Source organism: Falco biarmicus, unplaced genomic scaffold (genome assembly GCF_023638135.1).
Source record: "Falco biarmicus isolate bFalBia1 unplaced genomic scaffold, bFalBia1.pri scaffold_36, whole genome shotgun sequence".
Classification (NCBI taxonomy): Eukaryota; Metazoa; Chordata; class Aves; order Falconiformes; family Falconidae; genus Falco; species Falco biarmicus.
In genome coordinates this window covers 980,111-1,124,289 of record NW_026611914.1, presented here as the reverse complement: position 1 = coordinate 1,124,289, position 144,179 = coordinate 980,111, and the positions used below count along the sequence as shown (strand labels likewise).

General features: G+C 44.1%; 1 pseudogene; it reads left to right on the top strand.

Moving 5' to 3' along the window:
* Positions 1 to 62,747: 62,747 nt before the first annotated feature.
* LOC130143515 (ankyrin repeat domain-containing protein 26-like) lies at positions 62,748 to 119,013 on the top strand (annotated as a pseudogene).
* The last annotated feature ends 25,166 nt before the right edge of the window (positions 119,014 to 144,179 follow it).

The window sequence follows — 144,179 nt, the reverse complement described above, 5'->3', positions numbered from 1 at the left end:
CAGAATTTGTGCACGTGACCTCATTGTTGACTTGGCCAGCATGTTCAAAAGCACTCTAAACAAAAGTGAAGTGTTTGTCAACACAAAGCGCATCAGGTAGTCACAGGAAAGAACAAGAAAGAACAAGAAAGAACATCAGGTGGTCACATGAAAGAACAAGAATCTTCATAGGCGTCAGGTTTACAAAAAACCTAAACACACAACAAAAACCCAAACTAGCCTCTAGCTCTCAGGCCAATTTTTATCATTAAGTAAGTTTTATTTTCAACATTCCTTATAGGCATACCTTCCTTCATCCTCAGATGTTTCACTGGAAGTGCTCTCATCCGGTACTTGACCATGATTGCCACTGGAAGAGCTCATCTGCTGATGAGCCTTCTGCTTTGAAGGCTGTCTTTTACTTTTCTTTGCACCTTTGGCATTCAGGGCAATTTTGCTGCATTACACAGAAAGAAAGAAAAAAAATCACCAAGTGAATAGTTTATAAAAAATATTTCTGTGAAACAGACATACTTAAGATGATGTCCAGAAACAACCGAGACAAAAAATATCTATGATAAAATCACAGACTTGACTGTAAAGATCGTGGAATATGCCCAAGTATTTAAAACCCTTCCCCTAGGAGTGAGGGGGACACGTGGAATCTGAGCTAGATCCAGGTTAAGCTGGACTATATCCAATAGCCACGGTACAGAAAGCACCTAGAGCAGAGATTCCTTTGAAGGACAGACAGAAAAAGCTCCTGCTTAGGTCTGCATAAAAATACGTGTGCCTTCTTTAGACTTTTGAGATTGGTTTGGTAATATCATCTTTTCCCCTCTCCTGACAAAGGGCATATTAACTTAATGAAAAGGAAAACACCAACTGCACGGAGATCACTAAAATCACCTAGAAAAGGGAGGAGTAGCAAACCCCAAGTTCCTACTTTTCTTTTCTAGGTGGCCTTTTCCTACAAAAATAACTGCTTTTTCCAGTCTTCAGTTCTGGTTTTGAAGATGCATTTTACCTCAGTGTTGACATGGAAATCACAGGAATTTAGGTGGGGGTTTTCTTTTGGTTTCCCCTTTTCTTTTTTTAGAGCAGGCAATAAATTTGAACCTCCATCGTGCGCTTCATTTTGTCAAAAAAGAATTTTTCTTCATTTTTTGAGAAGCAGTGGACTACTCACTATGGCTTTCACCACTGAGGAAACTACTTCAACTACCACAGTATCAGAAAACCTAAGACACTTACATAGCACTACAAATAAGAGCTAGAGATTATTTCCTTAGCTTACCCTTTCATTGGCACTTTAATCAAGTTTGAGCTCTCCCCAGATGAAAAACTCCTTTTGTCTTTTTCTTCTATTGTGTTTTCACTCTCCATTTTCAAACAGTCATTCTTCCTTACAGTAATCTTTTGTTTCATTTGCCAATTAGTGATGTTAATTAATTTATCCACACACTCCTGTTTTGCCACCGCCTGCACTTTTGAACATCTTTGTTTGCTTTTTTCCTTCTTAACCTATAAAAACAGTTAAGCTTCACGTATTTCTAGAAGACAGAAACACCACATCCAAGATTGATTAATTCAGGGTTTACCCCTGAATTAACATAAAATGATCTTCTTTTAATTCATAGAGAAGCATTTTCACAAAATTACACTACAAAGTGTATTATGCCATTGAAAGTACTTTGAATTCACTCATCATGCAAGACATAACAAAAATACAGCCCTTAGAAAACAATAGTGTCTCTTAAAACAGGAACAAGAAAAAAGTGAAAACATTACTGATGGACAAAGCCTTAGGAGGACTGCACAATGTTCGTTGTAACACCACCAGAAAAAAATCAAGTGGATCTGCGAACAAGGAGAGGAAAGAAAAAAAGATCCCAAACCCACAAACACAACTGGTTTCACAGGAAAGAGGAATTTTAGTGAAAGGCAATGAAGACACACCACGCAGATAGCACAGCACATGAATTAGTAGTCAAGACCCTGTCCAGAAGCTATTTTCATTCTTTGATTCAGAATCAGAACTGATGTAATTGTATGGATTTCTTTTTATGGCAATGAAGAGATAACTACTTGCACTGGAACCAAGTGCCACCTATTGTTAAACTGGAACAATAATGCATTCCGTTTTCCAAAAATGGGGAAAAAAGACAACCCTCCACTGCCCTCTTTATTCACCAGTCACCTATTCCCATTAGAACAAACCCCAGTTTGTAGGAAGCATCTTCCCGTCATGACCAATAGCTCAAGTGAACAGGAAATACTCTGCCTGGCTCCAGAAGGCTGCGGGTCTCCCCAGGCTCTTTTACACACGCTCCGTCGCTGCTATCGCTTCAGCAGCGGTTTTACCTCCCAACAGAGACTTCCTTAAAAACATGTTCTGACTTTCCTGAACAGCGGATTGTATCTCACAGTTTCATTGATTTGCACAGCAGAATCCTGCAGTTTCCGTTGAAGCTAACGAAGACCGTGTGCTTTCAAACCCAAGCACATTCAGCACCTCCACCATAACTCTGAGTTAGAGCTATTGCCTAAACCACTACAGGCTGCACACGCTGCCCGTGCCAGCCCTGGCTAGCCCAGCCCTGTTTTACCGATTCATCCAGGCACTTGCATCAGTGCCTCTGACTTGGTGAATTTACACATGAGAAACCAGGCCTTTCTGACCAACACCCATGCTCTTTAACTGCACCGGTTATTTTTAAATTAATGACACATTACTAATTAAAGTGACCAAGACAAGTCAGAACTACAGCTCGGTTGTAGTCAAAATCACATGCGCCGCAGATTTTCCCTGAATTTCTTCACAGCATCACCTATGATTGCTGTTGTCAAATACATGACTGCTGCTTTCTTTTCTTTACCTGCAGAAAGCTTGGCACAACACGTACAATATTGTACAACATACAGCTCCAGCTGACAGTCAGACCAGAATGACCTTCCTGCAGTGCAGGCGGGCTGCATATCTCCAGTAGCACCCACAGCCCCAGCCTGCACTGCTTTAGAGACAGCAAAGATCCACGCTGATGAGAAACGCTCTCATGCACATGGCATTTCACCTTGTCCATGGATGTGAAACACGGGTTGCTTCGCGAAATTTAATTGTATGGTTTCGTTCCAAGGCAAAACAGACTGTCCAACAACTTTCCACTTACACTAAAAACCATAAATCTTCACCTTCCATATGAACGGGTACATGCCAGGATATGTACTGCTGATGAATTTTTTCGCATGTTGCTGGGGAGCAATACCTGCACGTGTTCATCTTTTTGTCCACCTCTACTGGGATTCCCTCTAGCTGGGTACGTTGCATCTCAGGGTTGTATGGAGGGGATTACCTCCAAGCAGCGGGACAGATCACCCCTGTCGCTCCTAAACTGCCTCTGCTGAGCATCTCGGTGCCTCCCACAGTGGTGGCTTGCTCAGGAAGAGGTGGCCTGTGATGGCTCCTCTCCAGTGCACATGCCCACAGGACCACCGAGCAAAGGACTATCCCACACCATCCTCCCCCTCTCTGAGAAAGAAAGCACGTACCTATCTATGGCTAATCTCCCTTCTGAAGCAGTACAGCTCAGCTGAGACCTCAGACTGCTTTTCTGCAGCACCTGGGATTCTTACCAACACTGTCTCCATGGACTCTACCCGGACTCAGTTTTGTGCAGAGGAGGTGTTTACTGCCGCATGCGCAACAGCAACGGCAAGGGCAGGCAGCGCAGCGATCTCCTGTTACCGAACGTGCTGCTCTGGGACTCCCAAACAGGTGGTCAGTTATATCCCTGGCAGAGTTCTCCAGCAAAGCCACCCCCGATTTGTACCCACCTCAGCTGTACAAACACGGTGTAACCAGACGCGCAGCGGCTCTTTACCTCCAGCACTGTATGTCCCTTTCCTTCCCGTGTCACCACCACCTGCAAAAGCGCTCACGGAAATGAGCAAACCCCACCCGCCAGAAAGAGGCAGGGCTTTCAAAGGGAAGGAGGGTATTCAATGGAAGCTGCAGATGTGCCCTGCCTGGAGAAGGCACCACTGGCAACCCCTCCTCTGTGAGAGCTGGGGACATGCAGAGGGGGAGGAAGGCAGGCGTCGGGGAGTAACTAGAAGCCCTGGTTTGCTACTGCTGCAGTAGCCCTGGCTGTGGGGACAATAGAGCTCGCCATGAAATGACGATCAACCAAAATATTTCAGAGGGGCACAGCAGGGAGCACAAGCTGCTGGGCGTCAGCAAAGGGCTGTGCTCAGCTTCTCTGCGGCAGGTTGTCATAGGCAAGGTGAACACGAAGCACAGGGAGGATCTGCAGTTCTACCTGCCTTGCAGGGGCTTGGCCTGAGCTCCCCCTTTGCAAACCAAGTCACCCTCCCACCACACCGCACAATCTCTGCTTCATGTACGTCCCAGCAACTGGGGTACCACATGCAGAGAAATCTGAGAGGTCCCCCCTGGTCACAGCTCTAGTCATCACTGGTTCCAACAACTTCTGATGCTCAGGGTATCCCCTGCGCCCTGGGTCCTCCCTCCAGGCGCCCCTCCTCCTCTCCATTTGCCCTGGAGTAGACAACATCACACCCATCCTGGGGAGATTTAAGCCCCAAAGAGCTCAGAACTGCCTGAAGCCAGCACAAAAGCCTACCTTCTCTCTGAGAGTTGCAATGTCCTTACACCCTCCCTGTCCTTCCCGTCTCGATCAGAAACCAAACAGGGGAAGCGGTGCACGCAGATACACAGAGAATACTGAATGGGACACACTGGCTCCTCTTCCAACTCCTTTATTGTCTCAAAGGTGTTTTCATTCTGTTGGAGGAAAAAGAGAGAAATATGTAGAGTCCCCAGGTTTATCCCTGGTAAGCACTTTCACATGTTCATTTAGTAAGGCAGATTAGATTGATTCCTCAGAGATTTTTTTTTTTTTGGGGGGGGGGGGGGAGGGCGGGGGAGGAGGGGATTATAATGAACTCATTCAGTTTTTAAATCAGGCTTAGGAGCCACAACTCACTGGCTACGAATACATGTACACACATGCGTGTACAGGACAGCACAGAATACTCTATTTACTCATATGCCTCTGAAAAGACATTTTTTTTTCTATTATTTGTTGTTCTCTGCATCATTTATGGCTGGACTGCATGGACAAGATGGTTTTCTTAATTCTGTGAAAACACTTGCATCTCTTGATGCCTGCACCTCTAAACATAGTGATATGGTCATACAGCCAAATCTGCAAAGCGGATTACTGTTCTTACACCATTCTGGGCATAGCAGGCATACCCATAGAAACACCCCTGATGGCCTAATGGTCATGCCTATTTACACATTTATTTCTGCTGTTTCATCCTCTGTAAAGAACAAGTGCTCCTTTCCTCGACCTGTCTCAGAACAAATCTGAATACTTAAGGAATTAAAACAGATGAGTCGGCCAAAGGAAAATTTAAACATACTTACTTTAACAACGCCAAGGAGTTATTACTAAAATGCAGGCACTTTGACAGCAGGTATCTTACCAGTGCTGTGCAAAGTGACACAGAAAAGCCTCAAGAAAAATCTACTAGAGTTTGGGTCAATACACTAAATCCCAGCACAATGGTTCAAGGGTAAGGGCACTTCAAAACAGAATGTGTCCTGAATCAAGTTAGGAAGAAGACAAAGAACATATCCTGCTGGGAAGATCATTAACGATTAGGAAAACTCGACCAGGCTACTATAAATTTGTCCCAGGTTAGAAAAGGCCAAGAATCTTTCAAAGGACACTACAAAAAAATAACATTTAAGACAAAAGGCAGTGTAGGACCAAATGGAATTAAAAGGAGTCCTAGAAAGTAAATCTTTCAGTGATAAGCAAGCAAGGCTAATAACAATCTAGGGCATAGAAAAGATTAGCTCAGCACCAGGATGCACAGCAGATAGGAGAGCAAATTAGTTCTGTCTTACCAAAAGGTAAATGGGGGGGGAATCTGTACTTAGTGTTTCTCTTTATTTTTCCTGCATCTAATTTTTAACTGTTAAGAGAAATAACACAAAAGCTTTATTTTTGCTAATGCCAGGCAACCAGAATCTGGAATTTAAATTAATCCTTTACACACTGCCATTTGGGGATCATTTCTACCAGATCCAACAAGGATACAAGGGATAGGACAAGAGGAAAAGGCCTCAGGCTGCCCCAGGGGAGGTTTAGATTGGACATTAGGAAAAAATTCTTCACTGAAAGGGTTGTCAAGGACTGGAACCAGCTGCCCAGGGAAGTTTCAGGGTGGCCTCACCACCCCTGGAGGCATTTCAAAGAGGTGTAGATGTGGTGCTCAGGGACACAGTTTAGTGATGGACTTGGCAGTGTTGGGTTAATGGCTGGACTCAATGATCTTAAAGGACTTTTCCAACCTAAATGATTCTATGATTCTATGCTGTTCAAAGTGACCTGCAGTCTTCCTTCAAAAAAGAGGGTTTATACTGCTGTTTCAATTGTTCTGGTTATCGGGTAATCCAGCCTCATAGCACTCTTTAAATTAAAGTTTACAAGCACCGAGATATTCCCCAGTGACTGCACTTTAGCTAGTTTGATATTAAGCTAGACATTTTTCTTAACGTGATTAGCAGCATACCTCAAGCTATGTTTGAACATATATTCTTAGGTGAATGGGAGATACTACCAGCTTTTCATTAGACAGAACATATGGGTATTTTAAAAAGCCAAACTCTAACAGAATACACAGCACAAGCATGTCTTTCTGCCAAGATTTTCTATTAAGTAAATCAAATGCATATGTTCGGTCTCTCCCTCTTCTGTCCATACTTAAAATCCAGGCAAATTTGCAGAACAGCGCAAAGAGCAAGGTGTTAGAACTTAGAGAGAAGACCCACAACTTCTCTCGCACATGCTCTTCTGCTACCGGTAGCTACGTGCTTACCTTTGCACTCACATTTGTTACACAGCACACTTTGGTGCCCGGGAATTTGATTGATTTAGATTCGCCCTGACAGAAGGAAACCTTTTTTCTTAACCGTTTGACCTTGTTTCACTTCTAACTGGAAGATCAGTCCTGCCAGGAAGGAGAGGTGAAACCTCACGACAGCTGGAGGGTGAATAATCTCTCTTCAAACTCTAAAACTCTGCGTATCAAGTTTCCTTTACAATTTGTACTCCACCGGGCTATTAAAAATCTATGAAAAGCACAGCAAGAAATCAAGCCGCCCGCCAGTACAGAAGGTGCCAGCAGCTCCTCCTCGTTTCGCGAAAATCCAGCCCTCACCCTGAGGCTGCGGGACCAAATCCTGCGCAGCTGGAAGCGGCAGCGAGCCCTGGCCCCGGGGAAGGGCAGCTCAGCACCCTGCAAGGACGAGGCGCATCGCTCCGCTCCCCGCCACCCCGGGATGCCACACAGCCCCGGCGCCGGGCAGCGGCGGCAGCACGGGCTCGCTGACGGTAACGGCGACCCTCCTGCCTCCCCCGAACGCGTAACGAGAGGCGAAAGCACCGTCCGGGCCGGCGGCCAAAGCACCTGGAGCCGCATCTCCCACCCCGGCAGGCCCGCCACCCGCCGGGCCGCCACCCCCCTCGCACCCAGACGGGGGGCGAGCCCCGGGAAGGGCCGCTGCCGCACCGGGACGTCGCGCAGCCCCTCCGAGCGCCGAGCCCGGCCGGGGCTGGCAGCGACCGTCTCCTCGGGACCTGATGCTGCCGTCCAACGGCCGGATCCCATCGCCCGCCGCGCAACGGATCGAGCACCCGCACGGCCGAGGGACCAGCTACGCGTGTCTGCGGGGACGGGAGCTGGGGGGCAAACCCACAAAGCTAGCACAGCTCTTCGCGACAGGAAAATACTTTATACCCCTGGAAAAACCGTTTACGATGACCTTTAGTCACACTTAATCCTCACTGGGTCTTACGAGCCTCGTCCCCATTTAAAGGCACAGCGGTCTTTACTTTCACTCAAGTGTTCATGCACAGTTCAAGTAATTTCTGTTTGGTCCCATTAACCAACTGGTTCTCCTTGAGCTTACCTTGTGCCCCAGCTTGCCCCATGGCGTCTGTTCCCCGTCCCGAGGCCGTGTGCTGCCAAGCGCCTGCGACACGCGCTGTCCCCCGGACCCGCTCCGCTGCTTCGCTGCAGACACATCTTGCCTCTACGCTGCCACTTAAGGCGCAGAGCTGCCTTCTGCTGACCACCTACGTGCAAGCCGTCGGTCCGCAACGCTTCCCGGGGCGCCGGGGGCTGCCTGCGGCGCGGCGCGGTGCGGGGCCGGGGGCGGCTCTGCGGGGGCTGCCGGCGGCTGAGGCGGAGCCGCGAGTGCGGAGCCGCGGCGCAGCCCCCGGGTTCGCCCCCTGCGCAGGGCTGCCCGCTCCCTTCCCTGCGCGCTCCCCGGCGCTCGCCGCCTCGCTCCGGCCTCTCCCGGAGAAGGGGTCCGCTCTCCGGCTGGCCAACGCCTGCCCCGAGCCGGGCACGGCCAGCGCCGCCGTCGCAGGAGCGTGTCGGGCCGAGGGGCGGCGGCGAAACGTCTCGAACCTCGGCAGCGACAGCCCCGACCGCGCGGAGACCCGGCAGCGAGCCCGGGCCCCCCGCGGGAGGCGGCTCCGGCTGACCGGCACCTTCACGCCGCACTCGCGGCCTCTGCCGCGGTCGTGCCCGTCCTCCGCAGCCGCTCCGGGGGCGCCCGTCACCCGCAGCTCCCCCGGCTCGCCCGCGCCGCTCCCGCAGCCGCCCCCGGGCAGGGCGGGGGGGGACGGCGGAGCCCTCCCCGGCTGCCGTGCGGGCTCTGCGGCCCGGGCACAGCGGCCCCGCCGGCGCACCCCGCAGCGAGCGCACCGCGGCGCGGGGGGGGCGGGGGGCGGCCACCGGCTTCCAGCCGCCGGCTGGCCCCGACGGAGGGGCGGGCGGGGTCGCTCCAGCCCGCGGCACCGGTGCCGGACCGCCCGCCGGCCGGGAGGGGTGTCCCCCCGCCCCGGGTGGCCCCGCGCCCCCCGAGCCGCCCCCCTCTCGCAGCCCGGGCTGCTGCCGAGCTCCGCTGCCGAGAGCCCGAGCGAGATCGCTGCCCCCCGGGCCCCGGTGCCCACCCGGCGCTGGAAAAGCGCAGCCCCCTGCGGCGGGCTTACAGGCACCAGGGGCTGGGGGCTGCCTCTGCCTGCCTGTGCGGGTGTGTACACCGCATAACCCAGCGCTGACCCTACCTGCATGCACACGTGTGTGTGGCGGGCATGCCCGCTCGGCACGCGTGTGCCCACTGGAACACACTTCCTTGGCCGCAGCCGGGGGGGGCTGCAGCAGCCTCCCCTCTCTCCTGGGCTGGTACTGTAATAAGTAACTAAAGGGAATTTGCTGACCGACCAAGGTAAGCAAGAGGAAGGAACCCATCGTGGTGGCCTTAAGAACGTCCTGTTTAACAAGAAGAGACGTTTCCACAATGTTATCTTGCTGCACCAAGCATGGGAACGTCCTGTCTGACGAGAAACCAGGATAACAGAAGCAGCAGAGGGGCTACTGAAGGTGTCAGAAGCGACCTCGGGGAAGATAAAACGAGCTGCTCAGCTTGCTTGAATTTGCGCGCCGCTGGTGGAGCAGGAGACTCCCCGGCCGCCCAGCGCTGTTTTGCTTACTTGTTGCTTGCTTTAATAAATCACATTTTCTAATTGGCCAGTCTCTGTCATTTCATTGGACAGGTGAACTCTAACAATTTTGGTGCCGTGACTCGGATAAGGGCAGTCTGGCCTGAGGTCCGTGGCAGGGGAGGCGCCCCGCTGGATAAGCGGCCCTTGTCAGGGTGCTTCTACGCCAAACCCTTTACCGACGAACCTCAAATGTGACAGTAGGCAAATAAAACCGGTTACCCCATAACCTTTGTGCACGAAGCCCGAATGAAGACGCAGGATGCGTGAGTATAGGCCGGTTCACCGTTCGGTTGGGGTTGGGCATCCTGAAGCGTGCTTGTGTGCGACGCCCAGGGAGGGCGAAGTGAGTGCGGACCCTCAGTAGTGCGGTTTCCAGACCCCGCGAGGGGCTGCGCCACGAACCAGGGGAAGCGAGTGCGTGAGTGAAAGAAGGCGCCTCGGAAGACGGGACAGAGGAAAAGCAAGCCCTCTGATCCCATGGGTGGTTCTGGGGTCCAGATTAGGCTCCCACAGATACCACCGGAGAGTCCGCTAGGACTCATGATAAAATTTTGGGATGCGTACCCTTCTAGGCAGGGTAAGAGTAAAGTAAGATTGATACACTACTGTATGGAAGTTTGGGGTGGGAAACAAATCAGGGGCGACCACCTCTACCGACCAGTCTTCGGGGCACCTGAAGACTGGATATGCCGGGCTTTGAATAGATATGTGAATTCAAAAGACCCCTTTAGCCCGGAGGAAAGTGAGTATGCTTCCTTATGGGTAGGGTCTGAAACTAGGGCCCTTTTGTTCCCGTTAAAAGAAAACAACGGGGGGAAAAGAAGAAGAATAGAAGTGAGGATGAGATCCCTACCTCTCCCCCTGCGTATATACCTCCACCGCCCCCCCCCCCCCGCAGCAGCCCTTACCACCTCCCTCCCTCCCCTCCCGCCGCTATCTAGACCCTGTGAAAGTGTTAAAGTATCGGGGTGAGTTTGTACAAAGCCCCGTCGCCCCTCGAAGGTGCGGCTGAGCCCTGCGGGACGCATGGCAGGGTGTTTGCTGTTTGCCTGCGAAGGCATGGTATGTAAGAACGCAGACTTAAAGCAACAAGGAGCAGATTTGCATTCAGGGTCAGAAAGAGTTAAAACAGAAGTGCTGTAGCAGAGGCAGGCTTGTGCAACCTGCAGAGCAGGAAGAGCATCTCCTGCCCCGAACCCTTCTGCTGGTGGGGAGGAGGGGGTTGCTCTTGCTGACAATTGAGCAGAAGGACCTGACAATGTCACCCCGATTGCTGCAGCATTTGCAGCACAACAGGACCGGTAACGGCCCCTCTAGGGCAGGCAGCGGGTCTGAGGAGAGTAGAGGTGAATCTCGGATGGATGGGGAAATTTAGATGTTGGAAAGTTGGTTGTGAATAGGCCTGGCTAGAGGTTTGAGTTGATTTTTACTAAGGTAATCGTGATGTAGAAAAGTTGATAGAAGGAACAGGGAACACGTATAGAAGGTAAGAGAAGAAGAGCTGGGCAGAAGTGAAAGAGTGAATCCCTCTCCTATGGGATTGGATCACTGTGCATATTGTAGGGAAAGTGGACACTGGAAGCGAGATTGCCCTGAGCTAAAGAACCAGCAAGGCGTTCTGGCGAACTAGGGACTAGGAAAAATGAGGTGGAATTTTTAGTGAATGCAAAACCAACTTATTTGATGTTAAACTTCAGTGAAAAGTATTTGTTACAGTTGTGGGGGAGCTGCTGGCCACCAGGAAAACATTCTGAAACCTTTAAAATACAAACTAAGAAAACAATAAGAATGCTAAATTCACCAAAATCTTTGTTGGGATGAGATTTATTAGAAGATCTGGACGTTTAAAGAAGGAGAAATGAAACTAAAGGCTAAAAATAATCAATTAATTGAAATCTTGAGCTTATCTTTAATTCAACAGAAAAGTGGAAAAGAAGACCTCCCTGAAGTAAAAGAAATCTATAACCAGGTATATCTGGAAATAAATTCCAGGTAAGGCAAAAAAAATGCTTTACCTGCTACAGTAAAAATGATAAGGGGAAGGCCTGTCTAGTTCAGGTAAAACAATATCCCTTGGTCAGCAGGGCTGTAGGGGATATTGGCATGAAAACTGAAATAAAATACACTCTGTAGTAGTTCTACTAATGTAAATCTGTGTGTTTTGCCATGACAGTGACTTGTTATGGGATGTGCAGATGAAACTCTGCATTGACAACGAAGTACAAGGAATAAGGTTGGTCAGGTGCCTCCTACCATAGTCAAGGGCAAGACTGGGTTGGCCTCTGTGTTTGCCACCAAGAAGAATCTTGAGCTCCGCTGTTGGCTGCAACCCAGTAGGCGTTGAGCGGTGGGAACATGTGCCATGCCAGACCCTGATGTGAGGAATGGCCCCCGCTGTTATAAGAGGGTCATCCAGGAAGGAAGAACGTAAGATGACCCATTGAGGCACTGATTTGGAGATTGGAAACTGCCTGGCTGACCACGAGGCCAGACGAGCAGCAGAGAAAGTAGGAAAAGAGGAATTATCCTTAATGCCAGACGGTAAAATCCAAACTGTAAGTGCAGATCAGGAACCAAACTATTCTAAAGAAGACCTAAAGCTAATTCAGGACATGAATCGTAAAATAAAATTAAATAAGTGGGCTTATTTGGCAGATGGCCGTATAGTGGTACCATCCAATTTAATATGGACCACAGCCCTAACAGAATATAATAAGACTCATTGGGGAGCTGATACTTTATATAAAAGGCTAAATCAAAAATTGATAGGGCAAAACTTATACAGTACAGTAAAGCAGGTGACTCAGCAATGCGAAGTGTGTTTACATAATAATCCCAATGTAACAAATAGAATAAAACTAGTGAACATTAGTAGACGAAATTATCCAGGATAACAGTGGCAAGTTGATTTTTCTGAACTCCCAAGAAAAAGGGGGTGCCAATATTTATTAGTTATGACTGATACATTTTCAGGTTGGCCAGAAGCTTTTCCTTGTCAAACAAAGCAAGAGAGGTAATGAAGGGATTGTTGAATGAGATTATTCCCCGTTTTGGGGTACTGGCAACAATCTCTTCTGACAGAGGCTCACACTTTTGTGACAAAACAATACAAGTGAGTACAGTGTTAGGAATAGATTGGCAATTACACACTCCTTATAGGCCTCAAGCAAGTGGACAAGTGGAAAAAATGAACCGTTTAATTAAAAACAAATAGCAAAAATAAGGCAAGAAACAAATCTAACTTGGCTACAATCTCTCCCTTTAGCATTATTAAGAATCCGAACTAAGCCAAGGACAAAGGAAAATTTAAGCCCTTTCGAAATAGTATACAGGAGACCATATCAGTTACAATTTGCTGAACAAGATCTGAGACAGCTGGGAGAGGGATATTTGTGTGAATATGTGAAGGCCCTCCAGGGACAATTAAAGGTTATAAATAAACAGATATTGGGAGCAAGGGCCAGGGGGTTAGATCAACCAATCCACTCCTTTAAAACTGGTGACTATATGTATATAAAGACTTCTTCAGGGAAACCTTTAGAAGAAAAGTGGGAAGGACCCTATCAGGTGCTGCTGACAACCTTCACCGCCGTCAAGATAAGAGAACAACCAGCCTGGATTCACTACTCTTGGACAAAGAAGGCTTCTGAGAAATCACGGGCTGCCACCTCAGCAGGACCCATGAAACTACGATTTATTAGATCATAATTGTAATAGTAATAAATTTTTAAATTTTAATAACTTCTAGAAACACAATGGACTGTCAAAAGGATCAGGGATATTTGTGTAGAGTTATTCTGATCTTAATTGTAATAGCTGTAGAGATGTTAGAAACTGAAACATGGATAAACAATACCCGTCTTCAACACTCCAAAGAATTGTTAATGCCACGAAAGCTAAGGAATGCTGGATACGTACCTCTCTTCCTAAGGGAGGCCTGATAACACCCCTGTATGGGGTGGCCTCCCAAAACTGGAATTATCTAGATGGCAAATGGCCTACATGGCCAGACTTTTGGAAAAAAACAACCTATGGTGGAGGATATTACCTATTTGATAATAAAACTTATAAGTTGGGTCCCAGGTTTGATTTACAAATATTAAACCTAACCACCACAGTAGTTATGAAAAGTGATAATAACTGTCATTAGAAAGCTAAAACAAGACAGGAGGAACATGTCCTGGAAAGCCAGGACAAAATACTTGTTCCCAATCTGATGGATGGAATGATTAAACAGACATCCATAAGATATGGAACACGGTGCAGATCCTGCATGAAATTACTAAAGACAATTTCTCATGGAGTTTTGAAACTATATGGAACAAACTGACTTCGTGGTTACCTAATTTGGAATGGTTAAAGCATGCTTTTGTTATAATACTTATTGTAATAGTTTTAGGAATAATATGTATATTACTTCAATGTTTTGTTTGGTGCTGTCAAAGAATGATCATAAGGCATAATGATTTTTGTAGTTGCAAAAGAATTTGCAGAAGTTGTTAGAAAAGGGGGGAATGAATAGCGAATGCCGTACCACTTATCTAAAGGATGACGCACCTACGTTTAGTTAAAAGTCGGGAGATGTCCGAGGACCCTTACTGCCACATGACGGATGCACAGACTGCTAAGTCCTTGGGTTGGTTATCTTCAGAAGGGACATTCTGTCTTAGATTCCTGTTGTACATGCAACGTGGCGAAGACAAAGACTTTAAACATGGCCCCTGAGGAATAGACTCTGCAGGCACGAGATACGTAAATGAATTCCCAGAATTGGAATGAATATGTAAACAATTTCTTGGAAAACTAATGAATAGGTCTGAGTAGCTTGTATAAAGGGGGGACTGAAAAGTCACCTCGGGGTGCATGACTTTGGCGGAGCGATCCCCCATGCACCCAGCGCTGCCGAATAAAGATAACCTCCGCTCGCCTGCGTATTGCTGACTGATTCTTCAAATCAGTAGCAAGTCTGGTACTGCCTCTGTCTTAAATAGAGGACACCATGGTCAACTCAATGTCTTTAATCAGCATTATGTAAAACAAATCCAGGAAAATATAAATTATTTACTAAATTTTTCCATTTCCTGTGTTTTCTGGTTTTTTTAATGATGAAAGCTAGATTTAGATACACCATTTACTTTCCTTTGTAAAGGTTGCTTCCAGTTTGTTAGGCTAAACCACAAGCAGCCAGAATATGAGAGAATGGGGACTTCCCGATGATGACAGCTAAAAATTTAGTTAACAGAAAATTAGTTAAGTGAACTGTCACTCAGTCTGTCTCTTCGTTTGTTAAGCTAAGACAGAACATACTGATAAGCAGCTTTTTTTCCTCTTATTAACTCATAGGATAGTGGTACATTATTTAACTTTTCATTAGCCCACTACTGTACTTTTGTGATAGAGTCCACAGTATAAACCAAATTTTCCACTCTGCGTGTTTAAGGGGTTAAATTCTATGGTGGAAAGATTCTAGACAGCAACCTTAATCCTAGAAAAAAAAAATCTAAGCTTAAATTAAGCTCTGAAATTCACAGTTAAGGTACCTAAACAACATTTGAGCTTCGTAATAATGAGTATTAAGTCTACTATAGCAGCAGCTACTAAGAAGTTTCAAATGCTATGCCAGGTACTTACCTGTCCAAAAAAAGGTTGTTAGACAATTATTTTTTAAAATCTTTGTTTACATTGAATGCCATTAATTACCACCTTCTTCTGCAGATATACTTCATGAAACTAAAAAATGGATTAACCATTCCTGCTCAGCATTAGTCACTTGTCCAAAGGAAGATGAATACAAATTCCATGTTATAATCTTAATGAAGAAAAAAATTATATGGATTTATGGTCAACTGTCAATTCCCATCTTTATTAAAAGATATGAGAAGGAACAAACAGATAACATTTAAGATCTTATCAGTTGTAATCCCATACACTCCATACAGCCCCTTGGGGTGGGGGATGGATGTGTGGGAACAAATGTTTTCCTCTAAGGTGCAATTTCAAAGAGGGAACAGCCCTCATTAACCATTAATCAGATGGCGTAAAACCAGCCTAGATAAAACAAACATTACATCACCAGCCTAAAAATCAAGTTATAGAATCATAATATCTAAGGGATATTAATTTTTATTAATGAGAATGTTCTGATGACAGGCCAGACTGACAGAAACCAACGCCTAGGCTGGCAGACACATGGTGATTCAGACATGCGCCCAGGCACCAAGCTACTCAAGGGGCTGTTCTTTTGTCTCAGTATTTTGACATGCTGTTGGAACGGAAAGTAGTCTTAAATGGCGGTAATGGCCAATTTTTTAAGAATTTTTCTTTCATTATTACATCTCAGCATTTCCACCCTACCAGAATTAAAATGTACGATACGAGGCTGTTTCTGCAGGTACATACTTGTTCCATATCAAAAAAGTACTGCACAGATCATGTTTTTAAGGCATTACGATTATTGGAATGAAACTATCTTAAAGCCTTGTCCTCTCCCATATTTACTTTCCAATCCAGGCCTAACTCTTCTTTCCTTATCTCCAAGACACCATCAATATGCATTGCTATGCGTTTGGCATATTCCAGGCACAACACTCTCCAAGCTGCTTGTACCTCTCTACTGCACCGCCAGCAAGGGGATATATTATTACATGAGCTCCTATCCTCACCACTGCCAGGTGAAGCCAAACCACCCCATAATTCTGCCATAAACACCAACACATTTTACTTTCCTGAAAATGCAAAATATTTATCTATATCTCGTCACCTGTAACTTGCAAGGTACTTCTAAATGCCGCACTGCGTATTTACTTATATATTGTACCTATGAACATGTCTACCTTTACATGTAGCACTTCCAATTTATATTCACAAGGTTTTGTATTTCCTTCGTGTTAGGTCATTTCTCCCTGTAAATACCAAGAAAATGTTACATTCCAATACTACCTTCCTAAGCCTCCAATATTTCTCCCAAGATAATACCATGTACATCGTTATTTCTTCACACACATTATTAATGAAATTACAAAATCAAAAGAAGGTGAAACTTTTCTGCTTCTTTAATTACCAATAACATATTTTTCATCACCATGTTGACTAGGCACAAAGAACGTGCCTCACTATGCTAAACACTATGCAACAAACAGGTAATCCCTGGAATAAAGCAATCCGTATACACCAAAATAACAAATGGATACAGACCAACACATACACACACACACACACAAAAATCTTTGAAAAGTGTACTTTATATTTTTTTGTATATCCGCACATCACTAGTCTGAGATACCAAAATTCACACATGCAGAAACAGAGACCCAAGAGCAACTAGTATGTGAACTTGCAGCTTATCTGTTGCCACACTGCATTGGCCTACCTACATACACTCACTTTTTTTTGAAGAACAACTAAGGAAATCTGCCTCATATTTGTAAATGAAGAATTCAGCAATCAGACACCTTTGTTATGGCACTTGCCAACTATACAGGTGAAATAACTTCCCATCCACCTTCACACAAACTGTTTAACATTGACTTTCGTCTGATGTTAAAACCCAAAAGAAGCAAACAACCCTTACAGGCACTTACTGTGTTTACAGATGGATCAGGCAAATCACATAAATCTGTTATCCTACGGTGGGATGATCAACGGAGACGATGGGACTCGGACACAGAGACAGTCTCCGGTTCACCTCAAACAGTAGAACTGAATGCAGGTGTTCGTGTTTTCCGAAGATGGAACGTACCACTCAACCTTGTTACTGATTCCGCTTATGTTGCAGGTATTGTTACACGAGCCGAAGCTTCTGTGCTGTGGAGTGTTTCACATTCACAACTTTTTACCCTGTTACAGGAACTTGTTTTCCTTTTGGACTCTCGATCTGCTCCTTATTTTGTTATGCATATTAGATCGATCTCACACCTCACTACCTGGTTTTCTTGCAGAAGGCAATCGACGAGCTGATCTATTGACGTTACCAGTTCAAGTACTGCCAGACCGCATTGCACAAGCTAAACTAAGTCACTCTTTTTTCCATCGAAATGCTGGAGCTCTTAAACGACAGTTTGACCTTACTTCTCAACAAGCGTCAATTATTATTGCTGTCTGTCCTGATTGTCAAAAACATTCTTTCCCATCAGTTGCTGCAGGAGTTAACCCTAGAGGATTACAAAGCCTACCATTATGGCAAACAGATGTCACACATTATTCTGAATTTGGTAACCTTAAATATATCCACTCTTCCACTGATACATTTTCAGGTGCCTTGTTTGCCTCTTGTCACACAGGAGAAAAGGCACGAGATGTTTGTAGACTTTTAATGCGTGCTTTTGCTACTTTGAGTATTCCCTCAAAGATAAAGACAGATAATGGTCCAGCTTATATTTCAACAACTATAAAAACCTTTTTTGCCCTATGGGGTATAACTCATATTACTGGCATTCCTCATTCCCCCACTGGTCAATCTCTCATTGAACGGTCTCATCAGTCTCTAAAACGTCTATTGCAACAACAAAAAGGGGGAATGGGAATGGCTATTCCGGAGGAACGGTTACAGAAAGCATTGTATGTTTTTAATTTTTTAAATTGTTCTTTAATAGATAACAACCCACCGATAGTTCGACATTTCACTGCAAATACCTCTTTCGAGGCACGGGTTAAAGCCCCAGTATTGGTCCGAGATCCAGAAACAGGTAAAATTATGGGACCACATCCTCTTGTTACATGGGGAAAAGGTTATGCTTGCGTCTCCACAGAAAAAGGACCCAGATGGATCCCAGCAAAGAATGTACGACCTTTCCGTGAACCTTTACCGCAGACAACTGATACCGACACCGACCCTACAGAATGAAATAAAAACTGCGTGAGGATTTCTGTTTTGCATTAATGTCAGGTAAACAAATTCAGGATATAGCATCTAGATTTTGCTTTTTACAGCGCTTGGAACGGACAATATCGCCCTGGATTAAACCACTTAACAAAGGTAATACGATTGGACCAGACCAGATCCCCAACGCGCTGACGGCACCACTAGCAGATATTATCTTCCCTTACATCGACTTTCAACGACACTGTCATGAGCCAGATTGGACAGCGTCTCGATTTCTACAGTTATGTTGCTATGAACATGGACCATTCTGTCGACCGTGGATCAAGATTCATTGTGAACTCTGTGATCACGATCGCTGGCGAGTTGTAAGACTAAAGGACAGATGGGGTCATTGGATGTGTTCTGAGTGTAATAATCAAATATTAAGGTTTAATCAGATACAGTGGGCTGAATGTTTTATGGGAAAACCTCTTTTGGAATTAGAGGGAGTTATAGGGTTAGGTTCTGAGATTTTGTCAAACTTAGTGTTTGCAAATTTTTTATCATTGATTGAAAGCCTAGAAGTACGGGCTATTGCACGGTTGTTGTTTCAATATATTGCATTAGCAAGCAGAATTTATATTATTAACAAGAACATTATTGTAGGATTAGAGTGTGGACAATCAATTGCAGTGCCTCGGTCATGGACAGTACGACCAGAAAAATGGCTGGTTGTAAAAAGACGATGGAAAAAGAAAAGGAGAAACAAGCATTGTCAGTAATATGGATAATGATGTTCACATCTGGACCTTGGCCTATTGAAGGTAGCTCTTATCCCCCTTTTCTACCAAAGGTAAATGTTTGGGTCACGTTGGCGAACTTGACTGGACAGGATACTCTGTGTCTTGCTATGGCCACTCCGGATCAGCCTTTTTCCACCTGTCTTGTGGGCTTACCATTAGATGAATGGCCTGTATTAGGGACCTTCAAAGTCTTTTTCCACCCAAAAACGTATCAAAAAATGTGACAGACAATTAGGATGTATGGATACCCCATCTCCCATGGCCACTTTGGAACCACAAGAAATTGAACTCCTTGGTTCAGTAAAAATGGATTTTTGCATAAAATTTAACTACACGGAAAAGAATCAATCTAGGGCATGGGACGTTTCCCCTATTCATCCTGTTTTTAGAAGTGCAAGTATCTGGTGTAATTACACTGCTAACAACTTGTCTAAATCTAGCAATGCTCCGCTCTCACTACCTGCTGGAGTATTTTTTATTTGTGGTGATCGAGCATGGCCTGTCATTCCTTCTCATATAAAAGGAGGTCCGCGTAGTTTAGGGCGACTTTCCGTCCTGACTCCTAACACATCTATGATTTTACAACATCGCTACTCTCGAAGGACAAAGCGCGGCGTTCATGCATTTGCCTCTGATTGTGATGATAACATGCAATTTTGGTCCTTTGGCCAACGCTTTACTGCATCTCTTCTGTAGCCTGGAGCTGCTGCAGGAAAGGCTCTAGCGACATTAGATAAGCTTGGCTGTTGGCTTGCCAAGCAAACTAATGCCACAAGCAGTGCCCTGTCTGGTCTTTTATTAGATGTTGATAGTGTTCGCCACGCGACATTACAAAATAGAGCTGCAATAGATTTTTTGCTTCTGGCACAAGGTCACGGTTGTGAAGAGTTTGAAGGGATGTGTTGCATGAACCTTTCAGATCATTCGGAATCAATTCATGCTAGCATCCAAAGATTGAAGGATGGAGTTTCTCATCTTCAACAAAGTGATACTTGGGATTGGTTAGATAAACTGTTTAGTGGTTGGGGCATTTCAGGATGGTTAAGAAGTTTAGTGAAGATGATTATATATGCTTTAGTTGCTTTTTTGTTTGTTTTATTACTTATACCTTGTCTTTTACAAGGCTTACAAAAATTAATAACTCATTCGATTTCAGGGGTTCTTTTTGTGCAACAGGAAGGGGGAGATGTAGGACAAGGCCTCAAGGACAAGAGTCCAAGTACTGATAGCCTGATGAATAGAGACTTGTTAGAACTTGTAGGGCACAAGCCCTGGGAACAAAGGAGCAAGCTAACTGCAGACCCCTGAGCCGTCACAGTTGAGGAGGCAACCAGACAGACAAAGAGGAACAAGTAGCCAGATAAGGGAATGGATAGTGCCGATAAGGAACTTTATTAATTAAGAAAGTCACGTAGGAAGAAACCCCCTAATCTTAGAACAGGAATTGTTGCTATGACAAGGTAAACTAATCAGTTCCTATTGTTCTAACGGTGTGCCTTAAATGTCAACCAATCAGTGTTTTTACGCTTAAGATTTAACCAATCAGTGTGTAATATGTAGAAGGTAGAAACGTATATAATTGTAAGAAAATCACTAATAAATGGACAACTTGCTTGCATCAAGCTGCGTCCCTTCTCTTCATTCGCCGCAGTTTGGATTTTTTTTTATTTTTTTTTTCAGTTCAATAACTGAAGAATCGACAACTAATTCTACCTTCTGAGGACTAGACTAATCTATAACCTGGTATTATACAACTGGAAAAATGAAATGCGTGCGCCTGCCTTAAAGTGTCTTTCAGTTCATTTTATCGTATCATGGCAGCATATGAACTTAAAACAGTTACTGCCTAATTTTTTTTCTTTTACAAAACATAGCACAATTCTTTAGCTATGATTCTAAACAGCACTTCCTAGAATCACTGAAAAAAGGTACCACAGTTTAAAAAAAAATATCTGAAAGGCTATCTTGAAGTAAAGGGGTCTTCAAAGCTTTCACTGCATTAGCTTGAACCTTAAGAAACCGTTTCCTGAACTATCTTGACTAAAAAATTAGATCAGTTTTAATTTCTATTCTCCTGAAGAGGCAGGAAGAAGACTAATGCAGTTACCTGTTACCACTGCTGTTACCACTAGACAAAATTCACCTTTTTTTTCTTTCATCAGCTTTTGAGTGCTTGAATCCTCGACATAGTCTTCACTGATCCAACTTAATTCTCTCAAGAACAATGTCCTCCACTCTCACATCTTGCTAACTTCTCTCCTTGGAGAGACAGGAAAAGGAATATAGTGCACTGAGGTCGCCTTTCGAATTATTTCATAATAAAAAAAAATAATATTGGTGTGAGGCATTAAAAAACCCACATGTTTTCATTAAGTACCCTGCTTCATTTACAAGAACGTAGCTTCCTTTTGATACTGGCTTTTTGGCCATTTGCAACTGAACACTTAGAAAGAGAAATCTGGACAATTGCATTCCTAACCAATATTCTTTTTCATTTTGCTTTCAAAAGGTGTCTCCGGATTGGAGAAGTTACAGTTCAAAGTTATAATGAACACTCCTGATAGTCTGTAAAAATTTCATCATTATCCCAAATCACATCGGCCACACTTACATTTAGGAATCCCATTTGAAGTCTGCCATGTAAACCTAAGCATGTTTTCCTGAGGCATTGCCTAACTACATAGCAAACACCGCTATCATATGCAGTTCAGTGTAACACCATGTTTCTTGTGGTTTTGACATTTCAGCACTTGTTCATTAGGAAATTCAAACCCCACTGCCATTAGATGCTACAAGATAGAAGAATGCAGTTTAGTTACACTGTGAGTGACAGACAATTTTTGATGTCTTGATTCTCTGTTACTAATCTCTCAAATGAAGCATAACGTAGAACTCCACAGTACATCACAGTACTTCAGTGATTTCATTTATCATAAAAACCCCGTTCATTGTTTTAAAACACATTCTATACATAGCTTTTTAGCAAACCTGTGGTTTGAAACATGACATTATGAGAAAAGGAAAAGCTAATTAGACTTCATGTTAAAGTAAGCATCTTTAATGAAGCCAGTTTAAAAGTTTTCCCTTGTGTGGATGTTGTCATCTGGTTCTATCTCAGTCAGCTCATAAGGTAGAAGAGAGAAATCATAATTTATTATGCCAAATTACAGAAAAAGGCATAGCTTGGTCCTAAGACAAAAGTCCCACATATGAATAGTAAAGGTCACAAGTTTAATTCTTTTAATGAAAAAAATTAAAATTACGATAAAAGGAATAAAGATCATGCTAGACTGACAAGAAACTTTCAACCTCCAGAGATTCTTGAATGTTTTAAAATTTTCACTTCCACATAACCAAACAATGTGACCTCTTTCCCTCTCATCTCAGGAGCTACACAACCATCATTAAACACACCCTAACTCATTGCAGGGGACACTACTTCCACCTGAAGGGACAGAGTGCTTTTATACAAGTGGTTCTGTTAAGGAAACACAAATCAGCATTCTCAGAAACTCCAACTACCCTTGCAGTCTGCATCCTGTGAAAGTGCTACCTGGAGTGTCATGTACCTCCAACAGTGCTGTGCAGAAACAGCACTCCAGGAAACCTCAGTGTTGTACCAGCTGCCTCGTGGCTTCCTGCTAGCAGATATCCAACAGATTCTTTCTAGCATCAGCAGGCATAGGATTCATGGGAAGAAAAGCAGAGAAAGGTGTATTTCCATAAACCTGTTTCTCCTGCATACTCTTTTTATGCATTCATAAAGAAGTCAGATCAAGCACAGAAACGACCACAGAATTCGGAGAAGAGGGTGGAATACATGAAAATAAAGATGCTTTACTATGTCTAATATTGCTTTCCTTTTCATTGAAGGCTTATAAATACTGTCCCATCTACTCCAATAATACTCAGACTATTAATATATTCAACATACATTTCATTATGCAGAGATGATATATTCTAAATTAGTATTTCTGAGAAGCCAAAACAATTGTGACTGTGCATAGTTGGACTTCGTAGCTTGGCTCCATGAGGACTGAATGGCTAAGTGGTTTTGTTCCATCCTTATCAGGGACAAGATTCATTACACCATCTCTGCTCCTACTGAGGTTTCAAGTAGGAAGTACAGAAGCCATCCATGACAACAGCTAACTGCTTTCCAGAGCAACGAGAAATTTTATTTGCAATGAAACACCGCAATTCACAAGAGATAGCCTGATATTTAGGGATCATAGAGAATACTATGCTGGATCAGGCAAGGTCCCACATGTGATCAAGTGGATTACTGCAAAAGCTTCCCCAAATGCTCCAGCATATTCAGTCTGGGCCTGCACTTTGGCCTCCCTCCATGACTCTTCTTTACACACACATCATCTTTTCTCTAGGCACGTACACTCGCATTTCATGCAGCTTTGCTGGACGTTTAGCTGTTTGACTACATTTTACATAGCACTTTAAAGGATTTCTCCATCATAATATAAAAAGATGACATCTGGAATAAAATAGATAAGTCTCAAGTGGAAGTACTGACTGTAATGGAAACCGTCTAAATATTAGCAAGTTTCCTATTTATTTTATTAGCTTTCCCCATATTTAACAAATAGAAAGTTGACTTCCTTGAGCAAGAGAAACAGATGATACCATCTTTTATAATCAGGCAACCTTCTGATTTCTAGAGTTCTCTGTAAACACAAGAACATTAAATTATCTATGGATCAAATTAAACTAATGACATCCAAGAGGTCTCTGAAGTTTTTCTTGCCCAACAGACATGTATTTATTTACACTTCAACATTCAGTTTTAGAATTTCCTACACTATGACAAATTATCCTCATTGTTTACCTTCAAATATTACCCACTACAGAAGATGAAATCCATTAACCAAACACTGAAACTTCATGAAGACTACTGACTTCATTGCATACTGTGTAGCTACAGAAATCCATCTGCTTGCAGACTTCCAAATGCAGCTCTGAAACTTGCATGACAACGTATATTTATTTCTTCTATACTATCTAAACAATTCCAAACATGCACACATAAAAATTACGTGCAGAAAGAAACCAGTGAACACACAAAAGATTCCCCAATTAATTCAATGGGCCAAAGGTTTCATTGTACTTCTTCAATAGACTTGTCCACTAATTAAGAAGCACAATAAAAAGACAGAAGACAAGGAAAGGGAATGGAGGGGAGGAGAGGAGGAGGAGGAGGAGGAGGAAAAGAAAAAAGGAAGAAGAAAGAGAAAAAAAGCACGAAAACCCTCAACAACAAGGTACACAGCGCATGGGGTGAAAGGCTGGATGAATGGCTCAAGGAGTTAGTAGTGCACGGGGCAATACCTGACTGGTGACCAGTCCCCAGCGGTGTTTCTCGGGGCTCAGTTCTGGGGCCAGTTCTCTTCAATAGTTGTGTCAGTGACGTGGATGCAGGATTTGCAGAGCGCTCTGGATAGACGGGGCCAATGGGCAACCATCAGTGGCATGACATATAACAAGACCAAATGCCGGATCCTGCACCTGGGAGGGAGTAAAGCCGGCCACAAGTACAGCTTGGGAGAGGAGTGGCGGGAGAGCAGCCCTGCGGGAAGGGCTCTGGGGGTGCTGGCTGACAGGAGGCTCAGCAGCAGTCAGCAGTGTGCCCGGGCAGCCACGGGGGCAAACCCCACCTGGGGTGCACCAAGCACAGCGTCACCGGCCCGTCCAAAGGGTGATCATCCCGCTGCGTTTAGTGCTGGGGCGGCCTCACCTTGAGCATTGTGTGCAGGGCCCCCCCATTTAGGAAGGCTGTTAAGGTCCTTGGTTGTGCCCAAAGTAGGGCTCGAAGGCATGTCCCACATCCTTTGTGGAGTGGCTGAGGGCTCTGTGTTTGCCTAGTTTGGAGAGAAGGCAGCTGTGGGGTGACCTCGGTGATCTCTACGGCTGCCCGAGGAAGGGACGTGGAGAAGGAGGTGCTGAGCTGTTTCCCCCGGTGCCCAGTGCCAGGATGCCTGGGAATGGCTCAAAGCTACGTTGACAACACAAAGAGGGTGGTTAAACCCTTGAACAGGCTTCCTGGCCAAGTGGACATTACCCCATTCCTTTCAGTGATTAGGAGATATTTGGATAATGCCCATTAATATATAATACCATTATATAACACCGTGCTTTGCTTTTACTCATCCCTGAAGTCATCAGGCAGTTCAAGGAGATGGCTGTTGTAGGTACCCTGCAACACAACTAGTCTACTCCCATTCCATTCCATTCCTTGTTCTCACCATGAGTTCAATAACAACGAGACTGTTAGTTCCCTAAAATGCCAGGGGTTTCTTGGCTCCGTAAACACTTTCAAGGACACAAATCAGAAAGGTTACAAGTAGAAGCAGGACTTTTTTCTTTTGAAGCTGCTTTGAAGCACGTGTTCACAAGCATGAAGACAACGCACATGTGTAGCCAGGAGCAGGCTGGTGCATCGCTCGGTTCAGCTGGAAAAGCCATCCCTTGCAGCCTGGCACAGGAAAGGCACAGAGCCACGGAGAGGAGCAGCAGGGACACAGGCCAAGAGGGATGCCAAAGATGGAATTCAGTTTTAGAAGCTCTTTTAATACGCACCCAGTACTTCTTCTATGCTCTAATTGTGTATGATAGCATTTGATGGTATATAAATCCTTAATGGTACTGAACAAAGACTGGGTTATAAGTGGAAACACACAACACATTTTCATGGATGGGAAATGAGTTCATTGTGATGGGAGCGATTAAAATGCATTTCAGATGAAACTAATGGCTGGATGCTTACAGTCTTATATTTTAAACTGCTTTCCCTCATGAATTTATTTTGGTATATTTTCTTATGGTGCTATAGATAAGGATTCATTTGGCATGCATGTGCACCTTATCCCTATTTCCATAAGCATTCCGTTAGTTAAGAGATACTGTAATGCTTGTTACGCCTCTCCCTCCTCCCTGCTGTTTGTGGGCTATTTCTAACGCATGGTTTGTCTCTGTTGCTATTATTTTGCTTAATTTAGCGTAGCACAGAGACTCTGCAAGTGGAAAATGATTTCTTCTTTCTTGGGCCTTAACATATAGGATCCTGAATCATGTTAATAAACTAGAAGTATTGTGATTAGATTCTGCAGATGGATACAAGCTCCCCTCCTGCATATGTTTCAAAAGAGTAGTATATGGATGTATCTTTGGCAGGTGTTTAGAAGTTGAATTCACCTGGGGACAGAGCTGGAGATGATTTTCACAGAAAGCTCGTCGTTTGCACGGAGTACAGGGTTAGATTCTAGATTCTCCTCTAAATGTATAAGACTATTATTTCAGGACCAAATTGTACTTGTTAGTATGTATTTATATTATAATAAAAGAAATAAATACTGTAATTGCAGGTGTTTGCCCTAGCTTCTAGATTTAAAAGACCAATTAAGCAGCACACAAAATAATAACTTACTGAAGATTTCTTTAAGGAATAGTCAGTTCCAGATATTTGCATTTTTAAGCTTCTTAGAAATGGTTGGGTGTATTTTGCAGATACCTTGCCACATCTTCACCTTTTATATGGAAAGATAAATTGTCTTAGAAACTCCTTCTAAGCCAGCTTTTTGGGCTGGAAAGTAGGTTTCTGGAGACATTCTGAGATGGGTTGTTTGTGGGGGTTTTTTTTGTTTTTTCTTTTTTTTTTCTTTAAGTAAGAGAAAGAAACAACAAAGCATTTTAAGCTAGACAGTAACAAAAAATTGCACCGCAGTGTTTGCGTAACACCTGTAATAGTTTGTACATATAGTACAGCAATGACTTGTGTGTTCATAGGGAAGAGGCCAATACATTTTCTTTCTAAGCTACGTATTCTTGGTTTCAGTCTATAGCTTCTAAGCTAAGGAACTAATTTTTCATACCTGTTTCTTTTTTTTTTTTTTTTTTTTTCCCCACCCTGGAGGATTGCCTTATTTGCTAAATATGACACCTTATTCATCTCACAGCACCGCTCCGAGTGCTCATATGGCTTCTTCCACCACAGAGCTTTCTATATAAATCTTTCCATTATGGTGCCCACACAAGCAAATGAAAAAAAAAAAAAAATCTACATTTTTGTATTCCTCAGGAAGCAGAATCCTGGTTGGATTGAAGCCTGTGGTAAAACCTCTATAGATTTCCTGGGGTCAGGATAGCATTTGTGGCCTTGACCACCGGTGCTTTTCTAGGTTGAACCATTTCTGTTACAACTTTCAGATGTTCAACCAACCACTTAGAATAGACTAGCCCTTTTGTATAAAATTGCATCAGAGAGAACAGAAAATTCAGAAAATAGTGCAGCAACTCAACTTTTTGCACCTTTTTGTCTCTTGGGGATCATAGCATTTTGCAAAATCACTCCTGCTCAGGGATAAATTGATCAATTAACATATTCAAACAAAACAGAATCAAAGCTGTTTATGGATCTATTCATAGCAAGTAATTAAGTAGCCATCTGAACTATAGCTTTTGCTGCTTTTAGTTATGCATTTCCTGATAAGGTAAAGTCATATACAATTGCACTAATATATGTTCTGCTGCTAATAATAGCTTAAATAACTTTTTTGTATACAGTGTAAACTGCATCAAAATGCAGTGTTTGAGGGAAGTCTGCATATTAATAAACCTGTTTTGTTGTGGGGGTTTTTTGGCTTCGGGCACAGTGGTTAAAGAATTCTCATTGCCATATCCTTTGAGAACCACACTTGAAGATTAGTCTGTACAGGCTAAGAATTCTCATTCTTCTATTATGAGTTTTAGACTTTGAGTCTTGATTCCTCCAGGTCCATGTCTTTTTTTTTTTTTTTTCCTAATCATGGGCTTTCATCCAAGAAAAATAAGATGTACATCCCAGAGAACTGATTAAAATCATTTCCAACAATACATTGAGAGTGATTTTACAGGTCACAAAGCCATTGACTTTCCACTCAGTCTGAAGGAAGCCAGTAATAAGATATTCCATGTAAATTAAATCATAAGGGACTTCTGAAAACATACCCAAACCCAAGAATCTTGCAAGACTATAGGGTAATTCAGGTCTGAAGGAACTGCAGTAGGCCATCTACTCCACTATTCTGCTCAAAGCTGGATGAACAGTCCTTGTCTAGTAGTAAGTAAAGACTATCTGAAATTCAATTTTCCTTCCTTGCAGTTTTGGGGTTTTTTGGGGGGTTTTGGTTGTTTGGGGTTTTTTTTATTATGATTATTTTGAACTTGCAGCCCAATATATTTAAATTATGTTTGGAGCTAGGGATCTGTTTACAAGTCGTAACAAAGGATGATTAGAAAAACAAAATTAGTCGAAATAGTTTGGAGACTTTCTTAAGAAAGTGCAAAACCAGACACCTCTGTGAAAATACACTATGTTATCACAATAAACAATAAAGATCAGATCCCAGCCCCTATATGATACCTTTTTTTCATAGTGAGTTCATCAGGTAAACCTCCAAAACACAGCAGAACGCATATGAACTTGAGAATGCATATGTAATTACTAACGTATGTGTGGCTGTTTGAGGTATGAAAGTCCAAAATGCATCTTCTTCCAGGAGTATGTTTGAGTATGTTTTTTTAGTGTGCTTTTTATGTGTGTATGCTTGATGTTATTTATCAAAGCAGACTGTTAAAATATTTCTCTGAATTGTCTCTGAAACAGAGTGCCTGAAATAGCTTCCCCTTTTCACCCTGTGAATAATTCTGCATGTTTCCCCTACTTCTCCACATTTTCTGCATAGTGTAGCCCATTCTTTCCTTGAATCCCCTTCAATAATTTCATACTCTGCCTGCATACGTTTGCTAATGTTAAACTATGTCACTTAGAGCAGCCAACATTGCCTAAGCGTGTACGAGGATGGAGTTTTACAAAAAGTTAGAGTATGCAGGAAGTATAACATATTTAGAATCAGGTTCGCTACCATCATTGCTATTGTAATCTGAGGGAGTGCCTTGTCCCCTTGAACTTTTGTGCCTATATGTGCTTGTGATATAAGCCGTATGTACCTGTAGATTTCTTTGCGGAAATATATATGTGTGTGTGTGTAATATATATGTATATATTCCACATATATATATATATGGAAATCTATATAGGTATTTCTACAAAGGGGGTGGCCTCCAGGTAATGATCACTTCCTCCTGGAAGGGATTACTTCAACAAGATCCTTTTCCAATGTACCTCTTTAAATATTTCACGTGAGATTTGCTCAATGTGAGAAGATGAAAAAGATTCATTTCCTGTGTTCTGTAAGGTAGACATATTTTACTGCAAACGCATATGGACAGTAACTTCTGTTGTCAAGGAATGTGTGTTGCCAGCATAAATTATTCATGATCACTTCCTTAAATTGTTGGAATAAGGAGTGGGAAAAATATTTCACTTGATTGATAGGATTAGGAATAAAAAATCAAGAACCATATTTTCTGGAAAAATGGATCTGCAGATTTAAAAAAGAAAAAGAAAGGATGCTTCCCGTACCTACTAGTGGAGATTTAACTTTGTATCTGGGCATTTGTTGGCCTGTACCACGATGAAGATGGAGCTGCTAACAAGGTGCAAAAGACTGAAATGCAGTTCAGCATTTCAGAAGCAGCAGCTAAAGATTTGGAATCAGTTACCAACGTAGCTGTTAAACTATAATGAGTTTCAGAAAGTGGCGGCTGATTAGCACACGCCGCTCTCTCTGTTACCCGAGAAAATACCCATTAGGCTGGTTTCTGTTGGAAGCGTACCCCAACACTGCTTTGCAGAAATAGCTGGGATGTTTGGGTAGTCAGCGTGGACTCTGTAAAGCAAACACAAACTCCACAACTCATCCCGGGGTTTCACCTGCAGCTCGTTAAGGTCCTGTGCATTGCCCCAACAGCAATGATGAGGCTTGGTTTAAACTACGCGTATGCAATTAGGTACACGTGACTTATAGGATAGATCTTACTAACTCATAGGTTCAAGATATATTTGATATCTATCAAGCTTTTTTTTAAAATTACGTGGCTCACAAAGCACTTACATAGATGAACAAATAGCTCTAATGAATCTATTTTACCGAGTTTAAATTGTAGCCACAAAAATATTTCTATTTTGGAACATGCTATACTACTAAACAGAATCTTTTCTCCCACCACCTTAAGAACTACTAATCTGCTTTGTGCTAACATTAGTCTATCTCAAAAGTTCTTTTTACATTTATCAATTTCCCTTTTTCTCATTGCTCTTTGATGCTTTATTGTGTCTCTACCTCTGATATTTGTAGCATATTCTGATTTCATATACACTTTTGTAACATCTTCGTAGTATTTACAGTGGTATTACTCTTGAATGACACAGAAGTAACAGATCAAAGCTTCTTTTCTTTTTAATCATCTGCCCCCTATGGCATAGACTGTGTTTTCATCATTCTTTGCAAAGCACTGTGTCAAGTAGCAAGAATGTTTGGAAGAGATACTGAACCAATTTCCTTTCTGGAAAATCTGAAATTGCAAGCAGACCAAAAAAAAAAAAAAAAATAAATCAGACATATAAGATAACTCATCTGTGATGACGCTCTGTGCCACTGTGCCAATTTTTCACCCACAGATCTAAAAATATCTTAACACAATCTCCAAACGTTAGGGAGTTGGAAGTGACGAAAGTTTTGTTTTGTTTGGATTGGAGGTTTTGGCTTGGTTTGTTTGAAGATTCCTGCACAAAGTCTGTTTGAATGTAGCGGTCCTGAGGAATTGAGAGGATTGCTGAACACAACTTGATGATCAATGCAGATCAACATTTACCATGCTAAGCAAAGAGCAAGCTTAATCTGACTGAACCAACATCAACTTGACTCTTGCTCTCATTAGTACTGCCTATTGATCTGTGGCCTGATGGCCAACTCTTGTTCACAATCATGTTCAAGTGCCAAAAATCTGTAACATCAGCAAGGCTTTGGGAACACAGAAAAAAACAAAGGATGAGTGGTAACTAAAAGTCTGCCAAATTAGGTCCCTCCTCTGGTAAATTTAAGGTTTTATCTGGAGAAATTCTTCCTGACATCGACTTAGCTCATTATTGAAGTGGAACAATTGAATATGCAGCATCCCAACACCAATGTCTGCTGTTCTTTGGACTCACATGCAAATTTTGTATTGCACAGTAACACCTGGACAAAGACAGCTAAAGCAGTTACTCATTATGTCAAATCACTTGGCATCCTCTGTGGTCTGACTGTTAGTGTTTTGTATTATATACGGGTTCCAGTGAGCACAAGAAAAATAATAAGCATTTCCAGTGTTTATAGTATTACTATTGTCAAGATTCATTTTTATTCAAAGTACTGCAACTATATGAACTAATGCTTAGAGAAAGAGAAAAGAGTTTGATTGTTTTTTGAATGTGATGCTAACTTTAGTAATCCTTTTATTATATGCCTTTTCATCAGGCCTTCACTGTATATCTATATTTTAAGAGAAAACATAAAAAAAAATCCTGTCAATTCAGTCTATTAAAGGATTTTTTCTCTCCCGAACTTTGTAATCCTTGCTTGGAGTTCTGACGGAGGAATGGTAATAGGAGAGCTCCGCTTTGTCAAGGACTGAAAAACAGCAATGCTTGCTTGCTGACAAAATCTTGAATAAATAAGCTGAGCACAATCAAAACAAATTTTAAAATAATTTCTCTCCTACTGCAGGATATTATTTGAGATTTCTCTCAAATTCTCTCAGATTAATTGCAGTGCAACACTGTTGGCAGTAGCATGGAACTTACTGAAGTCCTATCTCCTGTATTAAGAGAAATGTTGATACCGTGAAAACTTACTGTGTGACACCCTTGCCCTCATGAAAGAGGAGGCAGAGACTCGCCGGGCCGACCCTGTCTGTGATGCGGTGGATGTCTCTGTCCTGCAGGGCAGTGGGTGGGAGTGAGCCATCACCCCCCATCCCCCCCGGGCAGCAGGCAGGGAGCAGCAGGAGCAAAGGCATCTGGAGGGGCAGGAGAGGAGCAGCAGCGAACTGCTCTCCCTGCCTGAAATCCTGAGGCTGCAGAGCAGGCACAGAGGCTCTGCAGGAGAGTTTTACTGCAGGTCGATGTTTGAGCGCATTCAGGTGAGAGAGTGGCTGGGGAAATGGTAGGTGAAGAACTAATTGCTTAGTGAAAAGGCTGCTTATTCCGTCTGACGTGCGGAATTAAACTGCGTAACTCGGGGTAAGTTATAAAGCGGGGTGTTTATTGCGGTGCCGGGTGCAAGGGGGGTCGCTCCTCCTGACTTGCACACGTAGTTTTACTCACAATACATGTTTACACAGTGAAGTTGGTTAGTTCCGCCCAAAGCCTACACCTACGAGCTAATTATTGGTTAGTTGCCTTCTCGCTGCAGTTTAAAGGTAGAGTTCATTTTAAATTTACTCCCCGTGCTCCCCGGGCGGGGGGATTCGCTCTCTTCGGGGGGCCCATTTGAGCAGGAGGTCGGGATCTCCCCCACCACAGTGATTGTACCCCGGTGTCCTTGAGCCTTACCCCTTCAGCAGCCCGTTTCTTCCAGCGGCTCGCAGGCCCCTGCAGCAGGCTCCGTATTCCCACGCCGGTGGGCTCAGCTCCCCCTGCCCTGGCTGCCCCCCGAGGCGCTGAGCGGGCCGAGCCCCAGCCCTTCTCTGCAGGCAGGGAGGCTCCTGCCCGCCTGCCGACGGCTGCTGGCCCCGGGGCGGCTCCTGCCTGCAGCCCGGCTTTCGGGGGGCACCGCGCGGTCTGGGGTCGGGGGGGCACAGCCCTGAGCGCGACAGCTTGCCTGCCGGAAGGCAGAGCCGCTCGGCGTTAAGGTCAGCGTCGGTTTTGCGTGTGTTTGGTCGTGATTTGGCTTCCGGAGAATAATGCTTTTGAGGTGTGATGGCATGAAATCATGACTGAAACAGAGTAGGCGTTTGCAGGAGAAATACCAGCTTGGGTGTAAGTCGGTGAGCTGTTTTGCCTCTCCCCAGCATTACCTTTAATGTTCGTTGTTGGAGGGAAATCGGTCGTGCCAGAGGTATTGTTAGAGTTCACCTGTCCAATGAAATGGCAGAGACTGGCCAATTAGAAAATGTGATTTATTAAAGCAAGCGGCAAGTAAGCAAAACAGCGCTGGGCGGCCGGGGAGTCTCCTGCTCCACCAGCGGCGCGCAAATTCAAGCAAGCTGAGCAGCTCTTTTTATCTTCCCCGAGGTCGCTTCTGACACCTTCAGTAGCCCCTCTGCTGCTTCTGTTATCCTGGTTTCTCGTCAGACAGGACGTTCCCATGTTTGGTGCAGCAAGATAACAGTGTGGAAACGTCTCTTCTTGTTAAACAGGACGTTCTTAAGGCCACCACGATGGGTTCCTTCCTCTCGCTTACCTTGGTCAATCAGCAAATTACCTTTAGTTACTTATTACAATTCCCCCCTTCTTTTATTTATAAGTAATTTGCTGATCAAACCTAGACAATACCTCACAAGCTGCATCTAATTCAGGATTTTCATTTGGTATGATTTTCATCTCTAGTTCCGATTGCTTCATCACCATTAGCTGCACTTTTTCCAACCTGTTTTTCACAACAGTTACAAATTTATTAATGATACAGGGTCCGAAAGTCAGAACCAATAACAACATTATGAGGTGTCCCACCGAAGTAGAAATTAAAGTAGTCAGCCAGGGTGACTGTGGTTGTAAAAGTCTTTACCTTGAGCTTTTCCTTTTTACCTTTTTGTTCTTTAATAACTCTGTTGGGTCCCACTGCTTGTGGTGTTTTTAGTTCATTTTTCTGAATAAATATTAAGACCCCTCTATCAGCTCCAGGTTCCCAATATCTTATTCCCCAGGTTCGTCCTAATAGCCATCCGTGGTCATTAGGCTGCAGGATTTCTAGTACATAACGTGCTTACAGCTGCCAAGATGGGGGTCCTCTGTGTGTCTATCCCAGCTAGGAGCTGGCGGATTGCATCCTCTGGGTCCCCATGTGATATTTAAGAATCTGTGTTTAATGGCTACGTCCCAGTTTGAAGCTATGGTTTCACATCCCCGATATGCACAGTAATAGTGATTAGGGAAATTGCAATAGCTTTTCCCTGGATTCGAACTGGGGCAGAGATAAAAAGGTTTTATTGTTCTTTCTTGTTGACTGGGTGGGTCTAGTTCATAAAAGACTAAATCTTCCAATTTAACTTGGAATTTTGGGGATCCGGCTGTCACGTTATACCGAACTTCTATTGAATCTTCCCATCAACCTATGGTCCAATTGAAGGGTAATGCTCATTTTCTTTTTTTTTTTTTAAAGTCATGGTAACCAATACCATTAATAGGATACTAGCTTTCATTTCCCCACTGTTCAGTACCTCTCTGCCTTCCTCGTCTACTCTTTTGCAGAGAGCAACGGGATATCAATATCTTCTCGGCAGCAGCAGGTAGTCTTGAGGGGAATTTTGCTGTTATCCTGTCAATAATTTCCAAGGTCTAAAGAGTTAGTTATCTCTTAAATGTATTTCCACCTGTTTGCTTGTTGTGCCCGTTTCCAGGCGAATCTTATAGTACACTGTCTTAAAACTCTGCACCAGTCTGTTTCATGTACTTCCCAAAGTTCAGGTACTGACAGTTCCCATCCACAAAATAATTTACGAATTTCCACTTGATCCTCTGGTCCCCTGGTACGTATCGAATCATTGTGACATTTCATACAGTAAGGTTGTCTCTTAAATGAAACACAGGACCAATCCCTCTCACAATTTAGACATCGGCAAACAACCCAACATGAATGTCCGGAAGTGGGGTGTTTTAAGCAGGGCATTCCCCGGAGATCTCCTCTTCTGGGTGATTCGGGTATCTCCGTCTCTGTGTTGTTTTGCGGTCAGCCAGCAATGGTGAGACAGATAGCGATGTCCCAATAAGGTCCTTCACACCGCCCCGTGGCTCAACAGTGCTGCTCCGTGGGTGGCATAGATAGAGATAGAGAAAAGATTCTGCCAACTATACAAAGGAGGTTAACAATCTTTATCTAAGCATTAAACCCATTTGCCATTATCAATAAACAATAACAGGCAATAACTACAAATGACTAACAAGAACTACAAATCCCTAACAAACGTTAGCTAACAATTCAAAACTCAAACATGTCATAAGCTAGTTTCAAAACATTATCATAACAGGATGACATAACAAAACACAATACAACATTTCTTAGCATATATAAGGTTTGTTTGTGGGGGTTAAGAATCAAGAGCCAAGAGGGGCATTTAAAGGGGTAAATTTTCATGCCCCTTTAAGGTTAGGCTGCGCATGCGTTTTCATTGTGCAGTTTTGGTCAGGGCATTAGCCTGAATCTTGACCAGGAGGGTCACGGACCAATTTGTTTGTCTCGCCACAAACAATCCTTATCATTTTGGAAAGGATGGGAGCAGGAGACGACACGCTCTGTACGGTTTTGCTGTTCAGCCTTGGTCTCATCGTGACTACAGTAACCATCAGCATGTGCTTTTGTGAGTGTTTTTGGTCACGCCGGTACAGAAGAGTGGGATCTCTTCCTCGCAATCCGCCCCGAGTAGTGGAACCCATGGGATACCAAAGCAGAGTGCGAGAGACTGTTACATAAACAAAAGAAAACTGTTGATCTCCAGCAGTTACCACGTGACTTGTTATTTGTTTCTGTTCATCTTCGTTACCTCGTGAAGAAAAATACCAAGGACCAGACACAGACTATCGTGGAGGGAACAGAGGGAGTTACCACCCCGACATTATTCAGGACCGTGCTGGACTCACGAGTGAAGAAGCCTGTTTTCCACCTCACATGAGACTTTGCTGGACTGTTATTCTGTTATTCAACTTCTAGTTCATGTTTGTTAAGAAATTGTTATTTGTTGTTTACTGGTTGTCAAACGATTCATTGAATTTACTTTACATCTAACACACGGTTTTCAAAATAAATCAAAAGGGTTGGGTAATACATATAATAATAACCTACAAAAACAAAACCTATAAACAACACTTATAACTATACATTCCACTTAAGTAATAAATGAACTATAAATACTATAGTTTCTTTAAACATTCTTTTTTTATTAATATATATGCGTTACTATCATGGCTAGACTATAGGGATTTCGCATGCGCGGTCTTTCCAGATTGTTCCAGTACATTCTGTGGGGTTTAAAATTGCGCGTGCGCATGTTCAAAGGCATACACGATAAAAGATGGCTGCTGAGTGTCCAGATGAAGTCCTGGACCCATTTCCCGAGCTTACCACTCCGGTAAGTTTGTTAATGGTAACATTTGTGGCACTATGGCCAAATGACAGGTCCTTGCTTTCAATGCAATGTTTTCTCACCATCAGACCGCCACGTCACCTGCCAGGGAGGAAGGCTCTGGAGTGCGCATTTCCCCCTCTGAACATCCCGTAAGGTGAGTGTTTCTTAAACGTCTAACCTGTATGGTTCATTATAAAGGGGAATCAAACCCCCTTTTTTTTTTTTTTTCTCGTTGTTTAGGCAGAGGGTGCGTTTTTCTACTGTCACACGTCAAGAACTTATGGCGGAGGTGGAAAAGTATAAAAGACGTTACCACATCCTCGTCTGTGCGTTCCTGCTGGTTGTTTTCTTTGCTATTCTACTTGTATTCTTCATCAGCCTACATTGTTGTATGAATTGTTAATAGTTAATTATTCCCAGATTCCTGTTTGCTATTAAATTGTTATTGTGCTAACTATATAACCTGTATTGTCGACTGTACATTTCGGCGTACTACTCGAATTTGTTTAACGCCATTGGGTGAAATCATAGTAGCAAATTGCATGTTAGTTATAACGTGTTGAATTAATCTTATAAAACGTGGAACAGCACATGGCAAAAACAATAAGGTGGCTAATCCACATAACAAATAAAATAGGATTCGTTTTACCCAGGGGCTCCCGAGAAGCCAGGAAAGCAAGTCAATGTTCCAGTCTTTCCAAGTTCGGACGGGAACATGGGCTAACTTCCCTGTCTCTGATGTGATTTGTTTAACTCCCTCACCATTGCCATCAATTTTCAAACAACAATTGGAAACATTTCATTTACCACAAACACTTCCTTCTTCGGCTAGCAGGAAATCGAGAATCATTAGAATAGTTTGGCTCCTGATCTGTACTTACAGTTTGGATTTTACCATCTGGTATTAAGGATAATTCCTCCTTTCCTACCTCCTCTGCTGCTGCAGAGTTTCACCTGCACATCCCATAACAAGTCACCCTCATGGTAAAACACACAGATTTACATTAGCAGAACTGCTACAGAGTGTATTTTATTTCAGTTTTTCTGCCAATATTCCCCATAGCCTTGCTGAGCAAGGGATATTGTTTTACCTGAACTAGGCAGGCCTTCCCCTTATCATTTTTACTGTAACAGGTAAAGCATTTTTTCCTTACCTGGAATTTATTTCCAGATATACCTGGTTAAGGATGTCTTTTACTTCAGGGAGGTCCTCTTTTCCACTTAAAGATTTTGGTGAATTTGGCATTCTTACTTGTTTTCTTAGTTTGTGCTTTAAAGGTTTCAGGATGTTTTCCTGGTGGCCAGCAGCTCCCACAACTGTAACAAATTCTTTTCACTGAAGTTTAACACCAAATAAGTTCGTTTTGTATTCACAAAAATTCCACCTCATTTTTCCTAGTCCCTAGTTCACCAGAACCCCTTGCTGGTTCTTTAGCTCAGGGCAATCTCGCTTCCAGTGTCCACTTTCCCTACAATATGCTCATTCGCTTCTGCCTGATACTCCTCCTCGGCCTCTGCTTCATCTCCTCTACCAGTTTAGCACGACCCAGCTCTTCTTCTCTTACCTTCTATACGTGTTCCCTGTTCCTTCTATCAACTTTTCTACATCACGATTACCTTAGTGAAAATCAACTCAAACCTCTATCCAGGCCTATTCACAACCAACTTTCCAACATCTAAATTTCCCCATCCGAGATTCACCTCTACTCTCCTCAGACCCGCTGCCTGCCCTAGAGGGGCCGTTACCGGTCCTGTTGTGCTGCAAATGCTGCAGCAATCGGGGTGACATTGTCAGGTCCTTCTGCTCAATTGTCAGCAAGAGCAACCCCCTCCTCCCCACCAGCAGAAGGGTTCGGGGCAGGAGATGCTCTTCCTGCTCTGCAGGTTGCACAAGCCTGCCTCTGCTACAGCACTTCTGTTTTAACTCTTTCTGACCCTGAATGCAAATCTGCTCCTTGTTGCTTTAAGTCTGCGTTCTTACATACCATGCCTTCGCAGGGGGCTGCGCTTTTCCAGCGCCGGGTGGGCACCGGGGCCCGGGGGGCAGCGATCTCGCTCGGGCTCTCGGCAGCGGAGCTCGGCAGCAGCCCGGGCTGCGAGAGGGGGGCGGCTCGGGGGGCGCGGGGCCACCCGGGGCGGGGGGACACCCCTCCCGGCCGGCGGGCGGTCCGGCACCGGTGCCGCGGGCTGGAGCGACCCCGCCCGCCCCTCCGTCGGGGCCAGCCGGCGGCTGGAAGCCGGTGGCCGCCCCCCGCCCCCCCGCGCCGCGGTGCGCTCGCTGCGGGGTGCGCCGGCGGGGCCGCTGTGCCCGGGCCGCAGAGCCCGCACGGCAGCCGGGGAGGGCTCCGCCGTCCCCCCCCGCCCTGCCCGGGGGCGGCTGCGGGAGCGGCGCGGGCGAGCCGGGGGAGCTGCGGGTGACGGGCGCCCCCCGAGCGGCTGCGGAGGACGGGCACGACCGCGGCAGAGGCCGCGAGTGCGGCGTGAAGGTGCCGGTCAGCCGGAGCCGCCTCCCGCGGGGGGCCCGGGCTCGCTGCCGGGTCTCCGCGCGGTCGGGGCTGTCGCTGCCGAGGTTCGAGACGTTTCGCCGCCGCCCCTCGGCCCGACACGCTCCTGCGACGGCGGCGCTGGCCGTGCCCGGCTCGGGGGAGCCGTTTGCCAGCCGGAGAGCGGACCCCTTCTCCGGGAGAGGCCGGAGCGAGGCGGCGAGCGCCGGGGAGCGCGCAGGGAAGGGAGCGGGCAGCCCTGCGCAGGGGGCGAACCCGGGGGCTGCGCCGCGGCTCCGCACTCGCGGCTCCGCCTCAGCCGCCGGCAGCCCCCGCAGAGCCGCCCCCGGCCCCGCACCGCGCCGCGCCGCAGGCAGCCCCCGGCGCCCCGGGAAGCGTTGCGGACCGACGGCTTGCACGTAGGTGGTCAGCAGAAGGCAGCTCTGCGCCTTAAGTGGCAGCGTAGAGGAAAGATGTGTCTGCAGCGAAGCAGCGGAGCGGGTCCGGGGGACAGCGCGTGTCGCAGGCGCTTGGCAGCACACGGCCTCGGGACGGGGAACAGACGCCATGGGGCAAGCTGGGGCACAAGGTAAGCTCAAGGAGAACCAGTTGGTTAATGGGACCAAACAGAAATTACTTGAACTGTGCATGAACACTTGAGTGAAAGTAAAGACCGCTGTGCCTTTAAATGGGGACGAGGCTCGTAAGACCCAGTGAGGATTAAGTGTGACTAAAGGTCATCGTAAACGGTTTTTCCAGGGGTATAAAGTATTTTCCTGTCGCGAAGAGCTGTGCTAGCTTTGTGGGTTTGCCCCCCAGCTCCCGTCCCCGCAGACACGCGTAGCTGGTCCCTCGGCCGTGCGGGTGCTCGATCCGTTGCGCGGCGGGCGATGGGATCCGGCCGTTGGACGGCAGCATCGGGTCCCGAGGAGACGGTCGCTGCCAGCCCCGGCCGGGCTCGGCGCTCGGAGGGGCTGCGCGACGTCCCGGTGCGGCAGCGGCCCTTCCCGGGGCTCGCCCCCCGTCTGGGTGCGAGGGGGGTGGCGGCCCGGCGGGTGGCGGGCCTGCCGGGGTGGGAGATGCGGCTCCAGGTGCTTTGCCCGCCGGCCCGGACGGTGCTTTCGCCTCTCGTTACGCGTTCGGGGGAGGCAGGAGGGTCGCCGTTACCGTCAGCGAGCCCGTGCTGCCGCCGCTGCCCGGCGCCGGGGCTGTGTGGCATCCCGGGGTGGCGGGGAGCGGAGCGATGCGCCTCGTCCTTGCAGGGTGCTGAGCTGCCCTTCCCCGGGGCCAGGGCTCGCTGCCGCTTCCAGCTGCACAGGATTTGGTCCCGCAGCCTCAGGGTGAGGGCTGGATTTTCGCGAAACGAGGAGGAGCTGCTGGCACCTTCTGTACTGGCGGGCGGCTTGATTTCTTGCTGTGCTTTTCATAGATTTTTAATAGCCCGGTGGAGTACAAATTGTAAAGGAAACTTGATACGCAGAGTTTTAGAGTTTGAAGAGAGATTATTCACCCTCCAGCTGTCGTGAGGTTTCACCTCTCCTTCCTGGCAGGACTGATCTTCCAGTTAGAAGTGAAACAAGGTCAAACGGTTAAGAAAAAAGGTTTCCTTCTGTCAGGGCGAATCTAAATCAATCAAATTCCCGGGCACCAAAGTGTGCTGTGTAACAAATGTGAGTGCAAAGGTAAGCACGTAGCTACCGGTAGCAGAAGAGCATGTGCGAGAGAAGTTGTGGGTCTTCTCTCTAAGTTCTAACACCTTGCTCTTTGCGCTGTTCTGCAAATTTGCCTGGATTTTAAGTATGGACAGAAGAGGGAGAGACCGAACATATGCATTTGATTTACTTAATAGAAAATCTTGGCAGAAAGACATGCTTGTGCTGTGTATTCTGTTAGAGTTTGGCTTTTTAAAATACCCATATGTTCTGTCTAATGAAAAGCTGGTAGTATCTCCCATTCACCTAAGAATATATGTTCAAACATAGCTTGAGGTATGCTGCTAATCACGTTAAGAAAAATGTCTAGCTTAATATCAAACTAGCTCAAGTGCAGTCACTGGGGAATATCTCGGTGCTTGTAAACTTTAATTTAAAGAGTGCTATGAGGCTGGATTACCCGATAACCAGAACAATTGAAACAGCAGTATAAACCCTCTTTTTTGAAGGAAGACTGCAGGTCACTTTGAACAGCATAGAATCATAGAATCATTTAGGTTGGAAAAGTCCTTTAAGATCATTGAGTCCAGCCATTAACCCAACACTGCCAAGTCCATCACTAAACTGTGTCCCTGAGCACCACATCTACACCTCTTTGAAATGCCTCCAGGGGTGGTGAGGCCACCCTGAAACTTCCCTGGGCAGCTGGTTCCAGGCCTTGACAACCCTTTCAGTGAAGAATTTTTTCCTAATGTCCAATCTAAACCTCCCCTGGGGCAGCCTGAGGCCTTTTCCTCTTGTCCTATCCCTTGTATCCTTGTTGGATCTGGTAGAAATGATCCCCAAATGGCAGTGTGTAAAGGATTAATTTAAATTCCAGATTCTGGTTGCCTGGCATTAGCAAAAATAAAGCTTTTGTGTTATTTCTCTTAACAGTTAAAAATTAGATGCAGGAAAAATAAAGAGAAACACTAAGTACTGCATTTCCACCACCACCCCCCCCATTTACCTTTTGGTAAGACAGAACTAATTTGCTCTCCTATCTGCTGGGCATCCTGGTGCTGAGCTAATCTTTTCTATGCCCTAGATTGTTATTAGCCTTGCTTGCTTATTACTGAAAGATTTACTTTCTAGGACTCCTTTTAATTCCATTTGGTCCTACACTGCCTTTTGTCTTAAATGTTATTTTTTTGTAGTGTCCTTTGAAAGATTCTTGGCCTTTTCTAACCTGGGACAAATTTATAGTAGCCTTGTCGAGTTTTCCTAATCGTTAATGATCTTCCCAGCAGGATATTTTCTTTGTCTTCTTCCTAACTTGATTCAGGACACATTCTGTTTTGAAGTGCCCTTACCCTTGAGCCATTGTGCTGGGATTTAGTGTATTGACCCAAACTCTAGTAGATTTTTCTTGAGGCTTTTCTGTGTCACTTTGCACAGCACTGGTAAGATACCTGCTGTCAAAGTGCCTGCATTTTAGTAATAACTCCTTGGCATTGTTAAAGTAAGTATGTTTAAATTTTCCTTTGGCCGACTCATCTGTTTTAATTCCTTAAGTATTCAGATTTGTTCTGAGACAGGTCGAGGAAAGGAGCACTTGTTCTTTACAGAGGATGAAACAGCAGAAATAAATGTGTAAATAGGCATGACCATTAGGCCATCAGGGGTGTTTCTATGGGTATGCCTGCTATGCCCAGAATGGTGTAAGAACAGTAATGCGCTTTGCAGATTTGGCTGTATGACCATATCACTATGTTTAGAGGTGCAGGCATCAAGAGATGCAAGTGTTTTCACAGAATTAAGAAAACCATCTTGTCCATGCAGTCCAGCCATAAATGATGCAGAGAACAACAAATAATAGAAAAAAAAATGTCTTTTCAGAGGCATATGAGTAAATAGAGTATTCTGTGCTGTCCTGTACACGCATGTGTGTACATGTATTCGTAGCCAGTGAGTTGTGGCTCCTAAGCCTGATTTAAAAACTGAATGAGTTCATTATAATCCCCTCCTCCCCCGCCCTCCCCCCCCCCAAAAAAAAAAAAAATCTCTGAGGAATCAATCTAATCTCCTTTACTAAATGAACATGTGAAAGTGCTTACCAGGGATAAACCTGGGGACTCTACATATTTCTCTCTTTTTCCTCCAACAGAATGAAAACACCTTTGAGACAATAAAGGAGTTGGAAGAGGAGCCAGTGTGTCCCATTCAGTATTCTCTGTGTATCTGCGTGCACCACTTCCCCTGTTTGGTTTCTGATCGAGACGGGAAGGACAGGGAGGGTGTAAGGACATTGCAACTCTCAGAGAGAAGGTAGGCTTTTGTGCTGGCTTCAGGCAGTTCTGAGCTCTTTGGGGCTTAAATCTCCCCAGAATGGGTGTGATGTTGTCTACTCCAGGGCAAATGGAGAGGAGGAGGGGCGCCTGGAGGGAGGACCCAGGGCGCAGGGGACACCCTGAGCATCAGAAGTTGTTGGAACCAGTGATGACTAGAGCTGTGACCAGGGGGGACCTCTCAGATTTCTCTGCATGTGGTACCCCAGTTGCTGGGACATACATGAAGCAGAGATTGTGCGGTGTGGCGGGAGGGTGACTTGGTTTGCAAAGGGGGAGCTCAGGCCAAGCCCCTGCAAGGCAGGTAGAACTGCAGATCCTCCCTGTGCTTCGTGTTCACCTTGCCTGTGACAACGTGCCGCAGAGAAGCTGAGCACAGCCCTTTGCTGACGCCCAGCAGCTTGTGCTCCCTGCTGTGCCCCTCTGAAATATTTTGGTTGATCGTCATTTCATGGCGAGCTCTATTGTCCCCACAGCCAGGGCTACTGCAGCAGTAGCAAACCAGGGCTTCTAGTTCCTCCCCGACGCCTGCCTTCCTCCCCCTCTGCATGTCCCCAGCTCTCACAGAGGAGGGGTTGCCAGTGGTGCCTTCTCCAGGCAGGGCACATCTGCAGCTTCCATTGAATACCCTCCTTCCCTTTGAAAGCCCTGCCTCTTTCTGGCGGGTGGGGTTTGCTCATTTCCATGAGCGCTTTTGCAGGTGGTGGTGACATGGGAAGGAAAGGGACATACAGTGCTGGAGGTAAAGAGCCGCTGCGCGTCTGGTTACACCGTGTTTGTACAGCTGAGGTGGGTACAAATCGGGGGTGGCTTTGCTGGAGAACTCTGCCAGGGATATAACTGACCGCCTGTTTGGGAGTCCCAGAGCAGCACGTTCGGTAACAGGAGATCGCTGCGCTGCCTGCCCTTGCCGTTGCTGTTGCGCATGCGGCAGTAAACACCTCCTCTGCACAAAACTGAGTCCGGGTAGAGTCCATGGAGACAGTGTTGGTAAGAATCCCAGGTGCTGCAGAAAAGCAGTCTGAGGTCTCAGCTGAGCTGTACTGCTTCAGAAGGGAGATTAGCCATAGATAGGTACGTGCTTTCTTTCTCAGAGAGGGGGAGGATGGTGTGGGATAGTCCTTTGCTCGGTGGTCCTGTGGGCATGTGCACTGGAGAGGAGCCATCACAGGCCACCTCTTCCTGAGCAAGCCACCACTGTGGGAGGCACCGAGATGCTCAGCAGAGGCAGTTTAGGAGCGACAGGGGTGATCTGTCCCGCTGCTTGGAGGTAATCCCCTCCATACAACCCTGAGATGCAACGTACCCAGCTAGAGGGAATCCCAGTAGAGGTGGATGATGAACACGTGCAGGTATTGCTCCCCAGCAACATGCGGAAAAATTCATCAGCCGTACATATCCTGGCATGTAGCCGTTCATATGGAAGGTGAAGATTTATGGTTTTTAGTGTAAGTGAAAAGTTGTTGGACAGTCTGTTTTGCCTTGGAACGAAACCATACAATTAAATTTCGCGAAGCAACCCGTGTTTCACATCCGTGGACAAGGTGAAATGCCATGTGCATGAGAGCGTTTCTCATCAGCGCGGATCTTTGCTGTCTCTAAAGCAGTGCAGGCTGGGGCTGTGGGTGCTACTGGAGATATGCAGCCCGCCTGCACTGCAGGAAGGTCATTCTGGTCTGACTGTCAGCTGGAGCTGTATGTTGTACAATATTGTACGTGTTGTGCCAAGCTTTCTGCAGGTAAAGAAAAGAAAGCAGCAGTCATGTATTTGACAACAGCAATCATAGGTGATGCTGTGAAGAAATTCAGGGAAAATCTGCGGCGCATGTGATTTTGACTACAACCGAGCTGTAGTTCTGACTTGTCTTGGTCACTTTAATTAGTAATGTGTCATTAATTTAAAAATAACCGGTGCAGTTAAAGAGCATGGGTGTTGGTCAGAAAGGCCTGGTTTCTCATGTGTAAATTCACCAAGTCAGAGGCACTGATGCAAGTGCCTGGATGAATCGGTAAAACAGGGCTGGGCTAGCCAGGGCTGGCACGGGCAGCGTGTGCAGCCTGTAGTGGTTTAGGCAATAGCTCTAATTCAGAATTATGGTGGAGGTGCTGAATGTGCTTGGGTTTGAAAGCACACGGTCTTCGTTAGCTTCAACGGAAACTGCAGGATTCTGCTGTGCAAATCAACGAAACTGTGAGATACAATCCGCTGTTCAGGAAAGTCAGAACATGTTTTTAAGGAAGTCTCTGTTGGGAGGTAAAAGCGCTGCTGAAGCGATAGCAGCGATGGAGCGTGTGTAAAAGAGCCTGGGGAGACCCGCAGCCTTCTGGAGCCAGGCAGAGTATTTCCTGTTCACTTGAGCTATTGGTCACGACGGGAAGATGCTTCCTACAAACTGGGGTTTGTTCTAATGGAAATAGGTGACTTGTGAATAAAGAGGGCAGTGGAGGGTTGTCTTTTTTCCCCATTTTTGGAAAACGGAATGCATTATTGTTCCAGTTTAACAATAGGTGGCACTTGGTTCCAGTGCAAGTAGTTATCTCTTCATTGCCATAAAAAGAAATCCATACAATTACATCAGTTCTGATTCTGAATCAAAGAATGAAAATAGCTTCTGGACAGGGTCTTGACTACTAATTCATGTGCTGTGCTATCTGCGTGGTGTGTCTTCATTGCCTTTCACTAAAATTCCTCTTTCCTGTGAAACCAGTTGTGTTTGTGGGTTTGGGATCTTTTTTTCTTTCCTCTCCTTGTTCGCAGATCCACTTGATTTTTTTCTGGTGGTGTTACAACGAACATTGTGCAGTCCTCCTAATGCTTTGTCCATCAGTAATGTTTTCACTTTTTTCTTGTTCCTGTTTTAAGAGACACTATTGTTTTCTTTCTAAGGGCTGTATTTTTGTTATGTCTTGCATCATGAGTGAATTCAAAGTACTTTCAATGGCATAATACACTTTGTAGTGTAATTTTGTGAAAATGCTTCTGTATGAATTACAAAAAATCATTTTATATTATTTCAGGGGTAAACCCTGAATTAATCAATCTTGGATGTGGTGTTTCTGTCTTCTAGAAATACGTGAAGCTTAACTTTGTTTTTATAGGTTAAGAAGGAAAAAAGCAAACAAAGATGTTCAAAAGTGCAGGCGGTGGCAAAACAGGAGTGTGTGGATAAATTAAATAACATCACTAATCGGCAAATGAAACAAAAGATTACTGTAAGGAAGAATGACTGTTTGAAAATGGAGAATGAAAACACGATAGAAGAAAAAGACAAAAGGAGTTTTTCATCTGGGGAGAGCTCAAAATTGATTAAAGTGCCAATGAAAGGGTAAGCTAAGGAAATAATCTCTAGCTCTTATTTGTAGTGCTATGTAAGTGTCTTAGGTTTTCTGATACTGTGGTAGTTGAAGTAGTTTCCTCAGTGGTGAAAGCCATAGTGAGTAGTCCACTGCTTCTCAAAAAATGAAGAAAAATTCTTTTTTGACAAAATGAAGCGCACGATGGAGGTTCAAATTTATTGCCTGCTCTAAAAAAAGAAAAGGGGAAACCAAAAGAAAACCCCCACCTAAATTCCTGTGATTTCCATGTCAACACTGAGGTAAAATGCATCTTCAAAACCAGAACTGAAGACTAGAAAAAGCAGTTATTTTTGTAGGAAAAGGCCACCTAGAAAAGAAAAGTAGGAACTTGGGGTTTGCTACTCCTCCCTTTTCTAGGTGATTTTAGTGATCTCTGTGCAGTTGGTGTTTTCCTTTTCATTAAGTTAATATGCCCTTTGTCAGGAGAGGGGAAAAGATGATATTACCAAACCAATCTCAAAAGTCTAAAGAAGGCACACGTATTTTTATGCAGACCTAAGCAGGAGCTTTTTCTGTCTGTCCTTCAAAGGAATCTCTGCTCTAGGTGCTTTCTGTACCGTGGCTATTGGATATAGTCCAGCTTAACCTGGATCTAGCTCAGATTCCACGTGTCCCCCTCACTCCTAGGGGAAGGGTTTTAAATACTTGGGCATATTCCACGATCTTTACAGTCAAGTCTGTGATTTTATCATAGATATTTTTTGTCTCGGTTGTTTCTGGACATCATCTTAAGTATGTCTGTTTCACAGAAATATTTTTTATAAACCTATTCACTTGGTGATTTTTTTTCTTTCTTTCTGTGTAATGCAGTAAAATTGCCCTGAATGCCAAAGGTGCAAAGAAAAGTAAAAGACAGCCTTCAAAGCAGAAGGCTCATCAGCAGATGAGCTCTTCCAGTGGCAATCATGGTCAAGTACCGGATGAGAGCACTTCCAGTGAAACATCTGAGGATGAAGGAAGGTATGCCTATAAGGAATGTTGAAAATAAAACTTACTTAATGATAAAAATTGGCCTGAGAGCTAGAGGCTAGTTTGGGTTTTTGTTGTGTGTTTAGGTTTTTTGTAAACCTGACGCCTATGAAGATTCTTGTTCTTTCATGTGACCACCTGATGTTCTTTCTTGTTCTTTCTTGTTCTTTCCTGTGACTACCTGATGCGCTTTGTGTTGACAAACACTTCACTTTTGTTTAGAGTGCTTTTGAACATGCTGGCCAAGTCAACAATGAGGTCACGTGCACAAATTCTGATTAATTACATGAGTGTGTGCACAGGCATAGAAGTATTTCATGTGTTTAAAAAGGGTGAGGTATCTCAGTTTTTTTCACTGCAGGTACCTCAGGATTTTTTGCCCTGCTCCCCGCTCCACCTTTTCTCTTGCAGCTGTTCCCTCCTGACTTCTTGCCCACCCTGAACTTACTTGTGTGGGTTGTGGCAAAGTGCGAAAGAGAAGTTGTTGACACTGTTCAGCCCTAGCTAAAAATCTGGTGTGTTAGCAACACTGTTTTGGTCAGAAATCTAACGCACAGCCCTGTGTGGGCTGCTGTGAAGAAAATAAACTGCATCCCAGCCAGACCCAGGACACCAGAGAATCCAAAATTACAGTTCTTTGACCTGTAGGAGAAGGATTCTCAGTACTGAAGGGAGCTGAACCCCTGGTATTAAACAGGGAATGCACGTAACCGTATAGCTCCATGTCTGTAGCTGTAAGATTTCTGTCACTTTGCGTGAAGTTTAGGGAACAGTTATTTCAACTGTTTGCTTAATATCTTGCAGAAAAATTAGCCTTCCAGTAGACATTAATAGTACACAATAATTGTTTCAGTCTTGAACTATATCTAGCAAAGTTACTATACCAGATTTTAGTTTAATTCAGTTCTGCAGTTAAGTTTTCAAAGCTACGGTAGGTATTATTCATAATGCAAAGTAAGCATTTCAGTACTGAAATATATTTCTGTTTTCTAGACCTGCAGCAACAACCAGGAGTGAAAGGAACGAGGTACTGTAAAACTAGTTTCTTGGTAAACAGTCTCTATCAGCTTTTAATCACTTCGATGGGAGCAGTGTTTATGTAGTGATCAACCAGATGTACAAATTGCTGCTGGTACGCAGCTTTATTGTATTTGAGACAAATCTGTGGGCTGTGAAGGAGAGAATGAATCATTCCTGCATTTGTAATGGTCTGTAATACTAGACAGTGGAATTACAGAAAGTACTGTATTTTTTGTAGGTCAGCATACCAATGGAAGTAACTGATGGCCCTGGTTTAACTCACTCATCTGACCCAACTTCAGAGGATGTCCGGTTAGAAGCTTCAGCCTACAAGGAGACTATGCTGCTGTTGGAAGAGCTTAGCGTGGTTCATACGGGTATGTTTTCAAGTCTCTGTCTTCAGCTGTTACAAGTTCCCCTTAAAACATGATTTCTTTGTAGGCACTCCTAAGTATTTTAATTTCATATTTTGATATAGTATCTCTTTGTGACTAGAGATCCCCCTCAAAAGCTGTGAAACTGTCACCTAACCTGAGATGTTGCCTGCATTACCAGCCGATGTGCCTTACGTTATCATTGGTTCTCTGTCTAGTCAGAGCTGGAGAAGCAGTTTCTTGCAAAGTACAGTTCAGCTCCTTCTAATGCGGTCATCAAAAGTCAGCAAGAGCTTTTTCTTCTTTATATCCCCTTGATGTGGTTTAAGCCCAGCCACACCTAAACACCTAAGCACCACACAGCCACTCACTTGTTCCACCCCAGTGGGGTGGGGGAGAGCATCGGAAAGGGAAAAGTGAGAAAACTCATGGGTCGGCACGAAAACAGTTTAATAGCAAAAGCCACGCATGCAAGCAAAGCAAAGCAAGGAATTCATCCAGCACGTCCCATGGGCAGGCGGGTGTTCAGCCATCTCCAGGACAGCAGGGCTCCGTCACGCATAACAAATACTTGGGAAGACAAAGTGCCATCACTCTGGATGTCCCTCCCTTCCTTCGTCCTCCCCCAGCTTTATATGCTGAGCATGATGCCGCGTGGCATGGCACATCCCTTGGGTCAGCTGGGGTCAGCTGTCCCAGCCGTGTCCCGGCCCGGCTCCTTGCGTACCCCCAGCCTGCTCGCTGGTGGGGTGGGGTGAGGAGCAGAAAAGGCCTTGGCTCTGTGTGGGCGCTGCTGGGCCATAAGGAACACATCCCCGTGCTACCAACCCTGTTTGCGGCACAACTGTAAAACATGGCCCCGTACCAGCGACTGCGAAGAAAATTAACACTATCCCAGCCACAACCAGCACCCCCCTCAACAGCTAATGACAAAGAGTACAGCAAAATAATGGCTTTGCTTAAAAATAATAAGTACATATATATAACAAATTTCAACTGTCATAAGATGCTTGCATATGTGCACAAGGCATTATATAAACATAAGCATCACTTACTAGGGCTCTTAAACTATGCTAAAATTTCATTAGGCAAGTGTTAACCTTGGCCGAAGGCCAAACTCCCCCCCCAGTGCTGCCACTGCCCCTCCTTGACAAAACGGGGCGAAAAAGCTGGTGGGTCAGTGTGAAGGCAGGGCTGTCACTTCCCAGGGACTGTCACTGGCAAAACAGACTCCACCGATTAAAATACATTTGGATAGTGAGAAACAAAGACCCCAAACCTGAGAAGGACACGTCGGCACCCCCCCTGCTCAAGCTCTGCTGCGCTCCTTCCCTGCCACCTCCCCAGGCAGCGCGGGGAGGCTGCGGTCGGCAGTCGGGACGTAGCAGTTTCTCTGCTGCTCCTTCCTCGTCCCTTTTCCCTGCTCCAGTGTGAGTCCTCCCCCAGGCTGCAGTCCTTTGGGGAAAATCTCCTCCAGCCTGGGCCCTCCATGGGTCGCAGGTCCTTCGGGAAGGATCCGCCTGCTCTGGCACGGGGTCCTCCGCAGCACTGCGCTGTGGGTATCTGCTCCAGCATGGTTCTCTCCGGGGCTGCAGGGGAGTCTCTGCTCTGGCACCTGGAGCAGCACCTCTCCCTCCTCCTTCGCTGACCTGGGTGTTCGTTTGCGGGGCTGGTTTTCACATGCTTTTCCCCTTCTCTGCCTGTGTGGTGGTTTCGCCCTTTCCTACGTTTGTTTTTCCTGAGGAGCTGCCAGCACGGCTGAGAGGCTCAGCTGTGCCCTGCGGTGGGTCCATTGAAACCGTCCATGGCCAGCACGGGGCGACCCCTGGCTTCTTCTCACAGGGACCTTCCCACTAACCTGCCACCTGCACCTAATACAGCAAAGCACTGAACAGCTTATACATTGGGCAGTATTTGTGCAGCTTTGTGTCTTTTCTGTCTCAAAACAGGTTCTGCTACTTTGTTGAAAATGCAAAACATGCTTCTTGAATATGAACAGAGAATAGAACGTCAGAAAAATCGGAATAAAGCGCTCTCAAGAGAAGTGAGGAAATTGGAAGATGAAAGGGAGGAGTCACAGTTCAGAGCGGAGAAGACTCAAGATTTGAAATCCGTGTTGGCTCACCAAGAAGCGGAATGGAAAAGGGGTATCCAAAGCCTTAAGTATGTAAATTGTGGTCTGATAACGTATTATCTTGTCAGTGGTTTTGTTCCGAAAGACACTGATGGTGCAGGCAACAGGATGAGAAGTTTCCAGTCTTTTGGGTTTGGGTTTTTTGAATCCCGTGGGCCAGTTATGCTATGAAGTACATAATGTGAGAGGGGAAAAACGTCCGGATACCAGCTCCATGTACAGTCTTCTGGATGTTGTTCTAACTTTGTTTTCTAGCAAGAAAAGAGCAAGAGAGTGTGTACGGGGAAATCAGATTTATAAGAGAGATCTGAGAGATGGTTGGGTGTGGGTTTTTTTTTCGTTTTGTCCTCGCAGCTTCAGTTGGCCTATAATACTAGGATTTCTGGTAACTCCACCCAGTGCAAGTCAAACCAGAGCTTAGAGCATTTGTTTGCTTACCTGTTTGTTTGTTGGAAAGGTCAAGTTTGGGATTGCCCCTTTCCCCACACTCCTGAGCTAGACCCGGAGGTGTGAGGTTTCTCATCGCTGTTGACATCACGTCAGACAGGGGTGGCCAGCAGGCACCGTAGGCAGTTGAGCAAGGACAGCTGCAGAGCCCTGGCCTGGGAGGGGAGATCTCCTCGTGGTGATCCCCGGTGGGATGGCGTGGCTGGGGAGCTGGCCCAGCAGGGCCAGGCGGCCCAGGCAGAGAGCGAGCTCAGCAGGAGCCACCGTGAGCTGGCAGCTGGGGCGGCCCGCAGCGGCCTGGGCTGTCTGGGGGGCAGCAGTGCCAGGGCACTGGGGGCAGTGAGTGCCCACCCCTCCTCAGGGCTTGCTGAGCTGTGTCTCGAGCCCGGGGTCTGGTTTTTGGCCGCCCAGCCCAGGAGATCTTGCCCAGCCCGTGTGAGGTCGGCAGGGAGATGCCGGGCTGGCGCGGGGGCAGGAGCACCAGCCCTGTGAGGGGAGGCTGCGGGAGCTGGGCCTGGGGGAGTTGGGCCTCCCAGCGCGGGGGAGGGGAGTACGAGGAAGACGAGGCCGGTCCCAGCTTGGCCTGGGTTTGACTTCAGCAGGTGTTCAAAATCCTCAAGCATCTGTCAAGTATAAAGAAGTAGTATTTTCATTCTAAGTGAATTCTCCAAGCAGCGTTAATTTATACTTTCGAAAGTTACACTTTTTATGAAATTACACTAGAAGTTATATGTAAAGCTTTTTCCTTGCAATATACGCCATTCAAATACAAACGTTTGTCAGTCTTTCAAGTAATTTTAGTGGTGGTTGATTCTTGTTTTGCAGAATTTCTAAAGCAGGCTTTCAATTGGCAGTTCTTCCCTTACGCTGACACTTGATTTTTTAAATTTTTTTTTTTGTTCACTGTTGCGAGTATATGGGAAAAAATAGTCAAAATAATGATCAAACAAAAAGCTGCTTGCTTGTTTGGGTACCGTGGGCACACCATGGACCGTTTTTTACCATGTCAGTGCTTATTGCTGATTGTTTCAGTTGGTAAAGAAGCTGACCTTCCATAAGGCTTTCCTTGTAAGTCAGCTTCAAAATGAAATTGCTGTAGTTTCTCCCAGAGGTAGATCCGACTGGGGTTTAAAACTGTTTTTAATTGTATTCAGCTTAAACCCCATGCATTTCTGAATCTGGTTTTGAACACTGACATCCTTCTGGAGTAAACAGAAGCTGCTTGTTCTGCCTGTGGTCAGCAGTTGTTTTAGACTTACAGAAGGCTTGCTGAAAAATTGTTGGGTCTGCCATAGGTAAGTGGCGTGCTGATTCACCAGTATTGCTTCTGGTCACTGAATCCGTAATGTGTAGGCAATGCTCAGTATACTAAGAAAATGTATACTAACCATAGTAAAAGTTTACGATGCTTTGATCTGATGAGACAACAAACTCCTTTTTCAGCAAAATGGCTGTAATATGAAGATGGATTTTTTTAATTTTATTATAGAAGTGTGCACACTGGTGTGTGTTTCCCTATACAAACTTACAAATAACTGATAAATCACTCAAAGTTTTTTTTTCTGTATCTTGTACAACTGATACCATGCACAATGGCATGAAGTTAGAATTCTTTAAAAAGTTGAAAAGTACAGTAAAAATATGAACTCTGAAAACGTTTAACATTTTTTATGGTTTGAGTTGTCTCTGCAAGTTCATCATGTGGAATATCTACTTTTATATCAGTGCTTTTGTTTCTCAAATACTCCGTTAAATCCCAGATCTTCTTTGAAACAAGAAGAAGAAAAGAGGCTCAGAGTAGAAGTGCTGTGTGAGAAAAGGAGAGAAGACCTCCGAAGGAAAGAAGATCAATGTTGTAAAGAGATGGAGGAGAAACAGAAACTTGAGTTACAGTCTAGGAATTTAGAAATGGAGTTAAGAACACTGAGAAGGCTCTTGAAACAGGTCTATTAAATAATGAATTAAACTCTTTGTCTTATTTTCTGCTTCTTTTCAATTGTATTCCAGTATGCCTAGAGAAGGAGGCGCTTTGTTCACGGAAGAGGCGTTGGATAACAGTTGTCAAATTTTGAGGACAGTAGAGTACAGTTGGTTCACAATTGGGTGGTTGTTTTTTTTTTTTTTTTGCTTTGCAGTTTATTATTCCCTTTTTCCTTTTTCAAAATTTAGGTTTCACTTGTATTTCAGGCAAAGCCTGACCTTTTTTTGAATTACTACAAAACATCCTGTATTTCGCCTTCTTAAATTTTCATAAGAAAATTTAAATTTATTTATTTATAGGTGGATTATCATAACGGTGGGGAATCAAAAATGTTTTCAAGTATGCAAGGGAGAATGGGAAGATGTATTGCTAGCTCTGTTTTTTCTTAAGATGCAAGCAGTTTTATTGTATTACTGCAGGTTGAAGAGGAACGTGATGAAACACAGAGACAGCGCTCTCAGGAAAAGAGGGCCAGAGCCCTTCAAGAAGGAATTTTGAACAACCACCTTGGGAGACAAAAGGAACTAGAAGAAGAGACAAGAAGATCTATCGGAAAAAAATCAGAGGTAAGCAGATTTTTTTTCTAATAAATTAAATTTCACCATGTTTGTTTTAAAGTCATAATAAATCTTACATAACTTTTTCTGTTTCTTGATGTTTATTTACTGTTTACCAGTGTAACTTATCTGGGTAAATACCTTTCTTGTTTTCTCTTATGTCTAAAAGTTCTGGAAAGCAGCATCACTCCTGTATGTACCTGAATTACTTGTGCAAGTCGGAAGCGAATAGAAGACACTATTTACACCGTTTCTTAACCTATCTGTTATTTTCCATTTCATAGACATTTTGTCATCGCTTTTTAGGCTTTCTAGCAGTGAAACACCTAGCTACCTATGGCAAGGTTGACCAGGAAGAAAGTTGTTTGACAGTGTTTGTGTTTCCATTGCTTTTATTTTTTAATTAGTTATTCCCTTATTGAACTTACTTCAAGTATGCCTTTCTTTGCCACCTCCACATAACTAAAATTTTATGATCGACTCTCAGCAATGAATTCAACTCTCTGTAAGAGTTAGAGTAACTGGAGGAGAAAAAGCAATCATAAACACTGTATTAAAAAAGATCTTGAAAAGAGTTTACTGAATTTCCTAAAGAATGTGCAGTGCCTTGAAGCCTTTTTGTTCTTGGCTGTGCTGCCCAATAAATGTAGGGTGAATGTGTTTAAGTGGGAAAAAGTTATACATACAATAAAGAGGAAATATACAGGACTATTGCATTCCGGGGGTGATTGAGTCTTATAGCTAACTTTCAGTAATACAAAAGGATAAGTGTTCAGAAGACATTTGAGAAGGAAAATACCCTTTCTGGCCTTGTTTTTACCAGATCTGTAGCACAACTAATTCAACCTTAAAGGCAGTATTATAAAGGCATGCACATACAAGAAAGCGCTGTCATTTTAAAAGCTTTGGTTGCTGGTTTAAGGGGGGAAAAAACCGTAACTGTATATTTGGGATGTTCATTTAGGTTTTAAGGCTATGTTGCACTTCCGTTGGGTACGTACGTTGTACATGTGCATGGGTTCACAGAGTAGCTTATTGCCTGAAACTTCATCTTCGAAGTCATGCTTCGGTACTAGAAATGTTAAAATGCAGTTTACTGCTGCAGGTTTTTTGTAGATTCATTTCCCAATTGGCTCTTTATTCATTTTCCCTGTCATTCAGGAATCCAGCACTGATAGAGAACAGGATCTGTTGTACAAGAATCAGTTACTACAAGATGAGATTGCTATGCTAAGGCTAGAACTCACTCAAGTAAGACTTAGGCACCAGGAGGAACAAGGAAAATATTTAAAGGAAAATGAGACCTTGAAAGAAAAAAATGAAGCTCTCAAAAAGGAACTTAAACTGCACAAGGAAGCATTAAGACAAATGTTTTTTCAGTTCAACGCAGAGCTGGACTTAGTAAAGAGAGAATCTGCAGTGCTGACTTCCAAACTTGAGCAGACAAACAAAAGCAAAGACAGACTAGAGACAGAAATTGAATCATTGCGTTCCTCCCTGAACGCTGCAGTTCAAGAACTTGAACTTCATTTGTCATCAGAAAGCAATGCTGAACGAAGATTTCCCAGAGAACGTGATGAATGCCTTTGCTTGCAAGTCGAGCTCCATCGTGACCTCTCTGACGTGCAAGAAACCAACAAGAGCTTGTCTCTGCAGCTGTGTAAAGCTAAAAGCAAAGCTAATAGGCTAGAAAATGAGCTTCACCAGTTGAAGCAAATGCTCAGAGAAAAAGCTTTGCTTTTAGAAATGACAAAAAAGAATTAAGTCAAGGCCAGTGTCGGGCAAAGGAATGTGATCATGCTCAACAACTTGAGAAAGATCCAGTAAGCAAACTTGTAATAAAACAGGAGTCCCTGCAGGAGCGATTGGCCCAGCTCCAGAGTGAAAACCTTCTTACTCCATCAGCAATGGGAAGAGATGCAGAACAAGAGGATCATGAAAGAAAAAATAGCGGATTATGGGCAGGAGCGTTTTAATGACATTTTCAACAAACTTAGAGCTGATACAGAAAAGCAAGTTTATCTAACAGAAGAGCGAAACAAGGATTTAAATGCCAAGCGTACTGATTTAAGGGAACAAGTCTTTAAATACGAGACTGACGTAGTAGAAAGACAGGTAAAGTATATGCGTAGAAAGACAATTTAAAGTTTGTCCGTTCTTGAAATTAGTTTGTTCCTCCAATGTATCCGGTGTAAGTTACATGCATGGGACCAAAGAATACTCATTTGTTCTGGTTTGTTATGTTTCCCTCGGAATTGCGGAAAGTTTTGGCAACGGGGATATTAGTCCTCAGATCTAAGCAGAGAACAGAAAAAAGGTATCCAAGTCTAAGCTTTGATCAAGAAAGGTGATTCTTCTCTAGAACTTTTTTCCATCTATTTTCCTTAGTCCATGTTATGCCCTATAGAATAGTCTAAAGTATTTGATGGTTTTGATGTAAGTATTGCACTGATGACATGAATGAGAGTGGTATAAAAGGAGGAACCATCCAATACACGAGGGCTGAGAAATGAAGATACAGAGAAGTGAAGTGGTTGGGGATAGATTTATATGAAGCTTCTATAGAGGGGAAAAAAGAGGTTCTCTGTAAGCTGCTATCAAGATTGAAGAGTATTAGTAATGTCCAGCTGTTGATTTCTGTATGTGTTTTGAGGGTTCTGAGGGGCCTGCCTGTTCCTCAAAGTTCATGTCAGACGGTGACCTTAAGCTTTCTCTTTTATGATGTGTAGCCACACTCCAGCAGTACTGTCAATCATTGTAAACTGTGACTTGCTTTGTATTCTTACTACCAAAATAATGGGTTCCTTTTGAAGATCATGTGAGAGAGTGTGTGTGTGTTATATGTATATAGCTATATATATATAATGAGCTATCCAGATTTTTGTAAACCTAATCTATCAGTATTTCTAAAACGAGCTGAGTAAGAAGACTACAAGAGGATGTGATTCAACATACCCTTAAAGTGTATCTCAAAGGAGCTTTCAGATATTTGTATTCATTTAATTGTATTTGTATAGTGAAGAAACAGAAGAAAGAACAATCTAACACAAAGTCCTGCCTTCAGTCACCGGAGTAATATTTGCAGTCAAACTGTGGCTCTTAGATCACAACAGATTTCTTTGGGTTTTGTTAGAAAAAAATACCCGATTGCAGTGTGTTCCTGTGTATTGTTCAAGGAAGAACAATACCTGAGCCTTTTTTATGTGTTAGGAAACAGGAATCCTCATGAACAGCTGCTGATAGTCAAAGGTGCTCAGCTGAGAAAGATGACGAGAGGTCATCATCTGTGCAGATGCCTGCTGGTGGCAGGCAAAATTTCATACTTTTGGGTTCAATCTAGACAGGTCTAACCGTATAACAAAATAAGTTAAAGGCGTATTTCATGTTCTTAGAACTTTCTTCATGCTAATTTAACTGTTTCGTTAGGGCATGTTTGGACAACTGCAGCAGGAGCTTGCTGCTGCACTTAAAAAGCAATCTATGCCAGAAGCTTCACTTGAAGTTACTACGCGCTACCACAGTGACCTGGAGAGAGACAAGCTGCGCTTGCAAAAGGAGTTGGAAAAAAAGGTGAAAACTAAGGTAGTTAATGTCTGTAACTATATGAATAAATCTGAGCGTAGCTGTTGAAAGCAGGAGCGAATGTTGTCCTTTTGCACCACCTTTTGCAGTGTTCTTACGAAAACTGAAGTATAGAGGGAACCAGAGGAGCTTTGCAGGAAAGCTGTAGGGTGATTCTGTGTGTGTGTGCATGTCATCTTATCCCCCAAAGTTGTAACCTCATCCTGTCGCTTCTAGAGTATTCCTTCTTCCCACCAGCTCCAGCTGCTGTTCTTGGTTATGGTTCCTAAGGTGTGTTTTACACTCCACACCAACCTTGGCCATAGGTCTTGGATGGGTGGAGGAGAGCTTAGGCCTGTTTCTGTGTAAGTTACTGCATTCTCCTGCGCTCTTGTCTTTTCCGGCCACCTTACTTTTTCTTCTGCCACTGTTGCTTTCACAGACGCAGAAGCAGAACATGCTGGCTCTGACATCCAAGGACTTGCACAGCACGTGGGAGGAGCACTTGAAGTCAAGATCCCACCTTGAAGAGCGCGTTGCTCAGCTGGACGAGGAGAAGGCTGAACTGTTGCAACAGGTGAGCCCAGAAAATTCTCCAGGCACCGAGCCAATACCCAGGAGAACCACATGCACCTTCTGGTCAGGTTCTTACATATCATTGTTTTCTGTTATCCCTGCCATTCAGGCTGCGAGTACCTTATCGTTTGGGGGTCATGGAGGAAGCAAATAAAAGCTAGATGGGTATCCTTGTGTAAGTTCTGGAGTGGCTCTGTTGGGAAGAGTTCCCAGTGTGGTTTGCTATCAGTTGAGCACATCGAGCAAGGCCACAGTTCCCAGTTCTTCCTTGGATTTTGTGTGGTCATCTTCTGACCCCTTGGTTTCTGGGCAGGTTTAAAATGCTTGATGTTTCCAGTGCGTGTGTGGAGGAGCTGCTGTATGTTTTCAGCGTAGCGGGAGCTTAAAAGCCTTGCCGAAAAACATACTGAAGGAATGCTGGGTAAATGAACGAGTGCTTGGGAAACAAGCAGCGCCTGCCAGTTGCCAAGGGACAGCCTTCCCCTTTTCTCCTTTTCTGTAGAGGGAAAATGGAAGTACAAAGTCAAAACAGCTGCCAGCTCTCCTCTGGTGTGGCTGAGAAAACACCAAGAGGAGGAAAACCAGCATGTGGCTAAGTAAATGGCCACACAGAAGAGGTGGAGGTAATGGCCGAGGGGAATAAAATGTTGAAGAACTCCAAAAGATCAGATTCCTCCACAAGCCCCTGCCTGCTGGTTGCTGGAAGATCCCATGAAAGCTTTGGATGGATCCATGTTCTCCCATGAAGTGCATACCTACGTAATCCCTACTATGAGCAGAGGCACTGCCAAAAGTGTTCTCCAGCATCTTTTCCACCTGTTATGTCTAGAAGAGGATGGCCTTTGCTTCAGCGAGGGCATCTGTTTCTGTAGTTACGTATTAGTCTGTTTGATGTGAAACCTGAAGGGATGGAATATCCTCAGGAATTCCGTCCCGTGGCATTCTGTGGAACGTGGCTAACGGATAGAGACGTCCGGCAGCTTCTCTGTGGAGAGCGCTAGATGCACAGACTGTACGTAGGTATTTTTCCTGTGCTCTGTTTGTGTGATACACTTTCAAAAGAGAAAAGAAAGATGTGAGAGTGAAAGAAAGGAAGTGAAGAAGCTGGTAGAGTTGAAACGCCCAGCTGAACTACGTCTGGCCCAAGAAATGAAAAGAAACCTCGATCTGCAGAAAGACTGTAAGAGGGACGGCTTTTTAGCGTGGTGAAGAGGTATCCCTGCGTAGAAGTCATGTTTTATTAAACTTTAGTGTAAAAATAGGTGTACCTAACTGTGAGCAGATGCCGGCCTCGTGTTAGTTCTTGCAAGGTACTTCTGTACACCAGCCCCTAGTTTTCACTAGCTGCCAAAACAACTGCAGGTGCAGGTTGCCCTGCAGTTCTCCTGGGAAAAAGGGAGTCTTTCATTCCTCTTTTCAGGTGAAATCTGGACTCTCCAAGTGTATGTGGCACAGGAATACTGGTTTTTCCTGGTAATTCCTAGTGTGTCAAGCACGTTAAAGATGAAGCAAGCTGTGTCTGTGCTGTTTACATGAGAGTATGTGAAAAAGTCCAGTTTTGTTCCTTTGCTTCATTGTTTTCATGACTAGTTTGCTGTGCAGGTTGAAGAGGCTGCTGAGCAGAGCTACGAAGGAACTAAGGGTGTATGAGGAGAGAGGGGGACTGTCCCAGCTTAATTTGCAGGGAGAAGTGAAGAACAGGTATTCTGAAGTGGTCAATGAAATTGGCAGATTAAGAACAAAGGTGAGCTTTGCTTTGTTTGGGTTATTGTGGTGTTTTTTCTTGTGAAACCTTTGTTCTTTCTTTATACTTCTTTTCATATTGTTGACTTTTTTTCTTGGCTGTATTTCTGAAATTATTTGGCTGTTTTTTGATGTTCCTTCTATGGTCACAGTAGTAGGCGACTGTAATACTGATGTAGCTCTTAGGGGTAAAGACGGAAGTGTTACGTACACAGCAGTATCTGCGAGGGCACATCAGGGGTAGGCTGTCCTGCAGAGGAAGGGCAAAGCAAGAGCCACAGCAAGGCTGGCAGGGTCTGTGACCACACAGGCCAGGGATCAGCCCCACAGGCCCTCACCAAGAAGAGCAGAAGAGTTCTGGGGACAGTAAGCAGAGTGCGCCAAGAGTGCAGATCACCAGGCCGGTCCATAGGGATGGGCAGGTCTGCAGTCCTACTGGGCCGTCACGTCCATGGGTGAGGGTCAGGGCTGAGAGCAGTGAAGGCCCAGCACAGGCCTGGCTGCAGCTTGAGGCCGTGGCAGCATCGTCGGGCTCCGACGGATGCATTCCCTCTCGGAAGAGAGGGGAGTAACGCCACCATCACTCGGAACAGCTCTGTGCAGTTGGCCTTGCCCAAGGTCACCCCCTGAAGGCTGTCTCGGGCACGAGTTGAGCAGGAGGCAGGTGGGGGTTTGCTTTTCGGAATGGTGTCTTTGCTTCCCAGGGCACAATGCAGTGTGAGGTGGTGCGGAAGAAACCCTGTAACTTGTTGCTTACTAGTAGCTGACTCAGTCCGTCTTTCCCTTGTCATGGAGGCCCAGAAGTAGAGTTCCCAGAAGTGCTTCTGAGGTTGCTCTGGGTGATAGATTCTGGTTTTTAATTTTGCATCCTTTCTGTCTAATAATAAACAAACAGTTCCTGTTGTGCCCTTAACACTATATCCACAGGACCCATCAGCACTCCCTTATCTTCCAAGCCTGAAACTGAATTTCAGCCCAGGCAGCTACCAAAGTCCCTGCCAACTAAAACTGGGTAATCACGGGGGGGTTTAATACCATTCTGAAACATTTGACATTGCACAGGAACTGTAGGGTCTCCTGGTCTTGGCTGGGGAATGACCTGTAAAAAACCCAAGTTTTTGTGGCTGAGCATGCGTGCACTTGAAAAAGGACTAGAGAAGAAATACTTCCTCCTGGAAAGAGCACAGAGATGGATTGTGTTTACTCTGTATTGCCACCTTGTAAATAAATTCCTGGCTTTCTTCTAATGTTTGGAAGAAAACAAATGCACCCAATTAAAAAATGCATTTTGCTCTCCATTCCCCCATTAAATGGTCAGACTGATTACAGAGGTGCTCTTGAAATGGCTGCTGCTCATAGCCATTTCCCAAAACTCATAGAATTCAGGTTTTGCAACCTGAATTTACTTGGCTGTGTTTTCAACAAAAGTCTTTTTTCTGTCTTTTTAAAATTATTATTTATTATAGCTTTTCCTTCTAGGGATCACGTCTACAATAACAGAACGCTGCTAATACACTGAGGATCAGCTAAGGAAAGTGACTGTACATCAGCCACTTTGGTCGGCGAGAACACTGCCAGAGCGAACAGGCTTGATAAAGCTGTGAAGGCTCATTCCAGAAAGCAAAATGAAGGTTTTAGGAGCTGTACCATTATTAGCGATGAAGAAAAAGAAGGTATTTCAAAGGGCTGAATCTTCTCCCTAAAAAGTGGTACCAGATTCCTGTCCTGTTGTCATCAATATTTTCACTGCTAATCACAGTGAAGTGTGTCCCTCTCTCTGATTGAGGATTTCTTTCCCATCTCTCCGTTTTTCACAAACTCATTGGCAAGAGACAGTTTCTAATAGGAAGAAGTGTGCTGCCAAGGTGTTCCATGAGTCAAACCATCTAGGGTATACTGGACTGTGACATCACCCCAAAACCTTATGGTACTTATAATAAGGTTTCACCACGCTGAACTACCTAGCGGCATCACCGCAGCAGTAGAATAGGAGGATGGTTCCCAACTTATCTACACCAAAGGCGTGACCTGTCTTTTGATTTCTGGACCACGTTTCCATACCCTCAGTGCGCGTTTGTGTTCTTTTGTGGCAGTGCCAGCTCGGCCACATTTACTGGAAAGTAACTTTCTGACCCTGTCATGGCAAGGCAGGTAACTAGATGGTGCCTACAGCCCCCCCCAGCCCCCCTCCCGCTATATTAACCCTTGCTGTTTGATCCTTTGGCATCCATTTGCCCAGGGCTAACGATGGCACACAAGCAGGACTGCTCAACAAGCTAGGAGGCAAATTGCTCGCAGAGCTGTTTTGGCCGTAACTCCCTGACGAGATGCCCTTGCCCTGAACGACAAGCGCTTCCCAGTTTGAGCCATTTGCTTTTAAAACCGACTCGCCCGAGCCCCCCAGCGTGCTCGCAGCGCGGGCCCCGCCGGGGCCAGCGGGGAGCTGCTGCTGCCCGGTACGCCGGCACCCCCCGGGCTTCCCGGCAGCGACCCGAGTGCTCTGCGGGGGGCGCAGCGCCGCCGCCACCCGCCGCGCCTCTCGCTGCCCCCGGCCCCGCTCGGCAGCGCCGCGGCCGGGCACCGCGCAGGAGCCGCCGGGCACCGCGGGGCAGGAAGTGACGTCACTCGCGCTGGACACGCGCCGGAGCAGACCCCGCCCCCGCCAGCAGAGCCCGCCGGCCGTTTAACCGCCGCGCTCGCCGCTGAGGGAGGCGCTGTCCGCCGCTGCCGCGCTGAGGAGCAGCCTGTGCGCTCGGCTTCCCGCCCTCTGGTGGTTCGCTCCGTAGACAGCCGTACCGGGCCGCTGCCCGGGGCCCCGATCCCCCGATCCCCCTGCCCCGGGGGCCCCCCCGATCCCCCGATCCCCCTGCCCCGGGGGCCCCCCCGATCCCCCGATCCCCCTGCCCCGGGGGCCCCCCCGATCCCCCGATCCCCCGTCCCTGCCCCGGGGGCCCCCCCCGATCCCCCGTCCCTGCCCCGGGGGCCCCCCCCGATCCCCCGTCCCTGCCCCGGGGGCCCCCCCCGATCCCCCGTCCCTGCCCCGGGGGCCCCCCCCCGATCCCCCGTCCCTGCCCCGGGGGCCCCCCCCCCGATCCCCCGTCCCTGCCCCGGGGGCCCCCCCCCGATCCCCCGTCCCTGCCCCGGGGGCCCCCCCCGATCCCCCGTCCCTGCCCCGGGGCCCCCCCCGATCCCCCGTCCCTGCCCCGGGGCCCCCCCGATCCCCCGTCCCTGCCCCGGCCCACCGGCTGCCTCCCGCCGTCCCTTCCCTGAGGCGGGACCGTGCCCGCGCCCCTGCCGCGGGATGAAGAGGTTTTTCGGGTTCTGGAGGAAGAAGAAGGGGCAGCCGGCAGCGTCCGGCAGCGCCGCCAAGCCCTTCCCCACCGGTGCCTACGAGCTCCGGCTGAAGGAGCTGGGCAAGCTGCACCGTGCGGCCGCCCGTGGCGACCTGGGTCAGGTGCGGCAGAGACTGAAGAAATGCGGCATCGACGAGCGGGACACGGCGGAGCGGTAAGCGGCGGGGGGGCAGCAGCGCCGGGCGGTGCTGGGGCGGGGTGCGGGGGGGTTGCGGGCAGCGCCGGGACCCGCAGGTGCAGCTGCAGCCGCCGGCAGCTCAAGGGCGCTGGGAGCGAACGGCAGCATCGCTGCGGGGAGCCTCAGCCTGGGCGGGGAGCCAGGCCTGTGCTGCCAGGAGCCCTTGGAGTCGGCCGAGCATCCCCCGTCTTGCCCCGGCCCCCTCCGTGCCCTCGTTCCCGGGGGTGCTGCCTTGCCTGGGGGCGCAGGAGCGGCAGGGGGCCGGCAGCAACCTGGCCAGGGTGGGTTGCAGAAGGAGCCTCAGGGCCATTCTCCAGGCTCGCTTGGAAGGCAGAGTGCATGCACCTCCGAGGCCTCGGCGTGCGGGGTTAGTAGTTGAGCTGAGCAAGCTGCACTGCCTCAGCTGGAGTAAAAGAGGGTAAGCACTGCGTTTAGGAAAGGGTAAGTGTGCTGTGTATTGGTGCTGTGTGGACGGTTGCCTGATGTGCCTTTTGTGACTGTGATGTTGCAGCCAAAGCAACATCAGTCTGATTTTAGGTGGCAGTTACTTTGCTGTTTGCTCTGTGGCCTTGGTACAGCTAATTAGTGCCTTGGATTGGAAAATCTGGGCAGTGCCATGCAGAGGGAGCTGCTGCTTCTGGCAGGTGGTGTGATGTGTGCTTTTGAGTCAAGCACAGCAAGTACTTGGCAGTTATATTTTAGGGAGAAGCCCTGGGCTGCAGCATAGCTCCTCATGATCCACCGTAAGCATAAGGGAATCAGCTGAAGTTTTTGGGTCTTGGATGTGTCGAGCTGTTAATGCCTTTTCTGAAAAGACTCTGAGTCAAAACATCCATGACATTCAGAGGAGATGCTGGTTTAATCGGAGTACTTCAGCATCCTGGGCTGTCTTTTTCTGAAGACTGGACTTTTGCCAGCCAGCTAGCTTATTGCCCTGAAAACACCTGAAACTGTCTAGATTTGTAGGAAGGCGATGAAGAGTGCAGCCAGTCAGCACGTGGGCTGTGTGCCTGAGTGTTGCCAGCCAGTATTTGTTTATGCAGCTGCAGGTGGGGGATGCCATTTAAGGTGGCTTGAGTGCACTTCTGTGCATAATTCAGCTGCCAGAGTCAAGGTGCCCGATGGCATTTATGGAAATAGTTCGGAAAGTTTCTCTCTTTTTCTTCTTACTGCTTCCTGATTCAGTCAGCAGTCAGTCACCAGCTCTTAGCAGACCCTGGTACGAAATTTCGCTAGTTTTTGCGTTTCAAGTTCATCTTGTCTAGAAAGCTTCTTTTCCTCTGAAGGGTTTCCTTCTGTGTGCCAGGCAATTATCAGTGTTATAACAGGACAAATAAAGTCACAAACTGTAAAAAACCAAGCCGGGGGCGGGGGGGGGGAGAGGGAGGGAAGAAAGAAAAGGCAGCATACTATGATGAGCACGGTGGTGGTTTTGCCGTGATAATGCCCAGTGCTGAAAAGCGAGGCTGAGAGCAATTTGGTGGCCAGAGCCTGCCTACTTGCTGCAGCCACTGCCCTCTGTACCAGCCATGAGGGTTGCAAGGCCACCTGTGCCCTCTTAGTGCTTGTGGGTGTGATGTGTGTTGTGAGTGACCACCAGATGCAGTTGCGTTTCAGGGCTTCGTGTTGGAAGACTTGGTATCATTGGAAATAGAGGTGAAGAATAGGAAATAATGCAAAGTAACGGCAACAATGTGTGCATTGGTTGTATGAATATCTCAGGTTTGCTGCTCAGGATTTCCAAAAGCAAAATCCTGCACCAGGAGCATGGCAAGGATCACACCAACAGGTTCCTTCCATAAAGTGGGTCCTGTAGCCCATAAGACCTCCCGAAAGTACGCTTGATACAGCATCATTTAGGAGCAGGCAGCTTTCAGAGGTGGTCTAGCAAAACCTTCAGCCTCACTGACAGAGACGGGCACAACTCTGTAGTTGGAAGCACTGTGGGCACAATGCCAGCTAGTCATGGATCCTGGGTCAGAGCTCATCGCTAAGGGAGATTGACCCTGTCAGCTGCCTGTCAGACTGAACTCCAGCGCTTTCATTGCTTGGCTTGTAGCTGCTGGGTTGTCGGCTCAAGGGCCATTCAAAGTGTGTACTGCCAGCCTGCTGTTTCCCAGTGGGGTTGTTTCGTGGCTGCTCAGGCATCAGCAGTTCTCTTCTACTCTGTAGGTGATCAGCGTAGCATTGCAGGAGCAGGAACAGAATCTGGGCAGTGTCCCCAGGGCTGGGTGGCAGAAGAACTTCGGTGTTACTGGAGGCCTCTTGCAGGGACAGGCAACCCTGAGCACTGGTGTTCTCTGCCAGCCTGTTCCCTGAAGTGGATCTTCTGTGGAGCACAGCAGGCCTCGCTCCAAGCAGAGCCGTCTCCTGTTGACAGACTGAGAGGCTTGGTTGAGGAGGACAGCAACAAGTCCAAGTTTTCTGAAGGCTTTTCTGTTTGCAGAACTGATAGTGACTACTTGACGTCTGTCATGCTTCCTAGTGGTTGGTAGTAGCAGCTTTCAGATGATTGTGGACTCCTTCATAACCAGTTCTGGTTAGCTTTCAGATAATCTCAGTCAGTCGTTTCTTCAGAGATGAAGAATCCCGCATGTTTCCATGGGAATTTCTCAAAAAGTGGTGGTAGTTGCTCTTGAGCTACTCCTCTGTCAGTGCTCCAGTCTGTTCCCTGTCTGTAGCAAGACATTCCAAATTCTTTGAAGTTTTCTGTATTTCTCTCATCCTCATCTTTGTTGCAGTGGAGGAGGATGTCAGCTGCCCTGTAGCAAGTATCTGTGTTACAGATTACTGTGTTTCTGCATCACCTGCCACTGCATTTGTGTACCTCTCCCTTTCCATTCCCCCTTAGCCAGGGAGCTGTTGTGCTCCTGTCTCAGCAAGGTACCCAAACAATTGCAAGGCTAGTTGAGCTTTCCTAAATACAGAGAAGGACCTACCTGCAGCGATGTGGTTCAGAACCAGTGCTGGTGTTCCCCTCAGTTCTTGAGGAACTGTGGGATTGTTACTGCATCGCCTTCAAGGGAGGAAGGTCCCAGCTGTTTTCTAGCTTGTCTTCTGCTCTGTTGGGACAGGTGTCCTGCAGAGCAGCAGGTGCTTTGCTTTTGCACAGAGTAAAGCTTGTGCTGATTTGTGCCTCTGATTTAGGGGGAAACACATGCAAGGACTTTCTGGGCAATTTCTTTCAGTATAAGTAGGCTGGTTAATTGACATCAGACCTAAGATGTTCTGTGGTTTGAAGGAGGGGTTTTTTGTTTGTTTTTTTTTCCTCTGGCAAGGCTTTAACTTGAAGAAAAGAGTTTCATTTTCTTATGCTGGTCATGTATTATGGAAACACAGTATTCCCTCCCTGGAGAGGACTTCCTCTGTAGTAGGCTTATTATGACTATCGTAGTTACACGTATCTGAAGGGTCGGGTATTACTTTCCTGTACTCAGGCTTACAGTGTTCTGCTGTCTGGTTTGCTGCATGTAATGGGGGGCACTTTGGTGCAAGTGAGTACTTGGTTTTGTTGCAGTAGTAAGCAAGCTAGAGAAAAAGCAGAAATCCTCGAAGTGCAGGGAAACGCTAATACTCTTTATATAAAGCCCATCTACATCTCTGAGACACTTCTGGCACGTGAATAATCCTAGAACTTAGAGGGTTGCTTGCCATAGTTCTCAGATTCCCAAGCTTTGGTCTTTTTTGCTGTGCCACAGGTGTAGTCCTGCTGGAGGCAGTGACCACCACCTGGGCACAGGAATCTGTGCAGATTAAGTTCTAGAGTGAAGGAAATGGCAGCTTACTAAGCAGATGCTGCGGAGGGGTTTTGCTGGCCAGTCTCGGGTGTTTGGTGCGCAACTGCTGTTACTGGTAACGGAATGAGAAATCTTTTCTTAAGCTTGCTTTGTGCAAAGTGAAACTTGTGGTCATAACAATTTACCACAGCCTGAAATTATTTCTCTAGTTGTCTGTTTGTGCTAATTTAATATGTTTAACTTTTAGGACACCTCTGCATCTCGCTTCTGCGAATGGCCATGTGAATGTTGTTACATATCTCATAGAAAACAAGTGTAAACTAAACCTTACTGACAGTGACAACAGATCACCACTGATGAAGGTATGTGGAATATGTTATGCTTGTCAACTGTGCATTAAATGAGAGGTGGCTGGAAGGATTCTTTACACAGCTCTGTGTAGAAGCATGCATGTTGTAATCAGCGTGGAATAGGCATATGTTAGCTCAGCTTTGAAGGTGCTCTTATTTTCCAGCATTGGGAAGCTGGGGCAATTGTAACAGAGTGCTGGCAGTTCTTCCTTTTTTGCGTGTTGTTCCCAGGCTGTACAGTGCCAGCAAGAAGAATGTGTAGCTATTCTGCTAGAGCACGGTGCCAACCCCCATCTGGCGGATGCTGACGGCAACACTGCCCTTCACCTTGCTGTCCGATCTCCTAATACAACCGTAGCGGGGCTGTTACTTGAGCATAATGCCAATATTGATGCTCGGAATAAGGTAAATTTTTGTATTTGTTGAAGAAGTTCTTTCAAAAAGTTGTACTAGTATTTCTCTTGTAGGGTTTTTTTTCTTTTATTTTTAAATGTATTTATCTGTCCTCTCAGGAGGGAAACACTCCGCTTATTCTTGCTATCTCTGAACGTCATGAAGATATAGCAGAGTTTCTTCTGCAGAGAGGAGCTGATGTGCATGCTCGAGATCACTGTGAAAGGTGAGTGGTTTGTCAAAACTCTGCATGGGTCTCTTTAGTATTCTTTAGGTTGGATTAATCAGAGGCATGAGAGTGAGCTCTGAAAAAACCCGGGGAGCCACATAGCAGCTATTTCTGTGTGACTTGTGAAAGCACATCTGCGCTTGGCTGTTGTCATACCTCAGTGGGTGCTTTCCTCGTTGAGGGTTACAAGAAGGCATTGTCTGTGGTGGCCCTTCTGGCAGGAAACATGCTGTTAGCTCAGCAGCACTGCCTCAATTTGAAAAAACATCTCCTGCATAGTGGCGTAGTTTGTACGTGAGTGTTGTCTATGTGGAAGCTTTGTCTGAAGATTGAACGTTTGCTTGTTTTGACTCCCTCTTGCATTTTATGGTTGCTCTTAATATTTAATGAAAACTGCTTTTTCTTTTGCTCATTCAGTAATGAGGAAAGTAGTTTTTGAGAGCAAACAGGAATAAAAATAATTACAGTGTCTGTGTCAAATGATCTACTTCATAACATATTTTTGGTGTTTCAGAACCCCACTTATGACTGCAGCATCTGGTGGACAGCTTAATTTAATAAAAGCTCTTCTTCGATATGGTGCTGATCTTTTCCATAAAGACAGTAACGGATGGACAGCTGAGGATTATGCTGTTACTCATGGATATTCTAGGTAAATTTTTGACTTTATTGTTAGAATAGGTTGTCAGTTGTCAGTGTGGCTTTTGAATGTTTTTGGTAATAGCAGCAAGGTTTAATGGTGTGTTGAAAGCTTCAGGACAGACAGTGCTCGGTGACGTCTTCTGATACGTATTGTTCCCTGTGTCTACTATTAATCTGGATGTTGAAGAAAATTTCCGCCCCGAATTGTCTGTTAGATGTCAAGTTTTGATGCTAAACTTGCACCTGCCCAATACAAACTCTAAAACATGTCTGCATCCTACAGTTACCCAGAGGTAGAATGTGGCAAACTGAAATGCATGTCAGTCCTCTCCTCAGACCAGCACCATTGTCCTTACTGACTTCCACTACAATGAGCAGGAACTACCAGCCTTTTCTTTCAGAGATCTAACATATCCCTTTTGTTAAAATCTTAAGCAGTTTCACCCCTCTTATGGATAGCTTTGTACCTGTGCGTATCCCTTCTCTAAGGTGGTTATGTGTGCTTAACAGCTAGGCTGAAAATACTGTGCCGAGCTGGAGCTAATAGCTTCATAGGTGTGGATATGCACCTCTAGAGTGAACGTGACTGTAGTGAATATTGAAGTAGGTAGTAGCCGTGCAGTAAGTTCTGTGTGTATTACTCTCAGTGAATGCATACAAGTATATGAATTCCTACGGCTATGAATACGTGTAGGGTGGATAAGTGGCTGTTAACTGTTCTATTAAACTGTATAAGCAAGTATGTGGTTGTTTTTACCGAATACGTTTCTTCTCTTTCCCTATATAGTCTTTGTACACAACTGGTGGCATACGCATTCTGGGGAGACAGAGACGAAGGTGGTGCACAAGGCGGCACAGTACCTGGCATTCCTCACCGGGCCAGAGCTGCTGGCTTGACGTTGGGTGCACCTGCTGTGGACAGAGGAGGTAGGATCTTTAATCACGCAGGAGCTCACGAGGAAAATCACTGTGGCCTTTTCTTTAGGGGGTTTGTGTTGTCAGCGCTCGCTGTGTTCGCCGTTGACTTTAGGGGAGGCATCAGGTGGAGTAGCACAAGAAGCTTTGTGAATATGCTGACTTGTTGCTGGTTGGAGGTGCTTCTTGTCAGGGGTGAGGACAGCTGCGGTTTGTGTGCTACGGGCCCACGTACGGGGTTGTTGCGTTCTGCCTGCCAGATTGCCCATCTGTCTAGGTTTTCATACCGAGAGAGAAGGGGGACAGGGAAGGAACTAGGTGAGTGGTTTTGGGTTTGGGGTGTGTACTTGTACCTGTAGATGGCCATTCAGATTGTGAAAACAAATTGCAAAAGGTTCATCCTGAGTAGTTGTTCATCTTCCTGTGGTTGGGAAGCAACAGATGAGTTAGCAGGACTGTACATGTCTTGTTGATTTCCACTGAGTTTGTGCAGTGGTGTTTTAATATTAATAGTTTCACCTGCACTAAGCTGCTTTTAGTGAGTTGTCTTATTTCTCAGCATCAGTTACGGTTGTTTCTGTGTAGGTGCTGTAGAGACATACTTAGGAAAAATCGTCTTGGAAAAGTCACTTGGTTAGAAACAATAATGCAACTTCTGTGTGTACTGTATCTTCATGGACATAGTTTGATTCCAGTAAAAATAAATAACACTTCTACTTCCAGTAATTTTATGAAATAAACGTTAAAAAGTCCATATTAACTTGTGATCCAGAAAAAAAATTGAATTGCCTTGTTATCAAAAAATTAGCTCCTTCAGTGAGTTCATTTTAAATTAAAAAAACCAACCAAACAACTCCTTAATGTTTAAGATCCAGTCTATGCTTATGAGCTCATATAGCCCTAGAGGAATCTTAGAAAACTAATCTTTTAATATAGATCGAACTTCTTGTACTTTACATCTCAGGCCCTACAGTGGGAAGTTCTATCCTTTCTGGTTTTTTTAAGGGTGTTACATCAGAACTTTGTGGCAAATGGGCAGCAGACAGTGTTCAAACACAGTTTATTACTCCTTTTTTAAATATGTCGTGAAATATGAGCAAAACATGGGCTATTTTTCCGAGTTCACTTTTCCCAGATAGGGGAATTTAATTTAGAGCCAAACTTTGTTCCTTTGACTTAGGACTAGTTATTTTGATCTAGTCAGCGATGTGTAAAGTTTCTTGATAGACTGAAGGAAGATGCGGAGGTTTTTATATTTTATTTTATTTTTGGAAAGGGCTTGGTACAGGTAGTTTAATCAACAAAATGTTGCTTTTACCCAAACAGCACTCTGTGGCTGCCTCCTGTGCACATAGATAATTGCTGTGGTACCACATTGTGATGACTGACAGGCCCGGGTTATTTTAAAATATGTGGCTTGAAGAATAATACTGTTGTGTGATTCCAAAATTGATATGCCCTCAGGGAAATAGGGGTTCTTGAACCAAGTGATTTGCTCGGTTCCTTGAAGACAGTAATACTACTAGCATAAGTCCACAATGTTATGGGAAATCCTCACTTGAAGAGGCATAGTAAGTGTGAAGAGCATATTTATGTGGGTTAAGGACTTGGGAAGAGAAAGTGTGGTGTGTTCTCAAACTGTTCATAGTAGGGCTTGTTTTTCTTGAGTAGTACGAATCTTTTTCTCCTTGTGCTCAGTCTCCTGGAAAATGACCCCGGCCTGTTGAGTGAGAGGGATTAGTAGCATGCAGGGAACACTTGGTGGCATTGATTCTGCGGTCTCTTGCTTGCACCCACAAAGCACAGGTCCTGCATCCTGAGTCCCTTTGACAGGCTGCAGTAAAAGCTTTGAAGCCCCTGTTAGAGGAGAAGCTAGACTGATCTTGAGACAACGGAGGAATACCCACTTTGAATTCTTTGTTTTAATCTTGCTCTTCATTCCTATTTTTCTGGGATCTTCAATGTAGTCCTTCCTCCTTTTGCTACTTTTGCACTTGTTGAACATTGTTCAAAATACTCGCCTCTAGTGAGCAAGTCGGTATATTTAAGAAGTTGGCTCATGCTTATTTGAGTGTATACTTTTTGTCAGAACACGAACGTTTTTGTTGATTACAGACAGACTTGCAAAAACCTCCAAATGAATGGCTTCCACCTCTAGCATATCGAATGACAGACTTTTCAGATTTGAAGTTGAAATTTCTTTGGCAAAAAGTAATTATGCATTTTTTCTAAAAGCGAGGGTTCAGATTTCTAGTATGTCTTCAGTGGCAGCTTTTTTTAGCTGCTGCACTGTGTATTGGTGTATTGTTCCTACAGAAACCATTGGTTTTTCGTCATAGAGCTCTTGGAAAAGAAACGAGTGCTTCAGTGTGCTTTATATCTGCTGTATCACCTTTTAAGAAAATTGAGAAATGGAGAAGGAATGAGAAACAATCTTGAGGTCCTTTTTTTCACTCTTACGTGTGTGTTTTTGATAGGAGTCCTCTTGCCACGTCCATTCCATGTATTTGTGGTAACATCAATATAAGCAGGACTCCCTGTTGCTCTGAGGCAAATGTTATGGCCTTGTCACACAGACGTTTGGTGTTGGGTAGCTGCAATAACAGAACCACACCATTCTTACTAAGTAGGATGGGTAGAGCAGGCAGATGGTGATTTGTATTCTAAAGCTTCTGTTCCACAACATAGACACGCGTACACACACAAGCACACATGCATGACACTCACAGCAGTCAGTGCACCCGTTCTGGTCCAGTTGTGGCCTGCCCTATAGCCCTGGGGGAACAGGGTATTCACTCTGACTGCTTGTCATGCCTGCGTTCTGGCTGGTGGCGTAGCTTCTCTATGTGAACAGTTCAGCATGGTCAAATCAATATATGCAGGGCTTTTACCTCAAACTGAGGTAGGAGGGGGCTGTGTCTGCATCAGGCACCATCTGACACAACCGGCTAGCATATCTCCAAAGTTTGTTGGCACCTACAGATTTTTGGGATGCTTAGACGGAGGGATTTTAAGTGTGCTGTATGTATAAAACACTCTACAAAAATACGAAGGAATTGCATTGGTAGTCAGTGCTGGGCAAGGACTAGTCAAGCTGAGAGAAATGCAAAGTTGGCAGGACAGTAAACTGCTACGAATCTGTTTCGGTGTTTCAAAATATTGGAATATAGGTATTCTACAATGGAGCAAGTAAATGAAGTTACACTGTTTGACACTGTCCCTTAAGAGTAGAGTTCTGTAGGTTGTGATAGGTTTGGCTTCTACTTCTTGTAACTGTAGAGTAGGCTGATGGTCACAGTACATTCTCCCATTGCTACAGCTTTGTTAATGTACTGGTTAGGTTTTCTGCATTTCTGGGAATTCACATTTATTCTGGTGTCCTTGTTTGGTCTGTCCTTGACATGGCTTTCCCTAAATGGATATAGGAATGCCACAATCTCCTAGCCAGACATCAAGAACAGGAAAACCAAAGAAAGGTATTCTATACAGTAGCATTTCAACTGTGAAACATGTTGCGTGATGTACAAATACTAACACACCTGTGATGTTTATTATCTTGGAGGTCTCTATTCTGATGGTTTTGGTTTTATAAATTAGGTTTGAGAGCAGGCTTGGGGTGCTTTTTGTTGGCATGTTTTGCACAGGTCCTTTATTACTGAATTGAGTGATTGCTTTGTGTCATTAGTGATAGTAAATAATATTATTTAAAAAAAACAACTCTTCTGTTACTCCAAAATGAAAATGGACTTCAATTAAAGTAGAAACAAGTGATCCCTAGATACTACTTTTCTAGATCCCACTTCTACGGTAGGGCATCAAGATCTGTCTGAAAACTATCTCATAAACTTTCTCTCTTGCTTTTTAAAGGAGAATGGGAACTGGTTTTGATCATTGCTTGAAGTTACTATACATGGAAAGCAAAAGTTCAGATAACTTACTCAACATGATATGCCCTTTGTTTTCTTTTCCTTTTAATGATTTTGTCTAAGACCTCGGTTTGGCTCTCATCATACAACTTTATAGAAGGCTACCAATCTCCTATTTATAAGCAACTTCATTTTGTGATGATAGTTAACGAGAACTAATTATCGAGGACTTGAGGAGTGCTGAAATAGATACGATGTGGAGGCTCTATTTGTTTTTTTCCTTTCTGTCCTGGGAATTGAAGAGGCCTTTTATTTCACCTTAGGTGTTGATAATTGAGAGGTTTTCGCACTCTTCAGGCTGGATTCCTAGAGTTCAGGTTTCTTTAGTGCATCAGTGGTGTGCTAGAGTGCGCTATGGTTGAGTTTGCAACATGTGCATCTGGGCCACGCTGCCGTTCAGAGGGATCTTGACAAGCTGGGTAAATGGGCTGTCAGGCCTGTCTTAACAGAATTCAGCAAGGGCAGATGCCAAGTCCTGCACATGGAAAGGAACAACCATTTGCTACAGCACGTGCTGGAGAGCTGCTTTGCTGGGAATAGCCAGAGGGTCTTGGCAGAAAGTGAGCTGAGAATGAGCCAGCAGGGTGCCCTGCCGGCTGAGAGGGTTAACGGTGTCCTGGGCGGTATGAAGAGCAGCGTAGCCAGGAGACTGAGGGAGGGGATTGTACGCTGCTACCTGGCAGTCCCTGGCTTGTGTCCAGCTCCCTGGGTATAATTTTGAGCCCCCAGTGCAAGAGAGAGTGGTCTTTCATCCGTGAGCGAGTTCGGTGGAGGGCCATCAAACTTTGCCAGGAGCAGGACTACTTGCCTTTTGGGGAGAGACTGGGGGAACTGGGCTTGTTCAGTGTAGAGAGGAGATGACTTTGAAGGGGACCCAGCAGCAGCTTGCAGCACGTGTGAGGAGAAGCCGGAGACAGGTGCCTCCCAGTGGTGCGTGACAGGAAGCAAAGGTACAAGAGGCATAAATGGAAACAAGAGAATTTCTAATGGAATGTGGGCAGCTTCACCATGGTGAGAACAGTAAAACAGAGAGGTTGTGCAGTCTCCCTCCTTGAATGGTTCAAGATCAGACTGGAAAATTCCTGTGAGCCTAGTCTGACCTCAGAGCTGAGTCCGCTTTGAGGAGGCGGTTGGCTGAGAGACTTGCCGAGGTCCCTTGTGACCTGATTTATCCTGTGATCCTGTGTGCCAGTTGCTTTCTTAATTGATGAAAGCTTGGAGCGTAGTATAGATTGCCCTGGTTACGCCTGTCTTGCCTGTTGACTATCCTTTTTGGTGCAGCATAGAGACCTGCTGGGGATTTTTCTACCTGAGGATAGGCATTAGATCTTGGTTATGCTTTTTGATGTTTTTTACCTTTTCAGGATAACCTGTAAGTGGGTAGAGCACCAGCTAGTAGAGTATATAAACCAGTAAAATCTCTGTCAACAGTGTGTGCTTGTGTGTGCAGTAGGAGTACTTCAGCAGTTCATTTATTTACTGTCTTGCTAAAGCACCAGTATTTTGTTAACTGTTTATTAACGTAGCCTATTCATGCTATGCTGGGCTTTTTTTAGTTTAGAGGTAGTTCTTAAACTTTTAGGTATAAAAGTTCAAAGGAGATATAACTCTAGTCTTTTTTGTTTTGTCAATTCAGTGTGACTTGAAAGAGCAGTTGTTTGGAAAAGCATTCATTCATTCATGCTGTCTTACGTAAAGTTGACTCCCCAAAGTTTCATTCTGCTATGACATGTAGAGTTGTCCAGGTTAAATGTTTGTATGTGCTGGTTGGTTTTTAGCATGCCAAATCTAATTTCAACATGTCAATTAATGTTTGAACAGCAACAGACGACTTGTCGCAAGGAGACTCAATCGGGTAAGACTTTAAACATACCCAGCACATACCTGAGGAATGATTGGAGAGACGCAGTACTCAATTTGCTTTACTTTTTAAGAAGCTTGGAGAAAGAGGGGAGCGATGTCAGTTGGCGTGCTTCTGAGGAAGAGCTCGATTTTTCTCCCAAGGTATGGTGTATTTACAGTAAATGTCCTGTAAAAATAAGTGATCTGAAGGCAAGTTTTCTGGGGGATTGAAAGAAACTACAGTTCTAGCCAATATTGTTTTCTCCTTAGAAGCAGTCTCTGACCTGCCAGCCTTTTTTCTGCTGTGAGTTTTTCCTAAAAGACCTGTAGCTGTGGCAGAGCATGCAGCAGATTTGTGGTTTGAGGCAAAAGAGCCATAGGCGACGAGATAAACCCCCACAGTTTTGTTTGTTCTTGGTCATTTGAGTCAGATTTTAAGTTTATAAGTTACTAATATAACCTGCTCTGTTCTTCCTCAAACACTGTTAATGTTTCCTGTAGATTTCGTGATAGAATCCTAACTGATAAAGGGCACTTTTTAATGAAGATGTACTGAAATTCTTCATCACCTAGTTCTCCTCTCCTCCTCCTCAGGTTACTCAAGAGTGCTCAGCGGATGAGTTACTCAAACGGGTCATCTTTTTTTCTTCTATTGAGATGGCATTCTGTGCTTGCATGTAATCTCACACTGCATGTTTTCCCTCTTTTTTTTTTTTTTTTTTGAATGCTTAGGCAGTATTCTTTTTGTCAGCTACAAGCTCTCAGGCCTATTTTTTTTTTTGCTAGTGTTCTGAAGAATTATTAACTTCTGCAGTGATGTCTGGAGCATCAGTTCTGTTGCTCTGGGATTCTGCAGCGATGGGGAACCGGTGTTCTAATTCAACCTACTCTGCAATACTGGAGATGCAAGCATGTTTGGTTTTAACATGATTTCATTTTCTTGCACTGATTTAAATATAAATCATGCATTTTTTGGGCATGTTTTTGAAATTTCAGGATATTCTGGTGAGTGTACTTGCAGGGACTAATTAACGCAGTAAGTCTAGGGTTCTTAACAGTTACTTCCCTCGTGCACACTTGCAAGTAAGCATCCAGAAGCTGCGATCTTAAATATAACTGAATTTTACTGAAGTACTACAAATATTAAACCCAGATTTTTTAGAACTGCTATGCATGTAACCATAGTTTTGGGCACAATTTTCAGAAGGGTGCCTGCACGGTATTTTGGGGGGTGAAATACTCACTGAATTGCATACGTGAGGAGTGTTTTTGTACTTAGAAGTACAGGATGGAGCCAGCACCTGACCATTATCAAAAGGACAGCCTGATGACATTTAGTGTTCAAGATTTGATGTGAACAAAAGATTTGTTGTTGTCGTTAGTGGTTTTTTTTTAAAAAAATAATTGTTTTTTGGCTTCTTTATTTACAGAAGCTGCAGAAGCCAAACTTGACATTCTTAATGAATGTTTCCCAGCAGTTCAGGAAAAACAGTAAGCTATTTGGAAAAGATTGCATAGTATGCTAATATATAAAAGTAGATTTGCTAAGTAGTTTTTTAAACATTTCTTTTCCTATGGTAAATGAGAAAAGTAGCATTTTGAAAACACAGCACTTAGTCACTTCAGAAAACATAAGTCATGTTGTTAAAACGAAGCTATTAATCCCCTCCTAAGCCTTTGTCCCTGGCCAAGTCCTTCCTCCATCCTGCCCATCCTTGACTTGGTTCCTTTTCCAGACATTCCCAGATTACTCCATTAATCTGGTAACATGCCTGTTGCCATTTCCATAACTCCTTTTGTTGTTTTGACATAACTGCCATGTCTCCAAAGACGGTGAATAATGAAGTATCTTGCAAGTCGGTACCAAAGCAAACTGTCTTTCAAAATCTAAATAATTTGCAAGATAAACAAGAAAGTTGGAACAAGAAAAGCATGATTCGGGTGAAGTTTCACAGAAATGATGACTCTGAGATGACAAACTGGAAAAAAGAGACACCTCAGCTTCTCTCAGATAGTTGTGGTCTTAAGGAGAAAAAGTCAAGCTTCAGTAATGGCTTTGAAAGTGATAATAGTTCTTTGTCAGCAGGAAAAAAACCAATGCTTGAAAGTCAAAGACCAAACTCTGTCTTTCTTGAACATGTGGATGATGAAGATACAGAAGAAGAGCAATGTGAAGTAGATAATAAAGTGTGTGAAGCGCTGAAACAAGGAAGTGAACACTTGTGCTTGAATAGGCATGAAGAAAACGTAAGAGCAGCATTTCACTCGAGCACCAAAGTAAGTTATATAAGGATGATTCAATCACAAAGGTATTTTCTAAGGGTAATAAAGGTAAGAACCAAAAGGTAAACTGGATTTCTGTTAATACTTCACGTATATCCATCTTTTGATCTTCCTTTTTTTATATTAGAAAATGCCTTTACTCCTAGCCAAAGCAGTTTCTTAGGTATAAGAACAGCGTTGGGCAGTATTTTCAATATTTTTTTAATTGGTTGCAGTGGTTTTGCAGGAAAACAAATAGGCAGTATAATTTTTCTGAAATAAATTCAGTTTTTCTCAGCTGTATGTACAGTTTTTTATCTGTCAAGATTTATTGCCATTTAGTAAAATACCTGGTGTGATGGCTGAAAGTGAGGAACCAACAAGTTTGAGTCAGATTGAGAGCAGGAAGTTAGTGATTTTCCTGGAGCAAAGTAGAGGAAAAGGAGCGTGTTCCAAAACAATGTAACTGAAATGAAAGCTAGAGTTAGGCTGACAGGAAGAATTGCTTCTCAGGAGCTTTGCAGAGCCAGGGCTAATGACTTAGGGCTAATGTCATTGCTGTCTCCTCAGAGATTCCCATGGAAAAACTGAAGGTGTTGTAAAACAAAGCTCGACAAAGTTTCCCTGTTGTCTTACACAGGAAAAGCATTTTTAAAGTTGTCGATGGGTGGCTAAGAAGGTGCTTGTTTCTGCTATTTCCAGCTGTTTGGTCAATCTCTTCTAGGAAAAATCACCTGAACGGGAAGAAGAGGAGAAGGAGCAGGAAAAGGAAAACACTGGTGAAGAGCTACGAACTGCAGTTGTTGAGGGTGTGAAAAATTCTATTTGTAATGATAGCCATCAAGTCCACAGTGCTTCCAAAGACGACACTGGTGAGAGAAGTGAGTTAGTAAATACTGATCCCAGTTCTTCCTCTATAAATATTAATGCACAGTAAATGAACTGAAATGGTGCTTGACTTCTGAAACAGTAAGTTTTTCCCTTGCCTGTGAACCCTAGTGGGCATTGGCAAGGAGGAAAGTAGCTTTTGTTCCTTTTCGTTCGTTCCTGAAGAACAAATTGTGGCCTTGGATTCCAAACGATGCTAAATGGAGCAGGTGTCATTCTTGGTTTTGTTGCTGTGTTCTCCCTGAAGCGATCAGAACAAAACGCACGGTTGAAAAAGAGGAGGATTAGAGAGTCTTGGTGTGACAGTAGTATTCCCCTTTCTGGCCCGTGCTGTCAGACTGAAAAGTTGTGATTGCTCTTGGCTGAAGCCTGGGAAAGATTTGAGTCAATCTGAGAGAAAGCTGTTCTGTTCCAGTGCCTCACCTTGTCCAGTTTTAAAACGTAGAAAGTCTCTCCAGTGCCACGCTTGTGTGTGCTCGAAAGCATTGCCCCGTCAGTCAGGGCTGAGCACTCCGGTACTCACCTCGGGTCTTGGAGAGGAGGAGAAGGCACACTTTGCATTGTCTGTCTCCAGAGAGTAGAGTGGTGTGGTAGATGTTACCAGAGCGTGTGTAGCTGCTGATCAAATGCTACAGAGCGGGCCTGGCAGAACCTGCTGTATTCCAGGTGTTGTGCCTATACGTGCTCTTCTGTCGGTGCATTTTACCATAAGCCGGCATTTGGCACAGTGTAAGTAGTCCTAGCTGAGGCTGGAACCAGCAGTTCCCCTCTGCTAGGACGGGTGCCCTCACTGGTCTCTAGCTCCTTTCCCGTTTTTGTGTGCGTGTCTCCACGAGAGCGAATCCTGAATCAGTTTTACCTAACGGACTAGCTTAAAACAGAGAAATGAAGATAGTTTAATCTGGCCAGGAACCTACTGAGACTGAGCCTTGCGTGTGCCTAGTAGAGAAGAGATTGGGATGTTGGCCCCTGAGATAGAGACAAGTTGTGTGTTTGGGGTGAGATTTTGGGCTGTGAGCCTCTCCTCTTTTTAAATGGCAATGCTTAGGTGTCTACCTTCTGGGAAGGTGCAGGGTAAAAACTGCTAGTCAAGGAAGATCTTTTCTGGTAGCGCTACAAAAGGAGCATTGTTTCTTGCTGATCTTAGCGTGAAGATGTGTCGGGTGGTGTTTCTATGGTACTTCTTGTACAGTGGATAGTGGTAGTCAGTGGAAAATTCTGGAGCTGTAGACTGGAGAGCAGGTGACCTAGAACACTATGCCACAGGGCTGCAGCGTGGGGGAGCCTCTTCCTGAGCGTGACACAAACCCGTGTTCACTGCTGCTTGTAGCTGTGTCAGCTGTTGTGCATAGCCATCTCCTGCTGGAGAGGAGGCAAGAGGTGGCGATCCAAAGGAAATACCGTGGTATGTTGTGTGCTGGGTGTGAAGAAGCCCTCGAATTCAACACTCGCTCCTTAGTTTGTCCTCAGCAACAGAACCGCTGTGCACCTTTTGGGCGCAGGGGTGATGGGGAAAAGCAGAGTGAAATAGAAGGGCTCAGTGTCTCCCCTCTTCCTGCATTTGTAGGTGCCCTGACTGCAGTGGGAGCAGAGGAAGAGGAAGATGCTGAATCTCCCTGGGATTCTGAGGTATTCCCTGTGAAGGACACCGGGGTTCCCAGTGGGGCGGGGGTGGGGAGCGAGATCCAGAAGCACTCGGAGCTTGGGCCCTGCCGCGGCTGAGGCTTATTTCCCCTTCTCCTGGTTCTGCTGTATGTTTGTAACTGGGGGCCCTTGAAATACTTGTGCTGTGTGCTAGCTGCTCAGCGAGGCTTGGGGTGAAGGTAGGTCGAGCTAATGATTTGGGTCTCGTGGCAACTGGCCCTTGCAGTTGGGTTTCTAGTACAGTATTGCGGCAGTGAAGTTTCTTGCTGCTTAAAATAGTCTGAGCTTCTCAGCGGGGCTGGCGGGATTGTTGCTTTTTCACCACACAACTCTGTTCCGCTGACGTGTTCAGTGGTTGCCCTTAGGGTCTGCAGCCTAGACGATGAGCTGCTTTGGGAAAGAGCCTTTCTACCGTTTTGGCCCTTTTTGAGAGTAATGTTCAACAGAGATACCGCACGTGCTGGCTGTGTTTGCCCTTTTAGTTCTTCCTGTCTGTGGTAATGGGTTAGAAGAAAGCGAGCAGAGTCTGTAGCTTACGCCCTCTGACTTTTCTTGTGAGGAAGAAGGAACTCTTCCCCACCCGCTTCTTAAAAATACAAGGCTCAAATGCTGCTGGGTTGTTTTGGGTTTTGTTTTTTTTTGTAGAGCCTTGGTTTCTGTAAGCTTTGTCTTGCTTGTCTTTGTTCAGCCCTTGCAACCGGGAGTAGCAATGTGTTCGCTCCCCACTGCAGGACGTGTGCCTGGGGAACATCAGCACAAATTTGAGTATCGGGTACGAGTTCAGTCGAAAGTTGGGCCCCCCCCAGACCTGCGGTTACGGGTTCGCAACCCACAGCTCGAGTTACCGTGTTAATTCTCTCTTGCGGCTGTGCAGTTTGCCAGCGTGACAGACTAGTTTAGATGAGTTGTGAGGTTTTTGCCCAAGATCTGAAAACACACAAGTCTGCTGTGATTTTCCAATATACTGTGTCTTGACGTGCCCTTTCCAAGGGGCTGATCAAAGGCTTTTGTGATTCCATGCTGTGCAAGTTGGCTTAGCAGGAACATTTTGCGTAGAAATGAGTTGAGAATTTGTACCGATGCTCACGCCCGTGTGTTATGCTCTACAGACGGATTCTGAAAGTCCGGAAGAAGGATCACCTGGTGTGTTGCTTCCAGCTGCAGACAGACACGGAGCACGCTCGCGGATTGTTTCAGGGGAGCGCCACACTGGTAACTTCGTGGTGGACTAAATGTTTGTCTGTAAACACGTATAGGCTGAAGTGAGCTTTTATCGATGTCTGCCTTAGGAATGCGCTTACGGTGTGGGTGCGCGCTATAGCAGTGAAGTGCTTAGTATTTGTTAATTAACACCAGCTCTCACGGCGCTTGCTGGCAAGTTGTAAGGGAAGTTACCTTGTTTGCGTTGCGTGTGTCCTTTGGATGTGTTTGTATCTCCTTGGGTTCGGGTTCTTGTGGCATAGTGCTGAAAGTGTATGTGGTTTAGGGCTGACCTGTCTGAACACCTGAACGTTCTCGGATGATAACGTAGCAGGAGAAAGCTATGATCTGGCCAAGCACTTTCCCCCCGTCTTAATTTTTGATACCTTGCTGTTATGCTTTGCCTAGGAGCTAAAATGTGACTGAAAGTTCAGGGTTTGTTGTGAAGGGCTTCTGCCTGTAGTTTGTGCCGCTGTCTCTTGAGCATCTGGAGTGTAGAATGGCAGGGAAGTTTTGCTGTTGGCGTAGAACTCTCATCTGAAGGATTTCTCCTTTACTAAACGGTCAGTCCTGCTTGTAGTGTAAGTATGATAGAATAGCTGAAGAAGCGTGTCCAGTTTTAGTTTAGTAAGCTGGAAGCAAAACTTTAAAAGCTCCTGGGAGCTTGTAAATCCCCTTGCTGAGTAGTTGTCATGCTTTGTATGATTCTACTAAGAGAAGTTTAAAGTCAGCGTAAAAAGGAGGTAAAAGGTGATTACGCTAATCTTTCTAAGGTTTTTCTGTACTGCTAGACCACCGAGTTTACTGAAATCAAATGCTGTTTGCTTTTTAACCGCTTTTGTAAACATGAAAATTTTGCTGTGGAGCCCTTCTTAGTAACATTTCGTGCACTTCTTTCATGAGAGGACTCAAACTGTAAGATGACTAAAGCAGAGGACTTGAGAAATATAGGTGGGCCAGTAGATTGTGTGGGTTTGTAAATGATTTCCATGTTGGCCAAAAAATTTTTAAAAAATTACATATTTGGAACTGTGCTATAAATGCAGATTACAACCAATTGTAAGGTGTTGGTTTTTTTCCTTTCCACACAAGCTAGACCCGAACAACCTGATAAGAACTAGTTTGCTTCTACCTCATGGAATGATGTGTATGAGGTGTCTGTGTCCGCACCCACGTTTCCTCTGTCCCATCAATGGAAAGGAAAATACTCCTCGACATTAAACACTTGTAGGATAATCGCAGTCGTAGTGCTGCTGGCCTGTTTTATGGTAATTCGTTACAGCAGACCAGCTTTGGCTTTTGAAATAATCTTTGTAGAAGGCAGGATTCAGCTCCTCAAAATAAGTATTTTGATCTTGTTGTTGTGTTAACAAGCATGTCCTTCCTGCTTCCTATGGATTGTCCTAGTTCTGTGAGTATTATTTCTTAAATCCAAGGCGCACGATGGGAAGCGTGCGTTGTCCATTTCTTGTATACCGATACAAATGCTGGATGTTGAAGTGGATTGAATGTTAAGTATCGCAGTCTCGATGGAATAAAGCTTGCGAGTAATACTTAGTTGTAGAAACTGCTGATGTTGAATGGAGTGAAAGGTACCTTCAACTAAATGAAGTAACACTTCCCAAAACGTTTTTTTACCTCCAGGCATTTTGGAGAACCCCGACAATTCCCAGGTAAGTATTTGTTTGTGTCAGACTGCCTACTTGTCCTGCTCGTTAAATATTATGTAGTTACTTTAAGTTTGATTTTTTTTTTTTTTTTTTTTTTTTTTGTCGTCATTGGGTTGTCTTTCATAGCTGAAGACCCCTGCACCTTTTTTGGAAATGAATGAAACCTCTCCTAAAAAAATGCAGCAGAAATCAGGTAATGTTCACGGCATGTAGTTCTGGGTTTAGCTTCGTAATCTTTCTAGACGGGAGTATTTAATAAAGCATCTGATTGATTTGTTTTGCGGATCTGTTGGAGGAATTTGGTTTAGGACACGCAGAAGATGTTGAAGGTGTTCATAACAATCTCTTTGTAGTGTTCTTTTATGAACAGACCCATTGTACTTGCAATTTTCTTTCTAATACGAAATTAATGGCTCTAGCAAGGCATCCCGGGAGCAGGTGGTGTGCTGAAATATACCTCGGTGTATGCGTTTGCTCCCTCCTCTAGCCTGCTGTTCAGCACTGTCCATACCCTTCCATGATGTACGCTTCCTACACCGTACTTGCTGTCATCTCCCCTTTTCAGGCAGTCCTGAAAGTCTGCTTTTCTTTCAGGGGCTCAACACCCCCCCCCCCCCCATTCCTGATTGTCTTGGTCCTTTGAGCATGTGCTGTGGCTGATTCCAGGCTAGGGGGCTGTAGGCTAGGCTGTCCAGGAGCTGCAGGTGAGCCACAAAGGGGAATTCTTGGGCTCGTGCCGTAGCTGTAGTTTGCAGGAATTATTACTTGCCTGGCTTTATCTCTACCTGTCTGGCAGTCGTTTTGAAACATGTACAAACACGTTCCTCTGAGGCTTCCCTCTCTTGTTTCATGGAAAATGACCAGCAGGCTCAGAGGCAGGGGAGGGAGGTGAGGAAGAGAGGCAAGATGGGAGGAAATGAGTGTCAGCGTGTTGTCAGGAATTCTTTTTTCTTTGGAAACAAGGCTAAAGTTGAGGCGGCTAGCTGGTCGGCTATGTATTGGGGAGAGGGTATGTAACCTTAATGGGGGTTTTTTGTTTCTTTGTTCTGAGGTTTATTGGTTTGTATAGTTGATAATTTGTGTTGTATTTTGTATTAATCACGCTTGTTAATCGGATGAGAAACAATTTGCCATTCAGGTTTTAGAGTTTCTGCAATTGGCTATTGACAATATAAACCAGAGAGAGGTGAACAGATATGCAGAAAAGTAAGCGGACTTGGAACTCTTTGTATTCTCTACTTAGAAGTTACAAGTTCTTTGGCATCTGTGCTTTAGGCGAAGAAAAAAACCAGTATTGTTGTTCTTTTGACAATAATAGAGATGAAACTTCTCTCTAGGAGATGTATCTTCCTCCTTCTCCTCTCGCTCTTCTCCCTCCCCTGTATTTGCAATGGGTAAGCAACAGGTCCTCTCTTGCCCTTTATTTTGCAGTGACGGTGTTCTGGTAAGACACACAAATACTTGTTAGAGGTTGTTCAGTTAAAACTTGAGTTTTGGTTATGCGTGTATTCCACAGTAATGTGAAGCGTAGCCCCACAACGGACCAGTATGTTACGATATTCCCGACACAGAAAGGTTGCCTTTTCGTGGCTCATTTCATGGCGGCTGTTCTTCCTGCGTGGCTTTATTCAGCTGCGTCATGCTGGTTTTTAGCCATATGTTACCTTGAAGGTCAGGTGCCAAGAAGTAGGTGTAGATGTAAAAATTTCTTTCTTTCAAACATTTTATGTTTGGATTTGGGTTTAAGGAATTTAGGTTGCTTCGGCAAAGCATCGTGATTCCTGCAGCACAAATATTTCTGACTCCTCTAAAAGGGTTGAAATGCCATCCTTGACAACTTGATTTCATAAATCTGGAGAACAGGTACAGTATCTTTCACAAGTAAATGTTCAGTGAGGGCTGGAATTTCCCATTCTATTTACTTTGTTACTGTCGCATAGTAATACATTCTTAAAATGTATTTTTGAGGCAAAGTAGTGGTGTTCTCGTGTTTTCTGTATAGAAGAGTAGCTGCTGTCCACTGCAATCTGCAAAAAGTCATTATGTAAGAGAGTTTATGAGGAGGGAAGCCTCAGAATAGAGTGGAGAGGTGAGGACTAATTGGAAAGAACTCAGATGACCAGAAGTCATTTTTCAATGCTAGCTAGAAGAGCAGACAGAGTAAAAGGTGGGGGATTCGCATCTTTTTGTGTGCGCTGCACTGCAGGCATCCGTTACTAAAAATGCATGGTAGCAATAGATGACAGGCAACAATACTGGAATCTGGTTTACCCTGTGAATTTTTTATATACGTTTTTTTGAATGGTGGTCTCTTCAGAAGCCTTGGAGTAGGGTTCTGCCAGTGTTTTGACTAAGAATTTCTCCCTGTGCTAAAAGCGAAGAACTCTTGACAGCGAGGAGTCATCCTCTTTCACAATGTTGACAGAAGCCAATAGAAGCCAGTGTTGGCAGAAAATAGACTCGTGAATTACTGCTCCAAGGAAAGAAGAAATTTTACTTGCAACAGCTAATGGGAGAAGTCCTTATCTTTTTAGTTGATGTTTTTGAGTTATTTTTCCAGTGGTTGGAGAAAATAATTACGGACTGGAGTTACTGACACGATGAGAACTGGAATTTTGCAGGTAGAAGAACACTGTAGCCTTTCACCTTTCCTGCTTCTTCCTTGTTCTGTACCCATCATACAGAAATGTCAAGATTGATTAAACCCTATGGAAAAGGGTTCTTAGGGGCTCCAACGTTGTTAAAATCTTACCTAAAAAGGGAGACTTCAGGCTCAGATAGCTGCTGCTGAAAACTTTCCCGTTGACCGTGATGGGCAAGGCTGAAGAGGAGTTAAGGGTTGCTTTTCATTCTAGCAGCATGGCGCCTAATTTTGAAGTGACTGCACTCTGAAACAGAATCCGAAAGACGAAGACACCTACGTACTCTGAACAGAGAATGTGACTTGCATCCTTAGAAGGCCCGTACAAAAGAAAACCCTGGGTGCTCGCAGGTCTGCTTTTATCCAGCTTTCAGGCAGATACGGTTGACCAGAAAAGCTGGTCATTCAGCCTGTGCTGTGCACAGGGGAGGTGTCACAGCTCTCCTGCATCCACAAAATATCTAAGTCTATCTTCTAAGCAAAATTGTGGTGCCCATGTTACATGATGGGAGTGATGGCGCATATCAAGTTGTATGGTAGGAAGCTGCCTGCATTTTTCTGTTTGTGACCTGAGTGAACACTGGTGAAGTGACAGAAGAAGTCTGGTAAGCGTACCTTCATGGAAGCAGAGTAGGAGCAGCCCCATCTGTCTGACCGACTGACCACCCGCTGCTGTACTTGGGTGGAGAGGCTTCTAGGAGTAGCACATAGACAATGAAAGTTTGTGAAAGGAGTCACCTGCAGGAGAAAATGCCAAAAGCGAGGTTGGCCCTGTGATTCATCAATAGTAGACCCTTTTGTATTTTTATGATCTTCTGGATTTTCTTCCTGTCTTGCTCGCTTTTCTTGTGCGAAGAATGTTGCGTCCCTCTCTAGCAGCAAAGCTTTGTGCATAGCCATCTTCTGCTGGAGAGGAGGCAAGAGAGGTGGCGATCCAAAGGAAATACCGTGGTATGTTGTGTGCTGGGTGTGAAGAAACCCTCGAATTCAACACTCGCTCCTTAGTTTGTCCTCAGCAACAGAACCGCTGTGCACCTTTTGGGCGCAGGGGTGATGGGGAAAAGCAGAGTGAAATAGAAGGGCTCAGTGTCTCCCCTCTTCCTGCATTTGTAGGTGCCCTGACTGCAGTGGGAGCAGAGGAAGAGGAAGATGCTGAATCTCCCTGGGATTCTGAGGTATTCCCTGTGAAGGACACCGGGGTTCCCAGTGGGGCGGGGGTGGGGAGCGAGATCCAGAAGCACTCGGAGCTTGGGCCCTGCCGCGGCTGAGGCTTATTTCCCCTTCTCCTGGTTCTGCTGTATGTTTGTAACTGGGGGCCCTTGAAATACTTGTGCTGTGTGCTAGCTGCTCAGCGAGGCTTGGGGTGAAGGTAGGTCGAGCTAATGATTTGGGTCTTGTGGCAGCTGGCCCTTGCAGTTGGGTTTCTAGTACAGTATTGCGGCAGTGAAGTTTCTTGCTGCTTAAAATAGTCTGAGCTTCTCAGCGGGGCTGGCGGGATTGTTGCTTTTTCACCACACAACTCTGTTCCGCTGACGTGTTCAGTGGTTGCCCTTAGGGTCTGCAGCCTAGACGATGAGCTGCTTTGGGAAAGAGCCTTTCTACCTTTTTGGCCCTTTTTGAGAGTAATGTTCAACAGAGATACCGCACGTGCTGGCTGTGTTTGCCCTTTTAGTTCTTCCTGTCTGTGGTAATGGGTTAGAAGAAAGCGAGCAGAGTCTGTAGCTTACGCCCTCTGACTTTTCTTGTGAGGAAGAAGGAACTCTTCCCCACCCGCTTCTTAAAAATACAAGGCTCAAATGCTGCTGGGTTGTTTTGGGTTTTGTTTTTTTTTGTAGAGCCTTGGTTTCTGTAAGCTTTGTCTTGCTTGTCTTTGTTCAGCCCTTGCAACCGGGAGTAGCAATGTGTTCGCTCCCCACTGCAGGACGTGTGCCTGGGGAACATCAGCACAAATTTGAGTATCGGGTACGAGTTCAGTCGAAAGTTGGGCCCCCCCCAGACCTGCGGTTACGGGTTCGCAACCCACAGCTCGAGTTACCGTGTTAATTCTCTCTTGCGGCTGTGCAGTTTGCCAGCGTGACAGACTAGTTTAGATGAGTTGTGAGGTTTTTGCCCAAGATCTGAAAACACACAAGTCTGCTGTGATTTTCCAATATACTGTGCCTTGACGTGCCCTTTCCAAGGGGCTGATCAAAGGCTTTTGTGATTCCATGCTGTGCAAGTTGGCTTAGCAGGAACATTTTGCGTAGAAATGAGTTGAGAATTTGTACCGATGCTCACGCCCGTGTGTTATGCTCTACAGACGGATTCTGAAAGTCCGGAAGAAGGATCACCTGGTGTGTTGCTTCCAGCTGCAGACAGACACGGAGCACGCTCGCGGATTGTTTCAGGGGAGCGCCACACTGGTAACTTCGTGGTGGACTAAATGTTTGTCTGTAAACACGTATAGGCTGAAGTGAGCTTTTATCGATGTCTGCCTTAGGAATGCGCTTACGGTGTGGGTGCGCGCTATAGCAGTGAAGTGCTTAGTATTTGTTAATTAACACCAGCTCTCACGGCGCTTGCTGGCAAGTTGTAAGGGAAGTTACCTTGTTTGCGTTGCGTGTGTCCTTTGGATGTGTTTGTATCTCCTTGGGTTCGGGTTCTTGTGGCATAGTGCTGAAAGTGTATGTGGTTTAGGGCTGACCTGTCTGAACACCTGAACGTTCTTGGATGATAACGTAGCAGGAGAAAGCTATGATCTGGCCAAGCACTTTCCCCCCGTCTTAATTTTTGATACCTTGCTGTTATGCTTTGCCTAGGAGCTAAAATGTGACTGAAAGTTCAGGGTTTGTTGTGAAGGGCTTCTGCCTGTAGTTTGTGCCGCTGTCTCTTGAGCATCTGGAGTGTAGAATGGCAGGGAAGTTTTGCTGTTGGCGTAGAACTCTCATCTGAAGGATTTCTCCTTTACTAAATGGTCAGTCCTGCATGTAGTTTTTTTTCTTATTTTGTGTTAAGATTGTTGTCACAAGTAGGGTGATTCAAGATGCACTTTAGGTGTAAGTAAGTAATATGAAGTCATGCTGTTTATAAAAATGTGTGGTTTTTCACTGCAGGTGAGAACTCAGGATCTACCTTTCATATGTCATCATCAGGTGAAAAAGAAGACATGAAGGATGGCATTGAATATTATGGTGTGCAGGTATGTGAACCCAAATATTTTGGATTGCAGTCTGATTCAGGAGGCTGTATTATACACTAAGGTAAAGAAAACTTACCAGTCAGTGAATAATGCTTATGGGACGTCCTGTAGGTGAAGGCTGCGTTACAGTCTGAAGGAAAGCTGGATACAGTCTTCTTATGGTGGGGTAAAATCCTTGTCACTATGTCGGATGCTTGCTGTTACACTGATTTTTTTTTCAGTTGGTTTGCTTAAATTTTGAGGGGTGTTTTTCCTCTTGTGCACTGCTGAGAAACAGTGCGGGCAAATGCGGGTTTTATTGCCTGTGCAAAATGCACGTTCAAGTGAAGAGGGAGATTTGTCTGTAATAGGCTGATCTGTTTGATGAAACATGCCGGTCTTCCTCTTTGTAAGACAAGGATCAAAGAGAACACCTTGAAATGTGGTGACCTTTCTGAGGCTTCCCCAGCCTCTGCAAAATACGCTCTTGTTTGGCCACGTGAAGTGTTTGAAAAGGGTTTCTCAGAGGGTATCCTAGAGGGGAATAAGGCAGGCGTCCTGCTTGTGTTGGGCGTGCGGGGCAGGGCTGCACAGCGGGGTCTGGCGTCCTCTGGAACACCCGAAGGGACAGCGTAGCAAATGATTTCCACCCCACAGCCGGGCATCACGAGAGAGGGACGTGCCTAATTCTAGCAGGCAAAGCGCAGGACTTAAGGCTGTTGCAAGGCGGTAGTAGTTGGCCAGTGAGCTTGGGAAGGGGGAGGGTGAGACAGGTGGTGTCTGGCTGAGGTGCTCCTTCCCTCTTGTGAGCGGAGGGGTCTTTGCCGCGGGGGAACAGGGCCTGGCTGACGAGAGGAGCGCGAGGAGCGTGAGGGTCTCAGCCCGCTGGGACACCAAGGCTGCAGGCCCTGTTCAGAAGGCACCACGAGCCGAGGAGGCGTGTGGGCAGGACTGTGACACGGGGCAGAAGCAGTCGGAGCTGTTGAGAAACAGAGCGTGGGGACAGGGGCTTGAGGGGGCTGGGTAGGGTTAAGGCGTGGTGCGGTTTTCCTGCGAGCTTGGGTTCCTGATTCCTGGGATGAGGGCAGGAGCAGGCAGGTTTCCCTAATAAATCCTTTCCTTTGCACCTTGGAGTGGAATTTATTATTTCTGAAGCTTGGGTGAAGAAATAATCCTCCCTTAGCCAGTTCTCTGTGTGGTGAACGGTAAAAAGCTTGTCATGTTCATTCCCCTTGGGTTAGCTTAGGTGGCCGGGGACTGTGCAATGCCAGACGGTAGAGCGCGATGGAGGGAGGAGGGTGGGTGAGGAAAATGTTGGCAGTTTAATGAAAAATGGTATTAAAGCAATAAACCGTGAAAAATAAACATGCTCTGTGACAAATGCCGGCGGTTACAGAAAGCAAGCAGGCTAAAAGGTAAAAGCAACCCTAATGCCTAGGCAAACCTAACCCAAGAAACTGCTGTCTCTGAGTCCTTCTCTTGTTAAGAAGATGGTGTGCAGTGAACCTTTCATTTAGTGTCCCTTGATTTTTGTAGTGAAAATGGCTTTCAAAATGCCTTATTTCTATTATAGGATGAGTTTGCAACAGAAATTGCATAGATTAACTGTAATATTTTTTCTTGATAATCTTTCTGTCTGTACCTGTTTACTTAAGGATAAATATATTTTAGAAACTACCAACTTGATAGAAAAACCAGCACATGAAAATCACACTGATAAGGCAGAAATTTTACATCAGAAATTTCACAGCAGAAAATGAGGAATTGCACAGTGCTGACAAGCAGTTAAGTCCAAAACCTTGGGAAGAAAGATATGCAAGAATGTAAGTTGAAAATGAGAAAAGGGAATTGAAAACAAATTGTAAAAATGTTACAGCAGAGCTAAAGCAGCTGCTTGGTGAAATTCATGAAACTGGGAAAACTCCTTCCCTTGTGGAAGAAATGTCAGAAGATGGCTTCAGTGCTGAGCTGAAGAGTTCTCATGTTGTTTTGTCTCATGCAACAAAATCAATTAACAACTTAGAAAGTAAAGGTGAATTTGGAGATACTAAACTTATGCTAGGTGGAAAAGTACCCAAAATGGAAACTGTAATCCGAGTCTTGGTGTCCTTTCTGATCAAGATAACTGAAATGCAAACATGGAAGATACCTGGAGTACAGATGAAGAAGATTGCACAACCAATATCAGTGATACAAAGATGCCTCTAGCAAAAGGAGAGAGAGAAAAAAAGCGCCTCCTATGGAAACGGAAGAGAATGAAAATGGAAGTAGTAGAAATGCAGTGGGAGGTCCTGAATACTCCCCGAGATACAGCTTTAAAACAAGTCTTTTGGATGACATTTCTAATATTATTCCTAAAATAAGACAGTTCCTACACGTGGTGAAAATGCACTTCTTGTAACAGAGAGGGAACTTGGAAAAGACTCTGGATTTAGTGATGATGTTCCCAGGGACTGCTTTATCGACAACAAAATAGGAGAAACAGAAATGGAAAGTCTTTTTGCAAGTGCTCAGCAATCATGTGTCATGCTGAAAAGGAATCTTGATGAAGAACTAAACCAAGATACGGGAAGATTTAAGGGTAAGGTAGGAATGCTGCAAATAGTATTCCTGGCTTTGGAGAAAGAGAAGGTACAGCTGCCAGAAGAGGTGGTTCACCTGCTACTCTTTAATCTCGCTCCGGATCAACGGTGCTGCTCACTTTAGCTATTCGTCACGAAGGGGAGATGCTTCCTACAAACTGGGGTTTGTTCTAATGGGAATAGGTGACTTGTGAGTAAAGAGGGCAGTGGAGAGTTGTCTTTTCCCCCATTTTTGGAAAACGGAATGCATTATTGTTCCAGGCACTTGGTTCCAGTGCAAGTAGTTATCTCTTCATTGCCATAAAAAGAAATCCATACAATTACATCAGTTCTGATTCTGAATCAAAGAATGAAAATAGCTTCTGGACAGGGTCCTGACTACTAATTCATGTGCTGTGCTATCTGCGTGGTGTGTCTTCATTGCCTTTCACTAAAATTCCTCTTTCCTGTGAAACCAGTTGTGTTTGTGGGTTTGGGATCTTTTTTTCTTTCCTCTCCTTGTTCGCAGATCCACTTGATTTTTTTCTGGTGGTGTTACAACGAACATTGTGCAGTCCTCCTAACGCTTTGTCCATCAGTAATGTTTTCAATTTTTTCTTGTTCCTGTTTTAAGAGACACTATTGTTTTCTTTCTAAGGGCTGTATTTTTGTTATGTCTTGCATCATGAGTGAATTCAAAGTACTTTCAATGGCATAATACACTTTGTAGTGTAATTTTGTGAAAATGCTTCTCTATGAATTAAAAAAAATCATTTTATATTATTTCAGGGGTAAACCCTGAATTAATCAATCTTGGATGTGGTGTTTCTGTCTTCTAGAAATACGTGAAGCTTAACTTTGTTTTTATAGGTTAAGAAGGAAAAAAGCAAACAAAGATGTTCAAAAGTGCAGGCGGTGGCAAAACAGGAATGTGTGGATAAATTAAATAACATCACTAATCGGCAAATGAAACAAAAGATTACTGTAAGGAAGAATGACTGTTTGAAAATGGAGAGTGAAAACACAATAGAAGAAAAAGACAAAAGGAGTTTTTCATCTGGGGAGAGCTCAAAATTGATTAAAGTGCCAATGAAAGGGTAAGCTAAGGAAATAATCTCTAGCTCTTGTTTGTAGTGCTATGTAAGTGTCTTAGGTTTTCTGATACTGTGGTAGTTGAAGTAGTTTCCTCAGTGGTGAAAGCCATAGTGAGTAGTCCACTGCTTCTCAAAAAATGAAGAAAAATTCTTTTTTGACAAAATGAAGCGCACGATGGAGGTTCAAATTTATTGCCTGCTCTAAAAAAAGAAAAGGGGAAACCAAAAGAAAACCCCCACCTAAATTCCTGTGATTTCCATGTCAACACTGAGGTAAAATGCATCTTCAAAACCAGAACTGAAGACTGGAAAAAGCAGTTATTTTTGTAGGAAAAGGCCACCTAGAAAAGAAAAGTAGGAACTTGGGGTTTGCTACTCCTCCCTTTTCTAGGTGATTTTAGTGATCTCCGTGCAGTTGGTGTTTTCCTTTTCATTAAGTTAATATGCCCTTTGTCAGGAGAGGGGAAAAGATGATATTACCAAACCAATCTCAAAAGTCTAAAGAAGGCACACGTATTTTTATGCAGACCTAAGCAGGAGCTTTTTCTGTCTGTCCTTCAAAGGAATCTCTGCTCTAGGTGCTTTCTGTACCGTGGCTATTGGATATAGTCCAGCTTAACCTGGATCTAGCTCAGATTCCACGTGTCCCCCTCACTCCTAGGGGAAGGGTTTTAAATACTTGGGCATATTCCACGATCTTTACAGTCAAGTCTGTGATTTTATCATAGATATTTTTTGTCTCGGTTGTTTCTGGACATCATCTTAAGTATGTCTGTTTCACAGAAATATTTTTTATAAACCTATTCACTTGGTGATTTTTTTTCTTTCTTTCTGTGTAATGCAGTAAAATTGCCCTGAATGCCAAAGGTGCAAAGAAAAGTAAAAGACAGCCTTCAAAGCAGAAGGCTCATCAGCAGATGAGCTCTTCCAGTGGCAATCATGGTCAAGTACCGGATGAGAGCACTTCCAGTGAAACATCTGAGGATGAAGGAAGGTATGCCTATAAGGAATGTTGAAAATAAAACTTACTTAATGATAAAAATTGGCCTGAGAGCTAGAGGCTAGTTTGGGTTTTTGTTGTGTGTTTAGGTTTTTTGTAAACCTGACGCCTATGAAGATTCTTGTTCTTTCATGTGACCACCTGATGTTCTTTCTTGTTCTTTCTTGTTCTTTCCTGTGACTACCTGATGCGCTTTGTGTTGACAAACACTTCACTTTTGTTTAGAGTGCTTTTGAACATGCTGGCCAAGTCAACAATGAGGTCACGTGCACAAATTCTGATTAATTACATGAGTGTGTGCACAGGCATAGAAGTATTTCATGTGTTTAAAAAGGGTGAGGTATCTCAGTTTTTTTCACTGCAGGTACCTCAGGATTTTTTTGCCCTGCTCCCCGCTCCACCTTTTCTCTTGCAGCTGTGTACCCTCCTGACTTCTTGCCCACCCTGAACTTACTTGTGTGGGTTGTGGCAAAGTGCGAAAGAGAAGTTGTTGACACTGTTCAGCCCTAGCTAAAAATCTGGTGTGTTAGCAACACTGTTTTGGTCAGAAATCTAACGCACAGCCCTGTGTGGGCTGCTGTGAAGAAAATAAACTGCATCCCAGCCAGACCCAGGACACCAGAGAATCCAAAATTACAGTTCTTTGACCTGTAGGAGAAGGATTCTCAGTACTGAAGGGAGCTGAACCCCTGGTATTAAACAGGGAATGCACGTAACCGTATAGCTCCATGTCTGTAGCTGTAAGATTTCTGTCACTTTGCGTGAAGTTTAGGGAACAGTTATTTCAACTGTTTGCTTAATATCTTGCGGAAAAATTAGCCTTCCAGTAGACATTAATAGCACACAATAATTGTTTCAGTCTTGAACTATATCTAGCAAAGTTACTATACCAGATTTTAGTTTAATTCAGTTCTGCAATTAAGTTTTCAAAGCTACGGTAGGTATTATTCATAATGCAAAGTAAGCATTTCAGTACTGAAATATATTTCTGTTTTCTAGACCTGCAGCAACAACCAGGAGTGAAAGGAACGAGGTACTGTAAAACTAGTTTCTTGGTAAACAGTCTCTATCAGCTTTTAATCACTTCGATGGGAGCAGTGTTTATGTAGTGATCAACCAGATGTACAAATTGCTGCTGGTACGCAGCTTTATTGTATTTGAGACAAATCTGTGGGCTGTGAAGGAGAGAATGAATCATTCCTGCATTTGTAATGGTCTGTAATACTAGACAGTGGAATTACAGAAAGTACTGTATTTTTTGTAGGTCAGCATACCAATGGAAGTAACTGATGGCCCTGGTTTAACTCACTCATCTGACCCAACTTCAGAGGATGTCCGGTTAGAAGCTTCAGCCTACAAGGAGACTATGCTGCTGTTGGAAGAGCTTAGCGTGGTTCATACGGGTATGTTTTCAAGTCTCTGTCTTCAGCTGTTACAAGTTCCCCTTAAAACATGATTTCTTTGTAGGCACTCCTAAGTATTTTAATTTCATATTTTGATATAGTATCTCTTTGTGACTAGAGATCCCCCTCAAAAGCTGTGAAACTGTCACCTAACCTGAGATGTTGCCTGCATTACCAGCCGATGTGCCTTACGTTATCATTGGTTCTCTGTCTAGTCAGAGCTGGAGAAGCAGCTTCTTGCAAAGTACAGTTCAGCTCCTTCTAATGCGGTCATCAAAAGTCAGCAAGAGCTTTTTCTTCTTTATATCCCCTTGATGTGGTTTAAGCCCAGCCACACCTAAACACCTAAGCACCACACAGCCACTCACTTGTTCCACCCCAGTGGGGTGGGGGAGAGCATCGGAAAGGGAAAAGTGAGAAAACTCATGGGTCGGCATGAAAACAGTTTAATAGCAAAAGCCACGCACGCAAGCAAAGCAAAGCAAGGAATTCATCCAGCACGTCCCATGGGCAGGCGGGTGTTCAGCCATCTCCAGGACAGCAGGGCTCCGTCACGCATAACAAATACTTGGGAAGACAAAGTGCCATCACTCTGGATGTCCCTCCCTTCCTTCGTCCTCCCCCAGCTTTATATGCTGAGCATGATGCCGCGTGGCATGGCACATCCCTTGGGTCAGCTGGGGTCAGCTGTCCCAGCCGTGTCCCGGCCCGGCTCCTTGCGTACCCCCAGCCTGCTCGCTGGTGGGGTGGGGTGAGGAGCAGAAAAGGCCTTGGCTCTGTGTGGGCGCTGCTGGGCCATAACGAACACATCCCTGTGCTACCAACCCTGTTTGCGGCACAACTGTAAAACATGGCCCCGTACCAGCGACTGCGAAGAAAATTAACACTATCCCAGCCACAACCAGCACCCCCCTCAACAGCTAATGACAAAGAGTACAGCAAAATAATGGCTTTGCTTAAAAATAATAAGTACATATATATAACAAATTTCAACTGTCATAAGATGCTTGCATATGTGCACAAGGCATTATATAAACATAAGCATCACTTACTAGGGCTCTTAAACTATGCTAAAATTTCATTAGGCAAGTGTTAACCTTGGCCGAAGGCCAAACTCCCCCCCCAGTGCTGCCACTGCCCCTCCTTGACAAAACGGGGCGAAAAAGCTGGTGGGTCAGTGTGAAGGCAGGGCTGTCACTTCCCAGTGACTGTCACTGGCAAAACAGACTCCACCGATTAAAATACATGTGGATAGTGAGAAACAAAGACCCCAAACCTGAGAAGGACACGTCGGCACCCCCCCTGCTCAAGCTCTGCTGCGCTCCTTCCCTGCCACCTCCCCAGGCAGCGCGGGGAGGCTGCGGTCGGCAGTCGGGACGTAGCAGTTTCTCTGCTGCTCCTTCCTCGTCCCTTTTCCCTGCTCCAGTGTGAGTCCTCCCCCAGGCTGCAGTCCTTTGGGGAAAATCTCCTCCAGCCTGGGCCCTCCATGGGTCGCAGGTCCTTCGGGAAGGATCCGCCTGCTCTGGCACGGGGTCCTCCGCAGCACTGCGCTGTGGGTATCTGCTCCAGCATGGTTCTCTCTGGGGCTGCAGGGGAATCTCTGCTCTGGCACCTGGAGCAGCACCTCTCCCTCCTCCTTCGCTGACCTGGGTGTTCGTTTGCGGGGCTGGTTTTCACATGCTTTTCCCCTTCTCTGCCCGTTTCGCCCTTTCCTGCATTTGTTTTTCCTGAGGTGCTGCCAGCACGGCTGAGAGGCTCAGCTGTGCCCTGCGGTGGGTCCATTGAAACCGTCCATGGCCAGCACGGGGCGACCCCTGGCTTCTTCTCACAGGGACCTTCCCACTAACCTGCCACCTGCACCTAATACAGCAAAGCATTGAACAGCTTATACATTGGGCAGTATTTGTGCAGCTTTGTGTCTTTTCTGTCTCAAAACAGGTTCTGCTACTTTGTTGAAAATGCAAAACATGCTTCTTGAATATGAACAGAGAATAGAACGTCAGAAAAATCAGTATAAAGCGCTCTCAAGAGAAGTAAGGAAATTGGAAGATGAAAGGGAGGAGTCACAGTTCAGAGCGGAGAAGACTCAAGATTTGAAATCCGTGTTGGCTCACCAAGAAGCGGAATGGAAAAGGGGTATCCAGAGCCTTAAGTATGTAAATTGTGGTCTGATAACGTATTATCTTGTCAGTGGTTTTGTTCCGAAAGACACTGATGGTGCAGGCAACAGGATGAGAAGTTTCCAGTCTTTTGGGTTTGGGTTTTTTGAATCCCGTGGGCCAGTTATGCTATGAAGTACATAATGTGAGAGGGGAAAAACGTCCGGATACCAGCTCCATGTATGTCTTCTGGATGTTGTTCTAACTTTGTTTTCTAGCAAGAAAAGAGCAAGAGAGTGTGTACGGGGAAATCAGATTTATAAGAGAGATCTGAGAGATGGTTGGGTGTGGGTTTTTTTTTCGTTTTGTCCTCGCAGCTTCAGTTGGCCTATAATACTAGGATTTCTGGTAACTCCACCCAGTGCAAGTCAAACCAGAGCTTAGAGCATTTGTTTGCTTACCTGTTTGTTTGTTGGAAAGGTCAAGTTTGGGATTGCCCCTTTCCCCACACTCCTGAGCTAGACCCGGAGGTGTGAGGTTTCTCATCGCTGTTGACATCACGTCAGACAGGGGTGGCCAGCAGGCACCGTAGGCAGTTGAGCAAGGACAACTGCAGAGCCCTGGCCTGGGAGGGGAGATCTCCTCGTGGTGATCCCCGGTGGGATGGCGTGGCTGGGGAGCTGGCCCAGCAGGGCCAGGCGGCCCAGGCAGAGAGCGAGCTCAGCAGGAGCCACGGTGAGCTGGCAGCTGGGGCGGCCCGCAGCGGCCTGGGCTGTCTGGGGGGCAGCAGTGCCAGGGCACTGGGGGCAGTGAGTGCCCACCCCTCCTCAGGGCTTGCTGAGCTGTGTCTCGAGCCCGGGGTCCGGTTTTTGGCCGCCCAGCCCAGGAGATCTTGCCCAGCCCGTGTGAGGTCGGCAGGGAGATGCCGGGCTGGCGCGGGGGCAGGAGCACCAGCCCTGTGAGGGGAGGCTGCGGGAGCTGGGCCTGGGGGAGTTGGGCCTCCCAGCGCGGGGGAGGGGAGTACGAGGAAGACGAGGCCGGTCCCAGCTTGGCCTGGGTTTGACTTCAGCAGGTGTTCAAAATCCTCAAGCATCTGTCAAGTATAAAGAAGTAGTATTTTCATTCTAAGTGAATTCTCCAAGCAGCGTTAATTTGTACTTTCGAAAGTTACACTTTTTATGAAATTACACTAGAAGTTATATGTAAAGCTTTTTCCTTGCAATATACGCCATTCAAATACAAACGTTTGTCAGTCTTTCAAGTAATTTTAGTGGTGGTTGATTCTTGTTTTGCAGAATTTCTAAAGCAGGCTTTCAATTGGCAGTTCTTCCCTTACGCTGACACTTGATTTTTTAAATTTTTTTTTTTGTTCACTGTTGCGAGTATATGGGAAAAAATAGTCAAAATAATGATCAAACACAAAGCTGCTTGCTTGTTTGGGTACCGTGGGCACACCATGGACCGTTTTTTACCATGTCAGTGCTTATTGCTGATTGTTTCAGTTGGTAAAGAAGCTGACCTTCCATAAGGCTTTCCTTGTAAGTCAGCTTCAAAATGAAATTGCTGTAGTTTCTCCCAGAGGTAGATCCGACTGGGGTTTAAAACTGTTTTTAATCGTATTCAGCTTAAACCCCATGCATTTCTGAATCTGGTTTTGAACACTGACATCCTTCTGGAGTAAACAGAAGCTGCTTGTTCTGCCTGTGGTCAGCAGTTGTTTTAGACTTACAGAAGGCTTGCTGAAAAATTGTTGGGTCTGCCATAGGTAAGTGGCGTGCTGATTCACCAGTATTGCTTCTGGTCACTGAATCCGTAATGTGTAGGCAATGCTCAGTATACTAAGAAAATGTATACTAACCATAGTAAAAGTTTACGATGCTTTGATCTGATGAGACAACAAACTCCTTTTTCAGCAAAATGGCTGTAATATGAAGATGGATTTTTTTAATTTTATTATAGAAGTGTGCACACTGGTGTGTGTTTCCCTATACAAACTTACAAATAACTGATAAATCACTCAAAGGTTTTTTTTCTGTATCTTGTACAACTGATACCATGCACAATGGCATGAAGTTAGAATTCTTTAAAAAGTTGAAAAGTACAGTAAAAATATGAACTCTGAAAACGTTTAACATTTTTTATGGTTTGAGTTGTCTCTGCAAGTTCATCATGTGGAATATCTACTTTTATATCAGTGCTTTTGTTTCTCAAATACTCCGTTAAATCCCAGATCTTCTTTGAAACAAGAAGAAGAAAAGAGGCTCAGAGTAGAAGTGCTGTGTGAGAAAAGGAGAGAAGACCTCCGAAGGAAAGAAGATCAATGTTGTAAAGAGATGGAGGAGAAACAGAAACTTGAGTTACAGTCTAGGAATTTAGAAATGGAGTTAAGAACACTGAGAAGGCTCTTGAAACAGGTCTATTAAATAATGAATTAAACTCTTTGTCTTATTTTCTGCTTCTTTTCAATTGTATTCCAGTATGCCTAGAGAAGGAGGCGCTTTGTTCACGGAAGAGGCGTTGGATAACAGTTGTCAAATTTTGAGGACAGTAGAGTACAGTTGGTTCACAATTGGGTGGTTGTTTTTTTTTTTTTTTGCTTTGCAGTTTATTATTCCTTTTTTCCTTTTTCAAAATTTAGGTTTCATTTGTATTTCAGGCAAAGCCTGACCTTTTTTTGAATTACTACAAAACATCCTGTATTTCGCCTTCTTAAATTTTCATAAGAAAATTTAAATTTATTTATTTATAGGTGGATTATCATAACGGTGGGGAATCAAAAATGTTTTCAAGTATGCAAGGGAGAATGGGAAGATGTATTGCTAGCTCTGTTTTTTCTTAAGATGCAAGCAGTTTTATTGTATTACTGCAGGTTGAAGAGGAACGTGATGAAACACAGAGACAGCGCTCTCAGGAAAAGAGGGCCAGAGCCCTTCAAGAAGGAATTTTGAACAACCACCTTGGGAGACAAAAGGAACTAGAAGAAGAGACAAGAAGATCTGTCGGAAAAAATTCAGAGGTAAGCAGATTTTTTTTCTAATAAATTAAATTTCACCATGTTTGTTTTAAAGTCATAATAAATCTTACATAACTTTTTCTGTTTCTTGATGTTTATTTACTGTTTACCAGTGTAACTTATCTGGGTAAATACCTTTCTTGTTTTCTCTTATGTCTAAAAGTTCTGGAAAGCAGCATCACTCCTGTATGTACCTGAATTACTTGTGCAAGTCGGAAGCTAATAGAAGACACTATTTACACCGTTTCTTAACCTATCTGTTATTTTCCATTTCATAGACATTTTGTCATCGCTTTTTAGGCTTTCTAGCAGTGAAACACCTAGCTACCTATGGCAAGGTTGACCAGGAAGAAAGTTGTTTGACAGTGTTTGTGTTTCCATTGCTTTTATTTTTTAATTAGTTATTCCCTTATTGAACTTACTTCAAGTATGCCTTTCTTTGCCACCTCCACATAACTAAAATTTTATGATCGACTCTCAGCAATGAATTCAACTCTCTGTAAGAGTTAGAGTAACTGGAGGAGAAAAAGCAATCATAAACACTGTATTAAAAAAGATCTTGAAAAGAGTTTACTGAATTTCCTAAAGAATGTGCAGTGCCTTGAAGCCTTTTTGTTCTTGGCTGTGCTGCCCAATAAATGTAGGGTGAATGTGTTTAAGTGGGAAAAAGTTATACATACAATAAAGAGGAAATATACAGGACTATTGCATTCCGGGGGTGATTGAGTCTTATAGCTAACGTTCAGTAATACAAAAGGATAAGTGTTCAGAAGACATTTGAGAAGGAAAATACCCTTTCTGGCCTTGTTTTTACCAGATCTGTAGCACAACTAATTCAACCTTAAAGGCAGTATTATAAAGGCATGCACATACAAGAAAGCGCTGTCATTTTAAAAGCTTTGGTTGCTGGTTTAAGGGGGGAAAAAACCGTAACTGTATATTTGGGATGTTCATTTAGGTTTTAAGGCTATGTTGCACTTCCGTTGGGTACGTACGTTGTACATGTGCATGGGTTCACAGAGTAGCTTATTGCCTGAAACTTCATCTTCGAAGTCATGCTTCGGTACTAGAAATGTTAAAATGCAGTTTACTGCTGCAGGTTTTTTGTAGATTCATTTCCCAATTGGCTCTTTATTCATTTTCCCTGTCATTCAGGAATCCAGCACTGATAGAGAACAGGATCTGTTGTACAAGAATCAGTTACTACAAGATGAGATTGCTATGCTAAGGCTAGAACTCACTCAAGTAAGACTTAGGCACCAGGAGGAACAAGGAAAATATTTAAAGGAAAATGAGACCTTGAAAGAAAAAAATGAAGCTCTCAAAAAGGAACTTAAACTGCACAAGGAAGCATTAAGACAAATGTTTTTTCAGTTCAACGCGGAGCTGGACTTAGTAAAGAGAGAATCTGCAGTGCTGACTTCCAAACTTGAGCAGACAAACAAAAGCAAAGACAGACTAGAGACAGAAATTGAATCATTGCGTTCCTCCCTGAACGCTGCAGTTCAAGAACTTAAACTTCATTTGTCATCAAAAAGCAATGCTGAACGAAGATTTCCCAGAGAACGTGATGAATGCCTTTGCTTGCAAGTCGAGCTCCATTGTGACCTCTCTGACGTGCAAGAAACCAACAAGAGCTTGTCTCTGCAGCTGTGTAAAGCTAAAAGCAAAGCTAATAGGCTAGAAAATGAGCTTCACCAGTTGAAGCAAATGCTCGGAGAAAAAGCTTTGCTTTTAGAAATGACAAAAAAGAATTAAGTCAAGGCCAGTGTCGGGCAAAGGAATGTGATCATGCTCGACAACTTGAGAAAGATCCAGTAAGCAAACTTGTAATAAAACAGGAGTCCCTGCAGGAGCGATTGGCCCAGCTCCAGAGTGAAAACCTTCTTACTCCATCAGCAATGGGAAGAGATGCAGAACAAGAGGATCATGAAAGAAAAAATAGTGGATTATGGGCAGGAGCGTTTTAATGACATTTTCAACAAACTTAGAGCTGATACAGAAAAGCAAGTTTATCTAATAGAAGAGCGAAACAAGGATTTAAATGCCAAGCGTACTGATTTAAGGGAACAAGTCTTTAAATACGAGACTGACGTAGTAGAAAGACAGGTAAAGTATATGCGTAGAAAGAACAATTTAAAGTTTGTCCGTTCTTGAAATTAGTTTGTTCCTCCAATGTATCCGGTGTAAGTTACATGCATGGGACCAAAGAATACTCATTTGTTCTGGTTTGTTATGTTTCCCTCGGAATTGCGGAAAGTTTTGGCAACGGGGATATTAGTCCTCAGATCTAAGCAGAGAACAGAAAAAAGGTATCCAAGTCTAAGCTTTGATCAAGAAAGGTGATTCTTCTCTAGAACTTTTTTCCATCTATTTTCCTTAGTCCATGTTATGCCCTATAGAATAGTCTAAAGTATTTGATGGTTTTGATGTAAGTATTGCACAGATGACATGAATGAGAGTGGTATAAAAGGAGGAACCATCCAATACACGAGGGCTGAGAAATGAAGATACAGAGAAGTGAAGTGGTTGGGGATAGATTTATATGAAGCTTCTACAGAGGGGAAAAAAGAGGTTCTCTGTAAGCTGCTGTCAAGATTGAAGAGTATTAGTAATGTCCAGCTGTTGATTTCTGTATGTGTTTTGAGGGTTCTGAGGGGCCTGCCTGTTCCTCAAAGTTCATGTCAGACGGTGACCTTAAGCTTTCTCTTTTATGATGTGTAGCCACACTCCAGCAGTACTGTCAATCATTGTAAACTGTGACTTGCTTTGTATTCTTACTACCAAAATAATGGGTTCCTTTTGAAGATCATGTGAGAGAGTGTGTGTGTGTTATATGTATATAGCTATATATATATAATGAGCTATCCAGATTTTTGTAAACCTAATCTATCAGTATTTCTAAAACGAGCTGAGTAAGAAGACTACAAGAGGATGTGATTCAACATACCCTTAAAGTGTATCTCAAAGGAGCTTTCAGATATTTGTATTCATTTAATTGTATTTGTATAGTGAAGAAACAGAAGAAAGAACAATCTAACACAAAGTCCTGCCTTCAGTCACCGGAGTAATATTTGCAGTCAAACTGTGGCTCTTAGATCACAACAGATTTCTTTGGGTTTTGTTAGGCAAAAAATACCCGATTGCAGTGTGTTCCTGTGTATTGTTCAAGGAAGAACAATACCTGAGCCTTTTTTATGTGTTAGGAAACAGGAATCCTCATGAACAGCTGCTGATAGTCAAAGGTGCTCAGCTGAGAAAGATGACGAGAGGTCATCATCTGTGCAGATGCCTGCTGGTGGCAGGCAAAATTTCATACTTTTGGGTTCAATCTAGACAGGTCTAACCGTATAACAAAATAAGTTAAAGGCGTATTTCGTGTTCTTAGAACTTTCTTCATGCTAATTTAACTGTTTCGTTAGGGCATGTTTGGACAACTGCAGCAGGAGCTTGCTGCTGCACTTAAAAAGCAATCTATGCCAGAAGCTTCACTTGAAGTTACTACGCGCTACCACAGTGACCTGGAGAGAGACAAGCTGCGCTTGCAAAAGGAGTTGGAAAAAAAGGTGAAAACTAAGGTAGTTAATGTCTGTAACTATATGAATAAATCTGAGCGTAGCTGTTGAAAGCAGGAGCGAATGTTGTCCTTTTGCACCACCTTTTGCAGTGTTCTTACGAAAACTGAAGTATAGAGGGAACCAGAGGAGCTTTGCAGGAAAGCTGTAGGGTGATTCTGTGTGTGTGTGCATGTCATCTTATCCCCCAAAGTTGTAACCTCATCCTGTCGCTTCTAGAGTATTCCTTCTTCCCACCAGCTCCAGCTGCTGTTCTTGGTTATGGTTCCTAAGGTGTGTTTTACACTCCACACCAACCTTGGCCATAGGTCTTGGATGGGTGGAGGAGAGCTTAGGCCTGTTTCTGTGTAAGTTACTGCATTCTCCTGCGCTCTTGTCTTTTCCGGCCACCTTACTTTTTCTTCTGCCACTGTTGCTTTCACAGACGCAGAAGCAGAACATGCTGGCTCTGACATCCAAGGACTTGCACAGCACGTGGGAGGAGCACTTGAAGTCAAGATCCCACCTTGAAGAGCGCGTTGCTCAGCTGGACGAGGAGAAGGCTGAACTGTTGCAACAGGTGAGCCCAGAAAATTCTCCAGGCACCGAGCCAATACCCAGGAGAACCACATGCACCTTCTGGTCAGGTTCTTACATATCATTGTTTTCTGTTATCCCTGCCATTCAGGCTGCGAGTACCTTATCGTTTGGGGGTCATGGAGGAAGCAAATAAAAGCTAGATGGGTATCCTTGTGTAAGTTCTGGAGTGGCTCTGTTGGGAAGAGTTCCCAGTGTGGTTTGCTATCAGTTGAGCACATCGAGCAAGGCCACAGTTCCCAGTTCTTCCTTGGATTTTGTGTGGTCATCTTCTGACCCCTTGGTTTCTGGGCAGGTTTAAAATGCTTGATGTTTCCAGTGCGTGTGTGGAGGAGCTGCTGTATGTTTTCAGCGTAGCGGGAGCTTAAAAGCCTTGCAGAAAAACATACTGAAGGAATGCTGGGTAAATGAACGAGTGCTTGGGAAACAAGCAGCGCCTGCCAGTTGCCAAGGGACAGCCTTCCCCTTTTCTCCTTTTCTGTAGAGGGAAAATGGAAGTACAAAGTCAAAACAGCTGCCAGCTCTCCTCTGGTGTGGCTGAGAAAACACCAAGAGGAGGAAAACCAGCATGTGGCTAAGTAAATGGCCACACAGAAGAGGTGGAGGTAATGGCCGAGGGGAATAAAATGTTGAAGAACTCCAAAAGATCAGATTCCTCCACAAGCCCCTGCCTGCTGGTTGCTGGAAGATCCCATGAAAGCTTTGGATGGATCCATGTTCTCCCATGAAGTGCATACCTACGTAATCCCTACTATGAGCAGAGGCACTGCCAAAAGTGTTCTCCAGCATCTTTTCCACCTGTTATGTCTAGAAGAGGATGGCCTTTGCTTCAGCGAGGGCATCTGTTTCTGTAGTTACGTATTGGTCTGTTTGATGTGAAACCTGAAGGGATGGAATATCCTCAGGAATTCCGTCCCATGGCATTCTGTGGAACGTGGCTAACGGATAGAGACGTCCGGCAGCTTCTCTGTGGAGAGCGCTAGATGCACAGACTGTACGTAGGTATTTTTCCTGTGCTCTGTTTGTGTGATACACTTTCAAAAGAGAAAAGAAAGATGTGAGAGTGAAAGAAAGGAAGTGAAGAAGCTGGTAGAGTTGAAACGCCCAGCTGAACTACGTCTGGCCCAAGAAATGAAAAGAAACCTCGATCTGCAGAAAGACTGTAAGAGGGACGGCTTTTTAGCGTGGTGAAGAGGTATCCCTGCGTAGAAGTCATGTTTTATTAAACTTTAGTGTAAAAATAGGTGTACCTAACTGTGAGCAGATGCCGGCCTCGTGTTAGTTCTTGCAAGGTACTTCTGTACACCAGCCCCTAGTTTTCACTAGCTGCCAAAACAACTGCAGGTGCAGGTTGCCCTGCAGTTCTCCTGGGAAAAAGGGAGTCTTTCATTCCTCTTTTCAGGTGAAATCTGGACTCTCCAAGTGTATGTGGCACAGGAATACTGGTTTTTCCTGGTAATTCCTGGTGTGTCAAGCACGTTAAAGATGAAGCAAGCTGTGTCTGTGCTGTTTACATGAGAGTATGTGAAAAAGTCCAGTTTTGTTCCTTTGCTTCATTGTTTTCATGACTAGTTTGCTGTGCAGGTTGAAGAGGCTGCTGAGCAGAGCTACGAAGGAACTAAGGGTGTATGAGGAGAGAGGGGGACTGTCCCAGCTTAATTTGCAGGGAGAAGTGAAGAACAGGTATTCTGAAGTGGTCAATGAAATTGGCAGATTAAGAACAAAGGTGAGCTTTGCTTTGTTTGGGTTATTGTGGTGTTTTTTCTTGTGAAACCTTTGTTCTTTCTTTATACTTCTTTTCATATTGTTGACTTTTTTTCTTGGCTGTATTTCTGAAATTATTTGGCTGTTTTTTGATGTTCCTTCTATGGTCACAGTAGTAGGCGACTGTAATACTGATGTAGCTCTTAGGGGTAAAGACGGAAGTGTTACGTACACAGCAGTATCTGCGAGGGCACATCAGGGGTAGGCTGTCCTGCAGAGGAAGGGCAAAGCAAGAGCCACAGCAAGGCTGGCAGGGTCTGTGACCACACAGGCCAGGGATCAGCCCCACAGGCCCTCACCAAGAAGAGCAGAAGAGTTCTGGGGACAGTAAGCAGAGTGCGCCAAGAGTGCAGATCACCAGGCCGGTCCATAGGGATGGGCAGGTCTGCAGTCCTACTGGGCCGTCACGTCCATGGGTGAGGGTCAGGGCTGAGAGCAGTGAAGGCCCAGCACAGGCCTGGCTGCAGCTTGAGGCCGTGGCAGCATCGTCGGGCTCCGACGGATGCATTCCCTCTCGGAAGAGAGGGGAGTAACGCCACCATCACTCGGAACAGCTCTGTGCAGTTGGCCTTGCCCAAGGTCACCCCCTGAAGGCTGTCTCGGGCACGAGTTGAGCAGGAGGCAGGTGGGGGTTTGCTTTTCGGAATGGTGTCTTTGCTTCCCAGGGCACAATGCAGTGTGAGGTGGTGCGGAAGAAACCCTGTAACTTGTTGCTTACTAGTAGCTGACTCAGTCCGTCTTTCCTGGTCTTAGAGACCCACAAATGGTTTTGAGGTTGCTCTGCGGCGAATGAAGAGACGGGACGCAGCTTGATGCAAGCAAATGTCAATTTATTGTACAGAAGCACACGTTTTTATACACTTTCAGAAGCTGCGCGTTTCAAACTAATTGGTTCTTGAAGCTAAGCATTGCATACTAGGCAATCCCTGATTGGTGGTTAACTACCAGCAATTAACAGCAAGGTGTTACCTTTCCATGGCGCCATCCGTCTCCCACTCCCCTGTGCTCTGCAAACATGCCTCATCATGTTAATTGCTGTCTAGACAAGCTCGAGCACATTCCCCTCAGCTAACCGATTGCCACGCGTGGTCCTAGTTTCCAGCCCGCTCCTGCATTGCTCTGGCCGTTCGGTAGCATGTGACCTTTTAGCTGCTTCTCCGCTCATTACTGAGATAGCTGTGTTTCAAAGTTATGCTCCTTTTTAGAAGATATTATTGTAGAACGAGTCAACTGCCTTGACAGTGGCTCATTTTTAGTTCACAGGTTAGCAGCATATTTGTGTTCCTGTTGGAAGAGTTATTTTGAATGACAGGGAATGGAATTACGTTTGGGCAATTTTAAATAAGTGTAAAGTTTCTACGTATTTTAGAGACTTTCAAGTGTTGACTCTGCTGGTTTCCCCCACTTTTTTAAAAATAAAAGATGATGGGATATCATGTTTTATGGTTAATAGGTATAGACGATGGATGTTTCTGGAGGGGGAAAGAAGGGGATAGAGCTGTAGTTGACCATTGGGACCTATGGGAAGTCTGATATTTCCTGGAAATCTTTTGAAAACAAACTGCAGCTTTGACCTAAAGAGACTGTCTTCTGCCACCACTGCTGCAAAAGCGGTGTTCTGAACTGCTACTTCCAGATCTTTTAGCGTAATGGAAGAGAAGGGTACCCGTTTCTTGCCTTGTCAGTTCTGTGACAAAGCTTTGACCGTGTGACAGCATGTGACAGTTCCTCTGAAGCGTGACACATGGTTCTTTTTCTGATGAAACCAGAATGTGGCTGTGATGTAACTGGGTATGGGTGTGTTTGATTTCCTATGATCGTATGAACATCTCGCAGAAGAATAGCCCTAGTGCTTTTCAGCCTAGCCCTGCGGGTGTCATGCCGCTGGTTTGGTACCTCTCGGTCCGTGACCCACTGCAGAACTGAGGAAGGATGGGAACCTGAGGAATGCTGTCAGAAATTATGTGAAAGCTGTTCTTGTTTTAAAAGAAGAGCCTGGTTTCACTTTTGTGATAAATAGTCTTGATGGCCAACTCCTTTACCAATTTTCACAGATTTGACTAATTTTAGATCCCTCTGAGTTCCCTGTTTTTTTCCCCTTTCCTGTCTACAGGTTGATGAACTTTCCCAGCAGCTGGAGATAGAGCCTAAAAAAGGCATGCAGCTAGAAGCACAAAATCATGATTTGCGAGAGGAGTTGTCCACCATGCGTGGGAACCATGAAAAACTGGAGAAGAGCAAAAGCCAGCTGAAAGAAGAGGTGGCTAATCTCAAACACCATATGGAGACTAACATGGTGGATCGCAGCCAAATAGAACAATCCAAAAGAGAGGTGGAAGAGTGAGCTGAACAAGAAATAAGACAAAAACGGCAAGAAGTCAATCTGATTTTGCAGGTAAGTTAATTTCTTATGTGTGTCTGTTATAGACTTCTGTTTTGGTTGTCATTTTTAGGGGTGGTGGTGGTGCCTGATTCCATGTGTTACGCTGTACTTCTGTTTTTCCTGAAGGGCAGTGGGAGAAGGGAATATGGTTGGGCAAGACGCTTTCATGTGCGTGCAGTGTGCCTGCAGGCCCTGAATCAAAAACTTGCCAAGGTAGAATTTCATTTTGCAGTTCTTGGAGGGGTATCACTGTCCACTGGTCTTGTTCTCATTGTTTATCCTTGAATGGGTATTGCAACTTAGAGTTGTCACAGCCAGGCATACACATCTTCCTTAGTCATTGCACAAGGGGCAACGCTCAGAAAAGAAGTCACCAAAGCTGCAGGGTGGGGGCTGGGGGTGCGGCATCTCCATAATTTCTTTGAGGAATGCTATGCCCTGTCCTACAGAGGTTGTGTTCTTCCATCAGTAGCTTTGATGAAGAATAGTGCTAAGATGGGGGTTCTTTCTGAATGAAAAGAATCATTTAGTGTGGTAGTTCCAGGGTTCTGCCCTGGTCGCTGATGGCAGTGAGGAGGCACAGTTGCCTCGCTGAATAGAGCTGGGCCCTTGAAATTGGGTACGTGCAATTGACTGGCGAGGGGAGTTCTCTTTTTCTTTGCGGTGGTTGAAAGTGTGTATCTACTTCAGATGCAGGCAGCCTCCCAGGACAGATTAGAACAAATCAGGGCCAGTCGTCATGCTTTGCTGACAAGCCAGCTAGAACACAGAATTGGAGACCTCGAACGTGAATTGGACAGGATAAAAAATACCCAACGAGACAGTATTTTTCAAAAAGAATCTGTACAGGCAGAAGCGGAAAAGTACAAAGACCTGTATCTGGAGGAAGTTAAAAATGGAAGGTGCCTAGGAAATAAACTGGAAGGGTAAGTCCATGCATTTTTGGCGTGATAATAAGATACTACTTTTTCCTCAAGCAGTTTTCTTCGTTAAATACCTTTTCTACATCTGGTCAGCATTATGCATAAGATAGCATATTTGTGATGAAAGTACCTTAAGGCTCCCCCCGTTCATTGGAACTATCTTCGTTTCTCTTCAGTGTTCCAGCAGTAACACCACCGATCATGGGCATTAATAGGATATTTTTGAAGTTGAGTTTGTTTTAACAGGCAGCCTTTTTGCCAGTCTCTAATCTCCTCTTCTTATTCTAAGTACGGCAGAAAAGAGAATGTCATGTCCTTTACTGCTTGAATAAGGATAGGCCCTTCAGAGAACGGCATTTGGTGCTATGAAGAACAACAACAAAAATCTTTTGGCTTCCATTTTAGCCGCATGTCATAGGTTTCAGCTTGCTTTGGGAAAGGAAGGGAAGCCCAGAGTTCTTACGCCGGTGATGTACCTTTCAGGAAGAGCTATGTAAACACACGGTGTGCACAGACTGCTTTGAGGCCTTAATGCTGAGAAGTCCAAAGAATTGGTTAACTCTTGCTGCTTCCTGCAGGTAGTGTGGCTACCTAGAAATAGGCTCTTCAAAAAACCTCAGATCAAATTATGGACATTTTTTTTGAACTCTCTTAATCCCTTCCACTTTCAGAAGTCAGATAATAGTCAAAGACCTGGAGGGTAACTTTGCGGAAGTGTTATTACCAAAGATAATTCTTTGTATGCTTCTGAATGTTTCAGAGCTAATGAGAGATGAGCAGAAGCCAACGCTAAGCTCCTTCAGGAGTGCCATGGAAGCAAACCTTTAATTGCAAGCAGCGCTGTCAGTGGTCCAGTTCTGTATTCAACTGAACTGGGACATATTAGCAACAATCCGGCACTGAATAGAAGTCTAAATCTAGGAGGAAGCTTCCTAACCCCGACCGTGAATACGTTACCATCAAGAAACAGAGTTGAAGCCTATGTGGCTAAGGTAAGCGTTTTTAAATACTGTTCTCAACTAGTGTTGAAGAGTATCTGTAAGCAAGGTTGTGCTTTTCAGTCTAAAGTTAGAATCCATTTCTAGTTCCAAACCATATGCTCTAATATGCTAAACCAAATTGCTCATCAAACCAGTATACAACTAGGTGGTAGAAATGAAGACTTCTGGTCATTAGGGTTATAAAATTTCCAGAAGCGCTCAAAGACCAAAAAATACTGAGTTCTAAATGATGAACTGCGTAACAGGTTTTGTTTGCAAGTTCTCTTTTGCAAGAGAAACTGTGGTGAAGAATACTGTGGCATAGGAAGCTCCCAAATAAGCTCTTCAGTAAAATTTAATGCGGATGCCCCATCCCTGGCAGTGCTCAAGGCCAGGCTGGGTGGGGCTTGGAGCAACCCGGTCTAGTGGAAGGTGTCCCTGCCCATGGCAGGGGGGCTGGAACTGGATGATCTTTAAGGTCCCTTCCAACCCAAGCCATTCTGTGGATGACCTTTTTTAAAACAGCTATCTTTATGATGAGTGCAAAATCCCATCAGACTTCTTTGTTTGAGACACCTTTTCCCCCTTCACTGATGTTCATGCTAGCAGTTTCTTCACCGGAACTGGTTTTAGTACAATACCAACAAAGGGATGCTTCAAAACTAGGATGGTATGAACAGGGCACGTTACTTCTCACTTGAGTGCGGGACGAATGCTGTGCCTCGGAGGCATTTGATTTTGTGGGTCCTGCTATGTGGTGTTATATGTAACTGCTCCTCAGGAAGTCTACAGAGCTTTCTAATTTGGTAAAAAGCTGCAACCTCTGCAATACCTCTGGTCAAAATATGCCCTGTAATTAGCAGTCAGCATGATAGCACATCCCTCACAGAATGGTAAACGTGATATCATGAGACTTGGAAACAGATGTCAGTAGTTGTAATCGGTTTCCCACCTAGCATAGGACTGAGGCATGGGCAAGCTTGCCTGTTCAGTCAGTGTCTGTCCCTCGCACATTCTGTTGTTGAATGGATGTGAGAAGCATTTGGTCACCTTTAAGCCTTACCCTGGTTCAGTGGTCCCACCTACACTGGAAAGAATCCATTTAAAATAACGTGTCTACATACTGCACCTGGTTTAAGAAAAAAAAAAAAACCAAACCAAACAACAAAACAAAAATAGACAAAGCAGTGTGTAGGTAGTGCGTAGCGGCGGCAGTTAAGAGATGAACTTTTCTGTATCGTTGTGAATGTGGTTTTTGTGTCAGAGGGGTGGACATAACACTACCTAAAGAACGTGGGAGGCAATTAGTACTGTACCACCTGCAGGGATTATTCTGCACGCAAGCAGCAGAAAGGAGGCAAAATTCAGGGATCCACTGCAAAACTGAAGTAAGAAGAAAGCCAGGACAAGGGAACAAGAGGGACAGGGAGCAGGGAGCAAGTGAGGGCAGGGAAAAAAGAGAGAGAGATGGGAGCGAGATGTTACAAGAAGAAAAAGGCAAAGGAGGAAACCATCCCACTTCTAGGAAAAAAGCTGTCCTAGTTTAAAAGAAAAGGGTTTAACAGTTGTGGTTTCTTTTTTTGAAGAAGAAACAGGAAAAAAAAATAACCTCCCTGTTACTAAATCCAGCTGCACATCTTTTTATGGTATTTCTTCCTGTAATCACCAGTTAGGGAACGACTGAGACTAATTGTAGTGTCACTGCTTGTAGCCTCGAGTCACCTGACGTTCAGTGTATTCAGGGAAGTCTTAAAACCTGATCTTCTCTGGAGTCCTTCAGAAGAAAGGAACTGAGTTCTCAGAGGTGCAGTAGTTGCTAGAGGACTAGGCGAGTATTTCGCTTAGAACTGCGGGCTTAATTGTTCTCAGTCGGGTGCAGTATGTCATGTGCATAACATGCATCTGAGAAAAGAGGATTGAATTGCAACATAAGACTTTGAAGTCAGGAAGTAACAAAAGGGAAAAACTGCATGTATCCCTCTGCATACAATAATGGGTGGCAAATCTCAATCAGTTTCCAAATGCAAAATCACCAGATGCACAGTCTGTGCTGTCATTTCCGCAGGAGTCCCGTGCCATTCAGGAGGCAAGTTGGAGCATGAGGGAAGAAATCAGAGATTATAGTGTTAGTCTATTTTGAAATGCTTTGCTGGTTGTGCCGCCTGGTATTCTGTCTGTTCACCAGACTGTTTCAAAGCAGAAGAATTTCTCTGACTCTAAGCCTTTTCTTCACTTCACTGTTTACTTCAGTTATGCCTCAGCTTTGTTTTCCCACTAACCTGGTTCCCTTCTACAGAATTTGCCTTGCCTTTAAATTCAGGATGCGCAGTGCTGCCTTGGCTGGAGATGACAAATGTTTCTGCCACTGAAGCTCTAAATGACAGGGAGTTAAGAAGCTGAAATTGCAGTGTGCCTCAGGCAGTCCTTTTGCACTACTTTTTTTAGTCAAAGCTCTCTGCAGATTTGGTGTTCCTTGTAGTAGCTTCCTCAAGGTGAGAAAGGCTATTGGAAGTAGGGAACATGCCAGCCATTCTGAAGAGGAAGATGTTTGTGTAAATTTCGTTTGCGCACAAGCTTTGAAATAGCTTCAGGGGCAAAGAGGTGAAAATAGTTCACACTGCTCTTATTCAAAATGATGGTGATCATTGGTCCTGCAGCTGTTGGAAAAAACACTGGTAAATGATGCTGACAAGAGGAAGGAGTGCTCCACTAGCAAGTGGACACAGTTTCTTCTTTAGACTTAACTAAGGAATTTGGTGTTTAAAGGCTTGAAAGATTGCACCGTTTTCCTAAACATGAGGCATGACTATCAGTGATTACACATAGAGCCGTACATGTTGAAGATGGTAATATCACAAGTTCAGCAAAAAATGAGCGTGTTATTCTTAAAAGAGCATAAAGAAATGTGTTCCATTCCAGTATAGCCCCTTCCCCTTTATCAAATATATACGCTACAGAAATGAATAACCTTGAAGTGCAAAAGGATCTTTAAAAATAGAAAAAAGTTCATATTGGCACAAGCTTATTAACCAGTAGAATCCCAATCCCATGCAAATGTCTTCGGGTTTTTTTGGTGTTTTTTATTTGTATTAGAGCTTCAGTAATGTGGAATAAATTACAAGTACTTGACAAATTCTGTGCATGTCATTAGACAGTGACTGTAGCAACTAGCAATTCAGCATTTCAGACCTGCTCCCTTAGTCCATAGCCTAAGGCAAGGAATGTCTCCTGCAAGTGCTGCAAGGAGGTTTTGGGACTGGAGTCCTGCTGTTAGGTTTAACAAATGTCAAGCTTAAATCCTAACAGCTGTGCCAAAGGCTGGTGAAAATGAACGTGCGTGTCTTGACAGACAAGAACAGTGAACTCTGCAACCAGGGTGAATCAGTGGGTAAATGAAACCAGTTTAATGTGGGAAGGGAAATGTCTGCTTCCTCTTCATCTTTCAATTTCTGTTCCGTTTCTGATTTGGCTTTCTGCACTCTTGTAGCAGTCTTTGTTGTTAGCTTTTTTACTTGCTTCATTTACATGTAGGCCACGTTCTTGTTTCTCACTGAAGACCTGTGAACATAAGGCCATTTTTCTTTCTTCTTCAGCTCCTTCATCAAAAATCTGTCCCTCTCTCTTCTCTGCAGCCAGATACATGGCAAGGTTTGCAGCCAGCATTGTTTAATGTTGGGATGGTATTTTATACTGGAAATGTTGTCTGTTTACGCTGTTAGGTTTTGATTAAAACTTACTGATGTATTCACATTTTCCTAACACTGCGCATATTTTGAACTTTAGTTTGTCCAAGTGAAAGAATGACTGCTGCAGGGGACTTCTCTGCTTTATGTATTTGTAGTGCAAGGGCTTCGGTGGTAGTTAACCGTCTGTGAGATGTAGTGCAAGGGCTTCGGTGGTAGTTAACCGTCTGTGAGGTGTAGTGCAAGGGCTTCGGTGGTAGTTAACTGTCTGTGAGATGTAGTGCAAGGGCTTCGGTGGTAGTTAACCGTCTGTGAGGTGTAGTGCAAGGGCTTCGGTGGTAGTTAACCGTCTGTGAGGTGTAGTGCAAGGGCTTCGGTGGTAGTTAACCGTCTGTGAGGTGTAGTGCAAGGGCTTCGGTGGTAGTTAACCGTCTGTGAGGTGTAGTGCAAGGGCTTCGGTGGTAGTTAACCGTCTGTGAGGTGTAGTGCAAGGGCTTCGGTGGTAGTTAACCGTCTGTGAGGTGTAGTGCAAGGGCTTCGGTGGTAGTTAACCGTCTGTGAGGTGTAGTGCAAGGGCTTCGGTGGTAGTTAACCGTCTGTGAGGTGTAGTGCAAGGGCTTCGGTGGTAGTTAACCGTCTGTGAGGTGTAGTGCAAGGGCTTCGGTGGTAGTTAACCGTCTGTGAGATGATAGTCTATGGATTTAATCTGTTATAATGGAACTTTGAGCTCTAGGAGTAGGCTGGTTTACCCTCCTTGCCACTTCTGATATACAAAAAGTTCTTGGTGGTCGCAGCAGTTGTGTCTAGGAACTCAACTTCAGAACAGTACTGGTACTCCAGACTCGGAGCATCATTTCACGGAGTCTTACAGGATCCAGCTTACTCTGTGCTAAAGCAGCCTGTGTGGATAAGTAGTAAGTCAACACCACTTTCTGAAAAAGAACTGTTGAGAAGGTGCCTGCTGCAAATGAACACCTGGTGTGTTACCGCCTGAAGAGATGTGCAGTGAGGTGAGAAGTACCTGCTCAGGAGGTTTGGGACACTCAGCTGTGATGCCTTTCCCAGGGGTTTGGGGGGAAGGAGAAAAGTGGAGGCAAGTTAAGGTCCTCGGAGGTGTATTTTGCCTGGCTCTTCATTCATTCCCTTTTCAGAAATCAGTGTGTTGGCTTTATTTCCACCTATTTCTCTTCCCTCAGACATGGATGAGAATCACAAAGACGTTGATGGAATGAATAAGAGGAAAACAAGACCTTTTTCTTCTCTTGATTGATTTGTACATGTTGCGGAGGGTCCTGTGGACCTTCTAGTCATTGTGAAGACTCAGGAAACCAGGGAAAGTGGTTTCTTCTAACACCACTAAGTACTACGACTTTGCTTGGGCTTGGTCCTGGGTTTGGGCCGTATTTTGGTCTAGGCATTAGTTTTCCTGCTTTTCTCTGTTACCTGTGTCTCGTCTCAGGAGTTAGGGGGTCCTTTCTCCCCGGAATTTTGCTTCTGCTCGTACCTGCTTGAAAACAATTAGAGATTTGGGGGGTCCTTTTCCATTGTTCATGCAGCTCTGTTGGCACAGAGTATTTCAATGAAGTATCACAGAGTGGTGCTTCTCCTGCAGGATCCGGTGAATTTGGTCCCAGCTTTCCCTGTGTTCCTGGAGAGAGAGCCCTTCCCTCCGCTTCGCTGGTTTACAGCCCCGCTCCTCTGACCCTTGCAGTTACTGCCTGTTACTGCTGCTCTTGTGAGGGTAAGCAGAGTGGTTTCCTTCCTGAGGCTCTTGCTCTCTCTGTCCTGTTGAGTACCCTGTGCAGTGTTTCCGTTCTTCTTGTTGTTGTTATGCTGCTAGGTGGGTCTGCTCATTTCATGAAATAAATGCTCCTTCCCCCAGGAATTCAGTACTAAAATCAAGAGAGTCACAGAAGGAGTGAGGGTGGAAAGGGGCCTCTAGAGATGATCTAGTCCGACCTCACCCCTGCTCAAAGCAGGGTCAGCCGTAGCAGGTTTCTCACTGTTCTGTCCAGCCAGGTGTTGTACATCTCCAAGGATGGACCCTCCACAACCTTTTCTGAGCAACTTGTTCCAGTGGCTGTCCATGCTTACAATTTTTTAAAAAATAATAATTATAAAAATCCTTGTGTTAAAGTTTCCTCTATCTGGATTTGTGCCTATTCCTCTTGTTCTTTTGCTTGGCACCGCTGAGAAGAGTCTGGCTCCATCTTCTGTACTCCCCCCACCAGGTACTTATACACATAGATAAGGTCCCCCTGAGCTTTCCTGTTCTCCAGCAAAGAAACAGTTGCAGCTCTCAGCCTCTGCATATAGCTCACAAGGTCCAAGCCCTGCAGCATCTTCATGGCCGTCGTAGCCCTGGAAGCTGTATGATACGTGTTTGGAAATTCACTTCTGTGTGTCACAAATTTGATGGAAAAAATGTAGGAGTAGCAAGTACCATCAAACGTAAACAACAGCGTATAGCGCTTGGACTGTGACTCTTAAATTAGGAGATGTGATTCCTTCTTGTGAAGGCTTCTGAAGGCAGAATCATAAGTGAGAATAACTTAATTGGTAACAATACCCACTTTCTAGGGGAGAAGAGGCGTAAGTGCTCCTTTGCAGTGATCCAGGCTGATTCCAGCTACATAATAAACCCCACAGCACTCGCTGCGTAGAAGCTGTAGCTGCGGTTGTTTTTCTTAGTACACAGTTTGCAAGAAAAAATTGTGTGTGCTTTTATATTTTTATAAATGCGTGTCGTGGTATTTGCAATAACAATAAAGAAGTTTTGGCGTCATCTGTAGGAGCTCTTTCAATTTCCCATCTTAAGGTGGAGAAAAGAAGAATATTGGCACACGCTTTTTTCTATACAAATGGTGTATGTCAATCCTGCAGCAGCTGCTGGTGCAGCTCTTCTCTCTGTGAAGTTGCAGAAGCCAGCCTCAACTGGCTGATTTGTCCCTGTGGGTGGCATTTGTACATATCTCGGCATGTAGCTGACATCCTGTTTGTGTGTTTGATGATAAACTTCAGCCGTACCTTCACTGCTATAACTGCGCTAGGCTTTCTTGCTTTCTTCCTGTGTATTTTGTTAAATGCCCAGTAATAATCCAGCTGGCGAGTTACAAATTGTTTTGTTAACGTTGCTGAGCAATGAGGCAGCTGCAGCCCGACTGACCAAAAGTTTCTCTTCGAGAAAAATCAAACCCCAAACCAAGGTGTGTCTACTTGGAATTATATTTTTAGGTTTTCTCTCATTATGTGTGGGTTTTAAGAATGTTTTAGAAGTTTAATATTAGAAAAATGTAACTGTTAAAATATTAACTATATTTTCTGTATAATTCTAGGTACGGCAGGAACTAGATGAAAGAATCGCTAAAGAACTTAAACAAGGTAATGTGTCACTGTTAGGGGCATTTTTAAGGAAAAAGAGGAGTGTTCCTAACTCCTGAATGTAATGGCTTGAAAGCTGTCAAGTTCCTGTGCTAAGCACAGGGAGGTTTTTCTGCTAGCTTTCCAGTTTAGACTTGAATGTGAAAATTTCCTGCTTACCAAAAGATTGTGTAGAATGTTATGCAGTTGCCTGAAAAAGACAAGTGCAGAGAAAACTAACCCGCTTCCTCTACACGGGTGCACTTGGCTTAAGCTGAAGTCACGTTTTTCTAGAGTGAATCCTTGAGCACAGACATCAAACGTAAAAGAAGCCCTGAGAGAAGACGTTTATAGACTTCAGCCATCGCTGCTTCTTCCATGTGCGTCGGTTGCATTCCGCACTACATCATACCGCGCCCATTCTCTGCTGTTGGGTCTGGATTTTTGCTGTTTCTTGTCCATTGCTTGTATTTGTAGCTTATATGTTGCAGTCTTTTTTGAATAAGCAAGAAAAATATAATCAGTGATGAAAGATACCCTTTCTTTGGGAAAAGATCGTTTAGTAGCACTTAGGCAAACATCAGATGAGTTGAATGCTTTTAACACATAGCATGAAACATGCTCTATAATATGAGGCCAGGTGTCGAAAGAGGAATTCCACCTGTTTCAGGGTAGTCGTTCCTCCAGAGTCACTGCTTTGCTTTGCAGTGACTGGTGCTATTTCAAAGCAGGTAGCCCCTGCGAGAATTTCCTTCTGTTCCTGCATGCTTTTGGTAATACAGAGAGTGTTCAGCTGTAGCTTCACAGCTCGTTCCGTGTGTCCGAATGGACACAAAGCCGTTGCATTTCATCCGTGTGCATTTTGAACCTGACTGTGCATCTGCTAGGTGTCATAGAGTGCGTTTGGTTTCAGGACCTTGTCGGAAAAATGTGGCTGGAGAAGAACAGGAAAGGTGGGCTTGCTTTCGTTGAGTATGTGTTTTTGTGGAGGAAAGAGGGTTTTGCCAGGGTGAGTTACAAAGACGCCCCTCAAAGAAAGTGCCAGGCTAGGAGACTTGTCCTGGCCTGACTGCATTGCAAAGGTGTTTGCGTTTTCACCGGCGGATTCTTTTTAAGTTTGTCACAGAGAAGGCAGAAGCTGGTTTTTAGGAGCAGAGTTCCAATAAATCACTGCTTTGAACATTCAAGGAAAACAGATACTGGAGGTTCGTGAGGTCTGCAGGGGGGCTCAGTTTAGCACTGGTGTAAGCAGGAGTCATTTGTGGGTTCCCTGAATATGTTCAGTGTGTAGCCTATAGAATTTCTGTCACTGGCTTTAGAAATACTGTTGGCTGGTAGGCAAATGTGGAAAAAGATTGTTTCTTCCTTTGTGCCTAGCCCTTTGATTGTTATGTCCCCTTGGAAGTTTTTAAATCTCTTTCTGGACTGTAGTCTCTCCAGTTATCCATGATGTTTTCATAGTGACTGATTTGGCCCTGTCTAGTGTAAAAGCAACACCGGAATGTTGTTTCTCTTCTCCCTAGCCACTGCTGAACTTGAAGCTGGATCTGCTGGAGCTTCTCCCATGGTATCTTCTGACGGATCTTCAGAAAGTGTCCACGTTGACAGGATCCCCTTTGCAGGGCAGTACAGGAGCACCGCGATGTTTTAACCAAAAATTACCTGATTTGAACAAAATGCTGGGAAAAAAGCTCTGGAAATCATTTTGTTTACATAGTGCGTCTATAGTTTCTCATCCCACAGTTCAGATGGGAAAATGTGTTTATTGCAGTCTGAATGTGAATTCTAAGTCTATTAAATGGATGTCAAGCACATTGCACTTGCCTGTTGGTTTATTGATGCATAGGTGTTTTATTTTGCACTCACCATGAGAAGCACACCTATTTTTGTCGGACTAGCAGAATGACTCACCTTGATTCTTGAGCGTGACAGAATTGTCAAAATGTTTCTTGTTAACGTAGAAGCATTATTTTTTCTCCACTGATGTTCTGTGTTTTAACAAAAGCATTCCCTTTGTTCTGCTTAATCCTTTCACCCTGTGTGTTTTTAATGTTTCCAGTGTTACTTTAATGCTTAGGCCATCATTTGATGTGATTTGAGCCTGCTGCTTCAGTCCAGATGCTGTGACTGCTTCTGCCGATAAAGTGAAATCTTTACCAGTGGTCATGCTGGAGGACGGGGCACTTCACGTTGCTGTCACCTTATGCGCCGTAGGTTTAACATTACTGTGAGTGTGTAGCAGTGCAGAGAGAGTTATGTGGTGGGTTTGGTATGTTTGTTTTGGATCACAGGACCACGGAACGGGTGAGGTTGGAAGGGACCTCTGGAGGTCATCCGTTCTAGCTCCCCTGCTCAGGGAAGGCCGCCCAGAGCTGGTTGCCCAGGACCATGCTGGCTTTTGAGTATCTCCCAGGATGGAGCCTCCATGGGCAGCCTGTGCCAGTGCCCAGTCACCCTGATCGGAAAGAGGCATTTCCTGACGTTCAGCCCCAGCCCTCCGTGTTTCCGTTTGTGCCCATGGCCCCTCACGGTATTCATCTTGGGGTTTGTGTTAAAGGCCGCTGCAGCTGTAGACGTTCCCAGTTACTACATCGGCAGCTGCGCTGTACCTGAAACACTTCATGTGCGGGAAAAATGAATGTTAAAATACTAACTTCCAGTCTCCTCAGTACTTTCCAAACCTTGTATGATAGGGCAGCCAATCTTTTTGTTGCTGCTAGCAGCTGACGATACGGTGGCGGTAGCCCAGATGGTAGCCAGTGTTCTGGGACATTTGTGTCAATAAAAGAAGCAGGTTTACTTATTTCAGGGAGTTACCTGTTACTGAAGATCTGCGTTGTCATTTCCTGTGCACAGAAGTCAGTAGTAATCAGAAGATGACAGAACAAAGTCCCAGTTCTGGGAAAGGAAGAATGGTTGTCCCGAGATCAATTAAGACTGGAAAAATCTGGGGGTTTTACCCACTAATTCAAGGACCTGAGTTAACAGGCAGTGAGGAAAGCAATGAATGTTGCTGTGACGCTGTTCCTCTTTATATGAATACATATTTGTGAAGTTAATATACTGTATTTAATTCCAGGTATTCTGTTTCAGCTTGAAATTTAATAAACTTTGTCATCTAATATACGTCTTTGTTTTATCGTTCCCCTTCTTGACATCGCTTTCTACCCCTTTCCCTAACCGTACAGCTCTCCAGAGCGCTCTGCTCCTTTCAGCTCTGTTCGCCGCTGCACCTTCAGCCTGTCCTGGAGGCCAGGCAAAAGGCCAGCATGTGTGTATGTCCTTTTCCACAACTGTGTTAAGACCACAGGCTGGTGTTGGGGTACTCGTGATCAGTTCCCAGACTTTCCCTGTATTTTAGAGCAGTCCTCCTTGTGGTTTGGGCAGAAGGTAGCAGGTGAGCTTCTGGTGGCCGTGGAACGCTGGGAAATCGCACAGGTTTTGATCCCCTGCAAAGGAAAAAGGTGTAAAGAAACTTCTCCAGCCTGCACCAGAGTGGTCAAAGAGAAGTTCAGCTTTTGCTGCTTTCTAGTGTCTCTCCACAGAGGAAGCAGGGACAGAACATGTTGACGTTCACGTTGTGTTGTCAGTCACTGTGATAAACTCAGACGTGGCCTGTGCTCAAGTTTCTTCACCGCTCTCTGCTGCCAGCTCTTAGTGAGAGGGGAGAGCTCTTGGCTGGTGGAGCAGCAGAGCAGAAATTCGGTGTTGGCATCTGCCATAACCGGCATTGATGGCAGTTATGATGAGGCGTGAGGGCGGTACAGAGAAGGCCAGGCAATTCCTGCGCTCGAAAGTCCATCCCCAGTGTCACTGTGGGGACACTCCTGATGAAGCAGGAGAGGGCATGGCACTTAGGGGAGGCTCTGAGGCCTGGAAGACAGGGAATGTCTGTCCCATCTTCAAGAAGGGCAAGCCCGAGGAGCTGGGAACTGCAGCCTCACCGTGCTGCCTGGGAAGGTGGCGGAGCACGTACTCTGGAAGCCGTTTCCAAAGATTGGGGACAAGAAGTTGGTAGGGAGGAGTCAGCATGGGTTTGCACAGGGTGAAATCATGCCGCACTAACCTGGTACCTTTCTAGCGATGTGTGAGTAACTGAGTGGACAGAGGAAGAGCAGTGCGTGCTGCTTACCTTGGCTTTAGCAAGGCTTTCTCTGGCTTGTGCCCTAACAGTCAAGTTCAGGTTCAGGAACTTCCTGATCTCTTTCCAAAGGAGAAAGCAAGCGTGTTTCTTGATTTCTTTGCTCAGGTACGTTAGAAACCCTTTGGGGTCAGTAGCTACAAGCAGGTTGCAGATCTTTGCAGTCAGTTGTATGGAATAAACAACTCTGTTTCAGAAAACCTTATTATGCCAGTTGCTTTTTCCTCATGAGCAAATGTGTCAGGAGTTTCCCAGGTATTGCTGTCTTCAAAATACCACGTTGAATCGTGGCTACAAAACATTAGTTTTTCAGTTTCTCATTGGCAGAGCAGTGGTTGAGTAGTGCTGCTGCAGCACTAGTATGTCTACCCAGCAAGGCCTGACTCCTGAAACATCCAGGCATTTGCTTATGATTCATTGCTGATCGCTGCCACTCCGTTCCACTGATGCTCTGCAGAGGGAACAGTTTAGAAAAGCCTTGAAAACAATTCATTAATGCAATAAACATAAAGGACAAATCAGAGACAGGGCAGCTGTCTTCTCCTTTTTGATGTTCCAGCACAGGCACTAGAAATGGGTAAGCCCTTGCTGAATGAGGGATGGGTGAGCTGCAGCTGCTTGTATTGTCTGTGACAGCCATGAAACACTACATTCTTGAAATACAAACGTGAAAATCTGGTAACTCATTTCTTTTTTTCTCTATAAACCGACACCTTCCTGCTGAAGTTCATCATTTTCATATTGACCATCTTTGTGATAATAGAACCATGAACTTGACCTGTCTTTGCCGTGTCTGATCACACAGTCTTATGATTGGATGCGAAGAAAAATCACGGTTACCTCAGTCATAACCAGTGGGGATTAATGAAAGGGGAAAAGATCAGGTTATTGTATTTTCTTGAAGAGAAACCTTGGGTCGTTCTCTGCTTTCTGTTGCAATACAAAGATTCCACGAAAAAAAAAATCTCGGGAGGGGTGGAGAGAGGAAAACTTTGAGCTCATGCAGTTGGTAGGACAGCTTGACCTACATACCACTGAATACTCCATTGGAAAACTCAGGAGAACCGTCTATTGCTAGAATTCTCAGTTATAGTAGCTGAAATACTTCTGTGACTTTGAAAATTATAAAATAATTCTTGAACATAAACCAGATTTTAGCTGAGAGAAGGAAAGATTTACACAGTTAATTTACTACTCCCGTTTATGATACCTGCTTGTGTATCTTTTAGCTACGTAAGGGTACCAGAATGGGTTTGACTTTTACATAGCAGCCGGGGGGGAGGCAGCGGTGTGTTTTGCCAGAACATATTTTTCATTGGTAAAGCTGCTCTGCTCAATGAGAGACTATCACCAGAGCTGTCCGTTGTGTTGGGTTTTTTAAAGTGATTTATTAATCAAAGATGTATTGTCTGGCAATTTTTTATAGTTATGTGTTGGCTGCAGCAAGTGCTTTTGGACAAAAAAGGAACAAGAATATTTTTTCATTCTCCATTTTATTTTCAAGACTAGAATTCTTCAAAGCTAATTTTGGTATTTTTAGTTTCAAATCAACATTTTCAGAGCAAATTAAGTTGTGTAAAATTAAGCAAACGGGAAAGCAAAACTGTTTGCAGTAGTTTGCTGCTTTTCTTGGTGTGGTTTTGGCTTTGGGCAGCCTCAAAACTGTTTGGGTTTGCTTTGTATTGTTCTCTACCTCTTACTTTCCCCCAGACATACTCATTGAGCTTGAACAATCCGTGACTCCTACTGCTCAAAGGCTGTTGTCTTACGCAAGCAGCTTCTTTCTTACAGACTTCCATGAAACTCAATTTTATCTTTTTTTCTTTGTTAGTAATCCAGATTAAAAGGTTAACAGGAACTGTAGAGTTACATATAGCTTTACAAGCAAGAACTTAAATAGTTAGGCATACTGACTGCAAGGGGGAAGTCAGGATAAAAAAAAAGTAAACCAAATAATACTGTGGCTAAGAGATGAAAAACATATTGCTGTTACTGCATTTGCGAAAATGGTAGCAATTTTTATGGTAAGTAATATTTTTTTCTCAAAGTGACTACAGTTGAATGTGATTTACAGAAATGAGCTGTGGTGTTTTGTTGGTTTTTTTCCCCTTTTCCCTGTTAGTGGGCAGGAAAGAATCAAAGTACAGGGAGTTTTTTATTGCTGCACTTGAGTATGGTCTTTTTGAACAACCTGCCTGCCAAGTTTGTTAGGAATCTTACTTAGATGGCACTGTTTGTTACACTTGTTAGAATATTGCCAAATAGTAGCTTGAAATGTGTAGGTGAAGTTGCACTGATAGCTGAGCTGATTTAACAGCTCAACAGTGCCAAACAAAACTCTTCCTCTTTTCTGCCGGTGTGCCTTCCACCTCCCCTTGTATAAGCTTCGTTCAGAATGCTCTAAGACGCTGCAGCTCACTAAACTATTAGACAAAAGAAAAGTTCTTTGCCAGATTGTAGAGCTGGATCAGCTTAGCACAAGGGCTAAAGAGCACCAAAAATGGCTTAATGCGGAACTAAAAGTTGGTGCATGGGGACGAAGGAGGAGTTTAGGTTTTGAAGAGGATCTGATTCTTCATCCTTTAGTGGACCTGAGCTATTAAGTTGGCTCCAAGGTATGTAATGCTACCGTTTGAGAAGCTGAATTGTACAACATGTTTTTCAGGAAAAAATGTTGTGCCCAGAAGTTGTGGTAAATTCTTCTGAGTCCCTGTCATGCGTCCGCCTGCCCCCCCGTCAAAACTAAATGCATGATCTGAGTCGATCTGTCCTCTTTAAGACTATACGTATTTTCTTCTGATCTGTTTCTGTTATTTTTTAGAAAGTCTTGTCTTTTTTTGTTGTTGTTGTTTGAATTGCTGATGCAGTAGCTACCAGAAGGTGGAAGATGACCTCACCAAAAGCCAAGAAAGGCACAGCATCCAGAAGGGGAGTCCAGAAGTAAATTATAGATGGAACAACAAATTAAGTTGCTCTTTGCCTTACCTCTGGGTTGTCTTTTTTTTTCAGTTACTGTAGCACTGGAATCTATTTCTTTCCTTTTAAAGTGATGAATCCTGAAATGTTGTTTGTACCTGTTTTGAAGAATACATGTTTTATTAAAATAGATGTTTATTAAATAGCTGTTTTATTAAAATATTTGCATGATTTATGAATACTTCAATACGAATGCAAAGTTTTGCCAACTTTGAAGTGAGGATGTGTTTTCTTTATATACACAAATTCATGTCTTAAAGGCAAACTAAAGTGCTTTTTTCTGCTTTATAATGTAGAAATAAAGCTTTATTTACTTTTGTTGTGGGTACTTTATAAAGAACAGTGGTGTTGCATCTGATTTCTTCTAATTTTGAGTGAGTCCTATTGAGGGCCACTTAGATGTACACCAAGAGGAAGTCTGAAATGGTAGAGACACCTTTCAAATATTTTTCAAGTGTTTGAATTAAAAAAAGAGAATGTAAGACAAAAGTCACGTTCTTGCATTCCAGTTTGTTACAAAATATGTTTAAACAATTATTTGGAGAACAGGTAGTGAATGTTAGTTATTTTTTTCATAGTATTTGTGTTTGTGTCACTTTTCTAATTACTCAGATTTTCTCTGGAAAGGAGGAGACCAGCATTTCAGACATAGGGCCCAGGGAAAAGAGAAGAACAAACCAAAACCCAAGGTCCATTCTCAACTGCCCCCTCAGGTTTTCTTTTTATGTTAGTGAAAAGCTGTAATTATTAATAATTTTGTAAAGTGTCTAGTTCCAGTGAAAGGTTGACTCACATGTGCTTCTCATAACAAAATTATGGTTTACCTTTTTTTCATAGTTGAGAAGCATGTAACCTTCCAAAAACTTTCTTAAAAGTACTTCCTTGCCTGGCTTTGAGTCGTTTTCAGAGTTGGAAGTAAAAAAATGCAGTGTTTAATTTTGGTGTGAAATACCACTACTTTACATTTAGATACTGCAAAAAAAAAAAAAAAAAAAGTTAGGGCATGAACATTATTCTTATGAGGGAGAGTGCTTTATGAAGTTCGGCAAACCAAAATGAATGCGTGTGAGCCAGTGGGTGGTGTATTTGTGTGGATGTCCAGTGCTCTGCTAGCTTGATTTTATGTCTGAATCGTTACTGAAATAAATATGTTGTAGCATAAAATGTTGAATGAATGCTGAGGTTATGTTTTGAAAACAAGGGAATCCATTTTTTCTAAATAAAACTGGAATAACATATTTAAAAGTTCGTTTCTACTCTGACCGCTATACAGACTCAATCAGCAAAGTGTGGCTGGTGACTTTAAGCATAGCATTCTTTTCATTTCAGATGCAAAAACAGGACTGCTAAAGCCTCTCTCATATTTAAAACTCCTCAAACCAAACTATCATTTTAATGACTTCGTTTAATCATTTTGTTCAAAAAGTATGTTACACTCTTCCGAAGAACTGTTGTCAGGAAAGCATATGGTATTCTCTTGCTGTCTTGCATACTCAAAGTTAATGTCATCCTTTTGTACTTTAGTTGTTTGACATTTTAATTGTTTTAGAAACTTACTTACCAGTAAACTTTCTCTTTATTTTGAAGGTTACAAGCAGTGTGTTTTCTTTTGAGACTGCCAAAGCCAAATGCAGGAAACACAGATATTTCCATATATTTGAAATGTATGTTCTGAGGTGCAGATTTCGTAAGCCATCCCTGCCTCTTCCCACCCCAAAAAAGTCCTGGAAAAAGTTTGTACTGGCAAGTGTTCTGCGAAGAAAAAGGGTGCTTTCCATCCGAGGTGAATGTTGTTTCAGGGCTTGCCGTTGCTCACAAGAGACTGCAAAACTACAGTCTTGGCAAGCAAGAACGTCTTTGGCTCACTGTGAACTGCAATGATGTTTTAAAGCGTGGGATGGTCAGGATAAGCGAAGCGGAAGGCTGTGATAATCCCTGTAGTGCTACTGTACATACCGCGTGCTGTATGTGCTTGCACACGTGTGTGTTGTTTTGCAGAACAGGGATAGGGAAACAGTAGGATTTTGTTGCCATCCCTGTTTGAAAGTGAAGCCCCCAACACAAAAGAAGCAAGCTGCCTTTAGACTGCATCTGCTGCTCCTGATGGCTCCAGGTGTGTGTAAATATTAGAGAACAGCAGGGTCCTGCATTCCCAGAGCCACGTGAGCAGTGCCGTGAAGACAAGTGTCCTTGCTGGTATTGCAGTCGTACTCCCAAGCTCTCCTGCTGTTTCCAATCTGTGCGCGCAGCCGTGAAAAAAACGGACTGACATTTCCAGCACAGCAGGGAGACTCTTGAGTAGGGAATGTAAAAGACTCCGCTACCTATGTTTCAGAGTGGCCACTATACATGATAAATCTTCACAGGAGAGCTAGTCGGCACTTCAGCTGATGGTGTAATGAGGCTATTGATAATGAAGCACGGAATGCTTCTTTTAGTGCTTGAACGCTTTGCAGACAGATTGTTTCTATTTTTTTTCCTTAATCGAAAATATCTGGCGAAAGAGTCAAATTCAGGATGGGTATAAGATATTTTTTTAGATGGTGCTGCTTTGCTAATTTTTACAGGAATATTTCCCAATAAGTTAATCTAAAATGATAAGGTAATTCCCTATGTCTGTTACAGCTAGCATTAAGAAGGGGGTCAGTTGCTTTCCTGAGTAGTTTGACAGACTTTACTCACTGTTTTATCCTGGTGAGCTGCCAGATTTGGGATGCCATAATAACAGTAATGCAATTAGGTTTTCTGCACATTGTCTGGCTGACTTCTTAGTTAAGAGTTTCTTTCCCTTTGGGAATAAGACTAGACAGACTGTCATTTGCTATTACTAATTCTGCTTAGCATTATCACTGGAGCTTTTTTGTAATTAGCTGTCTTAGTTGGCTCTTAAATTTTAATAGCCAATTGAAGCTACATTTTAGCCAAGTTCCCTATCTAAATTGCATTCAGTCCATTAACAAAGTTGGTTCAAAGGCTCTTAAAACAAAAGCCAGTAGATGTGGTTAGCACTCCCATGTTTGCAGCAGTAGCAGTACCAGCCTCCAATGAACATTCTCAAGAAATGGCACTTCCTTCTAGCAAAGGAAGTGAACAAAGAATGACCAAAGTTTGTTTTGGGAAAAAAGGCTGATTATGCAGAATACTTGTAGAAAAAAAATAAAATTGAAGTGCGTCATTTCTGGAAGAAGGTGGGGGAGATGCAGAAGGGGGAAATTAATGGTTCTGCTCAGACTTGACAGGTTCTGGAAAAGCCAAATAAACGAAGTTATGTTTTTCTCCATTTCAGCTGATCAAAATTATTAGCAAAACCATCTGAAGCACCTTCTGGTGGAATTGTCATCTTGCTGAGTTTAGTTTGTAAAACAACCTGCCAGACATTAAAAAAACTGTAAGCATGCCAGCACATAGGCTCAGAGCACCGCTTCTCTAGTTGATAGACCCTATAATTTTCTTTTATACTGAAGACCATGGCTGGATACCTCAGCCTCCCAAATAATTTAATGTAATCTCAGTCTGATTTTTTTATCCCTAATAACACTTGTTTAAATTAGATTTTTCTCCTCTTTTCTTTCTTTAAGGTGTAGACAGGAGATTAACGGCCTTTGGATCATCCCGTGACAAATAATGGCTTTCTCAGACTTTTCTGCTTTTAAAAAAATAAATAAATCTTTACTGTTGTGAAGACATCAAATATTAATACTGCTACAGTTTTAATACAGAGTCTACTAGTTGCTGATGAGTTGTTTCAAGGATGGTTTGGTTTGCAATGCCCTGTATGTGTGACGATAGGTAAGTATCAGTAGCTTCATTGCAGGAGGTGTGAGGCAAACCCCAGATTATGTCTGAATAATCAGTGTGTGTGTGTGTATATATATGTGTGTATATATATATATATATATGCTTTTACCAGCATATATAGTGGGACATCTAAATTAGAGTTTCCAGAGTGCACCACTTCCATTGTTCAGTAAGACGTAGAGCTGGAGCTCTTTGAACGTGAGTTGGATCCTGTTGCTTGTAGCTGACCTGCAGTATCAAACCGACTGGAAATGCTCTGTGGCAGTAAGTGCCGGTTCCTTCATCTCTCTTGCTGTTCTGGGGGTGCTGGGCTCTCTGTGGTGATGCAGTACTCAAAGGGAGAAGGAATCTCATCTGTCTGAAGGTTGATTTTCATGATGTCCTTTCTCACAGGTAGGGAGAAAGCAGATGTGGTGGGATCAACTTCTCTGGAAATTCCTAGAGTCCTAGTTGATCTCATGGATAGCTTTATGCAACCGCATGCTAACTCACATGCATTTCAGTTTTCTTCCCCCATATTTTCAAGACTGAGCAACTGAAGATTTAGAAAGGTGATTCTATGAATTCTTGCTCCATTTTAGGCCTTCTTTATCTCTGTAGATGATACCTCTATAGCAACAGTTTTGGGGGTTTGTGTGTCTTGTTGTCTGGGTTGTTTTTTTTTTTTCCTTTTCTCCTGAAGCGATACATAAAAAAGGGAATATACTATTTCTGTGAACTGTTTTGCCTGGATGCAGAGTAAGCCGGACAGCTTAGAAAAATGCAGCAGCTCTAATTGGATGCTACAGACTAGTTTTTCTCTGCACTGATGTGCCATGTTTTTAAACGTGAAGTCAACCCGCTGTATTGCACTTGTACTTCTTTCTAGTTGTCTGTGTTTCATCTTATCTCAATCAAAACCTGTCTTCTTTCAGACTAGAGCATATCCTGCTCATATAGGCTTTCATGCCAGATTTTAATGCCCTTGCATCTAGGTCTACTGCATACAAATAACTGAAGTATTTTCAAATGGACCTCAAGTTCCACAACTGCCTAAGCTGCTGACAAGTGAATCCTGACAGCTTTTTCTCCATCATTGTGAATGCTGCAACAAGCCAAAATTGAGGCTTTGCATTTTCTCAGGGATATCCCAAACAGTAAAAGGGTTGTGGAGGAACTGTTATTTGATGGGAGAAAGATTGCCTCCCGTATTTCTGCCCCTTGTGTTGGCAGGTCAGCTTTCCAACCCTGCAGACCTTAGCTGCTGTGATGGGTTTTCATAAGTATACTCGAAAGAAAAGTGACAAGAGCACAGTGAGACAGCTGTGAAGTGTAGTAGAAGTGAAAAGAAAATAGACGTTTATGAACTTTCCGGAACTAATTCCTTTTGCCGAACCACTCCAGACAGGAAGAAGCTGGCACAGTGGTAATCTGCATCTGCAGCTCCTGAGAGAAGGAAAATGCTTCTTTGGCAAATGGAGCAAGAAACCTAGAAAATTAAGGATTAATATGTTCATTTATAGAGAAGCAGTGAGAACACAGTAACATGAAATACAACCAAGGAGGATGCATTTAGAAGACAAAAGAGCCCTGGAAGGGAAGGTACTTAGCTTTGTTAGAATGCAAAGTATAACACACAGTCCTTGGAACTGGTGAGTTGCACAGCTGAACGTTAAAAGAAATTAGTTCATACCACAAGAAATACACGATCTGTGCCTTGAAAACCTGAAGGTACTTTTCTTTTCTGCCAGGAGAGGAGTGGAACACTGGATCTACTTGAAAGTAAGTAACCCTCCAGCTAATTTTGTCTATCTGCTGCTAAACTTCAACAAAAATAGTCTTATTAATAAACTGAATTCCTTTCTGAAAACAGATATATCTATAAAGATGCCTTTATTCCTGCATTCTCACTAATCTGTCGTTATGGAAATGTTTCCTTTGGAATGGTGAAGGTGGATCTGCACTAGCACATGTGCAGTCCCTGACTCACTTCTAATAATGCTTGGTGATAGCCATAGAGAAAGGTATAGAGTAAACGGCACCACATTCAGAAGACAATATGGTGCTGAAAATATCTGGACATGGTCTAACAACTAGTTCCTTTTGTCACCGATGGAGCTGATGATCAGTAATTTGTAGGATTTGGGGCTTTTTTAATCAGTGTTGTCAAACCTGGGATGAGGTGGAATTTAAAACTCTCTCTTATCCAGACCAAATGTTATTTGATACACCACTTGAGAGACTGACAACATTTTTTGCCTCTGTTATCTTCATACATTAGCTGGTTCCATGTGTGGCAGTGAGTTACCTCACTGATTGCTTATTTCCTTTCCTCAAGTCCAAGCCCTCCTAACAACAGCTTTGAAACTTGTCATCCATTTCTGGTGTAAGTGCAACACAAGGTTTTCTCGAAATCTGACCAGAATACTTTTTTCTCTGTGTGGAAACTATTCTGTTTTGGGGATGAATTCCATTGTTTCTATGGAAAGCTTGAGTTTTCTGAGGTGGTAGCGCCCAAGATATCATTTGAAGCCAGTAAGAGCTGCAGTTCTCCGGTATCACTGAAAATCAGGTTTATGTTCCTCTAAAAATACACCCCTTGCCTGCAAGAAAGATGATGATATTTTTGGCTGTTTAGCACACTGCTGATGTATCTTTAAGAGCAGTGATAGAAGCAAAATTGCAAGAGAGGCCCTAACAAAGAATGAGCAATTTGTTAATGAAATTGCATGCTGCAAGACTGTAACTCTTAAGCTAACCCACAGAACTTATGCTTGAACTTGACATTCCAAAATTAAAGGTACTGTGAGCAAGGCAATGAGGAACCACAGGCATGAGAAACAAATGTACTGAAATGTGTCATGTTTTTGCTGTGTTCTTCACAGTTTTTGCCTGTCGGCTTTGTTTTAAGCTCTTTCAAGAGGTGGTTGTCTTCTTACCCATGTGCATAGTACCTCGGGTACTAGAATGTGAGATGTTGAGTGCTGATGGTGAAGTGAATTTTCTTTTATCAGGTATTTTGCTTACTTCATGTCAATATACTTCTTCCTTCTGCCTTCCAAGAGAATTTTTTGGTTAGTCCAACCAGTAGTTTAGCTTTATTAGACTAATTATTTAGCCTCATTAAGCTAATTATTAGCTTTATTGAAATTGGCATTGCCCTGAAGAGCACTGAAAATGAGAGGAGCCATAGCAGACCTGAGGCACTGGCAGGCATTGAAACAGGCCAGGGCACACCAGAGCGTTGTGCTTAGAGCTGAGGAAATGGAATTGCTTTCCTGGACAGGCTCTCTGATTCTTGCCTAGGGTTGAAGTTCCAAGGTGTGGGCCTTTCCCACAGCAATGGTTGCCTTGTTGCTTCCTCTTCACCACAAAACAAGACAGAGCCATCCACCTTGGCTCTTCCCTTCATCTCTGTCAGTTCTATTCAATCTGATTTCTTCCCCCTTTAAGTGCAGACAATGTTAACTGCTAGTTGATGCACTTGTGATCATACAACTGATGTCTAATCAGAGCCGTGCTTGCAGTGTTCAGAGCCCTGGGACCAGAAGTAAGAGTCCTGCACAGGTACTGGGGAAAAAAGGTGGAGGAATTAAACTTCGATATGTCTTTGATCATTCAGACTCTGAAGAAACTCGGAACAAATCATCGCTGCATCTTTCTGTTTTCAGAACAAGGTTTTTGAGAGCAGTCAAATTCAACGATTACTGTTCTGGAAATTTAAACAGATCACTAAAATACATTAATATTTTTGCTTCCTCCTCATCAAAGTATTTGATTACCATTTGATGGTTGGAGGACTTCACAGTCAGAAACCTTTTGCCTCTCACTGTTGTATCGTTTGCAAAGAAAAAGTAGAGTTCAAGACCTGCCCCAGAATTCATGCCTACTTTCTAGCTCCTTTTGAGAGGTCGAGGGGTGTTAAGAGTAGCACATAGCCTACAGAGGGCATACACAGAAGTGATACCAAAAGGAATGTGAACTGTTTCTGAAATGTCTAAGAGCACCTCTGATGCGGAGCACAGTTCTGAGAATTAGGGCATGCTCTTCTCTACAGTTCTTTGCTGTGGAAGAAATGGACAAGTCAGTGGATTAATTATGTAAAACTTGTATTTAGTTTTGCTTCCCATTAATGTGATGAGGATAGCATGCATGGGAATTTATTTTTACATTCAGGATGTCTTACAGTTAGCCTATTTTACCAAAGTTAAGATTCAGTCCATTCTCCGTCTGACTTTTCTGTTCTTATCAGCAATCCTGACACTTTACTGATGAGATATAAATATGAAATGGAAGACTCTACAAGCTCAAATGCAGCAAAAGAGCTTTTTATAGGGCTGTTTTCCCCCTTAAGCTGCTCTGTTCTGCCTACCCTAAAAAACAAGCAAGCACCAGAAGAGAAGAATTAACAGCAAACAAAATGATATAAAGGGAGACATTTTTCACCTGTCCTTTTTAGAGGGGTAATTGAAAGAGACAGAAGTCAACTAAATTTAGTACACTAAACCAATGTACAGTGCTGTGAGTTCCTCAACCTAGTGGATCAAATACAGTTCTTTAAATCCTTCCCATTGCAAATGCAAGGAGAGAGAATAAAAAGAGGCTTTGTTTTCAGAGTTGTTAATCAGTTAACTGTAAAATAATTTCCAAAGATAAAAAGATGTCCTTAATGCTTTACACAGTGTGGATTCAGGTTGGAATCTTTTTGTTCTGCAGAAAGTTTCCATCACCAGAATCTCTTTTCTTCCTTGTTCAGGCATTTGAAACCCACATTCAGACCTGTCAAGTCTTACACTTGGAGAATGAGACTCATTCAGTTGATTCCTGTCTCACATGTTTCTATAGATAGCCTGGATACCAGTCAGAGAGCAGATTTGCTTTACAACAAAGTTAATCTAATGGGTTCATGGGGTCAGTAGCACAGTCCTGCTTCCTTCTGCTGCTCCCTAGTTACGTGTTCCTGCCCCCTTTACCGTGCCAGTGTTGCTCATTCGAGCCTGTGGTGAGCTGGCTAAACCTGCTGAGTGTACATCCCTTTTTTTAAACAGGGGTCAGGGTGGTGGTGGTGTTTGTTTTCAGAAGGAAATTTTAAAGGCCCTTTTTATCTAAGAAATAAATATTTTTCCCTGGCCCGTAATACTTTAATGTCATCTGTTACTGGACTGGACGTGAACCATTCTGGTACTGGCCAAAAGTAGTTGTTGGGCAGCTCTGAATACATGTTCTGTCCTAAGAGCCCTACACTCTCTGAGAAATTCCCTTCAGCCTTCAGACAGTAGAGAATTAGCCAAATACCTGATCAAGCTGCATCATTGCCCCTCATCACTGCTATTTTCCTATTGAGAAATACACATCATAAGTTGCATGTGAAAGTCAATTATGGAAAGCAAACTTAGGCAGGCCGAAAGAAGAAATGAAATCCCCTCAATTACCTCCATTTTCTGGCATTGCTTGTAGTACTGGAGCCTCAAGCATCACTAGGTGTTGTCACTCTCAGCATGGCACTCGCACCACACTTTGCTGCTCTTCTGCTAAGCAGGTCACAGGGTTAACTCCAGAATGTCCATTTCAAGCTATTAACTTTGTAATCAGAAGTGTTGGGGAATATGATGAACTGGTTTAGAAAAATTTCCAGGGCTGTCAAGATGCACTTGGCTTGCCCCATGACTCCTAGAGACATGCAGTGGAAGCTGAATGATTGGGAGGGACAAATTGGAACCAGTTTGCTTCCTGGCTACCCTGTATGGGTTCTTGTATTATAATAAATGTATGCTTATACAGTGGGTGGATTTGATTTTTCATGAAATGGATTACCAGTAAGTCTATGAGGTGGTCATGACATTATCTTTTACAGTAACATTGAAAGGAAACAAAATACACATCCCTTCACAGAAAAGCAGTGGTCCCCAGGAAAGTCTTTTTGTGTTGGAAGGATAATGAGATCCTTCAGAATTTTAGGCCTTCACCTCAAATGTGCATGCCTGAAGCTTTGTGTGTTATAGTTATGAAGGGAAGGCATTCTTCCCACAAGTGTACTACCTGTTGGAGAGAAAGAGAAATTACAAAGAATGTGGAGTGTAAAATCAGTCTTGATGTTTTAAATAGTATTGACCGGGGACTCTAAAGATTTCCATGGACTGCTTGATAGAGTAGAAGGAGACAATAGAGAATTTTCTGCATGCTGGCTTTGCAGAAACATGTTCTATATTTGAGTGTTTTATTGAGTGCAGCAACAGAGTATACAAAACATTTGGGATCAATAATGATTTCGTACACCTTTCTTCCAACGTTCCTAAGCTATTTTTCAAACATTGAGCCTTATGGCCTTAGGAGGAGGAACTCATATCTAGGTCCCAGGTACCCTCTTCCTTTTAAAGGCAGGGAAACGGGACCAGCAACACTGTTCATATTGCGCAGCACTACATGCTAAGTCAAGTGGTAAACTGCATATGAAATCCCCACCCAGCACGTGCCACTTCATCTCCTGGTCCTTCATACAAGTCCTGAAAAGCATTTGTTCCTTGTTCACTGACCAGCTAAATTATTTAGGAGCAAAGTTAGTGCCCTGTGGAGGCCTTGTGGAGTAAAACAGCCTCAGTCTGTTCAGTCAAAGCTAAGGAGCTATCTGTAGTGGAAGTTATACAGGTTCTTCTCTAAACTCCTTTATCTGCCACGAATGAAGAGCAGTGTGGGTATGTCCTGCATTATTTCTCTTGGTCAGTTGCTCTTAAATACCAGGGGTTGCATTGAACTCATCATGTGGCCTCCCCTGGGCTGGGAATTACATTAATCACCTTAAGATAGTAAATGCATGTGCTGCATCAACCAAGCATTCACGTGGCTGACAATTTCCCTTTACAAAAGCCCTTTAACAGTTAAAATATAATTACCTGGGCAGACATGAGATGATTGACTGACTAGGTTGTATCATCACCTTAACTGTAATTCTAGGACTCCGCTAGCGTTATGAAGGGCAGAAATCAGCATATTTCTGCCTCTTTATCTGAGGGAAACTTCCTAATGCTTACAGCAGGGTGCTGGGAGTCAGCATGGTGCTGGTTTCAGTGTCTGCCTCTGTTGCTGAGACTGGATTTGGTTTGGAGCTTTTCTCAACTCTCTTTAAGAAACAGGGAAAACTCAATAGTCTGTTTCCAATAACTTTGTACTTTATAGTGCAAAAGCAAATTCTGATTCTTTAATTATTTGCAACAATAAGTGCAATCTCTCTCATTACATTCTTGAAACCTTCCTCTTTGTATGAGTATGGACATTGAGCTGGTATATATTTTCTTGGCATTTTGAGGATCTAGTCTTTTCAAAATGATAGCTGTTATTTTATAGGAAGCTGCTAGTACATCATTAATAAAAGATCAGGTATGTTTACCTTTCGAAATATTTGTTTAAAATTTGTCAGTTTTCTAGTAATTCTATGATTGCAATAGGTTCATAAGTTTGTGGGAAGAATTCTAAATATATATTTATAGAGGATGTTTTCTCAAAAAGGGAAATAACAATGCTCAGCATAAGGTTAAAAAGCAATAAAGGTCTTCCGTTGTTTTTACAAGTCTGATTTAAATGAAAGGTGTTTTGTAATGCTAGTAAAAATAGCTTGAGATGTACGCAGTCTGAGCCTCCTTCTCCACAAGGAGCATTTACAAAAATGTAGCTGTGGGCCTTTGCCTGCATAAAGAAATTTCTGTCATTGCTGGACTACTCGCTGACCTTGTAGTCTTCTGTGCCACATTGCAGAAAAGCAGTGTGCTTATTTAATAAATCTTCACGTGTATTCAGGACTTAAAGCCAGGTCCCGCCAATAAACCACAGGCCTCGACTGACTCCGGTGGGGACCAGTGGTGTAGTGGAAAGACCTTTCAGTAAGCTGAGAAGAGCCCAGAGCGGGGGTCAGGGCCGAGTGGTTGTACTGACGGGAGCCTACATAAAGCTGTAGAGATGTGCCACGGGTCGGGTCTGCAGAGAACTCCACTTGCAGCCAGTTTGTGGCAACGAAGAAGAGGAATTTTGCTAGCAAGTAGTAAGAAAGGAGCTACAAACTGTTTTCAAAAGAAAAGCAAGCTTTAAGCAAGAGGTCTTAGTCTTCCGCCAGAAGGAAGAGGGCTCGGTACCGGGTTGGCCCAAGGCCTCAGGCCGGGCTGCGCCCCCCTGGCACGGCGCAGTAAGGGGGCACACAGCTGCAGTCAGGAGCTTCTTGCAGGCCCGGACCTGTCGTGGTTTGAAGGTGTGTTTTTGAAAGAATATTTGCGCTCGCAATTAACCTTCTCAGCTTCTTGCTTCTCTGTTGCGTTACCTCTGAAAGGGTTAACAGGGGAAGGAGCTACACAGCTGAGAGACTTCAGAGGGAAGGGGGCCCCAGGGCTGGGAAGGGCTGTGCCCCCCAGGAGGGCCTGGGCAGAGGTGGGGCTCTGCCAGCTGGGTCACTCATCTGGGAGTATGGTTCAGAGGCCCCAGGCCAGAAAGAATAACCGCCTGCTCGTCCCGTACCCCCTCCTTTTGCCTTTTCAGTGGCGCTAGGGACCTGTTGAAGCCCTGGAGACTGAGGGGTGTCAGCGCAGAAGCCCGTGGGCTGAGCGACGCCATAGGCGGGCAGCATCAGAGGCCTTTCAGCCTTACCCCGCACACATCCATGGAAGAGCTCCTTCTCTGAGGCCCTCTGCACCCTCCCTGTGCCATGGGTCCCGCCACCCTGCCATCGGCCCTGGACACCGTGTGGGAGAGCCAGGCTCATGGGGGGACTGCTGCGCCCACAGCCCCTGCCAGCTGCTCACTGGTCCCTTGGCAAGCACTGCTGTTCTGGAGCTAGTTTGGGGGGTTTGGGGGTTTTTTTTCTTTTGTCTTCAAATGCCTTCAAAAGATAATTACAAGGAGTTAAGGCCATTCGCTCAAGTTACTTTTAATCCTCACAGTGGTTATAATGAAGTGAGTACTGCACATCCATTTTACTAAAACAGGGTACGAGGACACACTTGACTTTCTCTCTGCAGGCGAAAAAGGACAGATCGTTAAGAAAACAGATCTGCTTTGGAAGAGCTGCAGACTGAGTCTTTTAGATCAGCTGAGATCTTCGGTAAAGGGCTTTTGGATGCTTCCTTTCCCCCCGTTTGGTGCTGATCCCAGCGTCATTGCAGGTTTTATCTCAAAGCAGACGGGGTTACTTCCACAAGAACACCAGTAAAAGCGTGCTAGTGAATAGGAGAGATGTCCATAAGAGAAAAGGAGGTAGAAACATCCCTTACCATGAACAAACACTTTTCTGAAGATTTCCACTTTGTAATACTGGCAGGTGCCATTCCCTCATGGTTCAGGTGAGTGTTGGGGATTTGGGCGTTTAGGTGCTGGCTGGCTTGCCTCAAGCTGAGTGCCCAAGGTACTGGTAGAGGACAGATGTTTTCACATTCAGATCCTCCTTTCCCAGTTCCTGACTGCTCAGAAGTGGCAGCACACACGCAGATGCACACTCACTCACTATTTCCTGAAAAATTGGCTTCTCAGAGCTGCTCTTGAAGGAAGCGTTGTCGTGCAGTCTCTTACAGAGGAACCAACGACAGGGATTTAAATCAAGCCCTTCCTGTGTGTCGGAAGAGTACGTAACTCCCTATCCAGAGTGCATTTTGAAGCTGAGATTACATTGCAGCTTTCAAGCTAGATATGTTTTATATAAAATAATTATGCGGTCTTGTGTTTAAGATACTCACTCAAGTTTCAGCCTTTGGTCTAGGAAATGCTTATTTCCCAAAGTGGAACAATGTCCCTAGGAGAGATTCATACCTCAAATAGCCTTATTGCTTCAGGGCTGGGGTGCTGTCCTGGGAGACTGAAAACAGGGCTGTTCCATTCCAAGTGATCTACCCAAGCATTGCAATTTGTGAATAGAAGTCAGAGGTGACAATGGGGCAGGTTGGCATCAGCACTTTTGTAACAATTTAGACTTTCATTTTCTCTGCTCTTTTTTTTTTTTTTTTTTTTTTTAAGGGGGTGGGGGGAAGTTACCAAAATGATTCATTTCAGTCCAAACAAAATGCAGTGATTTTATCTTTGCTACAGAAAACACAAAAATATATTTGGTTCGGATGCATTTGATTTTTGTCTATTTATTCTTTTGTTTTGGTTCACCTGGTAAATAATATTCTCAAATATGATTAGAGGAGTTATGCAGAGATTCATTGAGCAGAAACTGGTTCATAATTTCATAAATCTTTGCTCAATTGACTTGGAATTGTCTGTCAAAGCTTTGATTGACATGACAACATTATGATGCATTTTTGTCCATGGTGACTCATCCAACATCCTTTGCTAGGATGGAAGAGAATTACATTGCTTTTTCATATCTACTGAGGGGTACAAACACCAGGAAGGGATGGGGATAAATTACTAATATGCATGAATCTTTTGCTTTTGTGTCATCCTGCCATCCATCATGTCTTTCCCCAAGTTTCTTAATGTCAGGACTCACTAGGATGAAAGTCTTAAGTTAAAGGTAACTGGGGATTGAAGCTCTTGCATCACCTTAACACAAAAGCACCATCGATAAGGTTTTGCTTCACTGTTCTGCAATTCAAGGGGACTTTGAAGTCCACATATATAAATGACCTAAGTAAACTCTGAATGACCACTAAAAATAAACCTGTTTGCTATTTATTATTTTATAGCACTACTGAATATGTTTGTTACTTCAGAGATGTGAAAAGAGAAGACCTCATCCTTAGTTGTCTCTGCAGAGCATTTGCAGACAAAGAAGTCAGCATGCACTGGTACGATCCTTATTATAATCATACTACTACTCCACTACATTTTCAGAGTAATGAAAATATATTCTCCTTTTGGAATTACGGGATTCAATCCTTTGCCCTGTGTTAAACAGATAGTAGCTCAGACTAAGTGGTTTTAGTAATCCTTCATCCTTTGAAAAATGTTAACCAAATCTACTACTACGAGTTACAAAAAATGCCATGGCTGTATTAAGGTGTTTCACAAAAGAACATTTGAACTCTGGATTATCATGAAAAGCTCATTCAGAAAAGAGCAAAATAGTTAATTTTGCAGTGAGAGTGAAACACGTTCTTTGAATTTCCCAAAGAAGGTTTTCCTGTGGTAAACTCGGCCAGGTGAGATCTCAGGAGGAATAGTAACCAGAAAGTGATTCCGGTGATGTTTAGACTTGCAGTTTGCTGGTTTGAAATGTGCCACATAAACTGACTGACAAAAATGTTTATTTTCAATTAGGTGTCACTGATGGAGCATCTGTACTTCTCTGAGAGGGTGCAGTGCACTCCAGTCCTGCATTGTTATGTTCTGCCACCGTTAATTCAGAAGTCAGTGCTGATTTCTGCTTCACGTTCTCCTATGGCAGCCTATTTAAGGCTTTAATTTGCCATGACACAAGACAGGTATCAGTCTATTTCCTTTCCTTTCTCACTGTATCCCAACTTGAACTGAGCTTTTGGTGGGCTCACCCCGTGCTTCCCTTATTATCACATTTAAGGCATCCAGGTGGGGAGACAGAATGGAATAAGACACCAGCCCTCCATCTGTTAAAAAACAAGAAAAAAAGAGAAATGAAATACAAGGGTTTATTGTTCTTTAGGTAAGAACAGATACTGTCTGCATGTCAAGGCCAAACTATATGCTACTAAATCTATCCTTTGAAGTCTTCCATTGGGCTGACCAAGGATAGATGGCAAACTGTTATCATTTGATATGGGATTAGGTCAAGTCGAAGTTCAAGTCTGAAGGTAACAGCGAGAGTCTCAGTTCAGCTGTCAAATGTATTAGTTTATATAATGAATAGCACATAGTCAGCATCTTTGCTACTGTTCTGCTAGTGGGGAGATTCATTTAGCCACAGATCTCCACACTCTTTAGAAGTCTAAAATGGCAACACGTATCTGTTCTAACTTAGTATCTGAATATCAATGCAATCTTTATTCTTTTGAAGAAGAAAAGAATTTAGGTCTAGGATGTACTGGCCTAAAATATAAGACAATTATTTTTTGATGCATTTTCATCAGTTGCCTCTGTGTTTCTGTTTTCTTTGCCTATTTGCCAAACGCCTATCACGTGAATTTATCAGGACATTTAAGCTTTTGAAGATACTTCAAGGACAAAATGCTTAAAAGTTTTTATGATGGCTGGATGAAAAGTGGGATGATGCAAAAAACAAGGGTTCCTTTTGTCACTTTTCACTAAGCTTGTAGAATGTAAGTTATACAGAGATATTATAAAATGGCGCATATGCATAGCGTCTTAACCATAATGGAAAATGTGTGTCAAGGTAACACAGTTGATTTGGTAACACATCTGTAGCAAGAATGATGTTGCTGTCTGCTGGGAGAGGGAGGGAGTAAGACATTCTGCCCCTCTACCCCTTGCCCTTAACATATTCTTATCATGTCTGAGACATGACCTCCCCAGAGGGATTCAGGTAAATCTTTGCATTTAATAGCTCAACAGGATTTCCTGTCCAGGCTTTTACACAGTGTCCTCTTGAGATCGTGTAAATGGCCATCATTCATAGCATCCTACAGCAAGGCTTTCCACCAGTTTAAGTACATATTGTATAAAGATTCACCCTGTTTTGTTCAGTGTGAACTTGCCTCCTGCGAGCTTCATTGGCTGAACCCTAATTGTCCCACAGGGAAAGAAAATAAACGATAAGCTTCTCTGGCTATTTATGCTTTTATATGCCTCTGTCACATATTGGAGCTTTTCTGGGCTGAAGAGTCCTGGTCTGCACAGTCTTCCTTCACATGGAAGATACTCCATACCCGTGATCTTTGCTGTTCTCCTATGAGCTTTTTCCCACTCTGTCTTTATGAGATGAGGCAAATAAAGCAACACATTTAATAACTGGGTGCAAAATACATCTAAACAGTTTCTCAGTTTTGTTAGCAGCTTCTGCAGTTCTTGACAGTTGCTCCATCCTGAATAACTTCATATTATTTGTAAAGATTGATACCTCATCTGTCATTGATACCTACTCCTAAGTTGCTCGTGAAGGCGAAAAACGGCCTCCTGACCATTTACTGAACGTTTACCCTTATCTTCTGTTCCCTGTCTTTTACCCAGTTATTTAACCATGCAACTGCCTTCCTCCTTGTAATGTCTGAATTTCCTTAAGAGCCTTTGGTGAAGGACCTTGCCAAAAGCCTTCTGGAAAACCAGCAGTCAAGCCCGTATCAATATGCTTGTCAACTCCTAGAACCTGCAGGTTGGTGAGACAGGACTGCTCATCACAAAAGCCACACGACTCTGGCTCAGTATCTGATATAATGGTCCAAATCTGCATTAGATACAAATTAAACTTCTAATATAAAACCAAAAAGTCCCAGACATTTGATGTGCGGAAGGAAGAAGACAAACAGGGCAGTCAGTAATCCTATTGGAGAAGTGCTTCAGCAGAGATGGTGAAAAATTATGGAGGATTAAGAAATATTTCAGAGGGAAATAGAAGTAGCAGTGATGAAATTTAACTTGGAGTAAGCAAACACACATTAGCCTAAAATAATCCCATACTTCAATTACTGAGCACAACTACTGTGCTCTGAGTAGGCAGAACCTTTCCATAGGAGCAACATAAATAGCAATATCAATTTCTGCCCAGCCTCCACCAGAAGTTAACAATACAGATAACGTATTTTTTAAATGAGCAGAGCAAAATCAAACATATGACATCTTTATATTCTTCAATGCTACTGTTGTATTTGAAATTATTTGCTAAAGCAAAGATTTTAAGACAAAGGGACTAGCTGAAATGGTAGCAGGAAAAATAAGCTTTAGAGGTCCTTTTACTGTAATATTTAGCAGTGTCAATGGAGGGAAAGAAAAGGAAAGATGCAGCGTGTTTTACAATTATTGGGAAATATATTTAACATGTGTAAGTAAACTGTGGGATTCACTGCCGCAGGAGGCAAAATGTCTGTGATGACCTTGAATGATTAAATGACACATCCCAAAATATTGTGAAGGAAATCATATGGGCAAGGCCACAAACAGGAGTCAGAAAAAATTATTCCACATTAATCTGTAATACTAGAGAACTGACTAACAACAATAGGAATTATTGGTCTTTGAAGAACTTTCCACTGGATGGATCAGAACATGGTGGGGGGGGTATTGCAAAGTAATAAATATGAAATGTAAAAAAAGTTTCTATTTTTCAAATGCTAGCTTACCCCCCCCTAAATTATAGAAGCAGCTAAGCCAAGCAATGTGTGATCAGGCAGCTAGCTGTCTGCAATATTTATGGGTGTCATGGGAATAACAGTAAATGTCAGAACTGAATGTATGCTGTCATGGCCACTAACGCAAAGCCACAGCAACTTAAATTTTTCCGGTCTTCTTTTTAGTGATACAAGGCTTTAAATGGTTTTAAAAGCATTTAGAGAGTTCTTTGTTAAAAACCTTATAAATGTCCAAATTCTGGCATGTTTAAAAGATTTTGCATTAACGTATTATGCTAAACTGTCTGAGAATGGCTATGCATCATTGTAAGTATCAGCCTGGCTTATTCATCTCCCAGACACTGTGAATTTGGACAATGAAGCCAAATCCAGATTTCTCATTTTGTTGTACCTGCCCTGACTTCAGTGGAGGACCTTCCTGAGCATGATCACAGGATTAACTGAATACAGGATCTTAAGAGCACATTCTGCGTGATGGTGAACGCCTTAACTTGGATTGATTTCAGAGGAAATTAACTTTAGGAAGAGCTAAGAATCCTCTAGGGATGACCTCTTTAAAAAAACCAACCACCAAACCAACCACGACCCCCCACCCCCCCAAATACAAAATCAGACAAAATTCCTGACAATATGTGTGTAGAAGTCCTGATTTGGTCATTCTACAACCTTGGCGAAGAGTGAGCTACCAACTCTTCCTTGAAGATGATCATACTCTGATCTTACAGTCATTGATACATGAGAGTTTCAAAGATGTGTAAAGAGAACAATGAATTTCACTGCAACAATGATGTAGCCAGGAGATAACTTTTAAGGACCAGATTATATGAGCATGTAACAAAGCCACTGACTTCCCTATTGTCATATTTTGTTTGTCATTTTACATATTGTCATATTAAAATAATGTTATCGATTTGTTAATAAGTTAAGATTGATTGACTTTGATTGATTAATTGATTTTATAAAATCATTTTATAAAATTGAAATATAGAAGGATAAGAAATATTTTTAATGAAACTTATAGCTGCACAGTAAAAGCTGCTATGAGATCTTCTGTACGTCCTGTACCAAGGCTAGAAGAAGGGGCTGGAACCATTGTTAAAACTTAGGTAATGACTTTAGGGTTGAAAGGTTTCTTTGTATTTAACCAGTCTTCTGTATGCAGAGGTGTACTGAAATGTCAGAATATGAGATGAATGGGAACTGGGGAGAGTCGACTGGAACAGCTTGTAGTTACCTGCCAAGAAACCGTGAACTTTAGTAAAAGGTAATTCCGGCAGGGGAGATCGCGACCACCGACTCATACACCACCTACCCAAATCGTACCCCAGACCCATTTCTAGACCTTTCTAAGCTCTACTGCGCAGAATCGGATATAGGAGGAGAATATGTTAATGATTTATGGGAAATATCATGGTTATGCATGAATATTTAATGAATATGTATGAATAAGTTCTATATATGGTGTCTAATTTTGGGACCTGGCGTGCGTTGATCGTGAGAGGACTCGCTCACGCACCTGGCCGTCAATAAAGAAGTGTCTGCTTATCTACATCACATTGGTGTCGATAAGTTTTTCATTCCGAGATTTCGGTAACAATAACGGTAATTTTTCATTTCTGTGATTGGTTTGTGAGGAACAAAACTTTGGGTTTATCTTGACTGAGGTAGTTCAGATATTTACCCACCTGGATCTGAAATACCTATGTTCTTATGATCCAGCCACTTGTCCTACTCTTGGGAACACTTCAAAATTTTGCCAAAGTATGTCAAAAAAGATGATCTGTTTGAATGAATAATTACAAGAGACAGTCATGTAAGGCTTGTCCTACCCTTAAAACTTTTTGTATCAGAAGATGCTTATCTAGCCAAATTGCCTTGCAACTCTGGCTGACCAGAACACACCTGTGGCTACCGTAGCCAGCTGACAGATAGTATCTTATTAAGCTGCATTAGCTTGGTGGATTAGGACCACCGACTAAATTCCTGCGCTCCGCACCCAAAAATCATGAGAGTAGTGCATGAATTTTTGGGAGCATGAATTTATAGAGCACTCGTCTTGATAAA